Source organism: Hippocampus comes, unplaced genomic scaffold (genome assembly GCF_001891065.2).
Source record: "Hippocampus comes isolate QL1 unplaced genomic scaffold, H_comes_QL1_v1.1 scaffold230, whole genome shotgun sequence".
NCBI lineage: Eukaryota > Metazoa > Chordata > Actinopteri > Syngnathiformes > Syngnathidae > Hippocampus > Hippocampus comes.
Window position 1 is genome coordinate 674,147 of NW_017837215.1, and position 126,732 is coordinate 800,878.

At 40.7% G+C, this 126,732-nt stretch overlaps 2 protein-coding genes across 5 annotated transcripts in view; one reads left to right on the forward strand and one right to left on the reverse strand.

Annotated features, from left to right (window-relative positions):
* Nucleotides 1-14,047, forward strand: part of LOC109508958 (roundabout homolog 1-like) — a 72,626-nt gene extending 58,579 nt beyond the window's left edge. For 3 of the 4 annotated variants that reach the window (XM_019858897.1, XM_019858896.1, XM_019858899.1), the window contains 24 exons: nucleotides 504-512; nucleotides 711-835; nucleotides 929-1,094; nucleotides 2,877-3,082; nucleotides 3,163-3,244; nucleotides 3,619-3,787; nucleotides 3,885-4,051; nucleotides 4,280-4,401; nucleotides 4,822-5,056; nucleotides 5,431-5,552; nucleotides 5,728-5,899; nucleotides 6,628-6,825; nucleotides 7,524-7,550; nucleotides 8,322-8,361; nucleotides 8,527-8,681; nucleotides 8,781-9,134; nucleotides 9,207-9,326; nucleotides 9,410-9,545; nucleotides 9,921-10,073; nucleotides 10,364-10,719; nucleotides 11,325-11,465; nucleotides 11,581-11,802; nucleotides 11,893-12,044; nucleotides 12,385-14,047. In XM_019858897.1, the coding sequence (XP_019714456.1) occupies nucleotides 504-512; nucleotides 711-835; nucleotides 929-1,094; nucleotides 2,877-3,082; nucleotides 3,163-3,244; nucleotides 3,619-3,787; nucleotides 3,885-4,051; nucleotides 4,280-4,401; nucleotides 4,822-5,056; nucleotides 5,431-5,552; nucleotides 5,728-5,899; nucleotides 6,628-6,825; nucleotides 7,524-7,550; nucleotides 8,322-8,361; nucleotides 8,527-8,681; nucleotides 8,781-9,134; nucleotides 9,207-9,326; nucleotides 9,410-9,545; nucleotides 9,921-10,073; nucleotides 10,364-10,719; nucleotides 11,325-11,465; nucleotides 11,581-11,802; nucleotides 11,893-12,044; nucleotides 12,385-12,399 (3,644 nt within the window). In that variant the 3' untranslated portion in view covers nucleotides 12,400-14,047. The remainder of the gene's footprint in view (nucleotides 1-503; nucleotides 513-710; nucleotides 836-928; nucleotides 1,095-2,876; nucleotides 3,083-3,162; nucleotides 3,245-3,618; nucleotides 3,788-3,884; nucleotides 4,052-4,279; nucleotides 4,402-4,821; nucleotides 5,057-5,430; nucleotides 5,553-5,727; nucleotides 5,900-6,627; nucleotides 6,826-7,523; nucleotides 7,551-8,321; nucleotides 8,362-8,526; nucleotides 8,682-8,780; nucleotides 9,135-9,206; nucleotides 9,327-9,409; nucleotides 9,546-9,920; nucleotides 10,074-10,363; nucleotides 10,720-11,324; nucleotides 11,466-11,580; nucleotides 11,803-11,892; nucleotides 12,045-12,384) is intronic. The other variant, XM_019858898.1, reaches the window with a different exon arrangement.
* A 7,426-nt stretch (nucleotides 14,048-21,473) lies between these two features.
* Nucleotides 21,474-84,777, reverse strand: LOC109508966 (roundabout homolog 2-like). The gene is made up of 28 exons (XM_019858907.1): nucleotides 83,840-84,777; nucleotides 80,349-80,675; nucleotides 49,416-49,573; nucleotides 48,830-48,950; nucleotides 48,544-48,682; nucleotides 45,090-45,226; nucleotides 44,269-44,280; nucleotides 43,741-43,865; nucleotides 42,696-42,867; nucleotides 40,274-40,479; nucleotides 38,439-38,520; nucleotides 38,156-38,321; nucleotides 37,525-37,691; nucleotides 37,308-37,429; nucleotides 36,807-37,038; nucleotides 34,523-34,647; nucleotides 34,259-34,430; nucleotides 32,952-33,128; nucleotides 32,237-32,263; nucleotides 32,062-32,101; nucleotides 30,074-30,201; nucleotides 29,246-29,518; nucleotides 28,281-28,443; nucleotides 27,232-27,492; nucleotides 26,311-26,504; nucleotides 23,207-23,368; nucleotides 22,745-23,002; nucleotides 21,474-22,235 (listed from the first exon to the last, which is right to left on the reverse strand). Coding segments are annotated over exons 1-28 (4,206 nt in total). The 5' UTR covers nucleotides 83,898-84,777; the 3' UTR covers nucleotides 21,474-22,233.
* Nucleotides 84,778-126,732: the final 41,955 nt, after the last annotated feature.

A 126,732-nucleotide genomic window follows, 5' to 3' on the forward strand; every position in this document is an offset into this window, starting at 1 on the left:
AATCCAAATCCTTGACATTTCTGACAACTGTTTATAAATCAGAGAGGAGAACTAATCCTGTCTCCTAAGGTTACAAATATGCATGAGTAAACCACTTACTACTGTAACTGAATATTTTAATTTAAAAAAGCCTCGGCGAGGAAAGGCAGCTTTATTTTTATAGCGCATCTCATACACAGGGTAACTCAGTGCGCTTCAAAAAATTAAAATAGAACAATGAAAAGCAACGTGTGCTTGAGGGAAAAAAAAACTGAATATAGAGCAACTGCAGGTATCCAACCACAACAGCCCCCAAACCTTCTTAGCCAAATAAATTACTGTTATCGTATACTTTCCTTTTTGCATTTTATTTCGTGAAATAAAATATATATTTTTTAAATTCCATTGCCCTCCCTCATTAAAGAAAGTGACAATTCTTGCATGACTTACATGAGAACTGCATATGACCTTTTGTGCCTCCATTACTCATTACATTGTTATTTTCTGTCTTTTTCGCCATATAGTCAACACTGGTAAGTTTGTCATCCATCATTCACCTACCATCAGCCAGCACCACTGTGTCATCCTTATATATCATGCAGCATGTTGTGGTTTAGCTCTGTTCAAAAGAAGGTAAATATTCACAGTTTATAATGTTTCAGCGCACACGGGTTTTTAAAGAGTAAATTTTTAGGCTGTTTATCATAATTCTGACCCTTCCTCTTCTGCAGTGCCGCCAGCATTTGCCTTACGTCCCAGGAACCAGGTGGCAGCGATAGGCAGGACTGTCACCTTTCAGTGTGAGGCCACTGGAAACCCGCAGCCCGCTATCTTCTGGCAGAGGGAGGGCAGTGAGGTGAGGATGACCTTCGGTCTTTCCGTATCTCCTACCAAAGACGATCAGTGCAAATCCAACTCATGACTATATTCTAACGCTCCCCCCTCGCAGAGTCTCTTGTTCTCTGCACCGCAGCCGTTCAGCCGTGTGTCAGTCTCCCAGATGGGCAGTTTGACCATCACCGACGTTCAACAATCTGATGGCGGCCTGTACAGCTGTCAGGCTCTGAACATTGCTGGCAGCGTTATTACCAAAGCACTGTTGGAGGTTACGGACTGTGAGTGACAAAGGCACATTTTGTTGACCAATGTCATCATTTAAAGGCCACAGACCGGTAGAGAGGCCGAAAAAAAATTGTCACCTGCACAACCCAATTGTATTTGTATTTTTTTGGCCCCCTGGATTCAGACGTTATTACAGTTTTGAATTAAGCTTCAAGCGCCTCATTTTAATTGTATTTGATTGTATTGTATTAAATAGTGATGATGATGATTGGCAATGAGATCACAACACTACTACTAATTTTAGACTACATTCTACTAACATTAACATTACTAATATTAATACAACAACATCAATACTACTCCTATTACTACTACTACGACTAAAAATAATTCAACACCAGATAAAAACAAACCTTGACTGTGGTTAAAAAAAAAAAAAAAAGAAGCAATTTGAATACCGTGCTTGCCCCAGTGATTGCACACCACCAGCAATATTTACAAGCTCCCAATTAAATGACCCATGTGCTCACATGTGCATGTCTCTCTCTGTTTTTATTTATTTATATATTTAAAAATTAATGAGAGAAACTGCCCGAAGGGTTTTTAACTCGATATTCAGGCCTACCGCTAGATTGGAGGTATTGGTATGCAGCTTTCACTCCTCATAGCACTGATGCAGTGGCTTTAAAAAAGAAAATGAAGGCATCGACAGTATATGAAAGCTGGGAGAGGTAATGGGAATAAAGAAACGCCTGGTGTGGTTTTTTTTTTCTTTTACCCATTTTGCTGTGATCTATTAGCACTCTACTTTCTCTCCATCCCGCTACATCTCTTTCATCCCCATTTGGAGGGCCACATTTGTATGGAAATAACCAGTCCTTAATACCTCTGGCCGTTTTAAAGGCATGTTTCCATCAACTTTTTTGGTTAGTCGTATTTATTTAGAACTCCTGTCCCATTTCGCCGGGCTTTAAAATGTAAGATGGGGAGTGAAGAGGGCTGTGTTATCTTAGTCAGGCTGCGCTTGAAGCCGCCTCCATCACTACCTACTGCCGAATGAATGATTAGTTGCTCTGCTGGAGGGGATAGTTGATTTATTTTTCCTCCACTGGCTGCGCATCCCTCTATTGTTCTCTGGCTTTAGTAACTTTCCTCGAAATATCTTCCATATCTTATCCGGTTTTCATTTCCAAGCAGTATTTTCTGTTTCTTCCACTCTCAGAATGACTCGGACATCAGTTAAAAGTTTTTTTGTTTTTTTTTAAAATTCAAATCATAGTATTTTTTTTGTTTTTCACAGTTGCTTTATCCACAGAATTGTACATTAATTCGACGATAAACGCATTAATGGACTAGTTATGGATTAGCCAATTTATGTTATCAATTCATTGTTTGGTTTTTTTGTTTGCTGATTTGATTTTTTTTCATGTAAAAAAGCCAAACAATCAAACTAATAAAACTAATGTTTTATTCTCATTGCGGCGAGATATTAAATTCTCTTGAAGACCAAAATCATGGATTCTCCTCATGGGTGAATGCCAGTGTGATTTTTTTCCCCACTCGTTTGATCACTTATAACACAATACAGTACTTTCCAAAATAAAACTGTTGACAAGCATTCTGCCAATGTTCATGTCCACATTGGAATTCATCCAGGCTTTTCTAGCATCAGACAAATGCCTTTGGTTGCCTAAAGAAGACCCAGTTGGAGTTTTATGTTGTGCATAAAAAGTACAAAAACTAACCTCAATACTTGATGTGTTTAGTACAGGGATTATTAAATACAAAGTACGTGTATTTTCATTCATGTCCTTGCATGCTTCTGTTTCTTACAGCTGGCTCGGAACTGCCTCCCCCTGTAATTAGACAGGGCCCGGTCAATCAGACTGTTCCTGTGGACAGCACTGTGGTATTGAGTTGCCATACAGCTAGCATGCCACCTCCTTTGGTCCAGTGGAAGAAGGACGGTGTGGTGCTGTCACCAGTGGACACACGTTTATCCATAGCAGAAAGCGGGTCACTCGAGATTCGCCACACAAAGGTACAGCACCATGGTGGCGGTGTCATTTGATAATGATCACGGAGCAACTAATACTTGCCATTTTATATGCCTTTCCAAAGCTGGGAGATACAGGTTTCTATACCTGTGTGGCTTCTACTCCCAATGGAGAGGCCTCTTGGACGGCATATTTACAAGTCGACGGTATGTAAAGGTTGCTTAAGGGTCTATTTAGTTGACATTTAGTAGGGCAAAGTAGTGTACGGATTACTCCATCAGTAAGCTGAATGATTTTAAATGGAATTCAACACAAAATATCCTGGTCACATATACACATCTGGCAAAAATCACCCACCTAAATGTCATATTTCTGTTCTGGTAAAATATTACAATGTTTATGAGATTTTTTGCACTTGTGCATGTCAGAGTTTGGGGTCATTGTCCAGACCAGTCGACCTTCCGGTCCCGACCTGATGGCATCTGGCAAAACTCACCCACCTAAATTTTGTCATATTATATTTCTGTTCTGGTCAAACATTACAATGTTTAATGAGATTTTTTGCATTTGTGCATGTCAGAGTTTGGGGTCATTGTCCAGACCAGTCGACCTTCCAGTCCCGACCTGATGCCTGGTGCTCCAACTAAACCAGAGATCACTGACATTAGCCCCACTTCCGTCACTCTTTCATGGAAGCCCAGCACCAATGGTGGGACCATGCCTACGTCTTACCTAATAGAGGCATTCAGGTGACGTGTAGATTATTGGCCATGCTCATCATCTCTTTCCAGTACACTCTCCCTTCATTATATATGATTAAATATGTCCTTTTCATTTCTTCCGCAGTCATACTTTAGGCAGCAGATGGGTGACCCTCGCTGAGCATGTGAAGATGCAGACGTTTGTACTGAAGAACCTGAAGCCTGGCACCGTCTACCTTTTTATGATCAGAGCTGTCAATGCTTACGGTCTCAGTGACCCCAGTACCATCTCAGATTCGATCCGAACACTCGGTAAGTGGGAACATTGATTTTATTTTTTTTCCAAGTCATGCATTTCTTTTTGTTTTTTTCACCTCTGCCAATCAATATATATATATATATATATATAAACACACAAACACACACATGCACACACCATTTGGTGGCAGAGCCGTGTGGGTTCCACTCTCAGAATGTACAATTTTAGTTCGTATTCAAACATAACCGCAGCGTTTTTTGTCTCTTTTTTTGGACCAAAAGACAGCACTTATACAGCTGAGGGAACTGATCCTCGCCACATCCAGAGGGAGTTGGGGGATGTGGTGATCCACCTAAACACCCCCATTGTTGTATCATCTTCTGCGGTCCGGGTAAACTGGATAGTAAGTGGACTGAAGTAACTATACAACATTTGTTCTATGAGAATTAAACATGATGGGAAGTAGTAGTTACAGCTTACAGATGTTGTTTGATTGTTCTTTAGCATGAATTAAGTTGGAGAGTTGTGTGTTGCACCACTTTAGTTATTTCGCTCATGTCATCATTTGTGGACCACATTCAGTATCTCCAAAATAATTTTAAAAAAATAGCCAGAATAAGAAAAAGCTTGCTGATACAAATATGGCCAAGAAGAAAATCAAGTCAAGAAGTAGAAAACAAAGTCAATAAAAAGCACCTTACAGTTAACTGAAGCATGAATGAAGTCAGGAAGCAAACATTCCTTTGACGGCTACTTATTGTTTAGAGTCTGTTTGCTAAGGTGTACAACCGACATTGATTATTTTTGTTTTCTTCTGCACCAGGTCGAGCAGCACTCGCTGTACATTCAAGGCTACAAGCTGTTGTACAGGCCCTCGGCTGAACACGGTCAACCTGAGGGCCGGTGGAGTGTCCTCGATGTACGTGCCCCACATAAGGACGGCGTGGTGATCGGTCAGCTCAAGAGAGGCGCCATCTACGAGTTCAAAGTGCGTCCCTTTTTTGACGAATTCCAGGGAGCTGACAGTGAGGTGAAAGTGATCAGAACGTTGGAAGAAGGTGAATATCTGAGATTTATTTATTTTTTCCTCCAATTCACAGCTGGAAGTTTAATAACGCTGTAGTGCTATAACCGTGTTTCGATCCAATATCTGTGGACTGATATCTACAATGAAATCAGGTATTGCGGTGTTTTCTCGGACAGTTCATAGTGTAAGCTTGCTTCTTCTGCAATCAGAGGTGAATAAAAAAAAAAAAACATTCAAAAACAGTATAAGGATGATTTTGGAGTGGCACCTTCAGAATGTATATTTCAATGTGTTTTTTAAATGTATTTTTTTTTTTATCATGAACAACGAAGGACATTTATTTGGTTGCAATGTCTCTCATTGTTGGTGAGTTTTTACCTATCGACATCTGTTCCTTCATTGCAGCACCAAGACAAGCCCCCCAGGATGTTAAAGTAACAAAGAGCGATACAAACGGCACTGTAATCCTCATATCATGGAAAGCACCTCCAGTCCCGGAGGAGGCAGGAGTTATTCAGGAGTATAAGGTATAAACGAGGATACCCGCCCTTCCGTCCCCACAAGTCATGCTTCCACTCATGTGTATTCCCATTTAAAGTCTAAACTGCTTCTTTGTGGTACCACTAATGCCACTCAGTGCTATAGATTTATCCCTAAGGCAATCGCTGTCACTTTCTCTTTGTCACCTTCTCTTTTTGACAGATCTGGTGTCTGGGCAATGAGAGTCGCTATCACGTCAACCAGTCAGTCGACGGCTACACCTTCTCGGTGCTCGTTCCTGGTCTGTCACCTGGGATCCGCTACAGCGTTGAGGTCGCGGCAAGCAATGGTGCCGGACCTGGTGTCAAGAGCAAGGTCACGTTCTTTCAGTTTGGTAAGGGTCCTACATAGTACAGATAAAATTATGGGGAAAAAAGTATTCGATAAGGACACCTAGCCATTACATCAAAATGGCACTAATATGGAACAAATTATAGAGGAGGCCTCCGCTTGACAGAAAGTCAAATGCTCAGTTTGTTTTGTGCAGTGCTGGCCAGTCATTCTGGATCTGTAATAGAACTTCCCGAAACCATTCCCACAAAGTTGGAAGCATACACTTGCCGATTGTCTTGGGAAAATGAAGGATTAAAATTGAGTGGTAATGAGAAGACTAGCCAAACTAATATATCCCAGGTCACTTTGGGTGTGGATTGTCGCCAGTAAAACACATGTAAACAAACAACCGTTCAAACTCAACTAATCTTTCGTTGACCTGTGAACGCCGCACGGATTGGAATGTGGGAGGAAGCTGGCGTAACGTCCGAACGATCAGGTGGACATGCTCACCCATATCCAGCGAGCTGCTCCAACCCCATATTGAATGCATCTATTGATTGCGTGATCTATGTTCATGGAAATTGGTGCTAATTCCCATCTGGTGTTTCCTATCCATTCACCGCCAGTGTTTCGTTATGTATGATGTTTTTCAAAACCCAATCAACATTCATGGAATTATCAAATCCAACACATCATAAATGAAGTCTGCACCCTTGCAATTAAAACTGACTCTCACATTTCAGTTGATTTTGTCCAATGTACACTGTCTGTTTTTCTGTTTCCTAGACTCTGCTGGCCAGATGATGGACCTCAGCGAGGGAAAGGACACCCTGTCACACATTTCAGACGTGGTGAAGCAACCAGCATTTATTGCGGGCATTGGCGCCACCTGCTGGTTCGTCCTGATGTTTTTCAGCGTGTGGCTCTACCGTCATCGGAAGAAGAGAAGTGGCCTCAGCAGCACATACACCGGCATCCGCAAGGGTCTGTGAGATTCATTTATCCATTCATTCTCCAAACCGCTTATCTTCACTCGGGCTGCGTGTTCATATTTAGCAATGCGTGTTCGAGTAATTCTTAATTTACTGCATCATTTTATGGGCCAAGTAATTATCCTTTCGCAATGACTTGTGTACTAGTTCTTAATTTACTGCATCACTTCATGGGCCAAGTAATTATCCTTTCGCAATGACTTGTGATTTGTATAAATATAAGCACGGGATCTACTTCTGTTATTGATTTTGAATAATTTTTTAAATAGCTTTTTAAAAAATTCTGTGGAGGGGATAATGTTCGGTAATCTGTCTTTTGGAACTAAGACTGAAGACACAATTAGGTCTTGCTACGTGCACACAACACAGACGTTTGAAGGCTGACCTTTCGATGCTACAACATGTCATTTCCCCACTGCTGTTTGGACACTCAGGCCAGTCAGCCTGCCATTACCTTTGCCGCAGTACCCCTGTTAAATTTCCCTTGTCCCTCAAGTCTATGATTAACCTTTTCACATGCCTAAGATATTGATGATTGATAGCATGCTTTTTTAAAAAAAATCTTTGGCTTGAAGGATGATCATCAATACGGTGGGCACGCAGCACCAAATAGATGAAGAGACGAGTCGCGATTGTTTTTGCGTGCCATTTTAATTACATTTACTTACACTCTTTTGTCTGTCCGAACAGTGCCGTCATTCACTTTTACACCAACTGGTAAGAACAATATCGTTACTTTGCCTGTGTGGATGTTTTAATTTTTCAAGATAATGATCGGTACTATGCTAGAATACCATGTGCGGCCAAAAGTATTGGCAGACCTGGCTATTCTATCTTAAATTTTAAGAAGTCAAAGTATGGAGTTACTCCTATTTGCAACTTTAACAATTCCCAATCTTCTGGGAAGACTTTGTACTCACTTTTGAAACGAGTTGATCCAACGCAACTACTGTGTGATCTGAGTGAGAGGTGTTGAAGTTCCAGGCTTTTATTGTATTCCACACTACACAGATCCAAACATGCCTTTAAAGGACTTCCTCAAGCTGTCCCTAACTAAGTTCCTAGGTGTGTCTACTGATGTCGTAAATTCATCTTAAAATACAATTCACCAATAATACAATACAATGCTATGGCTATTTGGTCACAATAGCTACCTTTGCAGGGATAAAGATTTGTACACGGGTCATTACCAAGTTTGCTTCAGCAGAGTAAGATAAAATCATGTATTCTTCGTTATCCAAAATAGATACGAGGCACAAATGTTTTTCAGACTCGATTGTGACATTAAGATAAGGCATTTAAAGAATGTGAGGTTTTTTGTTTTTTTTTTGCCTCCGTGCCTGTTAGTTACCTACTCCGACTATATGCCCTCACTAAAGTTGCTGTAAACTTTTGACTTTTCCTGTCTGTCATATTTCTTCTTTGCCCTCGGCACTCCCTGTTTGTGACAGCCCATCAACAATGAATGTTTTCCGCCTCATTTTTCAGTTGCATATCAAAGAGGAGAATCTGTCTGCAACGCTGGCAGGCAAGTGGTATTTTGATTCTTGGATTTCAATTGCAGCTGCTTGGTAGAAACACTAGGAGGCGCTGTCTACCTGTTGTAGCATTTGCAGAGTTCTGTGTGTTCGTTCAAGCCGTTAGAGCATGCAGTAGGTTTTGAGTGATGGCCCTGTGGTTGTCTTTGTTGCAGACCGGGTCTTCTGAGTATGGCGGAACCTCTGAACCAGCTGTGGCTGCCAGACAATTGGCCGAATACATGTGCCAATCATAAGGACTGCAGTATCAACTGCTGCAATAATGGGAATGGCACCAGTGACAGTAACATGACAACATACAGCAGACCAGGTTAGTGCCTGTCAGGACTCTGACATACCATGTGTAATAAATCAAAACAGCTGCGACTGGCTTCTCATTGATATTTTCGCTGACGTATGCTCTCGTTAGCCGATTGCATTGCCAACTATGGAAAGCACCCAGACAACAAACACGGGGGACAGCTTGGCTCCGAGACAGCGATTTACACCGACGTGAACCTCAGCGACAAGCTCAATGAGATCAAGACATTCAACAATTCTAACTTGTGCTATGCAAGTCCAGGAGGAGATTCATCGGATGCATATGAACCAATCCCCTATGCTACCACCCAGCTTATTCAGGCTAGCATTAAAAACAAGGCTCATGCATTGGAACCTATGGACATGCCTTGTTGGAATCAGCCACCAAATCCTCCTCCACTACCAAAAGAGATGGCCACACAGATGCAATACAACATCATGGAGCAAAACATTCTTAATCAAGGTAAAGTAGGATCAATTATGCCTGAGTGGATAAAATAAGCTGTTACGCGGTTTAACGCTACTCTTCCTTCAGATCATCCACAAGGAAATGAAGGCTTAGTCCATCACAAAACCATCCCCTACAACCATAACCAAGATCACAGTATGGTAGGCTCGCTCCACAGCTCAGACAGGGGTAGCAACAGCACCTCAGGTAACGCTCAGGGCCTCGGTTCTCACATCCGTACCGAGTTGAAATAAAAGGCGCGCACTTTGACATTTCTACTAATTTCACAGGAAGTCAAAATCAAAAGAAAGGACCGCGGGCCATGAAGACTCCAAAACATACTGCAGTTAGCTGGGGAGATGCTCTTTCTCCTCCTCATGCTATTGCCTGGAACGGTGATGAGTACAGCCTCCCCATGGAGAAGAGGTGGACTTGTATTTTAATTATTTACAAATCCCTTCTTTGTCTGCTGCCCCCTGGAAATGCAATGACTCTTCCAAAGAGCCCGGCTGAGGTTAAAATATGTGTTGTGACAGTAGAACAAATCAAATGTGCAAAACAAAGATCACTCTTCTTAACAGACTACAAATATGCGCCATTCACACAAATCATCAAACTCATTCACTCCCAAAGACGTTTTTAAACGTCTTTTGAGACTTGGTCTAGAATTGGCTGGTACTGAATGAGTTTTAAGTACAACCAAAAATGTAAACCTCAAATGAACAGTCGGGATTTTGTACTGATTATACATTCACTGTATCCAGTTACAATTAATCATATCAGCTATTTTCTGTGGTCCAGTTTTGATCCAGAAAAGAGAACAGAAGTCTGCCCGACTCCACCAATTAGAGGGGCAGCATCATCTCCCGCCGACATGTCCTATAGTCAACAAGCGACCGCACACCCACAGGGAATCACCAGCAATGGTGTGCATGATGGAATCAACCACCTCAGGTAACCATTTTTTTTTTTTTTGGATCAACACAATGAACTATTTCATGAAGATTAAATGCAGCCTGTACATCTAATGAGACCGGATAGAAACCAAAAAAAATTGCCACTATAGTAATAATGTTTATTATTACCCTAATGCATGCTGTGGTTTTTATTTTATTTTTGTTGACTACATGTTTTTGGAAAGACCTCACGCGCTGTCATATATGGAAATGTATATTGTGACTGGACAGTAAATGTATTTAGAAGCCACCAATTCATCCTTGCCGTCTCCCCACCCAAAAACACAGCTCTACCCCTCTGTACATGGACACCGATGAACAAGAAGAGGATGCAGAGGAAGAGACGGCACATCCCGAAAACCACTATCATCTTCACAAAAACCAACAGCACAAGCAAAAGTTGCCTCACAACTCCCCGCACAAACTGCTTCTCCACAGGCTGGAACAGACCCCCGCCTCCAGCACCGGGGAGCTGGATAGATCGGTCACAGGGTCCATGGTGAACAGCTGGGGCTCTGCATCCGATGATAACTTATCATCGGGCAGGTCCAGCATTGTCAGCACCTCGGAAGGATCTTTCTTCACGGATGGAGATTTCAGTCAGGCAGAAGGCTTGCGTATGTGCAGATACCCAGAGGAGTCAGGTGAGGTGATTTCACGGAGCTCAAACATTTTAGCCAGACCTCTTTTTACAGAAATAAGACAAATAAGAGATGAAAATGCGGGTGTCCAGTCCGTACACTCCCAATACACATATAAGTATGGCTTGGTCATATACATTTTTAAAATTCTAACTGGCACACATTAAAAGTACTCATTCAGGCAATTTCAGTAAAGTGTTCAATCCGCACTTCCCTTGGCACACTGTAAAAGTACCCTTGAGCAAGATACTGTTCAGTTGCTTCGCACACACCAAAACATACTTGCGAAAGAATATTGGGAGGGTGAGATGAGAACAGACAAAATGATTATAAAAACTCATGTCACTCTTCGAAACACACAAAGTATACACCGACAAAGTCAATTGAAACGTTTGTTTTGAATTAAGACCTGGAAGAACAATTTGTATCGTGGTCCTTCAAACTGGCAACCCATGGACTTTGAATACCTATTTGAATTTTTTGGTGCATTACATTGCCCTCTGTACAAGAAAAAAAAATGAAATGACCAACTTTAAATGGAAACGTACCATAAAAGACATTTCTTTGGTCAACGGGTTCATTTACATTTTATTATGATTAAATCTCAGGGCAGCGACATCAGCGACCCAGCAGTCCCATGTCCACAGACAGCAACATGAGTCCTTCAATAATGCAGAAAAGACCCAGAAGGTACAAGCAGAGCCAGTGTGTGCAACCAAGCTATCATCCCAAAGATGCCTTCAATGACGGTAAAATATCCGGAAAACGCCGGTTCGGGGAATGTGATCTAATTCATCTCTCAAGATCTAAATATTTGGATTTGCGTGTGCTCTCCTCTGTCCCCCAATCCCACTGCCTCGCCAGACTCCCTCATGCCTCTGAATTTCCCCAGTCAGATGTCCCATAGTGACTTAAGAGTACGGGGGGCCACGTTACCCCGGATGGGTTCTGGAGAAGCCCGGGGCCGGAGAGGCAGCACCGGGACTCACCGGATCAAAGAGGAACCTTTTGAAGATGGCGAGAGCCAGGACGTAGAAAAGATTCTACCAAGGGGAAAAGGAGGCAGCAAAAGCAAACAACACTCAGGTACTGGAGAGACAACGTTGCTCTTTTTGCAACATGTCGAATGTATGCATTTGTCAACCTCAAACACTTTTTTTTTTTTTTTTCGATCAGAATGTGGGGACGTTCTTCTGTACAGTCGCCCCTCTTTCCCATCGGGTCCAGCTCAAAGTGAGCATGATGACCCCAACGTATCCAGCATTATACTTTGTGACGACTCGAGGGCCAAACACAGAGGGCAGATGGAGTCTGTGGGAGTCGATGAGGTAAGCCACCAGTCAAAATAGACAACACCATGACGATATTTCAGAGCTATTGTACATAAAGGAATAGAGAATCATTTAGCGCAGAGAAGTAAGGTGACGGCTTCCTCATTTTGGACCTCATGACAACAAAGGGCAATTTTACACTCCACGAAATAAATATTGTGATCAAATAGTTCTTTTGCATGTTCTTGACAAGTTTTTTAAAGTATAAGCATTATGTCCATTTCCCCACCAAATAAATCTAACCGATAATCAGCAAAATGTCATACTAATGAAAAGGATTTTATGGAAAGAAACATTTTGCCTAGCAACGCGCTTCAGTTTCTCTCTCTTTTCATAGTTCCTGAAAAGTTGAGAACCTTTCTGATGACACCGCAACATCTGACACCTGCTTCACTGAAGGACTCGGGGTGGGAGGCATGGAGGGGGAGGGGGGACAATAATGAAAAGACTAAAATACTGCACAATAAATGCTCTTTTTCTATGTCAAATTTCTCACTCGATGTTGGTTTAAAAAAAAAAGTGCTCATGTTTATGTCTGTGGACTTTATTCTGGCTGACCGTCTGTCTTAGGACTGAAGAAACATGTCACCCAGTGATGTAAGATAAATGCGCACGTTATGGCCGATGTGGTTGTCGACAAAAAAATGTTGTAAAATGATGAGCGTTACTCGTGTGTTCTAAAAATGCTTGTGTCATTTCCAGACATCTTGTAAATTGTTTACTGCCACAGAAGTGCTTCAAATTGAAATTTGATGTGACAGTGTTAATGTTTTATAGGGTGATGTATATCTTGTCCTCGGTTGGTTCTACTTTGGTTAGAAAAGCACAATCACTTATTATTATTATTATCGTACGCATTTTGTGGAATTGTGTAAATCATTTGCTAATTTCACTTGATTCTGAGAAAATGAATGTTGATCTCAATTGTGTATCCACTTGCGTACATTTTTAAGCTGCTTTCATTCAGAAGTGAGATCTGTGTATTGTGGATTCTTTTTTTTTGTTTGTTTTTTCTTTTTGCATGCACATTCTCCTCATGGATGTATTACTTCAAGATTCTGCTCTTGGCCTGGTTCTTTTTTGTTTTTATTCTCCGTGAGTTCAGTTTGCCTTTTTTTTCTCTTCACTTGACCTTGGCCATAACTTTTTCAAATTAAGTCTGCTCTCTTTGTTCTCTTATTAATCTCATCCTGAACTAAATACCTAAAGTGCATTCATGAGGCACTTTGCCCGCAGTAAATTGATGAAATCCGGTTATCTTGTGAAATCGCAAAGTTTCCCCTCAATATATGACATATGCTTTTGAATGACACAGTCACGTTATTTTCCATGGCCATAAATGATTGTAAGTCACACTACATTGAACCAATCCAGAGCCAGAAAAAACAAAATGGACATTGTGTATCATACGTTTCCAGTGGTCTTTTTTTTTTTTTTGCAACACACGGCAATGCATCCCGGCAAACCAGGCGTGTTGTCTTTTCAAGAACATGAATGTAATCACTCCGCTATATTCTCTGGGATTTCTGTATTTTGACAGTGATGTAGCTGAGGCCAAAGGTCAACTTGTTATATGACTTATTTTGATCAAGTTCTTTCTGATTTGAGACGTAACTAGGGTGAAAGGTCATATTGGTCATTTTGTTTTTTCCGAACATCACTCGACCAATTATCAACCGATGGTCCTGACTGCTAATCAGTGATTGCTTCAACTACACACTTGTCTGCACCCGTTTTCTACTTTTGTAATCTTCCTGAACCAGTCATGCGCAAAATATTCAACTCATTAAGTTTATTTATTTTATGCTTCAGCTCACAGTATTGAAAGCTTATGAATTGTAAAGAGTAAGAGCAAAGAGGACGCTTCAGTCTTGTGGAAAATGTTCCGTTCATTTCTTACAGAGGTACTGTACTGTTATGGAAAATTGTATACATTTATTTGGAAAATAGCTGTCATTCTGTCCCACTGTTTACAAATTAAACATGATTTCCAAATGCCACTGGATTTTTGTTGCATGTTTGTGTCTTAGCGCCCAATGTGAACTGAGCCCTTTCTGTGAAAGGGAAACTTGGGATTCAAGAAAATGTTATAGTCAGGAAAACTATTTAATGTACCTTGCTTATGGACATTCTTCAATTTATCACCTGCGTGCTGCAGTATTTTCAAATCATGTAGTTAGAAAGCTACATTCTTGGATCCTGAATCATTTAGCAAAGAAAGGTGAGGTCAAATGAATCGATGAGCTTTGATTCTGGATCCCATGACAACCATTGGCAAAATTACACTCAAATAAATACTTTTATTATAAGGCCCTTAGCACTTTAAACACTAGTATCGTTAGGAATGTTCAAATGTTACTTGAAGATTGTCTTTACAGTTTAAGGTTTTTATGAGTTTGACCTTTGATAGAATAAATTCACTTGACATAATTGCCCATGGAAATTCCTTTGCTATTATAAGGTCAATGACCGGCGTCACAGATCTTGAGAATGAGCTGGAAATAGTCACCATTTCCATATTATTCCGAATGCCACACAGAAAAAATAAGAAAAAAATGTTGAAAGATGATATCTGATATCATCTGATATCTGCTATGATATCATCGTCTGTACTGTTCAGCCTGTTCATTGTCACTGGGAGCTGCAGCCTACCACAGAGGATTTTGCGTGAAAAGCAAATTGTACTGTGGACCCGTTATCCATAAGGCACAGACCCTTGGGACCAAAAAAAACAAAAAAACTATTCCCATTCATAGTTTAACATGCATAGTAGGAACTGATGCCACACTAAATGCACAGTCTAGAAGTCAGGAGAATGAACCGCGACATAGTGACTAATATGCGATATACATCTGTGGAAAATTACAATACTATGGATGTCTGCCTTTCTTTGTTTTGCTTTCTTAGTTTGTTTTGCTTCTTAGCAAAGACAGCTGTCTACCCGAGGTTATTCTTTGTGTCTTTGTGTTGGGTTCTGAGATACTGTGTGTGTGTGTGTGTGTGGGTGTGTGCGCTTCTCTGTCTGAGTGAGGGTGTTCTGCCAAGTTTCATTTTCAATTATACCAAGTTTATCCAGTAGCTTCTCTCCAATCTGTTGACGACGAGCTGGCCCTGACAAGTCAAAGAAAATGTGGCGGAACTGAAGAAAGGTTGAAAATGGGGGCGGGAGTGGGGTTGCTTATAGCCGTCAACCCTTTGCACTCTATATGAGACAACTCAGCTAAGGACACATTCTGGATGAGTGCCATGCTGTTGGAATAAGTGTCTGGCTGTCTACGGAAAAAAAACAGATGAACTGAGCCATATGTTACATCAGTGTTCCATTTTCTCTCATTACAGCTTGACAAATGGAACTCAGTAGTTGGGGTTTTTTTTTCGTTCCATTTGTTTGGGTGATCAACTGCAGTTTTGTGGTGCTAGATGTCGATGGCCTATTTAACACTATGCAATTAGCAGTGCTGTTCCTCACAGCGTTTATTCAATTAGATGTTAATGTTGTAAATCCTGGAAGTACAGTGGTTCCTTGAGATACAAGAACATGCCCCTAACTCAAACTATTCACATGTAAAAATCACTTTTGCCCATTGAAATGAATGGAAATACCATTAATCCGTTCCACCCCCCAAAAAAACCCAACATTTTCTTGTTTTTTAATAAGGAAAAATAGCACTTTTTAATACTGTACTTTTAAAAAACAGCATAATAATTAAATCCAATGTAAATTCAACAGGTTGCGCATCAAGCTTTACAGCGTCAATTTAATTAATTGTACTACGTTATTGCGATGTGACTTGAGTTGAATTTACGACCATATACCTCTGATATCACAAGTCTGCGCTCAGCCAAAGCAGAAAGCCGGCCGAAAACTTGTCAGTCACGTCCCTCGTATCTTAAGGCAACACTGTAGTTTTAAAGTGATGAAAAATGTAGAGAACAAAAGACAATGCGGCCACACTCGTGTGAATCTCGTGAGTTATGAGTCTCTGCGAGGGTGAGTGATGGAGTGGGGATGTAGGACTTCAATTTGATGGAAGGTTTATTTGAGAAAGATTAGTTTCTGTTCAAGCAGACAGTTGGTGAGGAATTAAATTGTGTCGGAGATAATCAATGTGCTGGGTGAGACGGAGCTTGCAGCAGCAGTTGTAAATTTTAATTTGTTTAAGAAGATATATGGCTGTCTGTCACTCGCTGTGAAGCAAGGGGGTGCATAATTTGAAGCCAAGACCACTCTTTACCTGACACTATTGTACGCTATCATTTCACCAAAACAGTGCCTTCATATTGTAAAAAGCGTTCAATTGAATACCGCATTCAAGCATTCCTTTAAGAGTGCAGTACATGCTTTTTTTTTCCCTCCTCATCCAAAGTTCCTTTCCTGATCTAATATAAATAAAGCCACAATGTTTTCGTATTCAAAAATAGAACATGGCATTGTTGTTTCAGATGCACAACAGCAAAATTGACCTCCGAACAAGCCGCAATGCAAAAATCATGCTCGCTTCCGCTCACGTTAAACTGAGGAGGTGCTTCCCCCGAATCCCCTGCCCCACAGGGAACAAATGTAAAAACAGTTCTCTGCTGTCACACTATGCCAGCAGGATGTTGTTGTCTCACATTTCATTTTGGGATGTCAAAACTTTTAAAAGCAAAGTGTTTGGGAAGTGGTGCAGAAACAAAGTGCTCTAAGTAGGCTAAACAACACGTACATGATGCAATGGAATGCATCACTGTTGGCTGGCTGTTCAATTCGGATTGTAAATCGTGCCCACAGCATAATTAGCCTGTTTTCTGAAAAGGTTTTAAAAAATATTACACAGCTCTCAATGACCATAAGAAGAAACAAGAATTAGATCAGCGTCTGTAATTGACTCACATTGGCATCATTTGCAGTCTTCTGAATGCCATCCGAGTTTTGGTACTCATATTGTGGTGCATGATCCTGCTTCAGTTTTTATATCATTTCCCTACAACTTGACAAAGAAGACACTGAGTGCACATTTTCAAGATGCAACAGAAAGGCAGCAGACCTATCAGAGCGAAGAAGATGAAAATAAATTGGTCACTGAGGGAGCTAGAAGCCAGGAGACCATGGCCTTTCGCTTCCCCTCAGGAGCAGGTCTGCAGTCTCATGTTGTTTGCGTCACACCATCTGAAGTAGCAGGAGTGGTAGGAAGTAATATCCAAATGTCATGAGTCTCAAATCTGCTTATTTTTTTCAAGACAAATATAATGTACTGTGAAATGATACTGTAAAGTTTGCAACATGCAACTGCATATCGGGATCAAAAGATAAAATGATACGTCATGAGATGTATTCCTTATTTCTGCTTGTGGTCGCCATTTGTCATGAACCTTTTTTTGTTTTGTTTTTTTCAACAAAGACTTAAAGAGTGATGTTTAAAAAAACAGCAACACAGACCGGTATCAAAACAAGTGACAAGGGTGTGAAACAAAATACGATAAGAGCATCATGATCTTTCTTTGTGGGATGCATTTTTATGTTGAATGCAGGTTTGTGTGGAGAATGTGGAAACAAAAGGTGGACCCCTTTCAAGAAACAGGAGTAACCTGAAACAAAACATTCAACATGACAAGAAACAGCTTCAATACATGACCACAGAAACCACAATGAATCAAGACAAGATTGAACGAACCGAGGGAACTAAATACAAACAAAATTGACGAGACAATGAGGCACACCTGGTCAAGACACGAGTGATTGGAGGGGGCTGATTAGATGACAGGAGGAGGTTGTGCTGGGCTGACGAGAACAGGTGGCAACAAAAAAACCAAAACGAGCAGATGAGACATTCACAAGGGATACAGGAAAATGAGACAATATCATGAATTAAAATAAAGTGTATTTTTAGAAAAATGCAGTCCAGCATCGCTGATCATGACAAGGTCAGACAAATCACAACTGAGAGGAAATTTCATAGTGAGTGACATAACGAGATTTTGAATAAACCAGAAGATACGTGATACTGCAGGTGTAGAAAAAATGTGAAATATTTTGATGTCATGCATTTAACGGAGCTAAATGTCTCGTCATATAATGATGCCATGCAATCTATAACACTGAATGCTCCTATCCCCAATAATAAACATATGCCATGAATACATCTGATAGCTTGATTTAAATATGAACATTATTTATATCAATTTTGATAAGGCCGAATGTTTGGCTTTCATTAATGAATCTCATCTAGGAAAGTGGTCGGTAAGTAGCTTCATAACGTCAATTACATCAACATCATTTTAACTGCAGGTGGAAAGTGACTGATTGTGGTCAGTCTTGTTTAATTTCTTTCTCTCAGCCATCTGGGCTCGGTAATTGCTCATTGCAATCATTAAACATGGATTTCCAAGTAGGTATTTTCATTTTCCTGTAATGTATAATGTGATTGTTTTTTTTTAAGTAGTCTTTTTTTTTTAAAGGAATATGAAATAACAATTATCCAGCATATCCGCACAGTGTTGTGCAAGATGAACAAAATGTCAACAAGGACATACTGGCCATGTATTTTCACTGACTTCTGATTTCTTGTGCGTGGCCTGGAAGTCTGAAAGAACACACTTTTCTATTGTAATTATATTGAAATCCAAAGATTGATCATTTGAGTTTGTGGTCTTCAGCAGCGTCTTCCCTTCCACTGACTTCACATGAACTACAGCTACTGAAGTAGGAAGAATGTCAGGAGACTTAAACCAGTGGCCTGAGGTATCCCCGGATAAGGGAAATGGTCAGTCAAGTTGTGGCAGGGAATGGCCAAAAAAATAGTTTCTCTGTGTCTTCACCTCACTTCTCAAAAATGCACCCAGACTGGATTTAAAGCATCGGTGAGGTCTAACCAGTAATTCCCAGTTCTTGCACAACATCTGCAGACAATGCTGATCTTGGTCGATCAGACATTGTTATTGACAGGCTTTCACAGATTGCCTCAAGCAAACCAAAGCGAATCTCTCCTGGCTCCCGTTTAAAGAGAAACAATGTGATTTTTTTTCAACCATGTCATAGCATACGTGCCAAACAAAGTTCATGAGACAGCCGAGGCTAAATCGTGTTTTAGGATATCTTTATATATTTATACAGTGTGGCAGTCAGCGCTTGTAATGGGCGAGGCTGTGGAAAAATCACATTCATTGTGATGCCTTTTACAAAGTGACCGTGTGATGATGCATTTTAAATTCCGCTGGAGCGCTTGCATTTGTCAGCCTCGAGAATGAATTTTTCATAAGCTGCTTTTAAGGAATGAAATAAGAGTAGATCAATAAAGTCGGGCCACACCGACACAATAATTAGAAACACATCAACTGGCTTTCAAGCAGACATTTCGGATTTACTTTGAATAAAAGACCAGTCCGTTGCTTCAAATTGACTTAATGTGCAGTTCAGCCACTTACATTTCCAACAGTTTCGAAGGCCAGGTGGCATGAAGGGAAGGAAACATTGCTCATTTTCACGTACACATTTTATTTTGCATCATAGGATTGAAAATTGGCCCTGCTGTGGGTGAATGTGTATTCCTGAGGGCAAACCAGTCTGGCAGGTGAAGATTCCTTGGTTGGGAAGCCATTTCCAGAATTACCGATCCAAAAACGTATTGTTGTATCTTGGGCAAAAAAACAAAAAAATTATATATAGATATATATATATATATATATACCGTCGAAAAACGCCTTAATTAATTTATTTATTTTATTTTAACACAGCACATTACAAAACACGGACAGTATTCTAAAATATATTTTATTTTTTTTTAACAATCAGCATTTTAAGATGATGGTATGAATCCTGTGTTGATCAACTATTTTTGCGGTGATGCTAGCAATCCATGTAACCACAAATGAATCTTCATATGACTCGTGACATCAAAGTACTAGATGTTTGTTTTGGAAATTTAGACAAAATCGTACAAAAATTTTACTTTACTTTCAAATTGGAAAATTCTCCGGCATTCCTTTTGTAAAAATTCCTACAAAATCCGACAGTGGAACTTCAACTTTCCCAAGCAGTGCAGACCGGTATCCCATTGAAAATGTGGCACATTATGAAGCGCAAAATACGACAACAGAGACCGCGGACTGTTCAGCAACTTAAATTGTACATCAGGCAAGAATTGAAAAGCATTCCACCTACAAAGCTTCAACAATTAGTGTTCTCAGTTCCAAAAGAGTCAGTGAGTGATTTGAAAAGGAAAGATGATGTAAAACTGTGGTCAACATGCCCCTATGCCGGCTTTTTTGGAATGTGTCGCAGGCATCAAATTCAAAGAGAGTGGATACTGTATTTTGCAAAACAACAATAAACGTTTCGCCGTTTGAACATTTAATAGCTTGTCTTTGTCATGTTTTCAGTTGAATAGAGACTGAACGGGACTTGCAAATCATTGTATTCTGATTTTATTCATGTTTTACAGTCTCAACTTCTCCGGAATTGGGGTGTACTGTATACACATCAGTGTTTGGTCAATTTACACTAGAACCCGAGCGATTAAGCATTCGGACAATTTAATCAGCTGATATTTTAAAATTCGCTAAATTTTTCTTGTTTTTTTTTGGGGGGGGCAGATACGTGCGATTGTGTTTTTTTTTTTTTTTTTTTTTTAAACATACATGAACACCTACAACATAAGACAAAGACATTCAAACACCTCCCACCGCTTCCCCCAAAAATCTGTAAATTTTTTGCCAATCTTTCTCTCTGTTGTGAAGTTAAACTAACAAAGTCAAGTAAAAACATTTAAATGTTCTGCCTGTTTTTCATATTTTTATTTTTGTCAGCATTACGGGGCCCAAAAATAAATTATTTTATTCATATTATATATATATATATATATATATATATATATATATTTTTTTTTTTTTTAAAATTGGCCAAATAGGTGGTGATCGGATTTTTTTTTCTGCCAAATATCGGAATTGGGATAAATGTACAAAAAAAAGGCTATATTATCGTCAAGACTTAATTTACACTTGTGACTGTTGATTAAAAAATTATTAGATTATTTTACCCAATTAAGGCATTGCAAACAGAGCAAACGTTACTTTTTGTGCCATTCATAAAACGTTAATGATGAGCACGGATTTGTCTCTAGAACAAAGTCATCCAAACACTAATTTCAATGGGAAACATCTGGTTGCCGACATCGATGTCAGCCAGCAGAACCGAACAGATTGCCTTTGCTTTCGAAGGGCTCATTGTATTTAAAACAGATCTTTACTATTTACTGTATGGCGGCCATGAATTTTGAATATTGCACTGTTCGTATATCATTGTATGCAATTGAAAATGAATTACAAAAAGTAATAAATATATATACTGTATATGATATTAACATACTTTAGAGGAATAGGAGTGAAGTGACACATACGGTACCCATTTGCCTTGCTTTGGAGATCACGGGCAACGTGTCACTTTTTTTTTTTTTAAACCATAGAAGTGGAACTGTTTGCAAGGAGTCTTTGTTAGTATAATGCAGAATAAAAATCACAGCAAATAGTACATAACACAGTTTTCTTGGCTTACTACAACCACATTATCACCTGTGTTGCTCCCTTCTTAATTCTCAACAAACAGTTTGGGATGTTTGGGGAAACAACTGCAGCACAGCCCAGTAAATATTCCCAACATTATGATTCTTCTCTTCGGCTTTGCTGAGAATGGGGTTTGTGCTTGTTTTCACCAAAACGCTCTGTGCAAAGTATAACAATACATTAGCTTCAGCAAGATAAGCAAATGGTTTGAGCGCCAATGAAAAATGAGTCACTGTCATAAATAATAATTTCAAAAAAAAAAATCTTACAGTAGCTTGCATAGCAAAGCAAAAGACAAGTGTACAGATACAAAATATATTTACACATTATGCAAGTCCTTTGTTCAATTGATCTCGGCATTTTGTTGTGATTTTGCTTCTTCACTTGCTCTGTGTGGATTGTTGTACACCGAGTGATCTCTAAGAGCAGTGGCAATACAGTTGACTTAATAGGGGGGTATGAAGGGAACACTGTGAGACTGGTGTCTGTGTCCTGTACATGACATTTACAGCTCGGCATTTTCATTTGCATGTTCCTTTGACTTCATTCTGTCTCCTCTCCAGTGTCCGATCATCATTCCGATTCCCTCAGAGAGAGACGATCTCAGAGCACTTTGAAACAAGGCGTCCAGGGGCGTGTATCCAACGGACTCTGAAAAGGCAAGAAAACAGCACCATAATATAAAATAGCATGAAGATTGTTTTGTTTTTTTGCAAATGAATCTTCACCATACGGTAAAACGGTAACATTTATTATTTCTCGTCTGTAATTTCCAGGGCTACGATGGGAGTGCTGAAATAACTAAATAGATAGATAGATAGATAGATAGATAGATAGATAGATAGATAACATTTATTATTTCTGGTCTGTCATTTCCAGGGCTATGATGGGAGTGCTGAAATAAATAAATAGATAGATAGATAGATAATACAGCACAATGTAAAGGAGCCGATTAAACAGCATTGTATCATATGCTCTAGTAGTGGCTTGGGTGTGAAAAAGCCTTTTTTCTTAAACACACACACACACACACACACACACACTGATTAAACAGCATTGTATCATATCCTCTCGTAGTGGCTTGGGTGTGAAAAAGCCATTTTTTCTTAACACCAAAAAAAAAAAAAAAAAATAGTCTTCCAAAAATTGTTGACACTTACAGTGATCCCTTTTCTCTTTGCTGTTTGTGAGAAGATGCCCATTGTGGGATGTCTCTGCGGCAGGTCTCTTGTGGGAAGCCCGACTGAGCGTGGCCCTGTTGGATGTGGAGGTGTCACCCCAGGAACCCATATGTTGCCGCTCTAGCGTGGAGACGGTCACCATGCACTCCTCTGAAGGGTCTGAGGCTGCACTGGCCCATGAGCTGTTCATACGAGAACCGTTGCTATGAAAGCCCCTTACTTGAGGTGCAAGGGTTGCTGAGTGGATGGGAGATGAACACATTTTGGGAAACAACACCAATCAAAAGAATTAAATTTCATGGAAATGCATGGGCAGAGAAGATCACATCATTTCTTAGGCGCAATTAGAGCGCCTGAATATATTTGTTGGAACGTGAGACTATTCCAGTCCAATGCATCTCGGATACAATACTGGCTGAAGCCGAGAACGACTTATCTTACCTTCTTGATTGGTGTCCTTTCGTCTGGGCAGTGTTCCAACCTTGTTTGTCTGCGATTTGAGGCCAGTTAGCGGCGCCCTCTTGTGACCGAGGCTATGTGTGTTCTGCGCACCACGATCTGTAGTACCAGAACTGTCTGAACGACACAACTGTGCACCTTTACCTGCAAGGGAAAATTAACATGTGTTTTTACTTTTTATGAATGAGCAAATTTCAAATTGTTTAGACCAGTGGTTCTTAAACTGGATTCAATCGAACCCTAGGGGGTCGGTGAATCAGTCTCAGGGGTTCGACAGAACCTCTGCCATGGAGGATAATACCTCTTCGGTACCTCTAACAAGGTGAAGAACCACTGGTTTCGACATATGAATGAATGAATGAATCTTTATTGTCACCTCGCGTGCAGAAAAATACCGAGCAACGCATGTGACTTAACCGGGCACGACCCATCCAGGAAAGATGAAAAATAAGACACGAAAAGAGGAGGAGAGGACGGAAAGACCCGTCGTTACTCGTTTTTCAACAAGGAATGGGGGTTTCAACAAAGGGCGGTGGTGATAACAGGGTCGCGTAGGCGTGTGTTATTGTGAAAGTGTATGCCTGTCAGAGTGTCCCCAGCTGGTATGGCAAGCATATCATTTCACTATATATGCAAAACATGTCAGCTAGTTGTCATTAAATAAAACAAGGAGCGGGGGAACAAAACACGCTTAACCAAAATTCAAAGATCTATTACGGTCATTTTCATTGAGAATGGCCAATGTTGCTCAAATTGCAAATAAACAAACCCATACCGGCTTACATTTTTCAAAAATATGTACAGTATATGGAAATCCCCGTGCATGATGATATCGTCGACGGACATCCTGCCAACATTCTGGCTTTGTTCGTTTTGGTGACTTAGCAATACTGACAGGCGAACAAACAATAATTAATGTTTGCATTGGTAATATTCGTGATTATTTTTAGTCCCACTGATCTGCATTTTGCCCCACAATAGCATATTAAACAATAATAAAAAAACACATATTCAAGAAACTGTATGAGTCCTCCTATTACCCTATCAAACAATGCAGTTGGAAATGTTGTATTTTAATCCCTGTGGGAGACGCTGTCATGTTTCTCTCAAAAGAAAGGAATCCTATTTATAAATGCATCCTTTCTGAACCTTAAAACATGAAACTTTTCAGCAGAGCGCTTATATAGTGATATGGCTTCTGAAGTCTTTACTCAAATAACTTCAGAGGAATTCTAACAACCTGCCAGAATTTAACTTTCACAAACGTTTACGGTGACAGAAAGGAACTTCACTTGAATGTGAATCCATTCGAAGATGAATGTCGGTTTTATTTGAGGCCGTCACGTTTGTGATGCGATATGCCATTTTTTCTGTATCTGGCTGCATTGCATATTACATTTCATATTCTTGCAGCAATATGTCCACTTCATTACTATTTAACTACTTTTTTTGCATAATATTATTTGTTGGTAAGTTTGGTTGAATTTACGGTACTTTGTGACACAAGTGACACATTTACCTTCTTTTTTTTTTTTTTGGTCACCAAGTTTCTGATGTACTGAAAGTGATAGCAAAATCGACTTTCCGTGTCATGATCCGCACTTCGGTTTATCACCTCACTTTTCTAATTTGCAAATTAGTTTTGGTTTGTTCGCCTGCATCTGGTGTACCGTATTTTCCGGAGTATAAATCGCAGTTTTTTGCATCTTCTACCTCTGGAGTTGGCGAAACACTTCGGTTTCTCACCTCACTTTTCTAATTCGCGAATTCGTTTTGGTTTGTTCGCCTGCATCTGGTGTACCTTATTTTCCGGAGTATAAGTCGCAGTTTTTTTGCATCTTCTACCTCCGGAGTTGGCGAAGTTGTTTAAAAGTGACACCGAGCATGAAGATTTCATTGGATTTCGTGTTTTGGAGTGACGCTGATGGTTTGATAAATTTGTTAGCATGTTCTTTGTGCTATAGTTGTCTAAATAACTCTTAATATGTTACGTGAACATACCAGGCACATTCACAGTTCGTTGTTTAAGCGTCATGTAACGTTAGCATATCGTGCACTTATTCAGCCTGTCTAATTTTATTTTTATTTTAAATTGCCTTTCAAGATGACATGTATGGTTTTGGTGTTGGCTTTTATCAAATAAATTTCCCCCAAAAATGCGACTTATACTCCAGTGCGACTTATATAATGTTTTTTTCTTCTTAATTACGCATTTTTTGGCTGGTGCGATTTATAATCCGGAGTGATGTATAATCCGAAAAATACGGTACGCGCCTTTCCTGGATGCTCGACGTGGAATTTGTCAGCCTTGCTCCTTGTGTCAGTCAACCAGCCCTCTCGAATTTCACCTCTTGTCTAGATGTGATTCATTGTCTCGTTTGTCTGTATTTTGTTCCCTGTTTCTTTGCTTTCTGTTTATGGCCATGATCAAATCTTGCGTGTTGCTTTTGCCTGCGGGGATGAGGACTGATGGCCAGAGGAAGCATCATGAAACAATGAAGCTTTACAGCCCATTGCTTTACTAAATCGTTTATTGCTCGCAGCTTCATTCATCACTCACCATTTCATCACTCCTGTTTGAAAAACAATAAAACGCGAAATGATTTATTTTGGTTTTCCCATGCCATGCGAGGCTTGATTTGCCTTTTGTCATGTGTTTTTCAGCAAGTCGATAGAAGCATCGAGGTGGCAAACCACTTTCTACTTGGTACTCTCCTCAAAGCCTTGGCCTCAAATGTCCCATCATAAGCTGTTCTTCGTTCACCTTGTATCTTTTTTGTGGACTAGGCATTAGATTTACTTTTATTTTCTTTGCAATTCTCCCGCACTCATGCCTTTCGCCCGCATCCAAACCCAACAAAATCCCCCACGTGACAAGATGTCAATGCGACTGCCGAGTAAACTAACGGATTGGATCAACCCGGTTAATGTGAGCCTGACATAATTCAGAATACACCCCGAAACGTCTAACCAAACAAAAGAAATGTGATGTTGGCGCTGAATCCAAATTAGCTTGTTAGACCTGCAGTGTCAATTCAGTCTAAGTTGTTAGTGTGCCCTCTCGGTGTCAGCCTTGTCAAACATACCTGAGACCTCAAGGTTATCCATCGTGTGTCCAGGACTGTAATCAAAGCCACACAAATTCTTTGACACCATCGCATATCTTTCCTCCTCATCCTCAGAGAGGCGGGTGTCTCCCAAGTCTGAGCCCAGCGTTGAAGACATAAAGTCCATTGGAGGAATGGCAGTGCTGGACATGTTTGAATTGCTCTTCATCTGCCTGATACAGTGCACACATACAAAGGATTTTTTTTAATGATCAAAAGGCACTTATGAGTAACCTAACACACAGTTTAGGTAAAAAACTAAAACAAGCTGCGGGATGCAGATCCAGTGCGCAGCCGAAAAGTCTGCAGTCGCTTAACTGATTATATGCTTGGTGCTGGTGTGTGTTATGCAAACAATAGGGTTCTGAATGGAGTGGATAAAGGATATCTGGATGGTCAAAGGCTGTCACCAACATGGTAGTTATCTCTTTGACTGCATGACAGCACACATCCTGCCATCAAGGCAATGCATGCCTAATTACCGACTCTATTTACTGATGTCAGAATAGAGAGCTTCTCTTAACCCACAGATTGCAGTCCATGTATTTCCACCATTTCTATCAAGAAAGATAGAAGGATGCCCCTTTTAATAGGTTGATGCCCTTTGCAGACGATGGTCAACGGAAGTGGGGGCGCGGGGCCGCACGAAATATTGCTTTTGCTCTGGAGTATTGCCAGGCCAAAAACGTTTTGGTGCTTATTCGAGTTTTTCGATGCCCCCACCCCGATCACTCCTGTGGCAGCTATATGCTAAAAAATAGTAAACATGGCCTTAAGAAATGCCACCAATGTGGAAAACGTATTGCAGCAAATGACAAAATCAAGGATATCTATTGAATATGTTCCGTGCACTTCGTCCCAAATATAAAAATTGAAATTGAAGCCACGGTTGCTGTTTACCATGCTTGCTTGGCTACTTCATACTGGTAAGCTCTGGTCAGCTCATCCAAATGGGCCTGCAAAATAGACTGCATTTCCTCATGGTGGGCTGAGCTGAGAGATGATGATGAAGGCTGGTTGTAAGATGCTGCTGTTGCCGGCGAGGAAGCTCTTCCTCTGAGGGGTGGAGTAGGTCCCCTCTCTTCGTCAGCGTCATTGTCCAAACTCTGGTGGCGGTAGGACGGGAGCGAGAGAGGCGGCGCCCAACTGTTGTTGTCGTATCTGGTGAACAACAGTCACTATTTTATAATTATGTTCAATCTTCTCAGTTGGTTAAATAGTATGAATACTAGACAACACTATAACACACTCCCAGGTTTTATACATTAGGTACAATGCTCAATTTACTTCAGAAAAAAATCCACTTCCCAAAGATAATGTTTTTAAGGCCAATATAAGCAAGATATGGAATTCAATACCGGTATATTATTTTGGTTCTTGTGGTGTAGAATTGCACTTCAACTGAGAATGGATCTTAATAAATTAAATGAAAAATAAATGAAAGCAAGATTTGGAGTAAATCATTTTTTGCTTCACTACGACTTAATCAACAAATTTGATGTTTGCAGAAAATCCAAAACTATTTCAATGACCCGTTAAATTGCAGTATTCACCGACTAGCTATCTTAGCCACCACTCCAAAAATCAAGAAAACTGAAGTGTTGCAAATGTGCTTGCGCCTCAGCTCTACAATTCAGTCTTTGCAGATTTTCAGGAAAATCTTCAAAAATGTACACTGTATTTAGAAACTAATCTTTGGATGTACTTTACAGCATCTTAAAACTGTTTATTAATGCAGTTGGATCATGTAAAACTTTTACATTACGATTAATATTTTGGCAACTTATAATGCCTAATTGACGAGTGTGTATTAATTAAATTAATTGATGTTGGAATGACCAGTCCACAGGTGGAGGAAATCTGACCTCTCTTTCAATGTGAGTTTCAAAGTGTGCTTGTGATTTCATGTTCGCGTGTGAGTCAACTGATGAGATGTGAATGCATCTTACCCTCCTCTGTGGCTTTCCTGGGGGTAATGGTCAAGGTCAACCTCAGTACCAGGCAGAGGGTGCATAGGTGGTGGAGGCAGGGGCACATTGGCCCAACATGTCCCATTTGATTTAGGGGTCTTTGTTCCACCCTTCATCTTCTTTTTCTTCCCTACCTTTGCACCTGAGGGGTGGGGGAAACAAGAGATGAAAGTCTTTTGGGCGCCATGCTAACAAATCCCTGTATGCACTCATACGACTATTACAATCTCTTAGCCCCTTTCTACACGCACAGATACTGATCCTTGTAGTCTATATTTTTTTCCAACCACCATTTTTCTATTCATCAACTCTCTTTTTGCACGCTGATGGCATAGGATGACTTGAAAATGTTATGATATTTCTTAAATAGGCATCAAAACCTGAGGCGAACCTCTTCCATAAAGCTTCTTCTACCTTATCACTGGTTGTGACATTTAACTGAGCACAAAGCTTATTGTGAATAGTCAAAAGTACACACAGAAATGGCTCCATAATCTTACTGACTATGCGAACACAGTATGTATATATATATAGACATGCATATAGACATGCATAGCTCATGACGCTGATGCATTTATATGCGAACACAGTATGTATATATATAGACATGCATAGCTCATGACGCTGATGCATTTGCTCATCAAGTTAACCCAAAGAATTGCGTCATGATTGTCTGACATTTCTGGGCTAGATAAGCTCCCAGGGTAGAAGTCTGATGAAGACAGAAGAGTAATTAAGAGCATTATCCTAAGGGTTCATCTGCAGTGAATATGTAAATAAATTCGCTCTTTTCCATTTTGCATTCTCCGTAGCTCAGTTTGCCAACTCCCTTGCAGGAATTCCACCTCTAAAAAAAAAAACGAACCGTCACGCCATATTTTATCCCTGAGCATTTCTGTGTCCAATTCTCTCGAGCGCTCACACACAGAAACACAAATTTGTACCAGTGGCAGGGCGTCTATCAGTTAGCGAGTAGCCCAGGTTGGCCATTTCCTGTTGGGCCTGCAGAGAAGCCTTCCAGCGGGGATCCGGTCTGTCTACAGCCAACTCGTGGAAGCTGTTAGACTGGAGTATCTGAGTGGTGGCGTAGGGGGTGGGCTGGCTATCTTGCGCCGGGCTGCTGTAACCGCCCTTCCCCATGAAGTCAATACTGCTATAGATGGCCCCATCTGACAGCATGGTGCCCGTCTTCTCCACCGCTGCAGATGGCAATACATCTGCAACAAAGAAGAAAGGTGTTTGCAGAGATCATCCACAGATTAGATGACATGATCTTAACGAATCTTTAAGGTCATTAACGCTCCCTGCTGCTCTTGTTCTCCTCATCTGTTGAAAAAAAACAGCTCATAAATAGACTTGATCTGAATGGAAGTGATGGTCTGCAACCGTAATTAACATGCATCATGCTGAGGAAGCCCGGTGGAGTGTTCAGATGATGATGCTCAGCCCCGCAGCTGACCAGCTCTCCTGAGCTTGACGAACATGTAAACGCAGCATACATGTAAACCCCGATTAAACTCTCCAGCTCACCACACAGTTGCCGAGCACGAGAGAAAATGGGGGCAAAAAGAGGATGTAATAGCACAAATTGAATCCCAAATATCAGGCTTGTCAAATCACATTAGCAAAGTATAGCCCTCAAAGGCACTTTTAATTTCTCTGCGTGTTTGTTTTAATGTCAGGCCTTGTCACTGTGAATAACAAATGATGAACATCAAAACTGTCGGACCAGGCGATGCTCGCTGTAACTCCCATCAGCCAGCCATGTTTACCTCCTCGGCCAAAGTTACTGCTGCCTTTCGGACTCCCCAATGCTCCGTTGGCCGGAAGGCTCGTGGAGGGCCACGAATCCGCCAGCCAGGGTAGGCCAGGGTCACCCGCTTTCAACAGCCCTGGACGGCTGAGGGATGGATATTTATAGAGATGCAGAAAAGAAAAGGTATTAGCACATTAGAGGAATATTATTAAATGAATACCAGCATGCGTTTAATATGATTATTTTTCCTGCTGTGTTAAAAATAAAGTGATGTGAAAACCTATTGTGAATAGATTTTATCCCTTGAAAAAGCCTGAAGCACAAGCAAGAGTGCAAACAGCATGCGGGGCACAACATGGCAGGTCTATAGATCAGAATTCTGCCTCCCTTAAACTCCACAAGCCAAAACTCTCCCGGGAGAAACCAGGCAGGCCTGAATACACACTTAATCTGCTTTATAGCCTTAGCACAACAAAAATTTACATTTTAAATTGAGAATCATGGACCGCCTCTGGCAGCGCAACTACATGGCTGCGTTGTCTCCATGGCAACAGAGAAAGAAAAGAAGCATTTAGTGGTTTAGGAAATGTGGCGTTGATATTGTCGCTTTGAAATACAGTTGTAATGCAAACGTTTTTAGAGAAGAAAAGTAGTGAGCAGCAATTCAGGAAAGGAAAAGGTATCAGCATGTGGTATCAGCTGCAGTAAAAATGGCAAAGCGTTTGTATGCTTCATGCGTCCTGTTCGCATGTTTACTTAATGCGCTAACACACGCAGGGAATTTTCCACTGGGCCTGACTCGCCAAGCACCATGGGAATTGTTTACAGCCGACTTGGTGATAACTCAAAAGGTGTTAAACAATTATATCAATAATTTCCGTTGTAAAATACACAAGTCCATTTACATACATTGAAGAAGCACATGCCAGGGCTCCTGTAATGTTTGTGCGTGCGTGTGTGTGTGTGTGTGTGTGAAAGGTGTTAAACAATTATATCAATAATTTCCGTTGTAAAATACACAAGTCCATTTACATACATTGAAGAAGCACGTGCCAGGGCTCCTGTAATGTTTGTGCGGGTGTGTGTGTGTGTGTGTGTGTGTTTGTTAATCCTTTGTGGTATTTCTGTTCGTCTATAATTTGCAACATTTACCATGGCTAAGGAATTATCTGATTGTTTGGATGGCACAGCATTAATTGTTCTCTTTTATCTATTTCCTTTTTTTTTTTTTTTTGCTAAAATGATTTGCCTACTTTTTGGGAGAATTGAAACACTCATTAGGAGACCTCATTTCAGATTTTTAGCAAGAACATGATTCTAATTAAGATTGAGATTAAGACCCTTTCATTGTCATGACTGCATTTTTTACAGCCAACACATGCTGTGTTAATGCTCTTTTGCATTAAATCCAACAGAATTAATACAAATAACAAACACTGTTGGTGACAGACTGAAGAAGTTGACAAGCTTTTCCTTTCCCTGCCCTCCTTTTTTTTTTTAAAATGAACCCTGAGGGGAAGTCTTTGCTCATGGCTACCCCAAACATAAATGTTGACGCTCGTCTGGGGAATCAGACCAGCAATTTTCATTTTACAGGCCCTATCGTGAATATTAGACAGGTTTGAGTTCAGAACATTGTTCTTTCAAACTTTTCTGAACCTGTACAAAGTCAAGTCGGTTGACATTTTTTAAAGAGCACATTTATCACCTCTCCCCTCCTCTCATGACCTCTCCCTTCGCCCTTACATTAGCAGTGAAGAAGAACGGCAGCCTGCCTTTTTTAATTAATCGCATTCACAAGAAAAGAGTGATTAATGATCACAAAGTACACAGTACATCAGTGAAAATCATACACTGGCATGAGAAGGAAAGATTGGAAAGTCTAATCAAATTCTAATTCCGAACACAGGAACTGACTTCAGTGAAGGCATTAAAATGATTACTCATCATTGAGATGGTAGATTGAGACTGAAAGTCATTCTAGAAAGTCAAAACAACTCTTACCTTCCATTTCTGATTAGACCTCTGTCTCTTTGGAATGTCACTTAGAGTAAAAGAGAGAAAAATACAAGTAAGTTTGACATTGGCATCAACAAAATGGTACCGTATGGCGGCCATTTTGAAAAAGAGGTCAGAAGCTAAATTGTTGAGACAATTACCAATAATTGGAAAAGCATACCTGCTCGGGTGAACGTGAACGATTGAACTGCAATGACAAAATAAGAGGAATCCATATTAAAATGGGAAAACATGTTTAAATCATACATAAGTGTAAAACGAACTGAAAAATGCAATTACCTGTTCGTTTAAAAACATACAGGGAGTGATTAGCATCAGTGGCTATTACGGACATAGCCTACAGCATTGCTGAAAAACATCATTTTTGTTGCTCTACGATGAGGTTTTTAATTTAGTTCGACAAAAGGGATCAGAGATGCAGCAATCAATCATGTAAATCCCTCTTAAACCAGAAAAACAACTCACTGGAATACAAATTAGGATAATGGACATGCAGCCCAAAGCTCTCCAAAATTGCTAAAAATGTATATTTCATCCTTAAATCTGGATGCGCTTCATGTTAATGTGCCAACAACACTGCCGAAGGTCTGATAATGGGAGGTGATGTTAAATTACTTATCTCACATGAATGTATGACAGCGCTGAAGCACACGGCCGATGGAGCGTGGCACATTTGACGCACACCAATGCACAGTGGCTAAAAGTAAATACAGCCTTATTTACACCAGTGTTGAATATATTAATAGCGTTCTACCTTTTAGCCAGCTCAAATGGAGTCAAATCTGTGATGACATCAAGTCTCATTGGGGCGAGAGACCAAATGAGCTTTGAGATTCTGTATTGATGCAGAACCATGTAAATTGATTTTTTTTTACCTGCATAGTTGCTGAGTCCCTTCCTCTTTTTTCTCCTCCAGTACAGCCAGGCACTGAAGCCCATGAGAACAATCCAACAGGCTCCGCCCAAACCCGCGATGAAGGCCGGCTGTTTCACCACATCTGAGATGCTATTGTTGCCCTCCGATCCCGTCATTACATCCCTCTGTTCTGCACCTGGGCACCCCCCAATGCACAAATACCGGCACAAGGAAAGCAAACGTATTTAAAAACTGTACAAGTTGATGAAAACATACAAATAAAATGGTAACATGGGAAGTGGACCTTGTGAATTGTGTATTAAATCATTGGAAAGATAGATGTATTATTCATGTGGTTGCAGTTGGGGGCATTTCAATTCTTTTTACCTTACCATGACGCGAAATCAACAAAATAAAAAATATATATTTTATTTCTATTTTGGATTTTATTGGATTTTGTAGCTGATCTCGATGGAGTAAGCACATGATTACGAAGTGTCAAAACAACTAAGAAAAAAAAAACAAACTCAGAGCCTTGGAAAACAAAAGATCTATCATAACAAAATGAAAATAAATAACTACAAAGTAAAATAAACAGCATCAGTGCATCCAATATACAGGCAGGGTTAATCAATTCAGCAGTGCACTTATCAAGTTGAGCCTAAAAGACACGAGATTGACAGAGCAGCTCTGACAGAGTTTGATTTTCTGTTGCAGCTACTGTGCTGTGAAATTAGATTCACAGTCTCCGGCAGGAACCCCCAATCTTAACACACACACACACACACACACACACACACACATACACACACACACACACACACACACACATCATTAAGCTGCAGCCCACAGGCCTGTGTTTCCCTTTCCCTGTCTGTTAAGGCTGTTATTATTTATCAGTCAAAAGTCATAGATGAGGAGCATCTGTCCTGGGCTCCAATATTGACTCTGGACTTATATACTCCGACCATCCTTTTGCTATTTTATAAGAAGTGATAGGCTGATAAGCTCCAGCAAAAAAAAAAAAAAAAAAAAAAAAAAAATCACTCTACTTTGTTAGTGACTGCAGCCCATATATTGAAGTGGATTATTGATATAGCTAACAGTACTTGGCAGTGTTACCAAACGCCCCATGTAATGAACCACTATTGATTTTTCAGTCGATGCCTCCAGTGTAAAGTGCAATCTTCTTTCTGCTGGGTGCTAAATTGATAAATTATTTTCTCAGACCCCAAAACTGTGATGGACACCTTGGTCTTCCCATTATGAGGTCATTTTATCCTGACTTCAGTTTTGTGCACGTGTGTGTGTGCGCGAGTGGATTACCCAAGGTGATGAGCTGGGGTGCGCTATTGACCCCCACCCCCGCGCTGGTGCTTGCAGCTACCTCCACGCGGTACTGCACCCCGGCCTGCAGACCCCCGACGACCACTGAACGGATGGTTGCATCCACAGACTTATTGACATGAAACTGGGTTTCGTTAGCCAAACACCAGATCTGACAAAGCCAAACAGGTTGACAGAATCCATTTTCAGATTTCATAGTACAGTATATGCAACGGGATAGTGAGGACACGGGTCTGACTCTACCTTGTATTCCTGGATGATGCCGTTTTGTTGGTCAGAGGGTGGAGGGTCCCATGACACGCTGATGGAGGTGCTATTATTGCTTCCTACCGTCAACACTGTCACTTGCTGTGGGGGTGCACTGGGTGCTGATGGGTCAAATGGAAAATAAAACGCATGGAAAATAAATACAAATGGTCATTGCACTTTATCTTTTTACCCATGCAACGCCTTGCAAGGAAAATTCAAATTAATTTTTACATGTAACTATCTGGCCTGTTGCCCCACATGGGCGGATCGGAGATATAATGAGGCTGAGGCTAGCGGGGCCCCAACACTCTAATCTATGCAATTTTAACACATTATCTTCTCAGAATGGACTACTAAACAGCTTGGGGCCCACGGTTTCCATTAAACCTTTTGTAACGCTCCAAACTGGTGGGCAGAATTATTAGCTGGAACCCAATTAAAAAGATACAATATAAGAATGCTATCTTTCGGCAAAGCATTGACATGTCCAACATTGCAGAGATGTGCAGAGTAGGTGGGCCATGATGTGATCGTATTGTCCGCCACCTGGCTGCACGGCAAAATGCTCACTGTGACTTGACATTTTCGGAATGGTTTCATTTTATAAGAGGGAAGAGTGAAAGTCACAAACAAGCACTATTTCTGGCAGAGATATAGCCAATGGTTGGACCACCAGTCTGTCTGTCAATTAATAAATATTCACTCATGCTCAATGCTAGCTATATCAACATTCAAACATTCAATCAGTAACACATCACCAATGTGCATGTTCTTTAAAACATTGTCAGCCTGTAAATAAATACTTCAATCTAAATGATGCACAGCACAGTGCATCCCAGTCAAATGGTACCCATTGTGCCACAAGAACAAAATGTGCTAAAGCTGCTTAATTTGCTGCTTTGCAGGATGCAATCTGGTAAACATAGCTTGCTCCGCTAATGAGCGCATCGCGTACGATACTTGAGACATGAATGAGCAAACGCCCCCACCCCCACATGTGGCATTTGTGACGTTAATGATCATGCATCACATTCTCTCCTTCCTGAGCTGCCGACATCAGCCATGTGGCTGTAACAAACTCTAATTTTAACTGTGACTTTGGATTTAGAGTTCAGCACTTCACCATGTGCTTGCTCTGTTAGTCCTCAGAGACCCCCGTGCAAGGTTCCTCAAATGCAGCATCCTTTTGAATATCTGCCTGTGGCAGATAATGTGTTTTATCCTTACGATTTCTGCTGTGCAATCCGTTTCTGGCTCTAGTCTAATGGACATTTTTTTGCTGTTCCCCAATACCTTTTCCAGGATCCCGAGAAAGTAAAATTGCTACTTCAGTCGGAAAAATCCTCCAGTAATCCCGTGTGGCCATTTTAATTGGGCTCCAGTGAGGTAAGGTTCTCTTCTTTTTTTTTGCAGACGCGCATGTTCACAATCCCAGATAGACCCTCTCATGTGTTGCCATGAAACAGAAATTCTGCAAGTTGGAGATTTCTTTCACATGACTGGCCTTATCTTGACTAGCTCTTCAGCGCGAGCTGGACTTGTGCCTGGTTCGGCTGATGCAGCACCTGGCCAGGTTGCAATTACATTTGGGGACACACTCCCTATCATCACACCCGCCAGAAGTCTGTAAATCTGCCAACAGATTTGTCCACTGGAAATAACACCACTTCTTATTGAATCCACCGTCAACGGGCAAAAATGATTTTGAGTCGAAACAAATGCGACTAAATGCACCTATTTCTTCTAATAGCCTGTTTAGAGCACAGTTATCATATATACTGATGTTTTTACATGGTGGGAGGGGGGGGATTTATGATTGGATTCTTGCCCAAGGATTGTCAGCTATCATTTTCCAGCATCAGGTCACCATTAATCCTAACAACCTGAGCTAAATCTGTTTGCTGATTAAGAGGAGCAGAAGACTGATAGAGCTTGCGGGTCGACCTTGGGCTTAGATTGAACAAAAAAACTGCAGCAAACTTAAAGTATATATTTGTCTATGTGTGTGTGTGTGTGTGTGTGTGTGTGTGTGTGTGTGTGTGTGTGTGTGTGTGTGTGTGTGTGTGTTCGAGAAAAGGTTGAGTCATGTCAAGCAGTCTAAATGATGTTTCTGGGCAGACATATTGCCTCCGGGGTCCAAAAAGAGGCAACTAAAGATTTAAGGCAATGTCAATACTGTATCTTTCATTTAGACCATTTACACAGAAATCATGTTCATACACGTACATTACGAAGACTACATTACATGAAGAAACGTCCTATTGTCAAAATTATTTACCTTCTTCCATAGTCCGTGCCGTCATGGATTCACTGTCTGCGCCCTGAAACTCATTAAAGTATGGTCGCACTTTAATCTCATAGACAATTCCTTTCTTCAGGCCCAAGAGAGTCATGTCCCTCTGTGAGGAGACTTTTAAGTCCTCGATCTGCCATGGTCCCGGAGAAGGCAGCCCGGATGTCTGCCGGTACAGAACACGGTAGCCTTGAATAAATCGGGATGGATTGTCCACCTGAGAGAAGAGAACAATATGATGTTGAAAGGGGAGATCGTACAGTATTACAGTATGACTGTAGCAGTCAGTTCGTGTACTTGTTGCACTTGCTTCATTTGACATAGGATTCAAGAAGCGATTGTTGTCAGAAAGTTGCGAATGGCGAAAAACAATGTATCTGAGTCATTTTTATTCGTGGAGGCAGAATGAAGAAAATACTTCACAGTACTTGTTTGCAAACTGAAAACACTGTTCTGATGAATTGTATCCTAACCATGAGTACTTACAGTCCACGTGACTTGCACTGAAGTGGAGCTGAGAACGACGGGGTTATGCATGCTGACCACCACGTCCCCCAACTCCTTCTGTACGTGTCGATGGTCCACTCCCTGCGCAGTGGGACTAATGTCTAAAACAGAAAATATCACCAAGTAATTCGAATTAAACTGTGATGCTCATCTCGAAGGTTCCGGGACTCTTTTCTCGTGTTGTCTTTCTCGGTACCTTGTGTCCGCACGGGCTCAGACATGGGGCTCGGGTCTCCTAGCCCTTGACCACTGACTGCCCTGATAATGAACAGGTAGACAGTATTGGGCCGTAGGTCATTGACGGTGAACTCGGTGGTCTTCACATGGTCTGCCACAGTCTGCCAGCTGTTACTTACTGACTGACTGTTTGAAAAGCAAGGATATTTTCCATTAGCTGGAGGCATTTTTTTTTTGTGTGTGTTATTATTCCAGGCAGAAGATTGAATCAGACACCAAAAGGCAGGTAAACCAAACAAAAACAAATTGTGGGGTAAAAAAAAGATCCTGTCAAATAAAAAGACTGAAATCGTTCAAGCGTGTTCCTTTCCTCATCACAGGGTAAACTCTGCAATCAAGATGAAACGACTTTATAGTATTCTTGACTGGAATTTAAATAAATACTTGTCACATACTGATTGAAGTGATCCTTAAATGTCAGAAAAAGACCATTCAAACTGAAATCCTGCAAGTAAATATCAATTTTGTTGAATACTTTAATGTTAGCTGCTTGGAATATTTATTTTGTTTGCTCTTCAACAAAACTGCCTCCCATCTGCTTTTTTTTGGGGTCACTAAACATGGCTTCAGGCCATGGGTCACAGACGTACCCAAAGGCCTCAATGACATAGGAGGACACCGGGGAGCCAGCCTCTGGCCCCAGTTCCCATGACAACGAGATGCTGCTCTTGGTCACATCAGTGACCTCTGGCTTGGAGGGCGGCCCCGGTAGGGCTGTCAGGTTGTTAGACAGGAAGTCAATGGGGTCAGTGGAATCTGACAAAGAAAAAAGAAAAAAAAAAACTTTCATATTAATACCATCAAAAATAAAATGCAAATGAAGTAAAGTTACATAGCAACTGTTCCAGAGGAGTAGAATTTACCGCTGCGTACCTGTGATATCTAAGTAAGCACTCCATGATGTTTCTCCACTGGAGCTGGAGGCCACGCACGTGTATAAGCCAGAATCAGACAGCTGAAAAGGAAATTTGAATTATGAAAAACAGTCTGAAAAAAATACTATAACATTATCTCCAGGTATATAATAACATTTATTTATAACATTCTAGGTATACATACAACCAAGGGATGGGTGAGAAAATACATTTACGCATCTGGTACTACATTTGTCTCATGGCAGTCATTTTTAATGACATATTGCACGAAAAAAATACAACAATAAAACATGGGCGGCATTGACTTGTGTGGTAGAGATAACAGTTTCAAGCAATATTAGTTTTACGGATGTATTCTTTGCTCCTTCAGACCGCAAAAAAAAAACATGGCTTTCTGATGTGCTCCGGTGGCGCGAGCGTGAATTCAATCGTCTTTGCAACTATGATCCCAGATGGTTGCGACAAGCTCTTGCATCAGTCCGGGCGTATGAAGGAGGTCTGCAGCTAGTCGTACAGGAAAAAGGCATTAACCTTCACTGGCCCTGCATTTGGCTCGAGACAAGCTTGAGAGTGGATGAAAGAAAACCTTAAAGCCGTCCAATGGAAAAAAAAAAAAAAGGAAGAGCCCAGTAAAAGCTGACATTAATTTCCTTAATTGATTTCGTCCAATAATAGTCGTCCTCCATTCCCAGAACCATCAACATTATCATCAGGAGTGCTGACACGGGAAATACTGAAGCAGTGATATGATCATCTTGTTCATATTGGCAAAGCCTCTGGGAGCACAGGCAGTCGGGCTCTCTCTCAAGAGATAGTGGAGGTGAGCGACATAGGCAGAGCACTTTGACACAGAGGCGGGACCCTGCATATTTAAGCCCCTCCATTATATTCGCCCCATTCGATTGCCTTTAACAGTCCCTGTCCTCGAGTCCTTGAATCAGACCGGTGCCAGAGGAATTCCAGTCTTCTCTGACTTCTGCTCATATATTCTCCATCATCATTTTTAAATGGCGCCGTTGTTCATTTAGTTTTCTCCATCAACAGTCATCACATATGGTCCAAAAATCAAAAGTCCATCAACATCCAGATTGTGAGTGTACATTTCTAAGTGATGAAATGTTTAACAGGATGCGCATTTTTTTCAGCGATGCGCATGTAAATAAATCTTACAAAAGCTCGACTTGATAACGCCGGGAACCACTTTGATTTGTGATAAAGCGCTTTGTTTTCTTAATTATTCTTTCATCTCTCGAGAGATCATAAAAATGAGATTTCACAGACATAGCTACAGTATACGTACACAGTTTAAATCTGGTGTTGAGAAAATGAATGGGTTCTATTGCTTTGTTGAAAAACATTTGAGGTATAAAGTAATATATAATGTAGCCATTATCGTGTTTAGGAGGCTGTATGGTGTCATGTGCCTGTAACAAACTGAATCTATGGTTCAATTCGACTGCATCACTTTGGAGTAAATTAAGAGTCAATTGAGACATACTTTGTACTGTAAATTCAATTCAAATGTAAGTGTTACTTCTTCCGAGTGAAATTATTGGAAACGGCTCTTGGCGTGATGCAGAATCGTTTTTATGTCTGCGCAACCACAACAACAAACACATTGTTAAATGATTTCCTCTGACAGTGTCAATCAAAACTTGAGCAATATTAACTTTATAAAACCCGGCTGGTTGATATATTCAATTGGATCTGACTTGTGCTTCTGGGCATACTCTTGTGAGAGGTTCTTTGTGTAATAACTCAGAGTTGACTCAATTACAGAAGAAATATAAATCATGTTTAAATAATGAGGACAAATGAATCACCGCTACTCACCTTGGCACTTTGTATTTGAAGGCTGCCATGTTCCAGCAGGGAAAACCGAGAGTCTTTTCCTAGCAGACCGATCCCGTTCTTTCGCCAGGTAATTGTGGGTTGTGGGTCTCCTGAAGCCTGACACCTGAGCGTTGTCACGCTCCCTAATGCCTGTGTTTGGTTGTAGGGGCCCTGACGGATGATCGGCGGTGGGCGGTCCTTCAGGGCTGAGGATAATCATGAAGGAATAGATAATTGGAACCTTTCTTGAACTATAATTTTGAAGGCTTCGTCTTGGCATCAGCTGGTGACTTGCCATTGGCCCTTTAAAATGTTGCTTTTTTTTTTTTTTTGCATGACCTTATCAGAAGGTGCTAAGTAGTGATTACAATAATTGCAGTCCCAATATGTTAAAACTCAAACTGACGGATTGGTTGGAAGTGGAAGCGACTGTTTTCCAGAGTGGAACAGTGTGCTCATGGCACAGCATCGCACCGTTCAGTTTTAATTCCTAGGTGAGGATTAATGATGCTTAACCCGTGGTGTTAATTACCAACTTTCAACACATCCCCGTGCTTGTCGGTTGCATTCTACAATGACGCTTCCAACTTCCTGGCCCTTTTCTCCGTTGCACCGCAACATATTAAACCCGTAAATTAGCATGCCAAGGGGGACAACAATGCATCGCTTTAAAAGCTTTTTAAAGTGTGTTATATCATCCAGAAAACAGCTTCTGCACGGTGCAACAGTCATTTCTGGAGTGTTGGCGCTCTTTCCAGGCCTTGTAACAACTCCCCGGGCTGCTTTCAACTGTTATCAGGTCTGTCTCCATATTCACAAATGCTTACAACAGGTTCCCTTTGCCGTTTTTTTTTTTTTTTTTCTCACAATGACTGTAAAATAAGGAGAACAAAATTATAAGCAGAGCAGCAGTACCGTATGCACGCTCTGATCTGCTATTGTTATTGTTTCAGACCATTTTAAACGAAGTATATATTTGGCGATAATGGAAGGACATCATGATAAATGGTTTCAGATTGAATACTGCACCGACCCGTCACACACATGACTACAATTGATTAACTCCTCTATTCAAGCACTTCCTAATCAATACACGTATTACTGCTTAACTCTGCATTGTGGATGAACTGTTTGAGGGATTAAATATGGTGAATACATTGAAAAATGATGCAAATATAGAGAGACAAATACCCGTAGTTGGCTGTTCTAATTTGGGATTTTGTACATTGACATTACAATTTCCGGGAGCGCTGAGTGACGGTGAATCGTGTGCAGTGCACACATGGGCACATGGAGACCAGGCACAGCCTCGCAATGAAACCACGCTAAACTTTTAACTTAGAATTTCTAATGGGGAAATAAAACAGCTAACCGGTAACATTTAGTGTACCTTTCCATTACGAATAACAGAGATAGCATCCGTTGCTAACTCTTGTTCACAGTCCATGTTGTGAGGAAAGTAGCGTTGATCCGAAACAGTATCAGTTAAGGTGAGGCGACATTCGCTTCATTTGAGCAATTTTAAAATTGCAAACTTCTCCTTCAACATAAATGGATCTCTTAATACTTGTAACACTGCAAAGCCAATTGTCTTCAAAGGCTTTCAGCTGCATTTTTTTTTCAGGTGGTGGAGCTACGAAGATGCTTTCGTCAAGCTCATTATTGATGAATGAAGATGTTGAAGTTTGTACAGTAAAAGCTGGGGAACAAATCTACCTAGCAACAAACATGACTCCAAGTACATGAATGGGAGATTTGATTTGTGTGCCAAATGTAGCAAAAACAAATTATCGTAGAATAATTCAAATATATTCGTTATATTCTGTAAAGCCTGTTCATCACAAACGTATCAAATGCTATATTTGAGACAAATGGAGTGCATCAATGGATTGTTCTAAGACTGAAAACATTTCCCAAACATCATCGGACAGCACTCGATGCTCTGTTAGTCTACATTGAAATCACCCCTGCACGCTTCAGTCTGTCTGTCTCCATAAGCATTAAAAGACACAAATGCCGAGAAGGGCGTCGACGGCACCGGGAAGGAAGCAGTTTCGCACTAAATGCTGACATTTAAGATTTGTCCAAAAAGCCAAAACGCGTCTGTTGCAGCAAGAGAGAGAGAGATCGTTTTATTTTCTTTCATTTCAATATCTGGAGGCTTGGCCAAGCGTCTTCTTTTTTAGGAATCAAAATATGCTCACACTATTCTGTGCTGTTGTCTGTATTGTTTTGTTTGTAGATCTTGGTAAAAATAAAGAAATAAGTCATCTAAGATATCTAAAATAAATTATTTAAAGGAGGCAATCAATGTATTGTTGGGAGGAAATGCAAAATGCCAATGCTTTGTTCTGTGTATTGTGTTCATTAACTTTGATGTGTTAGATGAAGTGGGTGTGCATGCTTTGGTCTCCTTACTTACCGTCTGCCACCTCCAGCTGGGCTTTGGCCAAGATGCTGCCTGCTACAGTGAGGGCCTGGCAGATATAATAGCCTGCGTCTGAACGCTGCACTGATGAAATGGTCAATTCTCCATTCACAGACACAGACACACGACTGTCGCCTTGTGTTGGCTGGCTGGGAAACAGAAGATCCTACGGGGGGTGAAGTTGGAAAGTAAAACTCTGAAATAAAGGTACGTCGTTACGGGTCTGTGAAATGTGCATGTGCATCATTATACAAAAAAAATAAATAAATAAATATATATATATATATATATATAAATATATATTTGCAATACAATCATGACACGTCAAGCTGGGGGTCACATTCATGATGTCCTTTGGAAATAGTCATGCACCCTTTCTTATAAGAAATTTGTAAAAATGTAAAAAAAAAAAAATGTAATCAAATTTTTAGGAACAAATTGGCCAAGTTTTGTTCTCAATGGAGAGCTGAGTTCATTTTTTTAACTCACCACATCCCATTCTGATTACCTCCGGACCTGTTTTAACTTGTTAAAAATTTTGCTTTATTCAAGAAGTCATTTAAGGTCAAGTACAAAGGGATTCTCAAGAATTTACATTCCCCAAAATGATGCACCGTCATTGAGCAAATCATCTAAATCCCTCTCTTCTGACGGACCAGAATGTCCTTCACAGTGTTTCTGCTGCACTTAGGATAGTTGAGGCATCAGCTTTGTCCGTTTCTGCACCCCAAGCAGACAAGCTGGCAGGAAAGGACATTAGCCTGCTTTCATTACTTCTAATGACACTAATGTGAGCCGGCTGGTCAGAACAGCATCCACTGATGATGAATGACCACTTCATTATCTGTGTGAGCCACAAAAACCACTCACAATGTCACCCTGCTTTGATCAGTTAAAGATTTTAATTTTATTCATTTCTTTGTTAAATACAATATCCGCCCCTCTGCAATATTGATGTCTTTCTTAGCATGATACCAACAATATATCACCCATCACGAGCTGCATGCACATGACAGAAAACACTGTGCCAAAATCTCACCTGGCTGCCATCCCGTTGCCAGAACACGGTGGGTTGAGGTTTGCCTCTGGTCTCACAGGGAAAGGTCGCCGTTCGTCCTTGAGCCACAATTTGGTCACGGGGTCGCACCACAAACTGGGGCGCCTCTGAATATTACAGTAGCATGCAGTACAGTAGCTTATTTCCAGTCATTTTCGCATCACATGTCTAGCTGGTCATGCACAAGGGGTATTCTTCGAACTAGCTAATCACACAAGCCGTCTTCCAGAATATCGGATACTATCAGGGTGCCTCACTCGTCAAAGTCAAAATGTTGACAAGGCCGAAAGTGACACAGTACATCCATGGATTCTCAGTGGCTCCTAACTGGGAAAGTCAGTGATTGAGAGACAAGGCACATGTGCCAGTGAAAATATCATTTTGATGAAGGTCGTTTATGGATCCTCAGAGCCGTGCTCAAAACGTGACTTAAAAATAAATTAAAAAATAAAACCAAACGGGGGTAAAAAAAAAAACACATGCACAGTGGCCGTTACAGCTGTTACTTACCAACGGGGCGAACTGGTGACAACAATGGTGGGGGTGAGATTAAGTCACAACACAGAGAGAACGAAAGCAGAGGAGTAGAGGGAAAGAAAGCCAAATAATGAAAATCAGAAATGAATGAGATGGCGTTGGGTTTGCATCCATGGTGTTTGTGTAGGCACCGATGGCTCTCAATCACCATGTTAGGTCGAAGGACAAGAACCAATAGCTGTTATTACCGGTAACTACCATGCTGTGCCGCGTTAGGTCGAAGGACAAGAACCAATGCCATGAACCAATTCCTAACAGGACATTACTAATTACTTTTGAGGCACAAAGGCTAGTCGCCGTCCTGTTAAACTGAAAGGTGCTAATTTTTAAGCCTTAACTCTTACTGTTGAAGTGGGTTGCATACGTTAAGAAACTATAGCTGTTATTACCGGTAACTACCATGCTGTGCCGATTTCCCTCTCAATATCATCTAGAACATTGCATCCATGTCAATAAAAAAAAAAAAAAATAAATAACCCAAATGGATGAAATGACTCTTCAAGGCAATGACATAGATTGGCGAGTCAGTGAATAAAAATATGGAGAGAGCGGGCTTCATGAAAACACTTCAATTAAAACCGCTTATCACGGAGAGCGTTCATACGCAATCCGTGGTCTGAAATGTAAAGCTATCAAGCGCATTGTTCCGTTATGTGAAAACAAAGCTTGAGGCAAGGCTCAACCTTTCATCAGGGGGGCAATAACACTGGTAAAATGTGCAATAAAGGAGTGATTGTTGTGTGAGTTGGGAGTTACAATAAAATAGGGAACTGAAGAGAGCGCAAGCTACCCACCTCTGATAGTCAAGTAAGCGGAAGCCTCCACTTTGCCCACGCGGTTCTCGGCGAGGCAGGTGAAGGTCCCCTGATCGCTCACGGCGGCTTTCTTTATCCTCAACAAAAGATCCTCTTTTTCATATCTGATGTCATACCTGGCGACAGAGGGGTGACTAACACTGTGAAGCCTCAATTTAAAATTACATTTAAAATGAAACCTCCTATAAGAAGTGTGACTACTGTACATAGTCTTCAAAATGTGGACAATTTAAAAACACAACATTATAAATTGTGAGACACGTATGATAGTAAAAGTCAAGTCAATCAGGAAAGATTTGACAACATCTTTTTTTCTCCTGCAAAGATTGTTCCTGGAATTTTAAGGGATACTTTGATACCCCCCATGAGTGGTGGATGAATTTGACCAAACTCATCATCCCATCATCGCTGGATGAATAATTTCCGTCCTAACCTTCGGAAATGAAATGCTGGTTGATGTATCGAAACCAGATGAAGTTTCACAAAAACAAAACAATATCAATGAAAAAAAATTAACCTCCCGGGCGCAGGCTTATTTTCCTTCTCAAAATTATAAACAGACCAACAACCCAAAATTGAACCAAGGTTGTATTAAAAACCCATTTTCAGAGGTTTCGTCATTGTCGATTGTTTGAAGGCACCTCGCTTTTCTGAGGCAATTAAGACTCCCCAACGCGCAGAAACAAAATGAGCAGAGCAATTACGCCATCACGAAGACACGGCAAAATTAAAGGTGCTTTCAGCTGGAACCCTGACTGTTCCACTCTTTCAATATTTATAACGATGAACCACCCACTGTGGCGTGGGATGTGCAGTGTGCCATGCCGATGTGTGTGAATGTGTGTGAGAGAGAGAGAGAGAGAGAGAGAGAGAGAGAGAGAGAGAGAGAGAGAGAGAGAGAGAGAGAGAGAGAGAGAGAGAGAGAGAGCGAGTCAAGTAAGCGGAAGCCTCCACTTTGCCCACGCGGTTCTCGGCGAGGCAGGTGAAGGTCCCCTGATCGCTCACGGCGGCTTTCTTTATCCTCAACAAAAGATCCTCTTTTTCATATCTGATGTCATACCTGGCGACAGAGGGGTGACTAACACTGTGAAGCCTCAATTTAAAATTACATTTAAAATGAAATCTCCTATAAGCAGTGTGACTACTGCACATAGTTTTAAATGTCTTCAAAATGTGGACAATTGAAAAACACAACATTATAAATTGTGAGAAACGTACGATCGTAAAAGTCAAGTCAATCAGTAAAGATTTGACATCTTTTTTTCTCCTGCAAAGAGAAAAAAAATTCATCCACCCCATGAGTGGTGGATGAATTTTACCGAACTCATCATCCCATCATCGCTGGATGAATAATTTCCGTCCTAACCTTCGGAAATGAAATGCTGGTTGACGTATCGAAACCAGATGAAGTTTCACAAAAACAAAACCATATCAATGAAAAAAAATTAACCTCCTGGGCGGAGGCTTATTTTCCTTCTCAAAATTATAAACAGACCAACAACCTAAAATTGAACCAAGGTTGTATTAAAAACCCATTTTCAAAGGTTTTGTCATTGTCGATTGTTTGAAGGCACCTCGCTTTTCTGAGGCAATTAAGACTCCCCAACGCGCAGAAACAAAATGAGCAGAGCAATTACGCCATCACGAAGACACGGCAAAATTAAAGGTGCTTTCAGCTGGAACCCTGACTGTTCCACTCTTTCAATATTTATAATGATGAACCACCCACTGTGGCGTGGGATGTGCAGTGTGCCATGCCGATGTGTGTGAATGTGTGTGAGAGAGAGAGAGAGAGAGAGAGAGAGAGAGAGAGAGAGAGAGAGAGAGAGAGAGAGAGAGAGAGAGAGAGAGAGAGAGAGAAAAAGCCATAAGGGCACAGAGCTTGACTCAGACGGACAAACTGTCTGAGAGAAAAGGAGTGGCACACTCTGACAAACTGAATTCGACGAATGAGCAGACGAGTAAGAAATGACTAATTCATAGTGTTGATGCATCAATGTGCAGCCACCAGTGCAGAATTCTAGACTATAAGGGCACAATTGCTTCAGTGAGAACAAGAGGGAGATCTCAGCAGCGTCAGATAAGAGGGGGCTCAACTCTGAATGAGTGGAGGGGCAAAGGAGTCAGCTCCACCTCTCTCTGGGGTCTCTTTGGCATGAGAGATCTTGTGAAATTGTGCAGCCAGCCATGCTGATTTCCACACAGAAGACAAGTCAGGCAGAGAAATGGCACAAGGGGTGAGAAAAGTCATATTTGAAAGAGCGTGCGGGGTGGGGTGGGCGTGGAAAATATCGATGGAAGGGACCGTAGGGTCGTTCCAAAGTTGGGTGAGGACTCCATTCACAGAACATCCCTGACCCAGATACACACTTCCCATGGGGATGACGGGTTCGGGAAAAAAATAAAACAAGCGGAAGGAAGGATGAGAAACAGGACTTTCATCAAAGGGCGGGGACATCACCAAACATGATATTGGCCATTTTGCACTCAGTCTCCATTTTTGCACGCATTAGCTTCATTAACACATTCCCAGTCATATCGTTTGCTTGAATGTTTCAAAAATCTGTCACCATTTTGTCCATTTCTGTCTTCTCAATCAAATTCAATACCGACATGAAGCTCCGTTATTTTGACCAGCTTTTCGCTGGCTAAACTGTGCAGTTAATGTAGCTTACGTATCTAGGTGAGTGTTATCGTGACGGGTGAAGTTTGATGTCATAATCAAATTGCAGTGTAGCAGAGGAATACAAACAGGCCAAAGTAATAAAATCAAAATTGATCGCAAAATTGTTGTTTTTTCATGTCTTGGAAAGTGTCTGCTAAACCTGCGTTCATTATAAGATGTACGTTCATTTTCCATTTCTGGAGTGCAAAGTGCTCAGCGGTTGCTAATAATTCAATTTTCTTTTCACGCGGATAGTGTGCTTGAACAATGAAATGTTGCACACCTGTACAAACGTCTTCAAAACTTTGAACAGTCAAGTTCTGGCTGTCTGTATTGATGGGAGAATGTTGACTTCATATAGACGCTATTCCTTGCGGGTCGTGTATTGGATTATTTTATATGAAACAACACAGAAGGCCCCTATAACGTCGGGGCTATCGCTGCGCCAAAATGACTCTCATGTGCAACATAAAAAGAAACAGTGGCGCTTGGAGAGTTTGAAGTAATCAAAGGAGGGGTGGGGAGGGGGTACTTTGTTCTGCTATGAGCGCAGACGCTCACACAGCAAATAATGAGATTCTCCGTGGCTAATAAATGATTTCTGCCACACTGATGAAAGTCCAAGAGTAACATGTCCAATTGCTTCTTTGCTTCTTGAGGGACTCATTAGATTCGCTTCGGCAACTCCACGTCATCGCTTTTACCGCATTAATGTGCACACAAGCCTTCATTAAGCGAGTGCAACACACACTCACACGTTTCCCTCACCTGCCACGGGGAATATCCGCATCCTCCTTTTTCCAACGCAGAGTTGGAGGCGGGTCACCGTGGACCTGACACCTGAACTCCACACTCTCATCCACTAAGACCACCTGGTTCACTGGCCGCTGCACAAACACCGGTCTCTCTGGAAGTGAGGAAGAGCGCACGTATATAACGGAACCAAAATGTACTCGTAAGACGCGGATAAATACTGTCTGTGACGGTGAGCTGGAAATACCTGAGAAAGTCACCCTTTATTGCTTTTTGAACCTTTATATCCCCGAGTTCTTACCAAACACGGAGAGTTGAGCCTTTTCGCTCTCCCTCTCGCCGACCATGTTGGTAGCTACGCACACATAAATCCCGACATCAGTCTTTTGTGTGTTGGAGATGGTCAGTTTTCCTCCACGAATCTGAAAAGAAAGCATAAAAATGGTAGAATTTCTTGCAATAAAATGAACTGGGTTTTTTTTTCTATTTTCTTTGTCAAAAAAAAAAAAAGAAAGCTGAGAACCTTGGCATATTGTAGTGTGGTGCACATATGCAGATAGAACACACAAAGAGTACATTAGTGAAAAGATCAGAAGAAGAAAGTCACCATTTCTATTAACATTTTTCACGGCGCAGGCAGCATATATATGCCTGTGAGTACTGTTAAACAATCTGTCCGTGTGTGTTTCGATGGTCTATGTGTGTGAATATTCATGATTTGAAGGTACGTCGCTCCCAGAGCGCAATGCTAATTTTTGTTAGCCCATCAATAGGGTGCTACATTGTGTTAGCATGCTGTATTTGAATGTGCTACTGAGCCTCGACAGAGCTCTGTATAACTGATTATATGATTTACAGAAAAAAAAAAGTTTCAAAGAGTAACTCACTGTGATCCTTTCATCTTTAAGATCAAGACGACCCTTGTCTTTCTTCCAGTAGGTGGTGGGCTCAGGATGCCCACGTGGCGGCTGACACTCCAGCGTGGCCGTCTCTCCAACGGCCACGATCACATCCTGCGGGTTCTGTCTGAAGTCATCTCGTAACACTGAGATACAAAAGAGGACATCAAGTATCACCGATATGTGAAGGTGTGTCATAATTTGAATTAGCAAATGGTGGTATGCATAATTCTTGAGCAGTCTGGACGTGAATGGGTGAACTTCTTCTACTGAGGGAGTCTCAGTGGCAGTGTCCAATTTAAATCAGCAATTTTTGTTTTTCTCTCATTTTTTTTTCCTTTCTTTGCTAGTTGCTTCATGGGTCAGATCAAGAAAGGCACTAACTTGACCCACTCCCCATTGAGTCCTTTCAATCAGAGTGTCACAAGTGGATATCAAGTATGCTGTAATTATTTCACTTTGGTGTGGTTTTGACAAAAACATATCAGTGGCCTTTCAGGAAGAAAGCAGCTGGGGACATTTTTAAATTTGGGGGGCGGATACATTTTCATCATGTCGTGTTTCAATAAATTTCCCATCTAATGATATTTGATCATTGTGCCCATTGACTCATTACGACATTTCGCCCGATCACAACACAGTCGCAGCGTCTGTCCATTTTGTCACATTTGACATGATCTCCTTGCTCATTACCAATAAGACAAACACATAAAACTATGACCATTCATAACTGTTTTCACTTGCTTTGAGGTTGAGTTCCTACTTCGCGTTATTCTACTTTCTAGGTCGGGGCTGTAGGCCAAATAAAATGTGTTCCCCCTATAGCTGTAACTGTAGGCACGGGAGATGTATAGCCTGGCAGGATTATCACTGCAACGTAGAAAGAAGAGATACCTAAAGTGCAAGAAGAATGCAAAAAGAGCGAGGCGAATGGGAGTTGAGAGTAGCGAGTGGGGAAATTGACCATTAATAATTCAAACACTGCATCTCTACAGCCCTGCGAGCAGTGTCCTACCAGAGATAAATGGCACCACATCCCCCAAACTATCTATCTATCTATCTATCTATCTATCTATCTATCTATCTATCTATCTATCTATCTATCTATCTATCTATCTATCACATCATTTTGTTTATCTTGGTTGTGATGTAACGAGTGAAGTGAAGGGATTTATTGGTAAACTTGGCACACATGCAGTAGATGTATCAGATCACACTCTCTTCGAGAATATTCTTAAAGACACATGTGGCGTCAGTATTTGAATATAAGGACCAGATCTTGATGAACATTAACAGCAAAAATAGTATTTTTTCTCAGGCGTGACATATTGAGTTCACCAGAATTCTATTTATGAGCTTTTTCAATTGTATGGGTCCGTACTACAAACAGTCCAGGGATGTCTGCACTTTATTTAGTGCACTCAAAGAAATCTGGTCTTTAAGAATTGTCAACTTAACAGCCATACTGGCGCGTTTAGAGAAAACTCGCCGTGTGGGCTGCTCACTTCCAGCGTGAGATCTTCCCAATTCTGTCAAAGCTGTTCTCCCAAATATAATTTGCAAAGCTCTTACTTTGTCAGATGCTTGTAAGAAGCACTGGAATCATTGTTGAAAAGAAAGAGAGAGAGAGAGAGAGAGAGAGAGAGAGAGAGAGAGAGAGAGAGAAAGAGAGAGAGAGAGAGAGAGAGATCATTTATCTCTGGCAACAAAGTATTTCGACTTACCGGTAGTTTATAGCTTCTGACACGTTTTCAATTTTGGTCAAGCAGAGCTTTGGTTTTCCATTGTTTTGTTTCGGGAATCACAATATGAAAATGACAATGAACATCCAAATTATAAGATGCTAATGTAACACTGAATGTGATAAATGAAACACATAAGATAAGATATCCTTTATTTGTCCCACACTGGGGAAATTTACATCAAACTGCAATTTCTGATCAATGTGTATAGGTTCAAATCTAGCTTATCCCTTTGTGCGCAATACTTTCGGTTGTCAATTTATCAACTGTCCTCAACTGTCAAGTTCACCGGTGATGAAAGTTGCAGAATTACGTTAAACAGTTAGCATCACCGATTAGAAATACATCCTAAATAAACAGAATCTCTTTTGTTATCTCAGACATGATTTCCATTACTGCCTTCGACTATTCTGCTGATCCATTGCAGCCCAAAGTCAAAGTAGGAGAGGCGAAACACAAGGCGAATACCAAAAATCAGCAAGGAGCCAAAGTCCCGTCAGCCAAACTCTCGACGACATCCCAGTTGTGCTCAAGAAAATGTACCTCGGTGGTCAACTGCACTTTGACATAGACACACGCCCTGCTGTATTCTTCTGGCCGAGGGACCCATTCCATAAGGCACACTCCACTCATCCGACTACTTTGCTCCAGAAAATAAGAATCGTAAACAGCAGTGCATGTCTCAACTCCAGGAAACAAAGACAAAGACACATACAAAACAGAGAAAAATGAAGACACGAGGACTAATGTTTCTGTGAACGGATATTTTTTTTTTTTTTAATGATCATCGCTTTGCTTTTTCAAAATGCAATTTACCTAATCACAATGGAAGGCATCCGGGCAGTAATATGCACCATTTACTAGTATCATGTTATTTATAGTTTAGAATGTTAGCTGAGCTAAAATGTATGAGATAGTTGTGGTCAAAGGTCCTATTTTTGTCAGCGCTTGACCACTTAAACAGATAGATTACCCTCACTTTGCGGCGATTACACACTTTCAACTTCCTCATATTTTGATTGATGATGTACATGCGTATTTCATGTTTTAATAAACGAGAAGTGAGTGACTGACATAATAGAATTTCTTGGTCATCAGTTATGGCAAATTAAAAAGTGTGTGCGGTGGGGGACATTGGAGCAGTCGCAGTTTGTGCTTCACGGCAGTGCGATTGTGGTCATGTGCCCGCCATGTCTTGTTGTTTGAACACAGTTCAGCAATAGCCAAAGGAGTTTGTCACAAAATACATATTGTTAATTAACATAATTTCAGTTTAAAAATCATTGTCTTTGTAAAATATTAAAACAAAAATGAAAGTGCTTCCCGGAATTTGAAGCAACCTTTTATGAGGAATCAATGTCATATTTTCAATAATTTGATATAACTGTTCAATATCTTGTGTCGGGCCACTTTCTTATCTGAACATGAATGGCATTCGCAAAAAAAAAAAAAAAAACATCAACGCTCACTGGCCACAAAAAGAGGGGCGCCGTTAGAATGCAATAAAATATAGAATGCAAGGCAATAATGTGCAAAGATACATTTATTTCGTATTTCATGTTTTTGTGTACGTTTTGTGTGGCGATTGCTTGTTATTTGCTATGGTGAAAGAATGCAAGTGTGTACAGTAGCGGATCATGCTGTGAGCAGTTTTCCATTTATTTGGCGACATGAGGAGAAAAAAATATGAGAGCGGGGTGCTTAATGAGGTGCTTGGTGTGTGTACAAACAAAGGCACAGGAGCCATGAGGTGGGGGGTTGTGTTCCAATCTATCGAGCCCCACTAGAGGAATCACCGATGTGTAGGTTGCTGCCGGGTGGTAATTTCAGACTGTGGGGAGCACACACTCATTGTTGTCTGATTGTCTCGTGGTCAATTATTCAAGAGAACAGCTTCAGTCATTCACCTGTTCATTAACTAAATTGGCATGCAAAAACATGACAAAATGTGTCACCGGGCATATACAGTTTACTATAGAGGGGCCTTGGGTTATTCCTCCATATTGTATCCTGAATTATGACAATTGTCATTCGCTCACAAAGACATATTTCTTTTCATACTTCTCACATTAAATCCCTGGTAGGTGTTTATATATTTTTTTTTCAAGGGTCTGAAAATGGCTGGCACTGAATGAGTTAAAGTTCCATATGGCCTCAACTTTATATGTTGACGCAAGCTTGAAAGCTCTTCATAATGAATCATATACAGTAAGTAGACGCTGCTTTAAAAACAGGTCGACAATCTACCCAGACAGTGCATTTACCAGACTGCATTTGTTACCCTCGCTGGTACAATTAATGCCAGGTGTATCCATTAGCTAGTTTGCATGTATTGACAGCCCCACTTTAAGCATCAGTCAAACTTGTTGTGCATTTTTACATCATAATGTCTCTTTCAAAAGAAAAAAAAAAAAAAAAAAACAACGCCATAATGTGAGGCTTTTAGATGAAAATGTCCGCGTAAATGATGGTCCAAAAAGCATTATAAAAAAATTGCAGCGTCGACTGAAATGCATTTGAAGTTTACATTGAGCGTCTCTTTAAGAATGGAAAAAAGGTAGCAACCAAAATGAAGATAATACTCTTAAAATGTTGCTGTCACTTTAAAAGAGTTTACGTTTTTTTTGTCTCATTTATTGAAGCCTCTCCATTTTGTCAAAAAAATAACATTGGAAATAGTTTGTGTTGTTGTTTGTTTGCATCAGGTTCAGATAAAAATACAAAAGAAAGTTCAGAATCTAATTTTAAAACAAATTAAATCTGCATAGCATGAAAGAAAAATAATTCAATCAATCAATTCTACTGTTGACCTCTGCCGAGGTGGTTTTGTAATTTTATTTATTTTTTTGGCATGCAGTTTCCTGTCTACCGCTCTGGGTGAATGTTCTTCCGTCCTTTGTCTGCACTGTCTTGATGCCCTTGCTTTGCTTTTGTGTCCGTGTCTATTCAATTGCACAACTGTGAATCATGTGGCGTAAACAGCACATTTTGTTTTGTGTGCCATTTATTTTTCAGCTACATGTACCCTTAAACAGAAGGAAATTCTCATTTCATTATTTTATTTATTTATTTGGTGGGAGGGGTGAAATTAAATAATTAACAGGACATTGTGACTTCCTTGTACAAAATGCTAAACAGCCATGTGTGGAAAAAAACAGATGGGTGAGACTTGCACAACCCAATTAATTTATAAAAAAACATGCTGGATTTTCAGACCCAAGCACACTCACGTGTGACCGACTGACTGTGTGTGTGTGTCTGTTCGTAAATGTGCATGAAGGTAGGTGGGTGGTCCAGTACTGGAATTCTGCTTCAGCCCCCCCAGCCCGACCCAACTGTGTTATGCTGTATGGCAGCACGGCAAAGGCAGAAAGAAACAGAATAATGTATGAGCGGAGAGGAAAGATGAAGACACCTTGTGAGTTGCCGCACATAACAGATGGCTGCATTTCAATTTGGGAATCACATGCTAAGAATTGATTCGCGGCTCGCAAACAAAGCTGGCAGGTTTACACGGCAATCAAGTTGTTTTTTTTTCTAAAGTGAATAGACTATGTATGCACTTTAACAGAGCCCAATGTCAGGTATTGTGACGATCCAGTCTCACAAAATGCATTAGAACAGTTGAGAGATTTCATATGACAGGAGTACATTCAATCATGGCTGAAGTTTGCTGAAGATTTTTTTTTTTTTTTTAACACGATAGCCTGTAGGCGTGTGTCACTTTCTCAACTGCAGTCAAGGATGTCCCATATCTGTCACAAGCATAAAACACACGCTGATGCAGACCACACAACAAGCGAACAAAACAAATGACAACAGCGACAAAAACAGCTGCCCTGTTCTTATCACGAACTTTGCTGATGACCACAACAAATCATCCCCGGCTCAGGAAGTCGGAACAAAAAGAGAGACAGTTATGCCGACACAATCAGGGGAGTAACAGATATCGAGATTTATTTATTTATATGAATACATCAACAACTTAACATCCTTGTGCCCTGAAAAAGTCATCAGCAATCAGTCAGGACGGTGACGCGCCGGGATATGAGGAGCGTTTACCCAACGTCCCCGAAGGCTACAAATCCAGCAGATGTACATCACCTAATCCTGGATAATTCTGCGTTCAGCAACAGCAGAATACACGAGATGGGGACAATCAAAACCTGAATTCACGGAGAAAGCACGGAGTGTAGCCTTGTGAGAAAAACAAAACAAAAAAAAAAAAACACATTTGGCTGCATAGAACTGATACTGCCGATAATGCCATATAAGGACAATTACTGTGTGATGGTGAAAAAAAAAAAGTCTTATTTATCACACAGCTCAATTTCCGAACGTGATATTAATAACTGTCCATTTTTGCAATTCAGGAACATAAAACCAGGATGTCCATTGGTGGTGGGGATAAGACATCCCCAAATGTATAAGCAAGAATCGCAAAGACCTTGCACCACTTCACTTTGCTTTTTGGGCTCGTTAGTGTCCAATCCAATTAGCGTCACCATGAAGGTTGGAAATAGATGAGGTGAAAAGGAGCAGACTCGAGGTGATGTTCGCTTTTCACCAGTTCAAAGCAATTTGATTTCTACAGTATAAACAATTATTCTCGCCGAATATCCCGAGTCTCATTGCGGATCGAACCGATATTGAGCCACAGACAAGAAACGTCATTTCGTTGTGGTTAGTAAACAATGATTATAACCTTTTCGATTTGCTTTCAGATTGGTGCCACGGAGAGCCCAAAATAGTCATTTGCCCACAATTTCCATACTGGATGTGGATTTACACTTGAGGCGAGAATACAACACAATCTTGTATGCATTCTATGGCCTTTGCATGTGAAGCCACCGTGAGGGGTTAACAATAAACGCTTCGGCATTGTCATGTTTAATTAACTTCCATTCTCCTGTCATGTAATGAAAATGGAAGTTGTGGATGGTATAGGACGAACGCTCTCCCCGCTCCCCTCCTCCCTTTCCCTCTCCCCTCATCTTGATCCTCACATCTCTCGCTTGCCATCCCTCCAGTTACTGTAACAGCGTTCCCTCAGACCACGTTTCCACATCTATAATTAATTAATCCTGTCTCCGTGTATTTTTTCAAGAGAGCACATTCCGCCGCTTCCAAGACTATGTAAATCTGCTTATGCCTGCCTCCCAGACTATCTCATCAACTTACACCTGCAAATGCGAACGCGTGTGTCTGCACGACATTATGCAAAGGTCACGCTGTTCCATTTAAGAATGCTAAACTCAACCTAATAAAGTTCTGCCCCGCTAACCTAAGTGTTTGAGAGAGGCCACGGGTACGATGCACATATTCCTCCAGCGTTCATAAATAGAAAGAGCATGCGGATGTCCGTGAGACAAAAGGAGATGATAGACCCTCACGGCAATATTGCAGAGATGTCGAACATGAGCAGGGAAGTGAGTCAGGGATCAGAATTGAACCTTTTATCTGCCTTATTTCACTGAAGGAGTGGTCACCCGCGGGAGAGAGTGCCGTCTTACATGTACTCGTCTTCTCAAAACCAAATTATGCATGCTGCTCTGTTCCGTAGTCATCATCGTCGTCATCACTTTGTAATGAACGGAGCTTTTAAAGAAAGCTATATGAATCCCCTCACGGAACCCGAAGGTTTACACTGCTGTAATTGTTCATGCTAAGATCACATTTTCCCTTTGTCTTAATTAGAATTTGGGGGAAAAGAACGCATCTACGAGATTATTTGTGCATCTGCATCATCCAGCATGATCAAACACATTCCATGAAGGCCACCAGAGATTGTGGCGCTGAGCTCTGTTTACACGGCATCCAGGCTGCAGCTTTCTATGGAAACATGCAGATGGGGCACAATATTTGCATTTTGCAATGGTATAGAGACTAACACATTTAAATAGATGGAAATATTCAGTAAAACGCAAAACTCAAAATATGGTAAAGCAAATGGCATGGTAAAGCTCATTCGAATGTTTATTCATTACCGTATTATTATTATTATTATTATTATTATGATTGCAAAAGCAGAATCAGCGACCACAAATGCATTCGTGCATCCATTTCCTATGCCACCTTTCCTCACAAGGGGCGCAGGTGAGATGGGACCCGTCCCAGCTGCATTTAGGCAAGAGGCCAGGCAATCACAGGACAAATTTCGGAATTGTCCAATGTTTAGGTTTGTTTTAATAGAATGCATTTTGCATCATTATGAAAACTCAGACGCGAAAGCTCTAACCCTTTACACTCTGATTTAGCTGTACACTCAACACGGGTCATGATCGTAGTTTGCATGGTGAACCTCACTGCATCATACCAAGTGATGTTTCAAATATTTTGCTCTTCATATGAATCCAAATTAAATATTAATAAAAAAAAAAAGATCATTACCATGTTTGATAAGCAGTTCTATACCCACCAAAACTATCAACAGAATAATAAATACATTGTTCAATGAATCACCCTTTTACTCACTTTCCGACACAGCACTAATTAGCTTGTGTAGGTGTACCTAATCATACCAGGGATACTTCTCAAAATTTCCCATTAAGTGATTTTCTGAGCTTTAGTATCACATGATACGTCTCAGTAACTCAATGCTCCTCCCATCAACTCGCCAGCCACCAACGCCAATGTCGGTGAGCATTTTAGGAGATCATTCACCCCAAATCTCTGTTAATCACATCCCTGCACGGGCCCTCTGGTAAACACAAGGCCACCCAACAGACATTCCGCTTACTTATATCGAGACGGTAAAATAGCAGCATTTGTTTGACCTTTTCGCCAACACCTTCCCGGGATGTCCTTCAAAGTCTTCAAATTCATAAAGCATCCAAGCATCAAGAAGAGGAACAGCCCAGTCTTGCTGTCAAATTGCTTTAGATGACATTTATGTTGACAGACAGGTCTGAAAAATGTGTTGTTCAACCTTTCTTGGATCGACCATCATGGGGCGATGAGGTTCCACTGTGCGATCGTGTAAACACTCACTCACTCACCATTTTGCAATTCAGACAGCCAGGTTTATGAACAAAGAAATGACTAAACTTCCTCCCTCGCAATCCGGCTATTCGACGACCTTGGAAATAATGAGCTTGAGCCCTCTCACAACAAGAGACAAAAATTAACATGATATAGTACTTCATTATTTGCAGAGAAAGCGGTGAGCAAGTTGACGAAATAACTGTAAACACTGACATGGCTAATCTCAGGCCAGCTGTTAGTGTGAGGTCCTTTAATCCGAGTCCAGATCTGTGATGTGCTCATTGTTGGCTTGGGGACAGATGAGCAACAGCCACCAGGCTGCCAATTGGGCTAAAGGCAGCAGACTGCTCCCGTGCCCATTTTTCAGCATAATAAACTGTGGATCCTGAAGCGCAGCCCCAATTATTTTGCTTTTAGACTGGATATCACAAAAACACACATCATCCTAGCTGGTTTGGTCCTTCTCCCAAAACATCCAAAGTCATTTGCATGACTATAAAACACGTACAAGTCATGTGAAGAACTGCAGTCACGGATAGTTATTGTTTCACAAACAATACAACAATAACAATGAGATCTTGACAAAGAATGAATAAACACAATGGACGGTATATAGGGACTCATTACAAAACGAGGGACGGATTGAGCAGACACCCTTCAAGTCAAATAGCTGATCGACTGGCAGGATGAAAAGAGAGAACAGGGTGACACTGAAATGGAAACAAAGAAATGGACTCAAAAAAAAAACAAAATCCAAGAGAAAATAACAAATCAAAGGAACAAAAAAGTTGCATGCTCCAAATAATTTAGACTCGGCTTTCCCAATGAATAATGTTCAAAAAATGTTTAAGGTTTCTTCCAGATTGTCAACGTATTAAAATATACAAGCATTCTTTTATTAATGTCATTCATACACCTTCAAGTCTCGAAGCAGCATAGATACACTATTTTATTTACACATGAAAAAAAACTCTTTAAATGAAAATGTGACCAGAGTAGCCTATAAATTCAGAGTATAAAGCGCACCACCTTCAATGAATGGCCTATTTTAAAACTGTTTTCATATATAGGGTGCACCGCATTATAAGGCGCATCGAATAGAAGGTACAATAGTGGCTGCAGGTGTGTTATGCATCCACTTGATGGAGATACGCTAAAGGGAATACAATACAATAAAATACAGTTCTATTTATATAGAGCTTTGACAACCGCTGCAGCTGTAACAAAGCGCTTTACAGAACAATTAAAATACCACGTCCAAGGAATTAGAATATTGATCCATATATAAGGCGCACTGTCAGCTATTGAGAAAATGGAATGGTTTTAGGTGCACCTTATAGTGCAGAAAATACGGTACCTTGATTCAAATGGATGCTCAAGGAATGTTTTTCTGCCTCAGGTACCTGTTTATTTGACGCCTAACATTCAAAACATTCAAAATTTTTGGTTGACGAGTCATTGACTTCACAATATGGAAACAAAAATGTGGTTTAAATTTGTACATTTGTAGAATTGCAGATCATGTTCTCGATGTTTCCAAGATTTTGTCTCACAGAAGATGTAAAGTAAAAACAACAAAGTAACAAACATTTAGAAAATGAATTGCTAAATGGCAATGCCAAAATGGATATTCTTATAAAGATTTTAAGATGGCACTGTTATTGCATCTACACGCATGTGGCGCTGTTGTCTTATAAATACAGGAATGCAAAAGGTATCACAACCAGTTGATTTTCCGACCACGCGGAAAAACATTTGATCAAAATCAAATCATTTGTTTGATGCTCTGCGGCTTGTCAATATGAATTCTGACTGACACGAAACCAAGAACAATACATGCGGGGAGGCCTCTTCAGACGATGAAATAACCCTTTGAATCACTGTCAAAATCGACTGCGCGTGGTGACATACTGCAGCCAGTCTTGTTGTCTGATCTGCATGCAACTCCACGTGCCAAACCTGATTGTCTGTGGACAGATGAACAAGCGCGCGAAAGAGACCAGACAACATCTGTGTCACGTTTCTGCGAGAGGAAAGGTCAGTAGTGTAAGACGTGCAACGGGTGACTGACAGATGCAAGCCAGCCCATATTCTCGAGGTAACAAGCATAAGGAAACTGACAATCTTGTGAACCAGAAGAATCAAACTGCCACCCCCTCTGGAACACACTCACACAAAATTTACCTTGATGTCATACCCAGCTCATCTTCTCCTAGTGCACGAATATCCATCCACCCATTTTTGGAACCGTTTTATCCTAATGAGGGTCACGGGCGTGCTGGAGCTTAACCCAGCTGACCCCGCCCGGGTAGTAGGCGGGGGAAACCCTGAACTGGTTGACGGCCAATCGTAGGGCACACAAAGACAAACAACAACCGACATAGTATTTCCAATTTAGCTGAAATAATGTGTGTCCATATGAAACGTACACACCTGACACATTTTAAAAGCATGATGTCTCCTTGTAACCGAGGAAATTTCGTCATTGCTTAGAAATGCAGCGCATTTTGAAATCGGAATAGGGATGGGAAAACAATGGGAAAACATGATCAGTACAGGTTTGAATCTTGTTATTAAAATAGGCTCTATTCAGCCTTTTCATCTGAGAGTGTGAAGAGTGAAATCAGGTTTGTTGTGCTGCACCAATTACTGGCCGGGAGAGGCGCTTGAAGGAAGCACCATTAAATCCAGCAATTGAAGAAACCGAAAACCACCGCACGTTTTCTCTCAGGGGATTGGAATTGATGAGAGCAATGGATCACCACAGCCACTGGCGCACGCTGTCCCTCAAAAAAAAGTATTTGGCTTTACAGTACAATAGCCGATCCTACCTTACTGTTATTTGTCAAATGTTCTGGCTCACTATAAAATATCATCACATCATTGTACATTTTTCACCTATTTTATTCGAAGCACCATGTCAGATTGCAGCATAGAAAAAGTATGCAAACCCAGAGGAGTCATTAGACTTCTTTGTGAACGAGTCAGCGTCACCAGTCACCCCAATATATATGTATAGAGGGCAATTTTCCTGGCTGACCGTTTGCTCTCCCGTGTCCGTCATCTTGCTACATCCCAAGGACAGACATTGCGTGAGCTTACAGAGGCTCATAAAAGCTGGAAGGTGTAAATGTGTTTGACGGTGTTGATGTGTTGTCCACACGTGGCACCGTCGAGACCATCGTCACTGCCCCTAAAGATTTCCATAAATTCCAAACCGTGATTCCAATCCCCGAGAGTTCAATGTTAAAAAGAAAGCAAAGCACTCTCAAGTTTTTCAACAAAGTACACTCGATTTGTGTGGAAAATATGGACGTTCATAAATTATTTGTGGACTGTCAAACTGTGAAATCACATTTGTTCCCTTTTAGGATTCTTGTCATTCTCTGTCGTTATCTTGTGCTTAATTGGACTGGTTGCTATTGCAAAAAGACAGAGTGTGAATGGTGAGAAGCTGAGCTGATATGCTAAAGGAAAAAAAGCTAATTTAAGACACTGATGTAAGTTCAAACATTATTACCACAATTCGTGGACATGATACAACCGCACTCCCTTTGGTCCCTGAGCAGTTTTGAATGACAGTACGTATAGCAATCTGGACTCCTTATACATGAAGGTGCTGTGATCTTCCAGCAATGCATGACATTGTCTTGCTTTTTTTTGTTCCTAACCTTGCTTTGTGGTTATCTGTCCACAATGAGCTGCATATAACTAGAACTCCCATTAAATCTTTACCCTGAACCAATTGGTTATATACGCTGAATCAAATGCTTTTGCTCAAGTGTTATTCTGTCATTTCTGCTGCTAAAACCTTGACGATATGGATGAATGGACCCCCAGCTTTTAAAAGACAATGACTAAGTACAAGAAATTTCTTTCAGAACCTGCTTAAGAGCGGGAGGAAGTACCTCGTCAGCCATTAAAAGCAAACCTTGTAATCCTCTTTGCGTGGGGAAATAAGGGCACATCTCTATCAGCTTGAGATGACTGGGCTATCATCGAGTCATATGTTTGCGTGTGTCTTTTCCATGTTCCATTTTACCAATCAAGAATCACATTTTTTTTCCCCTTGACAAGTTTGTCTTCATTCTGAGAAGTCAGGATAATAGCCAAGCAAACAGAATTGTGTTTGTTTCGTTATCATTTAATTGATCAGCAGAATGACGCTTAATAATGAATTGTTTCAGAGCGACGACATAAATTACAGAGCGCAGGATGTAGTGGCAACTTTATTAAGCAGGTCGCCAGATTGGATCGGTAGGAAATATTCATTATCAAGTACCTGACAATCACGTTTCGACGACCGTATTTTCCGCAGTATAAGGCACTTCAGAGTATAAAGCGCAACTTCAATAAATGGCCTATTTTAAAACTGTTTTCATATTCAGGCCGCACCGCATTACAAGGTGCGTGGAATAGAAGCTACAATAGCGGTTGAGGTTGCGTTATGCAGCCAGTAGATGAAATTATGCTAAAGGGAATACAATACAATACAGCTTTATTTATATAGAGCTTTCACAACCGCTGCAGCTGTAATAAAGCGCTTGACAGAACATTTAAAATACTACGGCCAAGAAATCTGAATCTTGATCCATATATATAAGGCGCACCGGATTATAAGGTGCACCATCGGCTTTTGAGAAAATTGAATGCTTTTAAGTGCGGAAAATATTGTACACTTTGAACTGTTTAACTCTTTCAGACGAACATTCATTTGTAACAAGTCCAATTGGCCCATTCCTGCTAAATATGTTATGCGGCTGTGGTGTGGGGATGGAGTTTATCGTGAATCCGAGTTGGATGGTTTCAGGCTCAGTGCCTGTGCTGTTGGGAACCGCATGGCTGAGTTGAGCTGCAGTGCAACTGGCTGCGGCTCACTCTTCAAACCTCCACCCACAGAGACTTCCACAACTGTCACATGCCACTGAACCATTGGAAACAACACACACAGACACCCACCCACACATGCACACACACACACACACACACACACACACACACACACACACATACACACATACACACATACACACATTCAGTAACAGTGAAGCCATTTTCATTAAAAGAACCACTGGCGCACTCGGCCCAGCTGGTCCCTGAGTTGACACTGAAACTGCACATCTGGTGTTACTGCTCTGTTTGAGGGATGCCATCTGCTTGGAAGGAATGAGGGAGGGAGAGGGACGTAAGGAACAGAGAAGGGGATTCCAAAGAGTTTCAGGAGACAAACCAAATAAGATCCTCGTCAATACGATAGCATTTGAAATAAGCGCATAAAAAAAATGGATCAGTTTGTTGGATGTACTCTATACTTAGCATGCATTAGTCCTCTTCCGGGTAAGAGGATTAGATGCCAGAGTCAGGTTGGCTCTTGCATCCTTTGGAGCTAATGGCAATGAACAGATAGCATGCTAAATGATTCCCACTCTCAGCAAAGCACACATGACTTATAGTTTTGTATTGAAATGGCATCCGCTATTAGTTGCATGTTCAACTTGCTGTTAACGTGCAACGTTATTCGGGTGCACCGGTCTCTCTCTCCCTTTCTATTAGCAATGACTGGCGAAGTCACGCACATAGAGAATCCATGCGATGCTCTAACTAACCCTTGCATGCTTGGTTCATACATCACTGGAGACTGCGCACATGCACAGGGCGATAACATGTAGTATCTGCCATCAGCGGTGTCACAATGACGTGCAATTAACAACTGCAAACATAAAGCCGGCGTGTCAACGCACGAGATCAAGCGAAGACAAAAACATCAGAGTCAGTGCATTGTTAACCTGGCGAGAGTCCAAAAGCGTGGGACTGTTGTGGTTTGAAACCAAATTGAATATGGCTACCTTATCTTCCCAATTATATTATCAAGGGCACATTATGTTGTCGGCCTGGTTTTGTAATTGAGTCAAAATGTCAGTAAAGATCGCATGGGTTCAGCCGCAATATATAAGGCATGCACACGCACACGCACACACAAAGTGCCTCCTGCCTACAGCGGCCAACTGAATCACGCTCTTATTAAACCTTGATCGGAATTCCAGCTAGGGCATTATCCACTTACAGTTATTAATGCTGCCGTTCCCTGGGGGGAGGAGGAGGTGGGGGGGGGGGGTCCAATCAGGCAATGAGAGAGGGACGCACACACATTGCTCAGACAGATGTCGTCCCATACGATCTATGACTTTTTTTGGGCAATTCATTCATTGATTTATTTTGGTTTTGGTTTATTCGGAAGTCTTACACATACCCGATCGTTTATATGTATGAAAAGGATGAGGAAGAGTAAACTTCTGTTGTTGCCCACCTCATCTACATTTCATTATCAATATATCATCAAAATGTAACATTTAAATGCTACTATCTACGCCCCACTGGCGAATCTCACTCCCTGTTGATATACGAGGACCTTCCTTCTGTTCTCCAAGTACAGTTTTCCACTGAAATTATAACAACCCTCTTGTTCAAAAAACATATTTTGGATATGCTATCAATTGTTTAGGATTTATGCCTAAAACATAAAACAGCACAGAAAATATATTTACTTCCTGTATAGGCTCAAATTTTTGTTTTAAGAATCTAATCGACGATGCTCTTGAACATGGTCAAAAATAAGTACCTGTACAAAATAACATGAGGAACAACACATCCACGATAAAAGCAAAACCACACACACACACACACACACACACACACACACACACACACACACACACACACAAATCGAATCCTTTAACTGATGCTTTTTTTTTTTTTTGTAAATCAAATTCAGCAGAAAAGTGGTTCATGCTGAGATATGATAACCCCGCATGACAAGGAGAATGGCAAATGCACAATTACTACTCAAAGAGAGGGACACAAAGAAGGGACTTTTTCATTTTACCTTGCCAATGTACTTAAACCTCAGCCCTGTTAATTAGAAATCCAAAGACGTTCCATCTTGGGCCACAGAAAAATGTGAACACTTTTGCCACAGAACGATTAAATGTGATGTGTGGAAGGAAACATACAAGAAAGACATGAGAGCATAACTTGGAAAATAAGCGAGTGGCAAGATCATGTATGAGCGGGAATGACAAGGCAATTACATGATAGGATGTGGATATCAGATCGAAGCGAGTTGTGGCGGTAGTTCACAATCCCCATCAAAGCCGCCTTCATGACGACATTTTTCCCATGTCACCAGTTTGTGTAAACGGTGCTGATATTGAGTGGGGAGGAGGGTAAAGGCTACCCGCAAATTTCTTGAGTTGAAGATCATATCAGACCTTTGAAAGGAAATAGCAAAGCAATCGGAACAAGGGCATAAATGTTAATACCTGAGACTCAGTTCTCAGCAATTGTAGCTGTCTCGCCATATTGTGAACATCATACCAGACGCTAGCGCGGGTGCTGTTACGCATCTAATTATCTGTTTGTGGGAAGCTGCAGCTGCAGTGTGATTGTGCACACAGATGCAGCTATTGTCTGTCACGCTTTGTTGGGCTCTGGGTGACAGGCACATACCTGATGATTGCTTATTTTAAAGGTGGCATACTTTATGACATTTATATGGCGTTGTAATTCGAAACGGAAAGCCGTGTCCAGAGGAAATCACCAAAGGGGGTTCATGTACGGCCAGTGCCATTCTATTATCGTATTTTTTATTTTTTTTTTACTTCTTTATGTAGTTTTTGAACTCTGCTTGGCTTGGTTAAAACTCACAATTTGCAACAAAATTGCCCTTCCTTCCAGAGGTAACAACTTCAAGCAGATTGTCATCTTTTATAATACTTATCAGTGATTCGGATTCCCACAAAACCTCGACGTAAATCAGCCAGGCAGCATGAATTTTCCTCCCAGCGATGATATGATAGCAAGGTCTGCTTGGACAGCAAGGTGGTACATGCTGGCTTTTGATTGAAAGCCAGAACAGGTAGAAGGGGCAGGGGGGGGAGCACATGGAGGCGGTGGGGGAGGTATGCCGTAAACAAGGCGGGATCTGACTTTGATGAGGAGACATGAAGAAGAGGAAAGACTCAGGCTTCAAGGTAAGAGGGTGTGCGGAGAGGTGATAAGGAAGCTGCAGCAGATGCCACGCGCACGTATAAGCGCGCACATAGCTACCCTTACTTGGAAAAAAAGGTACACCAGAAAATACGACACACTGAAAACTTTCAAAACTGTAGCTGTAACATTTTTGAATCTACAAGCAAAAAAACCCCAAAAACGTTGCACAAGGTCTGGACTCGCTGGCACGAGATTGGGCATACTAGTATAATTCTGCATTGGACATAATTTGATCATATATACAGTGTATATATATATATATATATATATATATATATATATATATATATATATAAAACCACTCTCAATTTGCAGAATTAAAGTGGTGAGGCCAACATTTTTCATGGGGTCTCCAATGTCCGGAAGAGACCATTTGGTATTGCTGCTTTAATATTACAACGATAGGAATGAATAAAAAAAAATGAGAAGAGCATATAATTTAAAAATTGTATATATAGCAAATATTGTGTGTGTATTTTTTTTTCTTGGGAAGTGGGGGCTGTGTTTTATGTCATGTCAACTGTGTCTATTTGAGCACACATACAGTGTATAATACAGTATGGTACACTCCCATACATTAATACAGTGGTTAAAGTGCCCCTGGGGAGTGCTTTGTGGCCTTGAGTGGTATGGAACAGTGAATCGTAATTTATGGTTTGGATATTTGTTTGGCTGGCTTGGCTCGGAAGCCATTAGGATTAATTAAGTGTCGCTAAATCTGATACTACCAAGTTCACATTGAATTCTGATCATGTTTTTTTTCATTTAAGAGCTGCTAATCGTCTAAGTGAATGAAGGCAGTAGCGTTCTAATGGGCGGTGGACATCAAGTGCAAGTCGAGGCCAACAGGATGGTGACAGGGACGTGCAGTCCGGGCAGGCAGGAGAGGCAGTGCCTCCCCGTCCCCTCGGCTACTTGTGAAGAGTCAAAGAAAAAAAAATAAAAATAAACGATGATTGCATTTACGTTAATTATTTTAAATTTCTGTATCTGGTCCGTGACCTACATTAATTTTCTTTTTCACCATTAAAATGAATAGAATAGCTGAATGTGCACATTTCTTGTTCAAATATATGGGTGAGAAGGAAACACCGAGTGCCTCCGACAATTACGCATGAATGAACTGCTGACGCTACCAGTTGGCGTGTGTCCTCAGACAATCGACATCGCTGTTTGTCTGTATCTCGCCCAAATCCACGCTTTCTCACACATATATTGCCCACGTTGACGTTTAACAGTCTGTATACTGTAATTACTGAATGGGTGTGAAATATTTAGTCTGTCTGTTGACCAGCATCTCCCACATTGTTGAACAATGTGGAATCGATCGAAGCATAAATATAAGCGTTGAAAACAAATGTTTAAATTAATTCCAAACTTGAAGTTTAGGCAAATCTCGAAATAATGGGCTAATCAATTTTGGCTTGACATTTTATAGACAATCGACATAGCTGTTTGTCTGTATCTCGCTCAAATCCACGCTTTCTCACACATGTATTGCACACGTTGTCATTCAACAGTCTGTATACTGTAATTACTGAATGGGTGTGAAATATTTAGTCTGTCTGTCGAACAGCATCTCCCACATTCTTGAACAGTGTGGAATTGATCGAAGCATAAATATAAACTTTAAAAACAATTGTTTGAATTAATTTCAAACTTGAAGTTTAGGCAAATCCCAAAATAATGGGCTAATCAATTTTGGCTTGACATTTTAATATTAAACCTCATAAGAGTCAGTGTCTCACCAAACATGAACAGCTCTGAAAGCATTTAACGTCATCATAATATTCACTTGCCGCTATCGCTAAACAGAGACTGACAGCAAGAAAAGTTGTGGAGAGGAAGGCAGCGAGCAAGCAATTAGACACTCATCGTTTGTCTGGCAAGAGTTTAAGTGAGGAAAACACAGCCAAGCATACTCAGCCTACTTCACTGTTGCCGCAGATAGTTTGCACAAGCAGTTGCCTCCAATCATGGATTAATTGAACAAAGAAAAAGTGAGAAGAGTGCTTTTGGAATTATTTTGAGCAAGCATGTGTCCTTCTGAGACTGATTAAGATATCATCACAGTGATTGCCTGTCTCTTTACTGCAAATTAGGGGGCACGCAGATGTTTGTGCGTGATTGCAAGCGTTTGTGGAAAAAGTTGTCATTTTCTCAGAGTATCACTCTTTGCTTCCCTTATGTTATGTTCTTCCAAACTATAAGAATCATATTGGTTCCGAATGCTATCCCAATCAAATCAGATCATTGTGATCATGCTACTAAGCGATTAGCATGTTTTGGTCCTACTTCAAATGAAATTCCCAACATGTGAAACGATGATTGATGTTGCATGGGTTCTAGACATTGCAGACATGTCCTCACTTCTTAAGCAGTACAACTTCACAGCTAGTATATAGAGTAGAAAGTTCATTGTTCAGCGACAACGGTCTAACTAACCACTAAAAGATGATCAATGACCTCTAAAAGATGATCAATAAATGAAACAACAATGATTACCAACAGCCATTTTTTTCTAGTCAAACCACACCCCCTGAGCAATGACTGATACGTCTTGATCCTTCTATCTATTCAAATATACATAATTTCTCTTTTTTGGGCGGTGGGGGTGGGGGGGGGTGTATCACACGGAGAGCTTAAATAAGTAATCAAATCTTGTAATAAAAAAAGCAATAAATACTTGATGCAAATATAAATAAATCAGTCAAATATGCAAAACAAGACGAAAAGAATATTCACATTTGATGTTGAAACTCATTCGGTGTGAGTGACTGCATGGGGCCAAATTTGTGGCTGAGTCATGACAGGAGCTGGTTATCTGAGGCCAGCACACCCGCATAAACTTGCAGTCTGAAATACATTTTTGTAAAGATTAGTGCTCGTTGGTGACACTTAATCCGGCTCTTTGGTGAGCACATGTGTTTTGAATACATGTCACATTAATTCAATTATGGGCTGTGAATATGTTGTGTTGTGCATATTTCTGCGGTGTCATCTTCAGTAAGCAAAGAGAGGAATCAAACATTCAGCAAGTTGACACTTTGGTGTCCGGGCATTATGAAAATGGCTGTTGAGCTTTATTGAAATTGAATTTTAATGGGGGAGAAAAACACACTTACCTAGATTAAGCCATCGCTATTATATTGGAAACCGGTTTCATAGAGGATTTCATTTCACAATTTTTGTGGTACCAACTTGGGGGGGCTCAGAAATATTAAGAATGCCGACAGGGGAGAAGATAAACGGTGATGATAAAAGTATTTTCAATTACCATATTTTCCGCACTATAAGGCACAAGCATTCAATTTTCTCAAAAGCCGACAGTGGGCCTTATAATCCGATGCACCTTATATATGGATCACTATTCTGATTTCTTGGACGTAGTGTTTTAAATGTTCCGTAAAGTGCTTTGTTACAGCCGAAGCCGTTGTGAATGTGCTGTATAAATAAATCTGTATTGTATTGTATTGTATTCCCTTTAGCATAGCTTCATCTAGGTGGATGCATAATGCAACCTCAGCCACTACTGTAGTTTCAATTCTATGCGCCTTATGATGCGGTACGCCCTATATATGAAAACTGTTTTAAAATAGGCCATTCGTTGAAGGTGGCGCGCCTTATACTCCAAAGTGCCTTATAGGGCGGAAAATGCGGTAATAGGAACTTTGTGAATTCATGACACATATCCCAAAAAATTAATTGAAGAAGAATAGACGGAAACTCTAGTTCTCAGGCTTTACACAGAATTTACATCCATGCAGCATTGATTCACAAAACTGGCACAAATTAAAATGCAAATCGTTGAGAGCTAGATAAAAACCTGACCTGTAATATTCCACCATCAAATACATGTTCATGGAAACAAATATTGTTGATCTTTTACTTACAGCTCGGAGGGTGTGACGATGCAAAAATAAGCCTTGCTTTAATGACAGACTCAAACTAAATAACATGTCTTGTTCATGTGAGAATCCCAAAAAAGTTGAAAGTACGAATCAAAACTTTTTCTATGCACTCATAAATATGTAAGGTTGGGAAAAAGCCATGTGTGGGTTTGCTGGATTCAAGATAAGATAAGGTCTCTCCACAACAGCAACCACAAGCTGACTGCTGAGTTTAGGATTCGCTCCATTAGAAGTTCCCAAGAGACTTGTTTACAACAATTCCAGCTCTGAGAGTGAAAGTGACATAACGTGGCCGCAACCCATGGCATTTGTGTGAGAACCAGATCGCAGTCATTGCCCAAGGCAAGACCAAAGGAACACGGATGACCATAAATTGTTTCAACCACTGGCTACCGAAGTGTCTGCTCCCCAGTGGACATTGGATGCATTTAGGCAATATAAACCCCGCAACCGGATCGTTTCGGGGGCTTCATGACCCATGTGACAACCGCCTTCTCCCCCAACATCTATCCTGGGAAATGATGAGGTCTACGGCCGTCTCTACTTTATATGCGTCTCTGCACGCTCTGACAGAAAGCTGTCAGCTGTGAGGCTTGGGTGATTTTCCACTGGCGGCATCCATGGAGAAAATCCTGGTTGGATTCAGTGCCGCTTAGCTTTTCTGATGTGTAAGAGTGCTGGAAACAGGCCTTGCAGGTTTAAGCAGATTAATTAGGGTGTAGCGAAGTCTGTGTGGGAAGAAGAAGGAAAAAAAAATCTTCCATAGGTGCCGTAGCCACAGCTTTGCATACTGAGAAATGCTTGAATTATGCACACTACCACCCGCATTTTAACTGCACCCGCACACACACGTCGAGGAGACACTGCTGGAGGGCAAAAAGGCAGGCATAACCCCACTCATGCCCTCTCTCCAGCGTTAGTCAAATAATCATAGCCCCCGCGTCTATCCCTGAATGTGTTTATTCTCACTCTCTTTTTACTGGGAACAAATTTCCCCTTGTTTGCACATTTACAAGGAAAAAAAAATACTCGTGATAATTTTCCTTCCCTGTCACATGATGTTACTTTAAATATAGTAGCCTGTTAGGCAAATCCAGTGCAAGGAACAGTTCTTGTGACTGGCAAATCTTAAATCATCACTGAGCCAAATGGAAGTTTTTTTTTTTTTTTTTTTTTTGTTGGAGGCTGCCCGACAAGCGTGCCGTACAGTACATGTATAACGGGCCTCAGAATAAGCGCATCCGGAGTAAAAGCTTAACCATTCCACAAACACTCATTATCTTCCTCCTCCACTGAGTGCATCGGCTGATATTGAAGAAAAGACAAGGGCAAAAAATAACCATCACCCCACCCCTCCTCCCCAAGTTCCTCATCACCATCATCATTTTCATCATTACACAAAATATGACCGAGAGCAGAATCCCACAATGCTGTGCAAATGTCGACGTGAGTTAGCGTCAAGAAGACACAAGAGATATGTATGCATCATCTGGCCAGGAGAACATCACTTGTGGGGAGACAGCCAGAGGCCCTGAGGAGAAGAGGTGGAAAGATGGGGGGTGGAGGGGGGGGCGTGAAAAGAAGAAAATGGTAGCAGAGTTGGAAGGGGCGGAGATGCACAACAACAGATGGGAATTGAGAGTAAAGTGAAAAGAGAACAAGGTGCACCATTAGGGGGAGAAAACCAGGGATGAAATGAGTGGGACGTTCTCATGCGGGGGAAATAATACAAAGAAAGCAATCAGAGAAAATGGAGGCATAATATCCTCCTGCTGCATAATCTCCACAGATTTAACCATCAAGCATAATCTCCACAGGTTCGACAATACATGTGGCCTAAATCTGAGCCAATTACAAAGTAGAGCAGTTTGCTTTGCATGCGTATTGATTTGCCCGGGTCGACTGTCTGCTTGGCAGTACATTTAAGATTTGGGAGCTTTCTGAAGTGGGCAGACAGCTGGGGTCCCCATGCATGTAATAGCCCTGCATAGTGCCTTTTATGCCCTTCACTGACCAGATTAAAGCCCCGAATGACAAACGCACGGAGGCTGCAAACATCTGTTCTCGAGCACACGGTCCATTCCTCCACATGCTGAGCGGCGTTGGTCACTCCTCAGTCCCCCAATGCAGAAAACATCTGCAGCCATAAACTAGTGCACATTAACTACTGGAGCATGACACCAAGCTAACCCACAAAACATGAGGGCATCACCCTGCACACGAAAAACACAGTGGCATTATCGAGCTGACTTCTACCTTGTGACATTTTCTCATTGTCTACGTAAAAATATCCTTTTCTTTCTCTGTCTTCCGAAAATAAACAATCGCATAGCACTGAGTTCAACACACTTCCGTACTCCCGTCAAATAGCTCACTAATTCAAATACAATTTCAAAAATTGACAAACCACAACAGTTAATTGCTCCAATATGACGAGACTTTCTCCCTGAGGCTATTGTTTTTTTGTCCGCATCAGCGATCCAAACAGACATTCAAAAGGTCATTGGCAGGATTATAGATTGCCGATTGCAAAGTAGTGATGCGTTACTGATATCTCTCTAGTCTCAAAAGTTAAAGGTTTTGTGTCGTAGAAGAACCTGACATTGCGGAATTCAACCCTCAGACTAAATCTAAAAGAATCAGACTGGTATGCTTTAAAATTTTGTGGAAATTTTTTTTAAAGGAGTGGAAGCCATTATAACTGCAGAGGTCTGACAACCTCCATTTTCTATTCCATTTTCTTCAGGTCCTCATTTGTTAGGATGCTTTTCTACTCATGTCATGTTCTTTACACACGGCTCCCTCTTTAAGTGCATGAGTGCTAAAATACTTTGAATGGTCTTGACACTCTTCGGGTTTGCTCCCAAGCGCTGGGCCCAGAGTATAAAGAGAGCCGGGAAAATGTAAAAGGAGGAATCATGATCCAAAAATAGCTGATTAAACTCAAAATTTCCTCTGAGACTTAGATGGGGGGAGGTAAAAAAAAAAAAAAAGTTGTAAAAAATACAATTACATGGCATGTTATTGCGGACAAAGTCTAAAGTGTTTTCAACCTCACGCTAGCTCACCACAGCCAGAATGAATTTAGCATAGCGTAGCCACAGACACCAAGATGCAGAAAGGGCTGTTAAGCCGCGGCACTCTGAACATTTTTACTGGTAGAAAAGACGACACAGGACACGGAGAGCGGTTCACTCTTGTCTTGAATAACGCATGTATTTATGAAACATCCAGGTAAAACACTTGAGAAAACAGGTGCTTTAGTGTATGGCCTTTTGAAAAAAAGATGCTGCATTCAGTGGATTCCATGAATTAATAAAGGTTCCGGATAGTTTGGCCACTCACTGAGGTGCATGCTGGTGAGTCTGATGTCGACTTCTTATGAATCAAAAGATGCAATGGATGGGGGATGTTGACCTTTTATAGGCAAACCGAGGCTTTTGGGCATGAATGAATGGATACACGGAAGTTGGGAATGGGACACTTAGCGTTAGGAACAGTACTTTGGCCTAGATAATATTGGTTGTCGGATAGGGCACATGAATAATACACGGTGGACTGGCTGCAGATGTTCCTTTTACCAATCATCTCTTTAGGCCGACTGATCAGAGTCAATTAGGCTCCTGAAAATGTTGCCATTGCACAATGCAAATCCAGAGGTACCTTGGAAGCTCGTCGCCCATTTGTGCTGTATATCTCATCAATTTTGCCCATTTAAGTTCTGCAAAAGGTACTGCACATGAATTCTTTCTCTGTCCTGCCCCCCAGCAGACAACCACACCATTTAATATTTCCAAAGTCATTTCATATATTTATCATCGTCATTGAACGTATTTTAATAAGAGAAGAACATGATCAAACCTGACTCGATTCAAGCACTTGGCAACGGAGTGCGACACATTTCCCGAAATGACAGCAGCAATGATTTACTGCTGTTGCGGCGTCGTATGAAAGCCCACCGAATTGTTGTAATGCAGTAGTTTAAGTCTGTGCCAACTCATTTAAAATGGGGTATGTAGTCATATTTCAAAAATAGAATAATAGGACATTACATCATTTAATTACAACCTGTAATGTAAAATACATGGCATCATGTTATACTGTCATAGTCACCCATATACTATATATATATATATATATATATATATACTATGGCATCATGTTATACTGTCATAGTCAGCCATATACTATATATATATATATAGGCAAAAAAATGTGTCTGACAAAAACATTTCAGTTGGTAGTTGGAGAAAATTGGATACAACCCCCTCACACTCATGCCCCACTTTACAGAGAGAGTCTGGGGGCAAAGGGGACATTTTGCTGAAAACATTAGTCTAGACTACCTTACGTATTGATCCGCGATCTGACCGAGTTTCGTGCAATTGGCTAACTATGCTTTGTATTGATAAATCCATGGCTCTGTCTGCCAAATAGGTTTGTAATTGTGACTTTCTTCTCGAGCTCCGCCCATATCAAGCGGACCTCTCACACACTCCGCATCACCATTGGCGCTGATCAATAGAAACACGTCTCCAGCATGGCGTTAAAATAAAACAAAGTGCAGTCTGTTCTCGAAAAGGTAGGGAAACGTGTGACTCAGACATTGTCCATTTTCATCTTAAGTATGTTTGTGGGCGCTTGTGCGTGCCTATGCGTGTGCATGTTGTTGTGTTGAGGGGGTGGGGGGTAGATGGATGGCATGGTTATGCTGAGACAATAAAAACAAAATCCGATGCTCGAGGGATTGCTCTATCTCTGTCACACGTACATTCCATTGTTTGACAGCCTGCTACTTCTCATACTGCTGCAAATGCTGCACACTCATATCAGGTTCCACAAAATGAAAAGGGCCATCAAAACAAACCGCCACACACACAAAAATTATATGAACTTGTGTCCAGCGCTGTCCACAGAGTCTGTATTTGGATTCAAAATTTGAGTCCAATGCCAATTTTGTGTTTGCAGAGACATGAAGATCACGGACAGCTATCGTTGCCCTTTTGTGTTGCATAATGAATTTACACAACACTCGCAACAAGGCTACAAGCGACAAAACATTTTGTGTGCTTCTTCACATCAGGCATATGCTTGCATCCCCAACCAACTGTAAGAAAGTACACCTCAGCTCTTAAAGGTGTTTGCATGGTCCAGTTAACAACAGATGCTAGCCCTTAGCTAACTTACCAATCCTCAGAACGTGCAGGCCTCCAAGGAGTAAGCATGGTCCAGTTATCACCAGATGCTAGCCCCTTATCACACAGTCTTGAGCCAACAGAAAGAAAAGAAAAGAAAATGACGTTTGAGTCCTTCCCAACTGCCTAGGCTACACCGATCTAAGTTGAGCGAGCAAAAAGCCCTGGTATATTACGACACAAGTTTACACAATGCTTAACCCTCCTGATGCCCATGAATGTTACTTCCACATTTTACCCTTGGGATCAATTTGACCCCAAGGGATATTTGGCTCCAGAAAATGATGTACATGAATTTGTTGGCCTTGTTTTTGTGTCACGCACTTTGTTTATTTGTTGAATACAAAAATAGCCCCCTTGACAATAAAATCTATCAACAAGTTGACCTGTCTTCTTGCGCCACCATCAGGTCAAGTGTTTGAATTAGAATGAATGTATCTGATAAAGTTTTCATCCAAATCTTCTGAAATGTTCTGACAACATTAATAGCCAAAAGAGGATGAAACCTATTAGCTTTGGTGGTGAAATGATCATTCCTGTAGCGCTACCATCAGGTTAAAAATTCCGTTTTGGAGGTAGGTTCTTGAAAATCATTCTTGACTCAGTATGATTCATATTGATTAATGTTGGCAACCTCCTCTCCCCACCTCACACTTTCCCTTCATGGACATGTTTTTTTTTTACCTATTTTTATCTCCTTTTTTGGTCACATATGTGTCTCACTCATAAACTGTCACTCACCCTTCCTCTTTTGTTATCCGGGTTTGCGACCGGCAGTGTTAATTATGCTATTGTGGAGGTCCAATGGCCATTTGAACAACAATAGACAGCAAAGAGCACCACCATTGACATTGATCACTCACCATCGCCTAAAAGCATTTTTCTTCATCGATATAAAACAATTACAATGGCCTTCACCACTGTAATCTAGTATTATTTAAAGTGTTTGAATCAAACTCAATTTTCTCATTTTCCGGGATTACATTTGAGTATGTTCACGTGTAACAAAAACATTCCGATAAAAAACATTACCTCTTATCGATCATGTCTGAGTTTTTATGACATAGCTGCATAAAACCTTTTAGTCAAGACGGCCGCTATCGAAAGAGTTCAGAAGATGGATGATAAACAGTGGATACTGTAAGTACACAAGAAGACTGTCTGACTGGCAACAGATGGCGCAATGTGGCCAACATATCGACTCACAGAAAAACATTGACGGTCTGCCTAGAAACACACGGAGCTGGCACGGCATTACACTTTGGATTATTGCAACGGGTGTGAGTGAAATGCCTGATGAGGGGCAACTTGCCACCTTCCAAAACACCAGAGAGTCATTCCCAGTTGAAGCCCTTCTGAACTTTAAAGGAGCCCATTACATTGTCAGATTGCCACGAAAAGCGCTCAATAGGTGTTTAATGGATTGACCACAATCTAATTTTTTTACAATACAGCAGAGTCCCCCACCCGCCTTGAAGCCCGGCCCGACTGTTGGAGTCTTGAACAAACAGAAATACTTTGGAATCCAGCACCTCCATTGTGTATGCCAGCTTTAAAGCGCAAATACTGCACGGAGGTGGGCCAAAATGATTCCATCCATGCGAGGCGTTTTGTGAGCAAACACCATTTCATGCCTGGGGAAAGCATGGCGTTGACTCTCAAATTATGCCAATTAGGCTAATGTTGTTTACTGCACAGTCTGCGGCGCTGAATGGCTCAAAGGAATGCTCAACACTGAAGAGAACACAGTGACAAGGAAGCAGAGCAAGAGAATGAGACGCGGCAGGAAAGACACCACACAAGCAGAGGTCAAGGTAATTTATGACAACCCTTAGGGCATCATTTAGATGACGCTTATAGTAAAATTCTTTGTTTCCCCCCTTTTATTTACTGCAGTGAAAAAAAAGAAAAAAACCTGCAATTATTAAGAGCATATGAAAGAACAACCAAAACGGTAGGGTGCCTAGTACTATTCCTTGGAGATGGTTGGGGCACTCAGCGGGGTTGGGCGTGGTCTTGCCCTGCCTGGTGCTCCCTGGCCTGCACATACCTCTTGAAAAGTTGAGGCTGAGTCCGCCCATCGTCATTGTACCTGTACAACAACTCTGGAATGGCTAACGTGTAACCACTTACAGCAGACACGGGTTTCACCGCCCGGTCACTACCTCTACTCTCTTGTCCTGTTCTTTCCCAGCCTGTCCAATTTGATCATTGAACTAGGAATGGAACAGAAAAGTTGTCCAATCCTGGATGCTCAGTGCAATTCTGACAAAGTTGTCATCGTGGGTGCCTTTTTATTTTTGTCTGAATGTTAATACTATTAAAACAGTGGAAAATTGCCAGCGCAGTAAAGACTTGCTGGCACCTGATGGTTGTTTTAATGAGTGACATTACATCAAAAGCACTTTCGTCTTGGGAGTTGAATTTCGTGCTAATGAAGCACATCGGGTCATTCCACCCACCACTCCCCTTCAACACATCACACGTGTTCGTGCCTTTCTGTTCAGTAATAGTCTGCAGGAGCTGCTCTAATTCCATCAACAGCCTTCCGTGATGATGATTAGTGCCAGTCAACTTGTGGCCTGAAGCTTGACCAGTTTGGCGACGTTACTCTGAAGTTCCTCGCTTGTTCACTAAACTAAGTGAAGAGCTGGCACAGTAGTGAGCCTGGTGTGACCGTGCGTATGGATTGCAGGTGAATATAGTTTATTAAGACTGCATGTTTGAATGTTGCTTCAAACATTAAGGATAAAGTTCTAATGGTGTAATAATGAACATGTTATTTGGGTGAAATGGTGGATGTCGCAAGAACAACAACTCTGTTCTGGGTGGCATCGAGTGTGGACTTTATCCAGAAACTGGGTCAGGTTGGGCGGGGATTATGAACAATTCCAAATACTTTCATGTTCAATTAACTCCAAGAGAGAAAAAAAAAACTGAAGAACTACGTTTCAATGAATTTGTAAAAAATACAAAAAAAAAAAAAAACATCGACACTGATACATTAGTGGATGTCAGTCAGATGTAGTTTTTTAACGACATGAATGTTGCTGAAGTGAAATGAAATTCCGGCAACAAAGGTGACGAGCTTTAACGGCACTCGCCTATCCATCCTAATGAGAGCTGACAATGAAAAAATTAAAATTCCACATAGTTCAGCAGATGCTTGAAATTGAATGCCCAATGAGGATGTGGCTACTCAGGCCTTTACGTGTCATGCAGGAGAAAAGGCTTCACTTCTCTTCTTCCCACAGGATGTTTTTGGGGAGATAAACCAAACACTTTCTGGGATGGCGAGAAATAAAAATATATTCATGAACACATGACCAAAGCCTCATTCATGATTCATTAGGATATGCTAAATAATCCCAGACTGAATTAATACAAACATGATTTACATCCTGTAAAGTTTCTTCTTTCGTCTTACACTGATCATGTTGCCAGAAACCCCCACTTGCCGCTAAACTAACATCCAAAATAACCGAAGCTCCTGTAGGCAGACGAGTAGGAGCATGCGGTGATGAATTGCGATTTTTGAATTACAAATGTCTGTTTGAGCTGAGAAATGCAAATTAGCTTTATATTATTTAAAGCGGCGCCAGGAAATCGCCACAAAATGACTCCGCCATTACACAGCAGGCGTCGTGCTGAGAGAGTTGCCTTCTTTTCATTCGAGCGGATCAGTGGAGTGAAGTCTTGATTCTTTGGTTTCTTTCTTCCGAAGATTATCCATTTTCTTTCAAGTGCCATCCCAGATTTGCCATATGAAAAGGATGTCATGTTGAGTGCAAAAAGCATCATTTACGGATTGGTATACTCGCATACGTGATTGATTTTGTATCATTTAATTCAAATGTCTAGCTTCTTGATCACCTCTATTTTTATTTTATTTTATTTTTATTTTTTCAGGGGGGGCAGGGATTCATTTATGAAAGCAAGAGGAAATGGCACCACCCCAAAAATGTCTCAGCCTATGTCACATTTGTTTTATTATCTTTAACTTCTAATTTTATGAGATGGGCACAAAGGCTCAAGCGCAGATAATCATAATAACACAAATCAAAGGCTCGAGTTGTAGAGTAGAAAGAAATGTGAATGATTTCACGGGAAACAATGCATTGATGCAAAACCAGATGCATACATTATTATTTGGTATTTTTTGTTCAATTATTTGTATAGCTGGTTGAATATCAAACACAATGAATCTGTTCGATAGCTCTCACCGCTTCTTCGGGGGGGCAGTAATTTGCAGCCCATCCCGGCCGACTGTGCGCCCTGAATTCGTCACCGGTCAATGGCGGTGCAGTTAAATTACATTTTCAGTCAGGACAATGCTGTTTGCGTGAAATTTCCAGCCACCACCTCTTTCATTTCACTATGAGATGAGAAAATCAAGAGCGGGAGAAACAAGTGTGGGTGTTCATGTGTGCAAGCAAGTATCTGTGGTGTTTGTGTGTGCGCGCGTCTGAGCGTGAGTGCATCTTGTTCATGGCAAGAAATCAGCTCAGTTTAGCACATAATGGAAATGTGAATAGCCCGAAGCCACTCTCCCACACAGGGAGAGCGCTGGCTGGGAGCAGGATGCATCTTTCCAAATCCAAATAGTGAAAGGGAGTTTGCTAGGTTAAAATCTGGGCTCCTTTCTCTCTCCTCCCCTGGAGCAATTCACAGCTTTGCCCATACATTACTCAAACAGGTCATCCAAACAGGTCTCACTAGCGGGGTGAAAGCATATTCACACACATATGCACACGCATGCCGTGCACACAGCTAAGCACATATTCACACACACTCACTCGGTTGTAGGTTCAGTGAAGAGGTGACACTGCGCATATTATGACAGATGAAATCTATGGATCGCAAAGCTACAAAATGTTATGCTTAATTTAGTGTGAAATCTACCTTGTGAGATGAAACATCCAACACACCCTCAGTGTGCATGACGATGATATACTGTTTTCACTTTTGTCATGCAGTGTCGGCCAGGTCATCACCAGTACGGATGATGTCCGGAAGGGTATGAGGAAATCTTAGACTTACGTGCTACTTCTAGAGATGCGTTTCGGCTCACGGCCTCCCCCAGATAGTTACGGGCCACGCACACGTAGCTGCCATCGTCTGGCTTGCTTCTCCGTCCGTGGACGATGCGTAGGAAGAAGAGGGAGCCCCTGGGCAGTAGCATGCGGTGCGAGCGAGGATTGTCGCGGTCCGTCTCAACGCGCTCCCCGTCCTTGTACCATTCCACCGTAGGGGCCGGGCGGCCCTCTGCCTTGCAGTTGAGAGTGGTTGGTTCCCCCTTAGACACAATCAGGTCAGAGGGGTGCTCAACAATGCGAGGAGGGGAGTCTTCCTGGCGAAGACGAGACCCTTGAGGGTAAGAAGGAAGCACAGCATTCCATTGTAAGTCATCCTAATATCATCATAACAGAAACAATGAGATCGCATAAAAACTGTGTCATCAATGGCTTGTCTATTTGATGTAGTGACATTTTCTTAAACACATGGTGGTGAGGTGGAGCCTTTTCAAATTTATTCCCAAACTAATTGACTGTATATTCATACGATCATATATATAAATATATATGTACATGTGTTTGCAGATGGAAGAAATGTTCATTTGGGTACTGTCCTTGAGAGCCAAATTAATTAGCATCAGGGTCTTTTTCCTCACACGCAGGCTTTAATGTTTGCCTTCACATGCAGAACTGAGAAGTCATTACATCTCATTAACTTTTGAATTAACAAGTTCTATCAAACACTGACATCATCAAAGATGTCACCGCGAGCGTGCAGCAGAGAACGGTACATCAGATGGTTCGCTTTGTACTGTAATAATAGAGATGTATGCCTTCATCTACTTTTTTTTTTTTTTTTTTGAGGGCAAAGTTGCAACAGTCATTCTGGAATTTCGGAATGTTTAAGTGTGCGCGGTTCTTAAATTCTCTCCTCTGAATGAGTTACGACGAACAGGTTGAAGCATTCAGTTTGAATGTGAAGGGGGCATCGCAAACTTCTTAGTATTCATGGTGTAACAGGAAATTCGGTTCTGTTCTATCCGTTAAAACTTTTGCTTGGCACACAGCTAAAAGGGAGGGACAGTGCCTTGCTTAAGTGCTCCCCGGCAATAGCCAGCAAGCAGACTGGCATCAGCTACTTTACATTTTTGTTCATAGCAGGACTTTGAACACACAACAGATGAGCTACTGTGATCCAACTTTCTGCTGTGAACATCAAATCAAAACAAAATTATGCTGTTCTGATTCAAATGATCCTTTTGGAAAGAAACACAAATACATAACTAGTTCTTGCTGAATCACCGTGAAAGCTGATATAGCTCATGGTTGCCGGGCAACAAAGGCAACTAAGCAAATACTAGCAAGCTATCATTCAGTTTGGGTTTTTGAGTGATACGCTGTGATGAGTTATTTATTTTTAAGATTGGCACATTGTTATGAAGGTATTACAGTCTTCCCATCAAGCTGTCCTGTGGTGAGACTGTCTGGGTTTTTTCAGAAGTTGACTCTTGTGCATACACTGGTATATTCAATTGTGTTTGGCAGAATAATTTGCCTCTTGTTGGCGATAACCGCGTTTACATCCACCAAATGTAAATGTACTGTCGTCATGTGTGACGTCACACAAACTCCCTCTGACTTTGTCTCCAAACCTTCTAGTCCATACTGTCCCTCTGATCAGCTCATTCCTGATCTTGTCCATGCTCGTAACCTTTTTAAATGTTTTTTTTTTTTTTTTAATCTGAATAAATTCAAGGACGAGCATCTTCCTGGGACAGATTGTGTTCAAACTTGGCAGTTCCACTGTGCACCGAACGTTGGTTAATTGTGTCTTTGTATGGATGTGACCTTTTTTTTTCCATTCATTGAGAGATGAGATCAGTACATGTAATCTCAGCAAGCCTCTTGGCCTTTCTTTGCATGCCCTTGCACATCTGTAATGTGATATAATTCCTTTTAGGAGATGAATGTTTGTCTCGGAAATACAATCTAATGTTCGTTTCTGCCATGGTAGTTAGTGTGAAGGTAAACTGAAGGTTCATGTTATTACTGAACATTTATTTTTGACATCAACAGGCTCTTTTTCAGTCGGTTGGTGCATTTATCCTGTTTGTATGTTAGAAATACGGCTAGGCTCCAGAAGAAGGCAATTTCCGTCCTTCAAGTTACAATCTCCACAAATGCACCTCAAAGGGCTCATTATTGGAATTCAACTTAACCGTCTGTAGCTTTTCCAGGGCTGAAAAAGGCTCATTACATTTCCAATTGATAAAGCCACGAGAACAAACTCATGGAGAGCACGCGAGTCACAACACACCAATAACTTGCAGCAGTAGAACGTTTTACAAATTTGGCCATAGAAAGTGCTTCTAAAGGGAACCTCCTCAGATCTTATGAGGCTGTTGTGGGATCTATCCATGGTGCTGAATTACTGGGTGGCAGTCTTTCAGGAAAATCAAAACTAATGTTGTGGATACTTTCTGTTGGAGGTGGAGTCAGCTCACCCCAGCTGTACACTTTCCAGCAATCAATTTCAGGTTGTAATGAAAATGTTCTTATCTTATTGCCATGACTTTATGATGTACATCTTCACATTTGTCATCTGCATGTCATCTCAGTGGTCAACATATCACTTATAGAACCCATGAAGAAGACCCTTTATAATATGGTAAAAAGTCACGAGCTCACTGAAATTGAAAGAGTCCACATTGAAGCACTTCATGAAAATTGAGTTTCTCTTCTCGCTATAAGAACAATATTAATCGTTGATGCAACATCATGAGCACATCTATTGGGCATGATTTGAAAAATATCAATGCAAAAGTACCCTCAGTGTCATTCACAATGCACCAGGTTATCTGTATGAGTCCAAAACAGACACAATTAGTCAAAAAAAACTCCATCATATGATAATTAACGATACTCTTGGTTGAGTGCACATATAAACAGTTTGCAAAACTGTCCACCCACAAACATTTTTTTTTTGTGCCATCACGCGACCACAAGTCATACTGGTATGCGGTGAGCACAAAATCCCCAACCTGTAGACGGTATCAATTCTTAAAAGTACATTTTTCATACCGGGCATCTTCTCCACAGCACATTAGCCTTTATTACTGCAGGACATAAACTCTATCATCTGCCTCTGCAAATGAATTGTCGCGTCTCATGATACAGTAATGACCCATGGTAAGAATATATTGGGGAAAGCTGTGCATAATCTGAATCCTTACCTGATGTGTATCACTTTATAATGGCAAGAAGGTAGTTAAATTGTTCCAAGAAGTCAGCCCTCAAGTTTTACCAGAACACATTGCAAACCATGATGCTAATAATAATGCATACAATAGCTGATCCGACACATAAGTATATGTGCAAGTGATTGAATTTGGTACGTTTGGGGAAAAACATGCCATACATATAAAGGACACATAATAGACTTTTTTTTTTTAAATTGAGATACATTTGAGACGAAAACAATTGTATAAATCATAAATATAATAATTTCCCGCTTACCATTGCTCTTTTTGGCGAACAGAAGTCCACAGAGAAGCAAATATTGTACAGGACACATTCTGGCATATTGACCCCTTCAGCTAGCGACACATGAATTCCTTCTTCTCAAGCAGAAAAACAAAAATGCGATCAATTCATCAATCAATCCCCGTCTTCACCTTAGTGACTTTGAAATGTCTACAGTTTGAAGTTAGCCATCAAGGCACTCGTTCCAGCGAAGGAAAGGAAAGCCAGCAGCGATCTCGTTCACATTCATCCTTTCCAATAAAAAAAAAAAAAAAAAAAGAAGCGCACCAGTAAGCGGCGGTCTGCCGACACGTTTGTGTTCTTTCTGCAGTCACCAATTGCAAACAACACCAGCGACGCCCCGCACGGTCCACTTAAACGGGGATCCGAGCGGCTCCGACCACATTTCTTCTCAACCACCGGTACTTTTTTTTTTTTTTAAGCAGGTTTCAAGGCGGGGTTCGCGCACCTTTCGCCACGCGGGACAAGTTGCGGGATGAGAGGCGCTAAAGGGGTTGTGGAGGAGGTGAGATTCAGAAGCGGCACAGCGGCAGCGGCTCCCACAGCCCCTCCTTCTCCTTCTCCACTGATGCCCTGGGAGAGGAGGGGGAAAAAAACGGGGAATGGAACCAACTGAGTAACAAACATAATATCCACGTTTGAATTCATCACTAAGTGCGTTTACTGCTTCCCTCCCCCCTGGTGTTCATATAGAACATATTTATATTTTTAACATGCTGGCTTCTGGAAAGTATTTAGTGCATCACAGTACATCATAGCAATCCCAAGATACCATGCGAATATGCCCCCTAGTGGATATGAGCAATATGAGAGTGAATGTTTTTGTCTTTTTTTTTTTTTTTTGCAGCATTCCATATACGTACACACTGGTCGCCATGAAGGAAAAAGAACATCAAAACAACACAAAAATAATGTGCATATAATAACTAATAAAATTGATGTAAACGTATGGTGTAAACGTATGGCTGTGTGTGTGTGTGACCCACCACTGATTTTGAGTGAAAAAAATGCTCACCTGAATATGTTTCTTTTTAATTTTTATTTATTTATATTTTAATCTGTGAAGTCCATCAATCCACTGCACCACTTATCCTCAATTGGGTCACAGGTGTGGTGGACGGAGCCCTGATATTGCTCGAGAGCCGGGGTCAACCCTGAACTAGTCACCAGCCAACCGAAGGCTACATCCATGAAGTAATTTAGTGATATTTAACTTGATACTGTATTTTAGTATCTGCTACAAACAATCTGTTAAGGTGCATCGACAGTACGCAATTTTACAAAAGGATTTTTAACATTGATTTCAATGCGTATAATCCTTGATTCGTCTTACACTCCATGGGGTAAGCTTGCATAACTTGATATTATATACGCTACATTATCTGCTGTGATGAATTCATCGGAATTATAAACCACATATTTATATTTGGCATCGGCCGGGCTGATAGCTTTTCTCAGTAACCCAACACTAATTTGAAAAAGATAATCACATCACGCAGTTGGTTAAGCGAAATAAGTGATATGAAATAAATCTTTTACTTTGGCTTCACACACTGATGATTTCATATATTGCTAGAAAAAGCCATTAAAAGTATATAGCAAAGGAAATGGCAGTTCAGTCCTTCCTACTACCTGACATGCTGGTTGTCAATATCTCTCAACGTCGTCAATGGGGGATATAAAGCCAGCTTTACCCTAAAACCACAAAGAATGTCTGTATGAGCTGCTATTGATCCAGAAGCTGACATTAAACCATTTTCTGGCACGGTATTCATCGGAGTGGATCGAATAATAATTACAGACAATGGCTAAATTGAGTCAGCATGTCGCTAGCGTTGGAAAATGAACACAAGCTTCTCAATTGGAGCGGTCTCACTCATCGAGGAATGATGTGCTCAAAGACATTTCCCCCATTTTCATTGCTCTTCTGTAGACAGCTCACATTGTGACGTGGTGGAAGCCTCTTTTCACTCAATAGCTTTTGAGCAGAATGATACACGCCTTTGCTAGCTCTCAAGGGCGAGGTGCAGCTAAGTGGCATGTTCTGCATGAAACCAAAATAATGCCATTGCATGCAAATAGCTTCTATCCGACCTTAAGCCAAAACCCCTCTTTTTTTCCCAGCGGTTCAAGGAAGGATGATGATGAATTGGCCTCAAAAGAAATGAAAGGACTCACAAAATCAATCAAAATGAACCTTAATATATGAAGAGGAAATTTGAAGAGCCTTGCTTTGTGTTAATTGTGCCATGTACCTAATTTGCCGCAACATTACGACATGTTATAAGCATTTGTTGTCATCACTAGCTCAGTCTTTCACTTCCATACATCTTTCGCCATCATTAGGAGCAGGCTAATAGAAGGAAATTGTAAAGGAGCTAAAATTTCAAATTATATTGTTATCGTATTGTTGAAAACTTGCTTCCGAAACACAAATGTTGTTTAATGTTTACATTATCCATTCCACAGCACACCACAAGACTCAAAATCTGATTTATGCGATACGTTAAATAAATCTGCACTCTTATTATTCTTGTTCAGTGGCACACTAGGCTCGGATTACAATGTTGATTCTTTTTTTTTCTGCAATCCAATAGGATTTGTGTATTATATATGTATAATCCACATCATTGTTTGTTATTCCATTCGTCATACAGCGACTGCCCGGAAAAAAAGACACATTACTTGTTATGGAATATAATTTGCATATTTACATATGTTGGTTATATTTTAAAATGCACAGTATTAGAAACCTTTGAGAGGAAAACATCTGTCTTAATTTTCACGAAAAACATTGTGAATGGAAATTTTGTCACATGACATGAAACTATTTGATGCTGTGGATCAACAAACGATAACAGATTTGGTTCGGCAGCTGAAACTTAAGACAACTCGCTGTCTTAACTCAATACCGTCAAACCTTTTTTTCCAAACCGTTGGGCTAACCATCTGGGCTAACTAATCAGCTTCTACCTTCCGTCCGGTGAGTTTCCCCTGAAAGTAGCCGCCATGAAGCCACTTCTAAAAAAAGACAACACCGGATGCCTCTTATATAGTTAGAATCTCCATTGAAGCTTCTTAAATTGTCCTCAGGTGCGAATGTGAGTGCGAACGGTTGCTATGAGATTGGCTCGCGACCAGTCCCGCCTCTTGTCAGCACACGCGAGACCCTGCGGAGGAAAAGCAGCACAGATGAATGGATGGATGTTGTATTCTCTTAAATTATGGATCTCAACACAGTATGTGATCTCGCCGGACAGAAATTCAAATGTTGTCCTGTAATACTGACTAAAAAGAAGCTCTGTCCATTCCTTTTATATTTTAAATCTATGAATAAGAAAAACAATAAATGTATCTTTATTCATATATAATAAATAAGGCTTGACAGACTGCAATGTGGGACAACTTCATTTCAGCTACAAGACCCTCCGTTATGATTGACTAAAAACAAGCGTATTACATCTGGAACATGCACTCTCATCGGGTTTAATTTTGCATTAAAATGTATGAATCCAGATGAAAATTCCATGTTGGAATTAGGAATGCATGATGGCATTTAATTTCCAACATCAGGTTGAAAAAAAAAAGGTGTATGTCTATTGAGTGATGTGATTTGATTTGCATCAAGATAAGACTCCCTCATCTTTCATTACCCGTGGACAGGTTTCCAGGCAACGTGAGATGCTGCCACGCACACACAAACCCAAACCAAAAGGGCTCCTGACTTCTCTCATCAATCCACTGTAGCTCTCTTACACTCTCTCTCCCAGGCGTTGATCACACATAAGAGACAATGTCAAGGTCAGGAGTTGTGTCTGCACCATTACCTACTTAGAACTGTGTTTGTTCAAGCTAGGAGTGGTTGAGGAGACAGATGGTGTATATGTGACAGCGTGAAGAGCATCAAGCAAACAGTACTTTGCTCAGCGTATAGACGGAGACAAAGGGACCACACGGCCACACCGACGTGTACCTGGAAGTCCCATGCTGTGGAATGCGTTCCAATATATCCGTAAAGTATTCACGGCACCCTACATGCGTTGAATTCCGAACCGGAAACGATTCATTTTTCTTCTAAATACCACAGCAGGCGCCATGCATTTTCATGAGACATGATTCTTTTGATTTATTTTGATATATTTATTAAAACATGTTAGAAATAGCACACCTACAGTACCTTTTGGGCCATTCCGCCCATTCCTCTTTGCTGTACCTTTCAAGCTCCATCTGGTTGGTTTGGGAGTATTGGTAAAGAACCCTTTTCAGATCTCTCCAGAGGTGTTCAACTGGTTTGAAGTCTGGAGTCTGGCCGGGTTACTCAAAGACATTCACAGAGTTGTCCCAAAGCCACTCCTCTGATATCTTTGGCTTTTCTTTCCGATCTAAAACGGATTAAAATTCAAGCTGGTACACTTTTTGGGTGGCGAATCTAAAAAAAGAAAAAGAAAAAAAAATATTTTACCTATTCACAATACCGTATTTTTCGGATTATACATCGCTCCGGATTATGAATCGCACCAGCCAAAAATGCATAATTAAGAAGTAAAAAACATATATAAGTCGCACTGGAGTATAAGTCGCATTTTTGGGGGAAATTTATTTGATAAAATCCAACACCAAAAACATACATCTTGAAAGGCAATTTAAAATAAAAATAAAACTAGAGAACAACAGGCTGAATGAATGTACGATATGCTAACGTTACATGACGCTTAAACAATGAACTGTGAATGTGCCTGATATGTTCACGTAACATATTAAGAGTTATTTAGACAACTATAGCACAAAGAAAATGCTAACAAATTTACCAAACCATCGGCGTCACTCCAAATCACGAAATCCAATGAAATCTTCATGCTCTGTGTCACTTTTAAACAACTCCGCCAACTCCGGAGGTTGAAGATGCAGCGCTTCCTCTTCTACGCCACTTACGTCAAGAGTCATTGTCAGTTGTTTTTATCAGTTACCGCCAACGGGGAAAGTATCAACACAGGGCGAGAGCAGCCTCTTGCGGTTTAATGTGAAAATAACATTTGATGTGTACAATGTGTTTTTAGCCATTTCACACATAAGTCGCTCCAGAGTATAAGTCGCACCCCCGGCCAAACTATGAAAAAAACTGCGACTTATACTCCGGAAAATACGGTAGTTCATAATTGTATTCAGAAAAAAAAAAAAAAAAAAGACAAGCCTATGCCTTTTGCCTGATGGTGCTAACAAATGCATTTTGGGTAAGACGCAGGGCAAAAATGGCAACAAACATTACGGTTGAACAGGCTCGGGAACACAAGTTATAGTTCAGCAGCAGCAATACTGAACTTGTCTTGTTCACAAACAAGCAGGAGCCCAATTTGGGCGCTACATGGATGAGCGGACAACGACATGAACTTTCCACTGATGCAAAACTTTTCGACTTGTTTTATACTTGACAGCAAGTTGACATGGGAAAGACATATCACACGGATTGCCTGCCAGGCGACTGCGGTGCTCACACATTAATACCAATATGGTAAACTGAGGAAGTAAAGATGTAAATTGACACGCCATCACCATTATTTCAGTATAGCGCAATATAAATCAGGGTGTATTGTATTGTACATTGGCCATTCTACCATTGTCAATAGATATGTTTATTTCAGCCCCCCCCCACTGCCCGCCAACTGAACTTGTTTTTTTTTAATGCAAATTTAGAATATATGCAAGACTTTTTTTTTTTTTTTTGCCGATTGATGCAAAACAATGTACAAAAATAAAAACGACAGAAGATGTTAGTGTCTCCGGCAGCTTCTCAACACTTCAGTGCTTTTGTTTTGGGTGTCAAACAGACACGCAAGAAGCTGAAACATAAATATAAAATAAATGGCACTCTCAAGACTGCAAAGAAACAAAGGAATTTATCCAACACATTTGCATTCATTCCCAGGAGAGGCACGCTGCATATCTGCCTTGAAAATCTGGCTATTCTTATATTATTCAGAGGGAAAAAAAATGATATTCCTTCCACATACATAAAATATGGTGTTCTGCCCAGGAAGCAAAGCCACTCATACACAGTAACAATCCACAGTCCTTTCAATCACTAAATATGTCATGGAGGAAAAAAAAAATGCAAACATTCCCGCTTGAAGAAAATATTCATTTTCTTTTTAATTGGTGCATCCTTTTTGGGAGTCTCCATTTGAAACACAAACACGGTCGCCAAACGGTCAATATGGTGACAGCTTTTGCTCAATGAAAAACAAACCTGAGACATTCAACCAGTGAGGAGAATGCGGAGTGGGGTGGCAGGTGGGGATCCATATGTGACCCTGTCCATAATGCAACGTTGAATTCTCTTCAAACTAACTTAACAGAGGGGTAGTCATCTTGCAAATAACGGATGCCAAACCAAATGAAAGGACATCCGGCTAAGATGAAATTCATCCAACACTTTTTTACAGCTTATGCTGAGCACTTAATACGTAGTGGAGGAGGCTTAATTGGAAAGGAAATGTAGACGCTTTCATTCCTGGCTGATGCAATTTTCACAATGTTAACATTAATACAAGTGAACCGCCCAAATCCAGCCTGTCGCTGCGAGATTTAATTTCTTCTTGTGATAGGTAGCGTACATTTGAAATTCAGCTTAAAGTTGCCATCCTGTTACAAATGCAGTTCCTTGGTATGAAAAAGAAAGCCCACAGCAGTAAAAGTGTCGTCCCCGTAGCAAGACATATTTTAAAAATTGCAAGCGATGTAACCATCAAACTTTTGGATTAAGCGGTATGAAGTGGGTTCTAATCATTGCCGTCTATCATATTTTACCTTAATGGCATCCCCAACGATATACGTGGGCCTTTTGGTATCGGGCCTCATAGAGAGATGGAACAAAAAATGTTTTATTGATTCCCAGATTACCAGAATATTTGCTTTAAAAATCAAGTGCATGTCAATCAACTCAGTGATGATATCCAGTAGTAATAAAGGTTCGTCGCAAACTGGCAGAATTGAGTTAAAAAAATGTCTGGACAGGAACAATGATGAGACAGAAGGATAAGAATGTACAAGTTTCAAGAAAATGATCCATTTAAAAGACTTTGTCTGTGGCTCTATTTAAAATGCGACTTTATCGCAACATGCGATTGTCACGCACTGAGCCCGCTCCGCGTAATATGTGGCGACAGGTTCACAAATGACACAATAAAGAATTCAAAAGTAAAAACAAAAAAAGGTTTTCTGCCAAAAAAAAAAAAAAAAATACAGAGCAGACTACAGTGGCGTACGTAACACAATTTGGCACAGGGGTCCCCATGATTTATAACATCTACATTCAATATGATGGAGAGTCTTAACCATTATTTTTATTTGTTTCTTATCCATCGAAGTATCACTTTACAGGAAACCAAGGCATGCAGGTGTAAAGAAAGTGTCAACAGCAAATATAATGTTGTGGGCAGATGATTTATAATACGGGTGAACCGTATTTCCGGTGAACACGTCCGAATGATTCACGTTGGTCAGAATGCGTATCAGTAAACCATTAAAGTAATCAATGTACATGCTTTGCAGTGCTTTGATTACATTCCTAAATTTGCGGGCACACCTCCATTTTCATTGTTCCAACCTGGAAGAAGCCTGAGCGACTTATCAATTGCCGTTATATACACGTGTCCACATTACAGACAGAAAGATGAGTTAACAGAATATGTATGGTAGAAAGTCCACTTTCTAGGGAGACATCCAACCGAAGGCGGCCGGCAGCACATCTGGTCTTCGGGACGTCAGCCTTCAACTTAATACACCTCTTAATACCACCACTATGAACTGGCAATTATAGAAACCATCAATACTACAGAACAACTCACAACAGAAAGCTGCTTGCCACGTACTGTACATCATCTGGAGCTGTTCAGAATCAATATCTATCTACATAATAACATTCCACACATAAACGTGTGTAAATAAAATCCATCATAATCACCAGGGATGCGGAGTATTACATTTATTGATGTGCGCAGATGTGTTTTGCTCGTTAAAGTTGCCTGTAACAAGCATGGAAAAAAAAAAATGCTGTCATCAAGTGCCAATTCATTGGCCCCATATACCTCAGGCTGGCCCGAGGGGGTCAAAGTTGATTTCAACTCAAGATATCATATTGAATTTTAAATATCTTCTTTATTATTAGTTGCTTTTTACTTAAATCTATTGTCATTAAAAAAATAAAATAAAATTTACAATTTCATATCTGCTTTGGGGTCCTCGCCGGGGGCTGCCAGTGTTCTTGCGAGAGGGCATATCACGGGGTTGTTGGCATGTATTCTCCATTTCCAGCTTATTGTCTACCTTTGTTACTAAGAAAACCTTACAGAGTTCAAGATTATCCGGCACATGCGGCGTATTCTTGCTTTGAACTTTGAAAATAATTGTTGCTTGTACTGCTGCGTGTTCTAAGGCGTTTGTAAAACAGCCATGTTTCACTGGATGAACAAACTAACTCATGAACAACAATTAAAGGGAAGTATTGGTTCACAAATGTTATTTCATGCTTTATTTTATTGATTGATTTATTTTGCGACACGTTGCTCTTTTCAAATATGTACTTTGTACGTTGTTAGCCAACCGGCGCAAGCCAAATCAACACTATTATTAGTGTGCTCAGTTTCCGTTGCCCCAATATTGATATTTCCAGGTAATTTGACATAATTGTGTTATGCCGTGTGCCTCTTCCTGCCATTCCCAGCTGTCTCCATCGTTTTAATTAAACGGGCTCGAGCAAAATTCCAGCATGCCGGCGTGCTGCACAAACAGATTTAAGACCTGTCAGCTTATCCAAGCTGCTAATCGTTTCTTCGAGCATCTTGGAGGATTTTTCTCGCGCGCACATTTTACTGACTGCAGCTCTCTATTGACTTCTGAATACACTTTTCTCTCATTTTAAATTCATGTGTAACTAAAAAAACAACCCCCTAAAAACTTAACTTCATTCAGGCGAAGTATTCAATGATAATAAAAAGCAATCATTACTAAGCTGGACTCACCATGTATATTTTTAGAGACATATTTTTTCAGTGTTTATGCTAACAATTTTGTCCAACATTTTGTGACTAATTCCAAATAATATAATAAATACATGGTCATTGTGAGATCTTTCACAAAAGAGTAAATTCATCCTCCACCACAAGCAGACATTCCCGTCTTTTGTGAAACGTCTTGACAACTGCTAGATGGATTACCATAAATTATCTGCTCGTCTTATTTTTGGGCAGACCTTTGAATTCATGATAGAATAATGCCATTATAGCAACAGTCGTTAGCTTGGTCAGGGAATTTCACATTGTGAGTATGGGAATGCGGCACGTATTTGAAGTTTGTTTTGACATGCTTAATCTTGGGGGGGATATTTAAGGTCTTGTTCTGGTTTATAAAAGTTGGTTCATAAAGTGACCGCTGACCTCAAAAAGGGGGGACAGATTCGATCCTTGAGCATAGTTCTTAGAGAGCAAGAGCAGAATGAACGTGGTTTGGAATGAGCATTTACAACAAGCGTACCCAGAGGTGACAAAAAAAATGGTGAAAAAAAAGATGAAATATGAAATATGTGCTGAGAGAATGAAAGACAGGGTGATTCACCTTGAAATGACTTCACCGGGGACACAGAGACACAATATCACAATAATACACAGGAAAAAAAGGGAACTTGATGCTACAAACATTTAAGTGTGGAGAAGTGAGTGCTCCTTCACAAACTTGCCAGTTGGACGCCGGCAATTGTTCTCTTCCTTTGAGCTATCAAAAAGTGAACCCATTCGACCTGTTATTCTTCAACAGGAACTCCAACGCGACACTTAGAGAAGAAAAAAAAAAAGAAAAAAAATTGAAATCCCACTTCACAGCCAGACACAGCACAATGCTCTCAGCCCGCCCCCCCCCAGCAACAACCCCCTCCTGCTTCATCTAATCAGTTCAAATTAACCTTAATGCACACGCGGTGCCGAGGGCTTTTGACTCGGCGATATCTCACTGACACACCTTGCACCACTTGCCCATGTTCCCCCCCATGAATGACAGCCACAGAGCCTAACTCTGGATGACAGGAAGGACTTAAGAAAAGTTAATTTGCCCTAAACATTGACACAAGTGCTCAGCAAGGTTTTCAATTAACCAAACTGCACGGTACCACAATAAAATGCTAGCACAGAAAGCGCTGTTGGCCAAAAGAAAAAATAAAAAAAAAAGGAGCTTTTATTTGTATGTCAGTTAATGTATTTATTGTATTTCCTGTAATGACGTACTTCAAATCACCATAAACGCTCTAGGGAGCATTCTCAATCTGAAAATATGAAAATACATCAGAGCCACAAGCCTCTAAATTGCATTTACGAGATCTATTTAGGAGCAAATGCAAACACGGCAGTTTTTGTGTGGGTTTTATTTGCAGAATCACGCAGAAAATCAATTTTCACTGGGTGCAGGTATGTCTTAAACAAAAAGGGCCATTTTCTCAAATGTACTTTTCGTGCGGGTTTGTGCTCTCCAATTGCTTTTCTGTAGCTTGCAACTGAATTTGTGAATTTCTCATTTCATTTTGAAGACCATTACATGAATAATGGGTGGGTGGAAAAAAACACTTCTCCTTTGCCTTTTACTACTGTGACAGTCACTCACACAATGCTTTACGAAAAAAAGCAACGCCAGCAAAATTCCTCATGGCATTTAACCCTATTTTTCAATTTTGCAAATATCAGTAGTAAGTCAAATGTATTTATTATTCCAATAAAATCCACAACAATATATGCCTGCGTTACATGACAGTTATGATTACCTATCCGAGTGGCAAACCAAATATTGCAGACCATGTCAATGTCTGTGGTCAACTCTGCTGGAGATCAAAATAATGAAAACAGAACCATGCATCGGGCCCATCAATATACGGAGACAGTGTGCACAGTGAGTATTCCACAAACGCCATTGGACATGAGTGCTGACTTTGCAAGAGCAGTTCTGGGATTTCAAAATAAAGGATTTGAAATTCATTGAGGTTCAAGGAAGCTGACCTCAGAGGTCAAGCTCACAGTCCCCTCCCGCTGTGCTAAGTTGTTTTTGGTGAGGTGTGATTGGCAGGACCCAGAATCACATGCTCAAACTGCTCTCTGACTGTATTGTAGAACATTTCTCCGGCCCTTCATTTCTCTTCCTGATCAAAAGCAGTGGAGAAAAACAGAATGAAATTGCAATGTGGTGGTTTGAGTATGGCGGGGATTTCAAGAGTCTTCATTTACGGACGCCAATATAACATTTCTCATCTTTTTACCAATCACACCTATAAAACCCATGATAACAATCAACATATGCTACATAGACACAGACTGCTAATAATGAAATTCTATTCATCACCGAGGTCATTGCACTGCATGCTGCAGCCGCGTAAGATATTCATATGGGTATAGTAAACACTGGTCTGTTTAACATGAAAATGTGGACAGCAGGCTGAGCAGCCTTCACAACACTGGCGGAAGCTCAGCACTGCTGTTTACTGTTGTATTTCAAACAGAGCTATGTCGGCTGGACTTCTGCTCCAATGAACATGAAAGATACACATGGAATGAACAACAATGTGTGCAAGTATTTGGAAGAAGAGACATTAAAAAATAAATAAAAAATCTTCCAATATCTTCAAATTCATCATAAATTTAATGTGTTCTTGTTTTACATGAGCAAACATACTTGTATCCCATTTGTGGTTGTCAATCACATGATATTTTGCTTTAGCTGAATGATTGCCTGGCAACTGTATTTCAATGCGTTCTCGTTGACCACGTTTCCGTTCCAAATGATCAATTTGAGCAACCTTTCATCCCTTTCGTTGCACTGCCATCAAGTGGTAAAACGCAGTACTGCAGTTTTCCCTCACGAGGCACATCTACACACACGCGCCAGCGCCCACACACACGCACGAGACACTTAAGGTCCACTCACGCTTGCACTTTCAAGGGTAACCATGCCACCGCAAACTACAATCACAAAAAATAAAGATAGTTTCATTCATACCATTTTTTCTTTTGACAAAATATTTCACTTGGGCAAGATTCTGCAAATGCACTTTGGCCGGCTTTTAATAGTGAAGTGTGTTAATTGTCAGCCAATCCTGACATATTGTCAACAAAATTTAAGGTAATGGTACACGTTAAAGCACGTTAAACGCCATGGCGTTAGTCTAGTTTTGGAAACCTACAATGATGTTTGCATTTGGTCAACATTAAACTGCATTGAGCATACTTGATGAGCATTTTGTGCTTGATTTGCATCATGTGATACATATTGATTAAGAAATGGTATTTCAGTTAACTGTAAAACATTTTACAGTACGCTAATAATCTTGTTAACATTTTACAAAGACGACAGTTGCCCATCACTCCTCAAACACAGAATCAGTGACCGAGGCCACGTGTTTTGCTGTCATCTTGTGGTGGTTAAGACACAATGCATTTATGACGACATACTTTACAGTGACCTTGTCTTACTGGTGAGAATCCGTTTATAGAAGAAAGAAATTAACATCTGCAACCATTTGTTTATGAAAAAAAATCACATCTGCAACAATGTTTTTTTTTTCATGCAAAGCAGAGTGATTGATATTTTCTGCTTTTTAAATGAAAGAATAAGCCCTCCATCCACTCATTCTTGGCTACAGCACTTCCTTTCCAGATCTGCCTGGAGCCGAAGCCTATCGCAATTGACTTTGGGCAAAAGGGCACACAGAGAGAAAGATCACCATTTGCACAGTCACTGAAAGGGAACTGAACGCACACTGCATGCAAAAAAATTCCGGTAATAGAACCCATATGCCAACAGTAACTGCAAGGAGAAATCATAACTACAGTACTTGATTTTATTGTGCTAACTCATCAGATCTTTAATATTCACACCAGATTAACAAATATATACATGATGTACAAACCGACCCAGCATTTAAAGTGTTACTAATATGTTGCTTACATCATAATCGCTCCCAAAGACATTTTTTGGGGGAAATTCCAGCAAAAAAAAAAAAAATCCATCATTAAAATGATTTGCAAATTTAAGAAAAAAAAACAGCATATAATTAACTTGAAATTGTTTTTTTTCAACTCAATCAACACAGTTGAACAAATAAATGAGCAGGCAAAAAAAATTATCTCGCAAATATTCCAACTCAATTTTGATCAAAACTCCGCTTTGAATAAATGAAATAAAAAGAAAGCATCCAATACATTCTATAAAAAAGGGATCGTGATGGTACAACAATTCTTCACAGGCTCTCCTTCTTTATCACCATCGATAAAGATTTTCATGACCTCGCTCAGAGTGTAACATTTCCATTTTCGGGCTTTCACATCCAAATAATTGAGATTTTAAATTTAATAAAGCCAATTGAACTTGTCTTCTTTGTACAACAGTAAAGCTGTCTTGAAATTCTCTGTCTGTCTGTCTGTGCATCAGTTTTTACAGCGCTCTTCATTAAACATGACAAATGTCAATGAACAGCAGGACAAAACATTGAAATCACAGAAGCAATTAGTGCAAGCTGTGTAGGCTGCGCGTTATGCAGAGATGCTCTCAGTGACTTTGAATGACAAGTGCCCAACCAGCACCCCCTCCCTTTTGTTTTTTTTTGTTTTTTTGTGTCTGTATTTTGAAGAATCCTGGGACCAGTCGCCTTGTAATGGTTTCCGTGGCGCTAATAGTGTCATAACAGAGAGTGTAATTGTTATTTTTCAAATATTAATGAATGTCAGCCCACCCCCCCCAAAAAAACAGCACGAGGGCAAGGTGCATCAGCACCGCAAGGGGTCTTTCTGTGCACATGCCTGTCTCATAATATAATATGCAGCCGCACATACAAATACCGATACACATACAAAGTAAAAACAAACAGTACATATACGTGAACTCAATTGCATACTGCTTTAGAATTAGATAAGGCTATAAAAATTGGGAATTGAACCCTTTCTCTCTGATACATCTTGTGTCACTATTTTCGACAAGCGTGGTGAAGTCTGTTGACAAGCAGGAACAAAAGCTTAAGATGAGGGGAGGGGAGGGGAAGTGGAAAAAGTTTGCTGCTGGCAGCACTCATAACCAGGAGGTTGATTGTTGCTTTGTGAAATGTCTTGACATTCAGTTGCCTTCAAAGCCGTGTGGGCGTACAGATTTCGACTGGAGAGAAAGTTATTGGTATTGGCATGTGAAACCACCGGCCTAAAATGTCAAGATGATGCCATCCATGCTTTCTCGTGTAATAGCTAATAGAACACGAGGTAGAAAAAAAAATAGGAAGGCATTCTGTATAAAAGTGAAATAGGTGTGTTGTTGAGCCAAACCAAAAAAAAAAAAAAAAAAACTGCCTGGCGTTTTAAAGATAAGATGAATACTGCAAGCAAGGTTTGACCTGATGCAGAGCAAACACATTAGACTGAATTCACAGTTAAAAAATAAAAATAAAAAAATAAAGACTTAAAATTCAAATCATTAACACAAGCGTGAGTAGACGAACAAATTAGTCGCACCCTTTCAAATGTTAGGTGCAAAATGCCACCATAAAAGTGTATTCTGGAGCTGTGAGTTGGTGCTATTTACATCTTTCGTCGTTAACATTAGTTGTTGGTTGTGTTTGCCTGTCGTATAATAATAACTGTTTTACTTACAGTACTTGTGCACCAGTTTGTTGTACGCTGCATTGAGTTAAGGTTTTGTGTCATGGCACCACCCGTTCATTCATTTCCAATCAGCCATCTCGTTACCTATGCGTCCCGCGTCCGAGACGCATAATTTTCCCGCGGGACGCACAGTTCCAAATAATGTGTGTTTTTGGGACGCATGGACATTTCTCAGGCAAAACAAAACAAAACAAAACAAAAAAACTACGGTACATCTTTTTTTTCCAGCAATGATCGCAGTTTGACCATCGCTGCCATTGTTGTTTTGATCTCGCGTTAAGTAATCTCGCGTGACAAGATTTCCGTTCTCGCGAGACGAGATTGGCGAAATCGGGCTTTACGTCGCGGAAAGTATCGGATTGCCAATTTGTGTAACGTTCAAACAAGTGTTGCGAAAGTTTATTGCGGAGATATGACAGAGGATGCAGCTAAAGTTGGATATTTTTTTGCGATAATAAGTTGACTTTGAGAAAGCCTTGCATCATTAGAAACAGAAAAAGAGAGGAGAATTTATGAACTCAAAGACTGAACCATGGGATGAAATAAGAACCTATTTCTCAGCAAATCCTGTATGCCTGAATTATTTAAATTTTTGCAGCATTTGTTTACAAGAAATAAACCTATTATCAATTTATATAGTCGTTGTTTGTGTTATTATCATATGCAATTGAATAAGTAGACCATTTCAGAATTCGATATTTGGGACTCTCGAAATGCATAATGGGACTCATACTTTTTTGATCAGCGAGTCTCTGGGACTCGCTGGGGTTAAACTGTAAAATGATCACTGTTCCAATTGTTTAATTAAGATCAATGCAAGATGTTGTTGTCAGTTATTTGATCAATAAAAGATCCCCTTCCCGAAGCAAAGCTGAAATGCCTCATTGTTCATTCCTTGTCTGACTCAACATTGACACAGTATGTTGTCAGCAGTGGAAAAGTTTGGTGAATGTGTTATATGTGGTTGCATAGGACAGCATTTGCTTGGGGGGGGTGGGGGGGGACCTTAATGTGCCTCCAAACAAAACAAAACAAAACAAAACAAAACAAAACAAAACAAAAACGCTCTGTGAAATGGATTCCTACTGTGTGAAGTCAACCATTGATGTTTGTATGGGGAATTTCTGCCCCCATGTGGAGTCACTCTCTCCAGAAGACATGCAGATGCGCTGGCCCTCACTCAGTCAACAAATGTAACTGAACATGTACTATTTCGAGAGATTCAGTTAAGTCAGGAAAAAAAAACGGCCCGTTACTTTAAAATACTAACACGGTGTGTAAACAAACCACCACCACCACCAGGAAACAATTACATTTTAACACCTACCAGTAATTCCAGACACCAGTTAAGAATGCGACCAGGCATGCCAGCAAGTCCAGCATCATCTTCAACCACTGATCAAAGATATGCAATTTTTTTTTCTTTTTCTCAACATTTAAGTTTGGCTGCCACTGATGTCACCAGTGTTAGCTTCCCTGCGATTGTAATGAGGCTGAACAGTATGCAAGTGTTAGAATGAAATCAAAAATGACATCTATTTGTGTTGCCAGTCTGATAGAATATTTTAGTTGGAAAGGCACATCAGATTATAGTTCACCTTGTGCATCTTTAAGTGTTTTCTGCCCCGTGTTTTTGCTTTCCTGCTGATTCATTTCATCAACTGACCAGTGTTTAGGAAACCAAATAGTTTCCTCCTCAATAGTGTCAACATTTGATTGTAAAAATTAGCACGATGCATAACAAGCTGATCCTCCCACCGAACAATCAGTTTCTCCAATGTAAGATTTTGCACAGCTGTCTCTCCTTCACTCCCAAACCCACTCAGCAGGATTCATTAGCCATAATTGATCCCAACAAGCAAATTAAAAAATGGTCCAGAACACTGATAACAGCAATCTGAAGTTATCAATTTAATGAAAGTTGCTTTGATAATGGCTTGCTATATTACTTTCCCTTGAAATGAAGATAGTTTGTAATTATGACACCTCATTTTTTAATGTTTATTCTCTGTTGTGGGCAATAAAAGGTAAAAAAAAAAAAAAAAGTTCATGAACTTTGTGCTAATGCAGAAAATGCGGTGCAGCATCACAATCCGGGATCACAGGCTCAGTAGATCTGTGCAGCTGCATACAAAGATGGCACTGTTATTCTCTATAATTCATAAGACATCAGCTTTAACCTTCTTTTGTGCGATACGTTTTTCTCTGTACATTTTCAGCGTATGGACAAAAAGTATCTGGAATAATGGTCACCTCCAGGAAGTGAAAATAAGTCAGATTCATCCTTATTCAAAGAATGGAATTGATTGGCCACTGTGGACAAAAGTAATAAGACAGTTAATACTTAGACCCATAAGTAATAAAAATACATACTGACTTATTAATGAATACTGTAACCAGATTAGCATAATTATTGCAAGGCAAGTGAGGTTCAAGTGAGGGCAAAAAAATAAGAAGACACACGTGAGAAGGGAAATGTGTGAAAGAAGAAATCTCCATGCGACAAAAGCTTTTTGGTACTCAAATAAAGTGTTAGTGCACATTCATTACAGTAGGTGGCAGCAGTGCTCTCATTTAATTTTTACAGTATATTTTTTGAAATATCAGGCAAACTGCTGTTCTTCAAATCTTTTGGGAATATGTAAATTGATCTCTCTCTATTTTTTTCTTTAATGTTAATAAGGATACAGTGTTTTTTTTTAAACAATGTTATTGATAAATCACGTGATTTATAATCATGGTGGAGAGTCGGTGGGGTGGGAAATGTTTTCTTCTTCCGAGGACGGCCGCACAACGGAAAGTAATTGACAAGCACTGGGTTAAATGCATGCAGGTGTCATTCATTCTGTAACAATGAAACGCTGTTAACCCAGGAGGAAAGCAGCTCGCTGGGCTTGATTTGAATATGCTTGTTTTGTGCTATTGCTGTTGACAGTGGAACGAGTGACTGCCCACATGCGCCATCACATTAATTTAACAATGCAGGAAAAAGAATGGATATTCATGCATAAGGACGACATGTGTTTTTGTTCACGCAGCTGCCGGAGGACCGTGAAGTATGTTCACGTGGAGAAAATACATCTATTTTACATATCAGTGAGCCTTTGATGCAAAAGTGTATTCAAATAAAGGTGGATTTGTTTGTGGTGACCGTGCTATAATGAACAGCGTGCCGCTCAACAACTAGGTTTTTTTTTTCTTTCCTTTTCAGGTCAGAAGCCATTTAACAAACTGTGACATTTTCATGTGTTTGTGCTCAGCCAGAGCACAACTGCCAATAAATCCTAAACTCTGTTACTCAGCCTACTGTAAACAACTCGCATAAGAGTTGGGAGGTGGGGGGGATGCAATTGTGCCTTCTCAGCATTTATAAAAAGGACAATGCTTCCCTTAGGTCTTGGGCTTTAATGTCATGCTGTATGTTAGTGTCTTCAGAGTCAAGAAAAAAAAATGTATCATGGTTCCTCTTGTGGTGGTTTTCTTACAGCTGGAGTTCAGGCAATTCTCTCATAACAGCTGCTGTATCCGTTCAGGATAGTTTCTTTGAAACGTTGGGTGCGGTTTGATACTGATAAAAATGCCACTGAAATTGATAGTGGGGCCGTCAAATGGCTTTTAAGGGTAGTAAATATCGGGCAGGTATAAATTTAGAGACGGATTTATCGAGCAGGTAAAGAAAAGGATTGTGGAGGCAAGAAAGTATTATTGTGGGAACACGGAGATAAATGAAGAAAACATCAAGCGGGAAGAGCAGGCTATTTTTTCTCATTTTAAATGTACGGAGGCATTAACAAATAGTGATAGACAGCCTAAGTTCTGTTCTTGGGAACAGGATAGGTTTGTCTTCACCGGCGTTGTCAGAATTCTCGTTCATGTTGGGATCTGTTGTGAAATTTCAAGACGCGAAAGGATGGATGCGATATAATGCAGTGTCCATTCGAAAACACTCTGCAGAAAATGTGAGAATTCTGAACGAATACGTCTGAATGAGGAGGTCCTCTCTATCTTCAAAATAGCCCGGTGCAGCATCGTTGAGCACACCCCTCAAATCACTCCTGAAGGAGACCATAATGGTGCATGACAGCTCAAACGAGGACCTGAAAGCAGTCCTCCATTGGTACCTGTGCTTGACCAAGCAGCAGTTCCCAGTGCTCCTTTCTGGAGCTCTTCCTATTTATTACAGACTAAAGTGGACAGAACACCTGACTTTGTTCAAGATTCAAGATGAAACGCTACGTTTGATTTTTTGGTGGATGGTTTCATATTGTGGGCCGCACGGTGATCAACTCGTTTGCATGTCAGCCTCACAGTGCAGAGGTGCAGGGTTCGATTTTGACTCCAGCCTTTCTGTGTGGGGTTTCATGTTCTCCCCATGCCTGCGTGGGTTTTCTCCGGGTACTCCGGTCTCCTCAAACATTCCAAAAACATGCATGGCAGGCTAATTGAACACTCAAAATTGTCCCTAGGTGCGAGTGTGAGGGTCTCTGTGTGCCCTGCGATTGGCTGGCAACCGGTTCAGGGCGTCCCCCGCCTACTGCCCGAAGACAGCTGGGATAGGCTCCAGCAGCCCTGGCGGCCCTTGTGAGGATAAAGTAGATCGGAAAATGGATGGACGGTTTTATATTGTGGGCGGCACGGTGGTCAACTGGTTAGCACGTTGGCCTCACAGTGCAGAGGTGCAGGGTTCGATTCTGGCTTTCTGTTTGGAGTTTGCATGTTCTCCACATGCCTGCGTGGGTTTTCTCTGGGTACTCCAGTTTCCTCCCACATTCCAAAAACATGCATGGCAGGTATATCGGGCACTCCAAATCATCCCTAAGTGTGATTGTGAGTGTGAATTGTCGTATGTCTATGTGTGCCCTGCGATTGTCTACTGGATTTAGAAGAGAACAAATGTATTGCAGATGTCGTATAAAACGAGTAGTACTTCAAGTAAGTGGTCTCTCTCTTACTGTAGGGCCTGTCAACACATTAACCCTGTGAAAAATGTGAAAAGAATTCCTGAAGTTTGTTCAAAAAAACTTGTGTAAATTGTCATCTGGGGAGAAGTAAAAAGCACACAGCGAAGGATGGGAAGACATGCATGACTACTAATGACGAGAGAGTTTAACCAAGGCAGAGCTTATGGCCTTTTCACCTACTGCTGCAGACTTAAGTTAACAGAGGATACAGTACAGTACTGCCCTGCTGGGCTCTGATTCCAGTGCTTCACTGGTGGTACTCACTAAACCATCACAGCTACCCCGCTCAGATCGCTCTGGCCCTCCCGGCTCAGGCTCCTTTCGATTACGACCGTCTCACATGCAATGGTCTTGTTTGAGCTTGATTGTCAAGGTATTAGCAGTTCTTTTTTTTCATGTCCTTTGACTGCCGCATTCTGTCTGGAAGGCGATTTGCTCGTCTTATTTGTTTACACGGTCATGATCCTTTTTGTTTTGGGTGAAGGCATCCCTGCCTTTCTTGATGATGAACCACCAGGCAAAGCGAACAACAAAATTACAGAGCTGCATTAACATTGACTAACGCGGCATGGCGAAAAAATGGGGAGAAAGCATCGCCTCTCAGCACTTACACAGCCTTGGGAGATTTAAATAATAAAAAGCGCTGGGCCGCTGAACAAACAGGATAATTATGGCCTACAGTCTTGCTGTCGTTCAACTGGCACAGCCAAGCGGAAAGAAACACGTTATTAATGCTGAAAAGTTCTGCAAGGAGCATTAGTATAAATACATCTGAAAGTAGAAGAATGGTTTCACAGTTGATCCTTTGACCGGTGCTCTCCACTCCTCTTCAAAATAAAGAAACATCAAATCCGTGGACATGTTTCAAAATGTTGCATTGTGCTGACCTGCAAACATATTATAGCTGCTCATTCCAGATTTTTTTTTTCAGAATCAATAGTCTGAGTTAATTGCGCTTTTTTTTTTTTTTTTTGTCGCTTTAGTTTGTTTATTTTGAATGATTTGTGGCATTTATTTAGTATGTCACTTCCGATGGTGGCCTTTACCCTCAACGGTAACATTTCAAGCTCGAACCATGAATAAAAATCTATTTCAGCAAAGAAGGCGATTTAAGGAGAACCCTGATGATCAACTCAGCCATGTTTATTTTATTTTTTTTTACCTAAAATTACTGACCCAATGAGGTCTTCAGCTACTGCTCGGGGGACGGTCTTTTCCCTTCAATTTAGAGGTCTCGCTCAAACATGTGTGCAGCTGCCAGCAGCACGGTTGCGGTGGAACAGATGGTGTCCTAATGGAAAGAGCTTGTCTCCATTAGCTGGCCTGCCTTGCTGTAACATAGTCATTGGTGGCAGTCACTGCTGTTGGATTGCCGTACGTTTCCAAATGTTGCAACACATAAGCACGACACTTCTCGATTTTTAATGTCTGTCGCCGCACCACATGGCCCATTCATATTCATCAAGTTCGCCGAGCCCTTGCTTACCTCTTCCTACTTCCATTTGAATTCTAAAAGATGGCAGCACCTTCAACCGCGAAGCAACTTAACGCTGCTTTATTTATGATTTGAAGCAGCTAAGATATAACTTGGTGCCGCCATTGCGAATGGTGTCTTATTTCGTTTGAGTTTCAAATTAACAGATTCAAATGAGTTGTGATGTTTAGTGCTGGCTAACCTGTTGTTTACATCTCATAACATGCCCGGGAACACAAACAGCGTGCCCTCTCTGCAGCGTAATGAGAAATGCGTGCTCCAATTCAACTGCAATAGTTGTGCATGTCAAGTTTACATCTTCTTTTCATATTTAGCTGTGGTCGTGCAGAGACCTTTCAATCGAAGAAGCCACTTACCACCAGACTTTGCATATTAATTATAAATATGTTTTCAGGGCAAGGCCATCCAGATTCCTGATGGCAAATGGGGAAAAAAAAGCGCCTCATGCTTCTTATTTTTTAATGTAGATTGCGGGTGTCTCCAATGTAGAAAGGCCACTTCTACACTCTAATTAGCATCCCGAGAAAGTAAATGGGGGGAGAAGCTAATGGCAATTTCAAAATCTAATAGGATGTGGCCTGTTTGGATCCGCGCTGCACTGTATTCTGTTCTATTTGTGAGGATGGTCTACTGATTTTTTTTAAAGGAGAATAGTGCCTCAGTCATTGCCATGGCAACCCAAGATTGCTTTCTTTTTGAGGTAATGGACACCTCTCATACCGCCTGTGTTGGGCCAAACTTGCGTGCCGGAGACATTTAAAAAGATACTCGGAAACAATTGTTTTGGAGGAAGAAATTAAATATACATCTCCTTTAAGTCAAAGATAAAACGGTTGTTTTGATCATTTTTTCGGGAACAACAGGATTACAAAACTTTCCATTACTCCCCTTCTATTGTCTGTTGTGCCTATTAAACCCCCCAACCCACCCCCTCCAAAAAAAGAAGTGTCTTCCAATTAGCTCAAGTTTAAATGACCAAATAAATTTAACAGTCCCGGAAATGACTAGCTCATGCTAATGTTTCATTGCATGCCCACATGTATGCGCATGATGATGACAAAACCATTTAAGTGTCAAAAAAATTGCATTTTACTATGTTAAAGGAAAAAAAAAAGTGAAACGGAGCTCCCAGACTTCAAGCAACAACAAGTGAACTAATTTAAAAAAAAAAAAAAAAAAAAAAAGACACCAAAACAGCTCAGCTCCTGTCATGTGCAACGCTTGAGAAACAAAAAGATGTCGTGCTTGGAAATGATGCGTATGCATTTAAGAAATGCAAATTGATCTGCATGATTGTCGACGTTGTCAAGTTCTTAATATATGCAGTCAAGCACCAACCCAGCGTGTTGCCTTCAAAGATGAGAAAGTTTCCAAAAAAAAAAAAATGATACCCTAACCATAATTAAAAATTCCCTCTTTGTTTCTTAGTCTCCACTTAAAAAGAGCAACATCTCACGTTGTTTCAGGATAATTGCTTTTTGATAGCAATTCCAGTGGTGCCAAGATATCCCGCAGCTAAACAACCCAATGTGAAGTTAGGAGTACTTTTGATTTCCATAAACTCATGTACGGTATCAACATATGGCGAAAATGTGAAGGCTAGAATTTTGCTTCTTTCATTGGAGAAAGCAGTAGATACATGAGCAAACTGAAGTTCAAACGTCCTTCCAGGAATACTGGAGACAAGGACTAATCACTCACAGAAACATTTATGTAATTGGATATTTGGTCCGCCACTGTCTTCTGCCTTGCACATTCTAGGCATGTTATAAGTTTCAAACCTGTCGATAGATAATGATCTCATTCTCTTATAGAGCCCAAGAATATATCTTCAATTTGTTTTCAGGTGCTATACATCAGCCGGCGTGTCAAATCAATTGAAAACCTGTGGCCAACTCCATTAAAATGCCACAAAAAAAAAAAAAGCCCGTTAAATATTGCATTTTTGGATGTAGCAGAACGCTAACTGAGTATAGTACTGCTATAAATAGGACGAGTGTGTGCTTGTCTTTCTCTCATCAGGGGGAAAAAAAAAAACGGTTAAATTAAGTCAGAGTGCTGAAATGATGGCTGTTAGATGAATAGCTTAGATGGAGAATGCAGATGGCATGTAGTCCTCCCCATCTCATTCCCTCTTCCGCGCTGTCCATCCTGCACGATGTTGCTCTCACCCTCCATTTCCTGCCACTGGCCCCTAAAAAACAGTCCGTGCCATTCAGAGATGAAGCTTTTAATTGCATTTTCATGTAGGTGTTTTCTGAGGGTGTCATTCCCCAGGCAGAAGGGAGAGTGCTCCGAGACGAATTTTACATGTGTACAGGCACAGTCAAGGCCCACTAGGGGAAGTGTGCTGGAGTGGAGAGGTACTGGAAGTGCAAACCCCCACCACCACCCGACAACCCTGTAGGGACACTTGAAAGAGCCGTTATAGCCACAGTATAAATAAATGCATGGCGAGAGCATTTTTCCTCCTGGATGAAATGCCTTTAACCTTTTAGTCACCATAAAAGCAGAAATTGTTCATTGGCATTTAACATGCAGATGCTGCTTATCTTTCTACAGTTCATTTCTAGTTTTTCAAATTGTAAATCACAGAAACCTCATTGGATTCCAGCAACATATTGCACCTCTAAAAGATGTGGCGAGAGATTTGCTTTTTTTTTTTTTTTCTTCTGTAGCAGTGCGGAGATGGGGGGGGGGCGTTGCTGGTGGAAAAATTCACAAAGGGTCCACCTGTGAATATTGAGACAATTTGTTTCTGCCCCTGGCGACTATTTGGCAGCTGTTGTGTCATCTGGCCAAAAATGACGATGTTTGCTGTAGATCCACTCGCGTACCACGAAACTGATTTTTAATTCCATCCATCAACTTTCTTCCGCTTATCTGGGGTCAGGTTGCGAGAGGAGAGGCTTAAGCCGGGAAGCCCAGCTACTTTGTCCAGCACTTCCGGGGGATTCCCAGGGCATTCCCAGGACAGCCCGGATAAAAGTAAGAGTCACTCCTAAAATCTCTCAAATTTGAGGTCCAGACGTTCTCTCCCCCAGCTCTTTTTGTTGTTAATAGTTTCTTTGCATATCTACAATAGTTCTATAACTCAAATTTATTAATAGTAGTAGTCGAAGTTGAGGGCACCCAATAAGGTTACAGTCTGTGCCAAAAGTTATTTCTTCTTATCTGCCGTGTGCTGGAAAAAAAAAAAAAAAGGAAGGCCACAATTGGCCCCTGGGCCATAGTTTGGACACCAATATCTACATTATCCATAAGCTCGATATTTTGTGTACTGTATTTTGCCTCTTGTATATTTATATTATATATGACTCATATAATGCAATAAACAATCAAATATGAATCGATAATGCAATTTGATTTCTCAACGAATAGCCTTGAAGTGGTTAGGCCTGTTGCCTCACAGCATGCTGATTACATCTCCTGATTTGTTTTCTCCCTGTGCTTGTTTTCCTGTTGGTTTATTTAATTTTTTAAAAAGTACACATAAAAACAGCTCATCGCAAATAAATGAAGAGAGACCATTCATCGGAGTTAAAAAACAAAAAAACAAAAAGAGCAAAAACTCACAACATGACACTCTAACATACAATATTTACAAAAAAAAACCCTCAACTAGGACTAAATTAAAAGAGGAAGGGAAGAGCAAACAGAAAACACAGAAAGCAAGACACAACTGAGTAGGGGCGGGGGGGAAACAAGAGGAGGACTTAGCTGAATGGGTGAAAGACATGGGGACTGGGCAGGGATGTGCGGTCAGACACATGCATCTCAGAGGAAAGAATCAAATGATTAAAAGCTTTTCAATTCTACATCTCTGCTATGTGCTTTATTTTTTATTTAATTTTAAACCGGATACACTGTAGTTTACCATGTCATCACAAAATCCAGGACACCTGCAGACTGAGCCTGGGTCCAAAAGTGTCTACATATTGCTATATATGCATATTGTTGAGCTGTAGAAAGAATATTACACATGGAGTGCATAAGAATTCTGAGAAGCTGTGGCGAACCCAACATGCCAGAGAAAGAATTTCCTTGGGGACCACGGTACACACATCACAGCGATCCCACAATTGCGAGCAAATTATGCCCTTGGGGCTTTTGCGCAGTATAGGAACCACATTAAAAGCAACGGTGGTACAATGTCAAGCTTTTCTAATGGGAGACTTATTGATACAGTTCTTGTAGTAGATAGATGGTTTTAATTTTGGAGGAAGGGGGTTCTGCTAGGCTTTCAACTGCATTTGGGACAAAACATGTCCCCGTTGTGATTTAATGGCATGTCATGAATGGAACAAGCACTTTTTTTTCTACATTTGAGTGACAAAATTTGCTTCAAATACACTTTCATTCAAAGTCGACGGTAGCTATTTAATGCGAGAAGACAATATTTGTACCTCAGAAGCGAAGGGAATGCAATCACACCTCACAACAACTTGTGCGATATTCCTTGAAATGGATAAACAGTGGTAGAAAAATTCAACCAGCCAGTTTCCCACGCATTGAAGTAAAAGAACAGCTTCGGGCTGTACATCAATGTGACATCACAGATCATACACGGGATCTCTGCCGGCTCATTTATAAAGCTTGTATCCACTGAAGACCCAAAAACTGTGCGCAGCAGTTTCCAATCTCGAGATCTGAAAGAACAGAAGCGGACCCATAAGTATCAGCGGAGAGGGAATACATTTCAAATTCGGAATACAAAGACGAGACAATTGAAGGAATGTTGGAAACAATTTGCTCCGTTTAAAATCACGCTCGCATGGAAGTGTCCTGATTTTTCAGAAGTTAGAAGGTTGACAGGCATACAAGACATTTAATTACTTACAAACTATTTACTTGAATAACAAAGAACATAAGCAAAGGCAAGAGCCAAAAAAATGTCACAACATAAATCGAGGCGAGAGCCAAAAAACGTAACATGAGTAATAAGAAAGCGTCTCGACAAAATGCACATGAACAAAGACTTGACTGAGGCGAAATCACCCGACAGCTTGACGTGGGTCCATGAGGTCCTTAAATAGTCCTAATAATTGTGATGCCAGACAGGTGTGCAGCAGGAAAACCGGGAACGCCTTCGCCACCCGCTGGACACTAACAAAATGTGATCATGACAGTTGCAGGGTTTTAAATGCTCAAGTGTAGAAATTTGCATTCGAGCTTCATAAGAGCGCAGGTCACGCATTGGCACTTTTTGAAGCAGCAGCAGTAAGGAGCAGGTTATGACGCTCTATATTTAGTTTTGCACTCCAGTCAATCTAATTAGCTTTATCTTTGCATTTCACTGATAGTCCAATCACGCAGGGATGGATAGAAAGAGGGTTCCATGTTTTCACTGTCAGGCAGAAACCGCCGATGGGCTAATTTATACAAATATATGTAATATTAGTGAAAAAAAAACAAACAAACAAAAAAAAATAAAAAACCTTGACGGTTGCATCAAGATATGAATCATCATGATTGGTTAAGTATATTGAAAAAATTTCGAGACACGTACTATAATCAACAAGCCACTATGAAAAAAATATACATACATTTAGGAGTGATTAAGTTAATGGCAAGAGGGAAGAAGCGATTAGAGTAGCTGCTGGTTTTACTGTGAGAAGTTCCATCCATCCGTTTTCCGATCCACTTTATGCTCACAAGGATCGCGGGGGTTGCTGGAGCCTATCCCAGCTTTCTTTGGGCAGGAGGCGAGGGACACCCTGAACTGGTTGCCAGCCAATCGCAGGGCACACAGAGACGAACAACCATCTGCACTCACACTCACACCAAGGGACAATGTAGACTGTTCAATCAGCCTGCCATGCATGTTTTTGGAATGCGGGAGGAAACGGGAGTACCCGGAGAAAACCCACGCAGGCCCGGGGAGAACATGCAAACTCCGACTTTAACACAGAACTCATATCAAAGTCGAACATTGCCATGTTGATGTGTGTGACTTCCTGCCAGCAGGTCAAAAGATGCGTGCAGGTGTCCGCCATGCTGCTTTTGTGACACATCCGATTCTATTTTTGGAAGCAAGTGACATGAGAAAAGGCTGTGGGAAAAGCTTTATGGGTAACGAGAAGGTTGCTATCCTCTACTACATTAGCGTAATCTAGTCAAATGAGAAACGAATAGCTATCGTACGGCACTAATAACATTAACGAGATGCCACCGCTTTATATAGACTGACATTTTTATTCAAATCATCATTGACATTTCTGGATCACTAATTAATTTGTCGCAGTGGATGACCAGATCTTAATGGAGTTGAAACCGCAAATAGATCAATGACTGTGGCTTCACAAAGGCCTCCTAGATCCAAACATTCTGGGAAGTTTGCGAACAAAAAAAAACATGTTTTAAGTACAAACACAATTATTTTCGGCCCACCTTTGAGAATTGACTTTAATTCTGGCACGGCTGCTGAAAAACACGTGGTGGATCAACCACATTCGCTGGAATTCATCACGAATTAAACGAACCAACCCTGAGTGCATTCACCGCAGTAGGACAGCTTGCACAATGAGTAAAAGCATCATCTTCCCACGCCAATTTCATTTAATGGCGTTCCAAAAGAAAAGGGGCTTTCATTATCATCGTCATCATCATCCTCATCATCGCCATTGTCAATCAATGCAAAAAGGGGGAGAGAACTCTGCAGTCTTGACTTGATTCAAACAGTTGTTGCCAACTTCAAAAGTGCAAATTGTGAACATTTCCAAGATTCAAAATGCTCGTCTTTGAAATATTTAAACCGGCAAGTCCTTTTAAAGTCCTGATTCAATAATATCCATCGTATATCAATAAAACACAATGCTAATACTTTGGAAGCAGAGAAGAATTCAATTGAGCACCCCGCTGGAACTTTATAATCTGCAAGGTTCCACTACATTAATCTTCTGTCATCGTTCGTATTCCCTTTTGGTTGACATTATCAGTCAAAATTTGGGCAACTTTTTTTTAGATTAGGGCACCGAGAGGGGGCCATGAGGGTGGAAAGCAGAAAGCAGCATTTTGTAATACATCACTGTCAATATTCCCGCAATGCTGCAAGACCATATATATATATATATATATATATATATATATATATGATGCATTTGTATTGGGTGGGTTCATGTCCAGTCACTGAACCACATTTTCCCTCCAAGTTTCTGTTTAGAGCTTCATGACAGCGCTTTGCCATTATGTTGCCTGACCTGTGCAACCCATTGATATTTCCTCCAAAGCTCGGTAGCTTTAAAAGCTTTGCATGAAAGGTTCAGACCAAAACTATGTCACCTTTCTTCCTGACACAGTAAAGACGATAAACAGTATGCACAAAGTTTGGAATGGTGCCATAAGCTCTGCAAAGAAAGACATTTCCCGTTTCTACACGGTCATATCCTGTAGCCAGATATGCGTTTATGCAGCTCGCAGACCATTTAACATAATTGAAAATGAGGGAGAATAAAATGACAGCATGCATACATTGTCTGCTTCGTACACCCTGTAACTCAGCATACCTGTAGTTTTTGGGCAATTACCGTATTTTCCGCACTATAAGGCGCACCTAAAAGCATTCGATTTGTTGACTTTGACAGTTATCGAGGGAAAATGCTCTCATCGCCCTGATTGTCAGTATGCATGTGCCTGGCATCAGTGTGTGTATGTGTGTGTGTGTGTGTGTGTGTGTGTGTGAAATGTTAATGTTACTGCAGACCTTCCACTTCTGGTGCTCCAGAGACAGCGAACGTTGGCTTTCCATCGTGCCGTTGACTTGCAACATTCACCAGCGTGTGCCTCGATCACACTTAATATTATTTTGCAACACCTGCAAAAGCGCCAATCGTCAACGTGTGTTGAAATGATGCACATGCATGAAAAATGCAGAGTTGAAAGGAGTTTTCTCATAGGTGATGTTAGATGCCTCCAAGTCAGCCCTCACATTATTTAGACGCTCCAAAATTGCAAGTAGACGATATATATATATATATATATATATATATATTTGTCTTTGTTCAGTAGGGGACAGTGTACAATGATGAACATTTCGATAGTAACAAAATATGCAAATGCACTACAATTACAGTCACAGGGCTGATTTCCAGTTAGACCCCATGCCAGAATTTACCGGCTGTGTCCTATTAGGCGAAAAAGACTCAATATTAAAAATAAATAAAAAATAATTATAACCTACAATCAGTATTAAAGACAATACCAGTACAATTACCATGATTGATACATGCCAAAATATTTCAAGGTGCAATCTTACCGGTAAAATACTCCAAAGGCGCAATCAGTTCCAAACAAGGGGGACAACTTTGCACACTTCTTACTGCATAATTTGAAAATTCAAGTGTCCAAGAAGGAGATCAGGCTAATTCGGGCAAAATTTGTTTGCCAGACACTCCATTTAAAGCTGAAAAATGCACTCCTCAGTTGAGCACTGTTGGAAGATGCAGTCCTCGTTGAGCTTGGTAAATCGAGTAGTTTGTGCCGTTTTTGCACATGGAAGTCAGTCCTCAAATTATTCAATGACCTGAATGTGAGTGTGAATTTTATGGCGGGCTATAATTTCCCTGAGATTGACTGGTGATATGCTTGACCTTGGATATGTTTAGTTTCGGATAAGCGTTCAAAAGTGAATGGATGGGTGGAGTTAAGGTGTAAAACTGTGATAATAGCATCAGTATTTGGATTGCCATTCAAATTCTAAGAAGATTTAAGCACTGTATATAACTGTCACATTGCGAGGTGGTGGTGGACCCCAAAAAAGCAGGCAAGAGGGAGGAGCAGGGTGTACTTGACAAATTGTATTAAAAGATAGAGAAAACTAAATCCAAAACAAAGTCCAAAGAACAAAGTATCAAACAAAAATCATGACTGAGGCTAAAACATAACTGAAACAAACCTGACAGCAGCAAAGAAGCAAACAAACAAACAGCAACAAACAATAACCTGACAATGAGTGGTCGGGCTGGGAGTCCTTTTATACAACTAATTACCTAACGACCAACAGGTGTGCAGCTGCAGGGGGAGCCCTACAGTGCCACCTGTTGGTCACAAACAGAATCATGACCAGAACTTACATTCGACAAAAGAAATAATGGGGTTGGGGGAGCTAGTTTTGTATTTCAAACACTCTTGCCAGGACTTACAAACTTAAGGAACAATCTTCGAGACAGACGGAATGATGATGAACATGCATTTGTGTCACTCACGTCTTATTGTTTGCTGGACGCAAACTTGACGCTGTTTTTTTTTGACAACGTGAGCAACTTGGTCACTTATGTTCACTGCCTCTCTTGAAAGTCTGCGCCCGCATCCTCCGCATAACACTCCGGCACTGCATTTTGTTGTTTTGATCTCACACCCGCTATGATTCTTTTTTTCTTTTTCCCACATGAAGCAGGCGATCTTACAAGAGTGTGCTGTATATGAAATATTGCTCCTTCCTCTCAGTTGTTTGTCAGGTCGTGTGTGCGTGTCCCTTTGATGCTTGCTCTGAAGAACACTGAGAGATACACTTGTTCTGTTTTTGTCTTAGACAGAATTGAGTTTTTTTTGGGGGGGGGGTGGGGGTGTGTTGTTGTTGTTTTCCTTTTGACAGAGCGCACTTTTCTCTCTGCGTGAGAGGGAACAAAAGTTGCTCAATGTCAAACAAATGGTAATACATCTTTGTCGCATTTCTGGTAATTATGAAAGGGTGCGGCAATGTTTTCCGACTTCCCGTTGTGTTTCGCCAACATTACCAATTCTCAACAATTGGGTTGTACTTTATTGTTTGATTTAGACGTCAGTATTTTTTTCCTTCAGTCTCTTCTATGTTTTCACACAAGCTGAGAATTTGTAAAATATGTGACATAGGAGATTAAAACATGTTTGACAAGGAGCTTTATGTTGCTCTCACGAGGCAGTAAAGTTATCGTACTGCTGTCATGAACTGAGGGACCTTTGTGGTGTTGGAGGTAGATCATGGACCCAAGTCCAACGGGGCAGGGAGCAGAAGTAATCTGAAGAAAATAAAAATAAAATAAATTCAAAGGGTTAGCGAAACTCAGAGCAGCAGAAACAGAAGCAATGGACCAAAAAAAGAAAAAAAAATCCCAAAAAACCCAGAAGGATACCAGGGAACTAAATACAAGCAAACTGCCGACACAACAAGACTCAAGTTGCAGAGGGAGTTGATTGATATCCAATCACAAGCCAAATCAACACAAAACACTGATCGTGACAATCACAAACAATAACAAAATGTTTTTCTTACCGTCTTGGGGAGGGGGGGGGGGGTACCCTGAACCGGTAGCCAGCCAATCGCAGGGCACACAGAGACCAACAGCCATCCACACTCACACTCACACCTTGGGACAATTTAGAGTGTTCAATCAGCCAACCATGCATGTTTTTGTAATGTGGGAGGAAACCGGAGTACCCGGAGAAAACCCACACAGGCGAGAACATGCAAACTCAACACAGGAAGGCCGGAGCTGGAATCGAATCCGGTCCCTCTGCACTGTGAGGTTGATGCGCTCACCACTGGACCAACGCGCCGCCCTTTGTGACTCCAGAATTTTTGAAAGAGTTACTATTTTGGCAATCGGTTGATTGCCAGGCGGTCATAATATAACACATGGCAGCAATTGAGATATCAAGCTTCTGAATTGCAGTAAATTACTTTTCGAAAGAAATCCTACTAAACTGAGAAAAAACAATCACTGCTCAATTGTCTGCTCTCATTCTCTATCATAGTTTTCTCTTTCTTCTCTTGAGCGATACACGCACACGCCAACGACATGTAGCGAACGTCGTCAATAATGAACATCCTCTTCAGGCATTACATGAGGCATGAAGTGCACAACTTGTCAAATGAAAATAATTACACTCTTCAGTGTCTTTATTTCCCTCATGCATTCCGACTGTATCAGTGATGAATTGACTGAGGAGCGCAAACAAGCAGCGTCTTCTCAAAGGAGCTTCAGAGAGATGCCACGCTGTTTTTGTCTTTTTTTTTTTCTGATGGGGGAAAAAAAAAACACCCCCCCACTGCGTCACTAGAACTTATTTATTCTCAAATGCGAAGTCGCTGTATATAGTTTTGATACGTTTCCTTTCTTAAAAGCACGATGTCGTTCTTCTGAACAAGAAGAAAGAACATGGCAACCAGAGATCTTACGATCATGTTATTAAATGTGAGTTGCGTTGGGAAAGTTTCCTTTCCGCGCCGTCATTCCAGGACTGTTTTAGAGTCGTGATTTTGCAACCATGTTAAAAGTATGTTTGGGACAATTACTGCATGCTTTCAACAGCAAAAAAGGCAAATTTTCTTCTTTCAAAGTGGACCAATTATTCGACTGTATTACATTTAAACACACTCAAGGAAAGGCAAAACCAATTAAATATTTGTACTTTTTTTTTTCTTTCCAAAAGACTCAAATGTGGTTTTCCAGATGGATGAATATTTCAAGCAGAGCGGCTTTGATCGAGCGCATTTGACAGTAGGTGCATGCGGCATCGCACTGCCATTCTCGTGTCGGGCTCCCGTGCTTGGAGCACTTTGGAAGCACAGCGGAAGAGAAGCTCCGAATGGCCACCGTCCAGCTGAGATAATGGAATTGGTATGTTCTCCCTGAGATGTGTTTCTGGCTGGAGTTAATTCCGTTAATAGCAGCGACTTCAATATTCAAGCCCATTGCTGGGGTAAGGTAGTAATCACAGAGCACAAGAGATGGCTTTTTGTAAGTTTGGTGATTGATATATAATGGATCGGGAAGTGACACACAAAGCTTTCAATTGTTCTTGAACCAGCTAATGTGTAATCATAAAAAGTCTTGCCTCGCTATATTTAATTCATGGCTGGGCTATTCACGCGGGGGCCTCACAGCACACCGGCGATGAGAATTTTCGACTGCAAATTTTTATAGTCAACGACTTTTAGCTAAAAGCCGCTCAGCGAGTCCTTTGGTAGTCACAGCAATCGTTTTAATGTAAACATCATTTTAATTTACTCCATATCATGCTCATGAATAAAAAAAAATGTAATTTAAGAAGTTATGCGACTGTAAATAGGCATTAGAGACACCATACTGCCCATGAACACTAAAAAAACCAAAAAACAAAAATACATGCATGATATTTCTTAGATCTCATCACCGTGTCTAAGTCGGCAGATGCATTGCAGGAACTCATGGAGGAAATATTTGCATACAATACACTGCAAGGGGCTCACCGGGGTCATGATGTGGGACAGCAAGGACACCAAGATGCCTGGGCCGGGCAACCGATCTCAACAGATGGCAGCCGCAGCGCAGAGCAGAGGACTGAGGACAACTGGTGTGGCTCTGACTGTGGTGTCGTTACTAGGAACTCAAAATATTGCACTCTGGATTGCCAAAGATGAACCGGGACAGCTTGTGTTCGTCCATCTGTTTGTTAGTTACAAGCTACTTCTCTTTTGGATTCGTGTAAAACTGGTCTGTCAAGCTGGCCGTGAACTTTGCAACGCAAAACTCTCCCGTTTATAGCACAATTCCGAGTTGACCAATGAACTTTTAAACCGCTGCCGATTTCAAGTGTTGTTTATTAAGTCATGCGGCTTGTCGTGAAAATAGTTCTCCAACGCTTGCGTGAGCATCAGATTGAATTTCCGTCAGAAACGCGGATAGCCCTGTGAATCTTGCGCAGCTGAAGCAGAGTAAAGCTCACATTTTCCAACGTGCATTTTCCTTGAATTGGGCTTGGACAAAATGGAGGAATAGTATGTAGAAATTATGTTCTGAAGGGTATTTTGACATGTCTGTACAATGCACGTCTTTGAGTTTTCGCCATAAATCAAGACACTAAAAGTTGCTCATTAGGTAAGCATCCACAGATGGCGGCAGCATCTGCAACAGTTTGAAAGCCGTACAGTCGACCTACACGATTAAATAGCACGTACAAAACCAGCAGTCGCATAATAATAATGGCTGTGTCGATCCATACAATCTAGCTTTGACTTTTCATCATCTGTGATGAACTTGTTTCGTATAAATTGGCTGAAGACTGTCCCATTTTTTAAAATTCTGAATGTGTTGGGTGTGTGTTTTTTTTTTTTTTTTTTTTTTTTTAACAGATTGGTAATTCAAAGTGAATGCAAATTGAGAAGGTGGGAGCACACATTTTTAATAGTTGGGTGGGGGATAAATCTGTTAGTGCCAAAAATGTGTGTGGGTGTGTGTGTTTAAACTAATCCTGCAAACAAATAAACCAATGAATGATGATCAAATTGAACACGTCTCATCGTTTGTCTTTTTTTTTAATTTGGCACAGCTAACAAAGCCACAATAAAGCACGAAGATGGCGGCATCACACTTCCTGACATGCTTGTAAGCTGAAAACGAGAAGGATTTCACCTCCACGTAAAGCATAAAGGACAAAAGACAAAATAAATAGCTTCTCAGATTGAAGTAGGGACCTTTAAATCAATTAAGGAATCAAATCCGTAAGAGAATGGCTTTTTCGACAAGAAGAGGATTGATTTAGAATTGCCTCGTCAAATCCAGGACATGAATCTAATTGAAAATCTTTGGGGTGACCAAAAGAAAGCTGAAACAGGATGTGCCCTTACAATCTCATAGATTCAGCTTGCTTTTACAAGAAGGACAGGACTGATCAAGCCAAGTTAAGATGTTTCATGCCGATAGACTCTAGCCTAAAAACAATATGTATCATGCCAATAGACTCTAGCCGCTGGTGTACGACTGTGTTGTGTTTAAGACTATCGGTGAGGTACAGCAGGATTTCTTTTGTTGGTTACGTGTAATTGTCTCACTTCACAAAGCCTGACAAAAACAGCAGAAAAATAAATTCCCCCACCGCTCCCCCCATGGACATCAAGAGAAAAAGGGGAGAGTCAAAGGCGTAGGTTCAATTTAAAAGAGGCAGTACCACATTCCTTATTAATGATTTGACTCCCCCTGTTACATATCAAGTGAAGTTCAAAATTGCAGCCGTGGATTTTTTTATTTTCTCCAGCAGTTCACATTTCACGATGTTATTCGATTACGGTACTGTCGGGTCGGTGTCTGCCCGTATCAAATCAATCTATTTTTGTATTTTTATTTTTTTTACCAAAAAAAAAAAAAAAATCAATATATTTGCTCTGTATGCGTATGGATTGTCATCATCCATTCCATTTTCGGATCCGCTTATCCTCACAAGGGTCGTGTTGGAGCCAATGCCAGCTGTCTTGGGGCAATAGACGGGGGACACCCTGAACCGGTTGCCAGCCAATTGGATTGTCATTTAAATTGAAATACCCCCCCCCCAATAATAAATGTGTTGCTTGCATGTTTGATTGCAACTGTGGCCAAATTTGTGTTTCGAAGGCACTGTGTATTTTATTCAAAGGGATGTTATGCCAACTTAAAATCGAGTTAATATGGCTCGTGTGTGTGTACAATTCTCACAGTGGATACACATTCTCATTTGCGCCTTCCTTACAATGACGAGGCTGTGCAGAAACTTCTCCTTTTGAGCCGAGTGCAGGCTTTCACAAGTTACAAAGCCGTCTCAAGGTCAAGGGATTTCAAATATATTCAATTATTTTTGTATTGTAAATCATTCTACGCAAACTTAATAATACTTTGAAATCACAGTGGAAGTTTTATTTCAAAACAGTTATCTGAACGGTTTTCTTTTCACACCGAGGCTCATTGTGTTGGCCTTGTCGGTCATAATGTGAATTCAACACGGTGTGAAAGGACAAAATCTTCAACAATCTTTACCTTGAGTTCATTTCTGCCAACAAATATGGATCACTGAGGATGTTAGCGCAGACTGCTTAGGAGACTCGCCCCACATCTGATATGATTTTCAACTCAAAGTAATCCCTGAAACAAGAGCAATTTCTTTGCCCTATTGTGAAGCATTTCCTTTTTTCAATAGTCAACATGAACAAGGTAGACCCCATCCCACTAGCAGTTATGACTGTCAGATGATACAGTATAAGATACTCTCAATAATAGCCCCTCTTCTTGTCCCCACCTCCCACGCCGTTTCTATATAAACATTTCCTGGCGCCTATATGTTTGACATGATCAGGAATGTAATACGTGCACACTGAACTGTAGTCCAATGCACTGCCGTAACCAAGGAGCAATAAAAGACCAGTCCTGGGGGGGGTGGTTATATCCTGCTGAGCACAAGTTACTGGAATGGTGACACTCTCAATTACGCCTAATCTTTTAGATTGCTGACTCAACTTGTGCCCATCCCGAGAGAAAAAAAAAACATAAAACCCAAATTGGGGCCAGAGTGCACTTTTCAATTACTTTCAGGGGCCGCTAAAGTCATTGTCACTGCAGAGGCAGTACACAAAACTAACATTCATTCATTCATTCATTCATTTTCCGATCCGCTTATCCTCACAAGGGTCGCGGGGGTTGCTGGAACCTATCCTAGCTGTCTTTGGGCAGTAGGCGGGGGACACCCTGAACCAGTTGCCAGGCAATCGCAGTGCACACAGAGGCCCTCACACTCACACCTAGGGACAATTTTGAGTGTTGAATCAGCCTGCCGTACATGTTTTTGGAATGTGGGAGGAAACCGGAGTACCCGGAGAAAACCCACCAAAACTAAAATATCAAATGGTATTCTGGTTACAAAGCAAGGTATGTTCACGCACAAATACATCCCCCTATACGCCAGTAGCTATGGGCATGCAGGCTATGGAGAAGGCATGCCCCACACTCGCAGATTCAAGATAGTCTCGTTGGTCTCAGAACACACATCGCACTGCAGTTTGTCCTTGCCTTGTTTAAAGTCTTGCCTCGGGCATTTCAGTTTGGCTGCGTGGCAGAGGGTCACACAATCATCAGTTCTCGAAGCGGCATCCATTCTTCGTTGTAGACTTTGGCCAAACACAAATACAGGTGGTTTTTTTTGAAGGTATAACTCATATTTTTGTAAGCCTTGTGGCCTTTTGGCCACACAATAACTCTGTTTTAAGTCACGGAAAATGGACTTCTCAAGACACACGCGCACACACACACATACGGTATATATACATACATCCAGAACAGATGATTCCTCTCAAGCCTTCTTGACTGTTTGAACTCTTCCAGCTTGTGTCTCCATCCGGGTTTTTGTCGGCAAATTGCATACAGTAGATTGTTGATTTGTCTGGGGGGGTGGGGGGAGGGGGGGTTGAACACAATGGACAAAAGCAAGTGTGGCAACGCACATCCATTTCTTTGCTCCTTGCGGCTGTTATTGTCTGAAAGTGCTGTCGACAGCTTTTGCACGACGACGCGCGTTTTTCTAAAACAATGGAACGCTCACCTGCCTTTGTGCGCGGGGATTTGATGAGGCGTGCAAATATGAAAGAGAAGATCTTTGTCAGCGAGGATTGTAAATGACAATCGATTGGATAAGAAAAATATGTTCATTGGAGAATTTGGATTTGTGATGGACTAATGGCGTTATAAATTAGAATACAATCTCAGTAAACTCACTAACAGGGTTGTGAATCAAACATATTGTCTCGTAATGTTGGAAATTAAGCATTGATACGAAATGATGATGAGCGTGCAATTAAAAACTTAATTATTTAAAAACTTAATGCAAAACATTTCAATGGTGGCGCACTAAATCCAAAGCGACATTTAAATAATACTTCTATTCTGTTCATTGTACTTTAAAAAGCAATACAGTAAAAGCTCAAGGACACTCCAAAAAATATTTTTTGGAGATATAATGAAAATGCATTATTATTATTATTATTATTTCAGGATTTACACCAAATTTCATGCTATTTAAATGTTTTTACAATGATATGTATCTAACTCTCCTTTTAATACTGGTCGAGTGAGATTATTTTTTTTTTCGTTTGTGAGCCTTGCAACTTTCTGATATTTGTTCTGTCAAAACACTGATTTGCTCACATGAGATTTATTTTCCTGCGGGAGTGAGATAAAAATTTCAGTTTATAAAATGCCATTCTCTTGTGCTTGTGGTGTCTGACCAAAAGACCTCACATAAAACACAAGAACGTAAATCAGCACGAGATTTAAGAAGTGGGAAATTATCAAGCTATTATTTTTTTTTTAAGAGTCATCATCTGTTAGATATTTTCCAAAGCTTGAAAGATTTAAGAAGTGGGAAATTATCATGCTATTATTTTTTTTTCAGAGTCATCATCTGTTAGATATTTTCCAAAGCTTGAGTCTTAAAATATTAAATTACAGTATATGGCTCAGTTTTACAGGAGGGCGATAGATCATGGAAAATTGACTTTAATTTATAGTCTCTGCATAGTTGGGTCTCTGAAGGGACTGTCCGACCACAATGTGTGAAATATAGTTAGTAAATCTATTTTTTGATGCCTCGTTTGACTTTTCAGTTCAAATCTGTCCGTCGGACGACACAGAAGCGGCGTCATGTTAAAGCAAGGTAAGCAGAGTTGCAGTGTCAGCTCTGACTCGATTTAGTTCACGAACAGCATTAGCAGCATTAACAGTTTATGATAACGGTCACTTGTATAAATGATAACTGTCACATGTCTAAAATACTCCGTGAAGTTGCTGAGGAGCGGATGAGGGGTGTTTGTGTTTGGTGGCGTTGTCCACTGCACGCAAGAGAAAGTGACGAGTGTAATTCTGAATCTAGGTGGGGGTTAAAGGATTTCTTGCTTTTTTTATTCACAAACTGGGCTGTTTTTAAAAAAGCAGACAGTAAACCCTATGCCTACAGTTGTCATGGTAACAAGTTTGAGACAGCCCCCCCAACAGAAACACACAAGTTTTTTTTTCAACAAGTGTCATGTGGGTATTTTAATAATAATAATAATAATAATAATGCTTGTGTACTTACGACAGTTCCTCTACGAATACAATTGAAACGTGTCACAATGCCCAAAATGGTTACCTGTCTTTAAAAATACCGTGAAGCCAAATTTGTGAATATACAGGCAAAAGCTGCACTCGGTCTGTGGACACAGATGGATATACAAAGATTTGCTCATCCGTCTTTCTTTCTTTTTTTTCTTTTTTTTCTCAATTGCTGTCCAGATTGTACAGGATTAAAAGATTTGCCTTGTGTCCTTCCACCACAATTCAAGGCTCATAGCTAATGTCGCAAATACTTTCTAATGTGCGTCTGGAAAAAAAAAAAAAAAAGCATTTTACATTATTTCAGACGTGTTAAAAGATAATGATTTGCAACTAGTGGGAATAATAAAAAAATAAAATAAAAGCAGGAGTGCAGCCAAGCAGGGTGGACGATATAATATATTTATGGCCTTTGAAGTTCAAGATATAAACTGCTGTCTCACGCCTTGGGATTCACCTCCAGCCTCATCACAGCATCAGTGTTTCCACCTCCCCGTGCAAATGTGGCAAATGTGGCCGTTGATGGGCTGTCTAATGTGAGAACTGCGGCCAGGCCTGGAAGAAGTCGTCGCCTCGCCTCATTTGGTCGCTTCATTGCACTCTCTGAAATAATTGATGAGTTCTAAGTGACTAAAACACATACTGAATTTTTTTTTTCTCAGATCTTTACGTTTTAATATGGTTGAGATGAAAGTTTAGTGTGGGAAAGAAACTTTGGAGCCCCTCGATGTCAGTGTTGAAGCTTTTCTGGTTAATTCAGTCATATACAGTTGAACCTCATTACAGCGTACTTCGAGGGACATAGCGAATCTGTACGCCAGTTTTAATAAAATGGCCGCCAACTACGATGTATAATACAGTATGAACATTTATAGATGTAAAAACATGAATATAGAAAACAGTATAAATATGTCAATTCCAAATGCATGTAAACAGTGTGAAGAAACAATGATTTTATTAGACATGAAAAAAAAACCAACTTTAACATTCCTACTTCATCTCTGAAGCCATTCAGTCAGCAAATGCAAAGTGCCTTCTCCAGTTCGGGATGTGCCGCGATCCGAAGCCGTTTACGATTATCTTTCAATCGTTTGGCTTCGAACTCTGCCACGATTTTGTTGCTATTACGGATGATTGTCGAAATTGTTAACTGCTAATTCGTAGTCTTGGCCGAGCTTCGTCTGGGAGACTCCCTTTCGAAAGTGAGAGACAATTTCCGTCTTCACACACAGCGAGATTTGCTTCCGTTTATCAGACATGTTCTGGGTTCAAGTACAACAATGTACGAGTCGATCTGTAGCATTGCTAAGCAACAGCGGGGAATCCCTCGCTGTATATTTTGTTCATAAGCAAGGTCGCGGCGGCCATTAGCTTCCCACGGTTCGTTGCAACGAAGGCCTTTTCACTATTTCTGGGCGTTATATTGAAACTCACGTTATAAAAGTGTTCATTGTGAGCAAAATCGGCAAATGGAAAATGAATTACGTGAAGTCGGGATTTTGAAAGATGAACGTTATAAGGGTGGAAACGTAAACAGGGTTCGTTGGAAACAGGTTCGACTGTACTAAGAGAATCAACGTAACAATGGTGGGGCTATAAATCACTTGGAATCTGTGCTTCGGGGCTAAAGTTTTATCATGAGTTTGCCACCTTCAAATCTTAAAATATTGTTTCTCTGTTACAGACCCCACACATAAAGAAAAATGGAATTTGAACAAAACATTTTTAGTCGTACTGCAAGAACACAACAATCCATCACTAATGTGCCCAATTAAAAAATCCGGACTTTCATGATATGGTTGCTTCTGCACATGGCGGAGCATCCAACGTCCCTCCCGCAGGTTATTCAGAACAGTCATTTTGTATCATCGAAATGAGCAGACTGACTCAAATAATGTCTACATATAGCACAAAGGTTGCAGTGTTGCTTTGTCATATCACGACATGCTGTGGCCCGGTCGAGTCTAACTCTCTGAGTGCAGCGCAGTATAAAACGACTGGCCCAATGCGAAGTAAATAGCGCCAAATGGCCACACTCATTTAAAAATTGTGAAGGTGAAAGAAGATCATTAGAACCGTTTTACAGACTTTACAGATGATGAATGTGTAGAGGAGAAGTACTGCAGTTGGTGAGAAAAAAAAAACAAACATTTTCATTTCTGTCAAAAGACCCCAAAACAACTGTTAGTCGCATCAACGGCAACCTCCAGAGGGTAGAAGTGTTGCTAGCACAATCTACTGTTTGCAGAAGAAAGTACAGAGGATTTAGCAGAAGATGCAAAACACTAATTAGCCCAGAAGAATAGAAAAGCCAGGCTGGGGTTTGCCAGTGCCACGACAAGCCTTAAAAATCCCAGTCGATCGTATTTTGGTCTTTGAAACATGATACCAAACATGCAAGCTCATCTCTGAAACATAGCGCTGCTAATGTCATAGCTTAGACTTGCGCGATTTATTTCAGGGAAAGGCTAATTAATCACAATTTTAATTGATAAACAACACGATGGCAGCGGCAGCAAAATCAGCCGAGAAGACTACAGAAAATGTTGTCTGCTAATTTCAAAAGGGATGCAATCAAACTAATTAGAAAGTCCTCCATCAAGGCGCAAGATAAGGCCCAAAGCACACAAGCAACCCCCAAAAGACCGCATCGAGGGAAATAAGCGGAAGGACTTAAACCTTATCGAGCATGCACAATATTGCATGTGTTTTCTGATGTCAGTGAGTCAAATGCTTGATGTGATGATCACGAAAAAAGTTTTATTTGCCCTTGTCTATTTCAAATCTAACTCGAATTTATAAAAAATATCAACCGTGGCTCTATCATCTCATACATCAAACGTAAATGTTTTCATTAATGACGGACCATTGACCAAAGTCACTAACTAATGACAGATCGGCCAAATTTTGTAAATTGCCCACCTTTGGTTTCATCTTACAGCAGGAAAAAAAAAAAAATCATTATAATGGCTTGAGTTTTCCAAACTTTTGGCTGGGGGTTTAAATCCTGGACTCCATCATTTAAATTCATCCTCAACAGCGCATTGAGCAGGACGAACCGAGAGTACTTAAAGACGTGAATATACAAGTTCTTCATCTGTTGCATTTGCACATGCCGCACGTACGAGTGTGATTGTTCGAAATGAGATGAACGCATCCGTTTAAATGGAGATCAGAACCAAGTGGCTCCCCACCTCATATTTAAGAGGCAATCAGTAGTAGATTTGGAGATCGTCGGCTCATTAAATCCCCATTTTGTCGGAACGAGCAGCATAGGTTTGTTCGCTCTTATAGTTAAAGCAACACGTGCTCTTAGAATAAGAACAGATGGAAAAACAAATCATCACCAATTATATACGGATTTTAAGAATGTGCTCAAACGACAATGAAAAAATACATGTTCAGATATGAATCATGAAACAAGCACACCGTGAGTCATTATACTTGTCAACATTGTCTTAAAGCCACTTTAAAAAAATAAAAATGATGAAACCATCCTGTTACATATCATGTACGTATGCACTCCGGCAACCTGAGTTTGCAACCGAAGAGACAGCAGAACAATAATAGGTATTAAATGCATTCATATCTTCCGCAAAGGGTGCACGCAGACTGCTTTGGTGACGCATAAGCATTAAAGTAAACTGCTGATCACTGGCTGATCAGCAGTTTGATGCCTCCAAATGGCTCTTAGAATTATCATAAATGTGCCTCCCGGATGACGGACTTCAACTGAATAGTAATGGGGAGGGGAGGAGGGGAGGAGGTGGTGGGGGTAATTCAAATTAAGCACCAAGCAGGTTATTGTTGAGATTATGATGCGCATTGTCCTCTACCTGTTTTTGATTTGGACATTATGCCAAATAGTGTGTGGGGGTGTGTGTGTGTG

Excerpts from the sequence above, each read along its gene's own strand:
- LOC109508966 (XM_019858907.1), bottom strand. The coding sequence starts at position 83,897 with ATGTGTCCTGTACAATATTTGCTTCTCTGTGGACTTCTGTTCGCCAAA. Across the intron at positions 40,480-42,695 it reads CCAGCTGGAGGTGGCAGACG|CCCTGAAGGACCGCCCACCG; the intron begins GTAAGTAAGGAG and ends GATTATCCTCAG. Across the intron at positions 34,431-34,522 it reads GCATCATCCAGGAATACAAG|ATCTGGTGTTTGGCTAACGA; the intron begins GTAGAGTCAGAC and ends TGGCTTTGTCAG.